The sequence below is a fragment of the Polyodon spathula genome, chromosome 14 (genome assembly GCF_017654505.1).
Source record: "Polyodon spathula isolate WHYD16114869_AA chromosome 14, ASM1765450v1, whole genome shotgun sequence".
Taxonomy (NCBI): domain Eukaryota; kingdom Metazoa; phylum Chordata; class Actinopteri; order Acipenseriformes; family Polyodontidae; genus Polyodon; species Polyodon spathula.
Genome location: NC_054547.1, coordinates 29,287,853 through 29,406,739, shown reverse-complemented (window position 1 = coordinate 29,406,739; position 118,887 = coordinate 29,287,853). Strand labels below are relative to the sequence as shown.

The window sequence follows — 118,887 nt, the reverse complement described above, 5'->3', positions numbered from 1 at the left end:
AGTTGACAAAGCGGAGTGTCCTTTTTCTGTGTGCTTGAACTCACTTGCAAATCTTGCTCAATTTAATGTATTGCTACTATTTAAAAGATAATTGCTCCCTCTTTAAAGAAAAACAAAAATATTAATAAAACTCTGCTCACTAAATAGGTAGGTATCCCTAGATAGGTTATCGTCTCCATTTTGCAAAAATACTAAAGATTTCAGCAAGCCATACCTCATGAGCAGCAGCACCAGGTGAACATTCGTAGAAAGTATAAAAGAGTTAGGCATGATTGCTGTCATTACCAATAAGTCAATATGGGAAAAGGTGAAGCGCTATCTGAAGACCTTAGGCAGAAAAGTATTTATTGCCATAAAGCTGGAGAAGTATACAAGAAGATTTCCAAGCATTTGAGTATCCCAATTTCAACTACTGTTTCTATTATCAAGAAGTACATGACTCATGGTACTGTCACAAAGCTCCCTCGGTCTGGAAGAAAGAAGGTTCTTTCACCAAGAACAAGTAAAAAAATTGTGAGGAAGGTTAATAACAATCAGAGATTGACTGCCAGAGATATTCAAAGTGAATTGTCTGCAAGTGAGACTGGGGTTTCCATGTCAACCATAGTATTGCATGTTGAAGGTCTCAATGGTCGCAGGCCAAAAAAAGCCACTCTTAGGAAAACATCACCAGGACAAATGCTTAGTTTGCAAAACAGCATTTGAATGATGGATATGAGTTCTGGTCAAAGGTTTTGTGGAGCTATTTGGTCACGTTGATAGTCGTTACGTTTGAAGAAAGTCTGGTGAGGCGTACAAAAACACTATACATACTGTCAAGCATGGAGGTAGTAATATCCTTCTATGGGGCTGTTTTTCCTATAATGGCACAGGAAATTTAGTTCCAATACTTGATTAAATGGATTCCATAGCATACCAAAAGATATTGGCCAATCATCTGAAACCCTCCGCTGCAAAACTTGGTTTAAAGTGCAACTGGACGTTCCAACACAACAACAATCAACAGAACACATCATAATCTACCAGAATGGTTAAAGAAGAATAAAATCAAGGTTCTGGAATGGCCCAGTCAAAGTCCCGATCTAAATCCAATTGGGAATCTTTGGTATGAGTTGAAGAAGGCTGTGCACAAGAGAAGCCCTTTGAACTGGAACAATTTGGCTTTGAAGAATGGTCAAAAATTACTAAAGAACCATGCCAAAAGCTCAATGACAAATATCCTAATCGTTTAAAAGAGGTTATTATTGCTAAAGATGCCTCAACTAGCTATTAATTTCATTTTCCTTGTCAGGGTATGAATATTTTTGAATTAACATTTTTGGAGTTTTGCAAAAAAATAAAAAAAAAAAATGCTGGAATAACTGTAGACATCTATTTCTAGTAACTTTTTTTACTCATCCACAAAAGCAAAACTTTTGCTACAAAAGATTTTTCCTATAATTATTTGTTTTTTTGAGAAATTTCTAGAAATTATAAATTTCTATTGGTGTATGTAAACTTTTGACTACAACTATATATATATATATATATATATATATATATATATATATATATATATATATATATATATATATATATATATATATATATATATATATGGGCGCGGGGTCACCCAAGCCCACAGGGTGGATGTATTCAGTTCAGCTACTGTACAGTGAAGCGCTTGCACTAGGCTAGGGGAGAAAATGGAGTAGCGTTTCCCCTTGCATTCTCCTTCTTTATTATTCGGGAATACATGACTGAACTTTATTTTCACTGCAGAACATACTTTCAATAACGCAATATAATTTACTTAAGTATAATACCGATAAACCTAAAAACAACAGAGATTATTTGCATAGATTATGCGGATATTTTATTTACATTATATAGTGCAATGCATAGATTTGGAAACTACAAATAACATAGTGACGTCAAATAAAAGCATTTCATACATTCCTAATCTCCACCTCCTTTCATCCGCCTTTATATAATGTTTCCACACGGAAACAGTGCATGGAACACTACTTATATTAATTATATTATATTATATTATATTATATCAAATTTAGTTTCTATTTTAAATCTATAGAGGTAATAATAATAATAATAATAATAATAATAATAATAATAATAATAATAATAATAATAATGCATGTATAACATTACTTATTAAACATTTGTGGCTTCTAACTTCAATTGACATTTTATTTCGTTTATTTATTTATTTATTTTAAGAGAATAGCACTACCAACAAATCATATATCTTACTTCATAATGCAACACAACATTCTTTCAAAATATTTAAAAACATTTAGTACATTTTAGTTATGAAATTGGATGCCTTCGATCTCGCACGATAAAAAAAAAAAAAAAAAAAAAAAAAATTGCAATGCAGTTAGTGTTTCCTCCCGGACTGACAGTCGGATTTCATGATCACATGACACTTAGCTGGCCTTTGATTTACGTACAGTATTTATTCCTACCCCCTTCTATACCTGTTAGTAGTTGAATCGAAGAGAAGTTGACAGGGAAATAACTTATTGCATTATTAAAAACACATTTATTTGCCACTACACGCACACTTTGAGACGGTAGCTTTGGCATGAAATCGTAAATAGTCGCCGAGGAACCGGGCCCAAAACGAGGTAAGGTGAATACACTTCAAATCCATTCCAGGAATAATTCTTGCAAAACTGCATGGTCAGACATAGTGACATGCTTCCATAAAATACTAAATATGTGGATGGAGAGAGTGGAATCGGGTGTATATTCAGATTGTTTAAGGAATATATAGTAGGGTACTACTATGGAGTGTTTCGCTACTGTATACGGGTTTATTTTAAATTTAATTTTACGAAACTGATGTGTGCTTCTCGTGGTTATATAATCTTGTCGCATGAGGGTTAAGACAAACACGAGTCAGACAGATTATCTTTATATTAATACATTCTACGTAAACACCAAATAGGGTGAAATGTATTCCTAAACATTTTTTTTTAAAGCTTCACGCCAAATCACATAATCATAAACTTCGTATGGTGAAGTGAAAGTAAACTCTCTTTTATCCAAGTGAAGCAGCTGTATAAGGTGTATTGAGTCACAAGCTACCAACCAGTACACTCCCATATTATTATTATTATTATTATTATTATTATTATTATTAATAAATGAGGGATGACATTGTTTAAGTAAAGCTGCCTTGAGCTGCCACGTACTGTATATCCAGTCTAGGTTTCACCTTCATGTGATGTGTTCTTAAATTAACTTGTTGTTTACAAACCACCTTACCCAACACAGCAGCACTGCAATCATAAACACGTTGACCTTAAAAAAAAAAAAAAATGGTGGCTATAAATACACACTGGTAAATGTTGCTGTGTTTATAATTATTTCACAATTCTCTCAGAACCATACAAATTGTGTGTGATTTTAAAATGTAAATGTATCATTTCTAAGAATTTCTCAAAAACAACGAATTTATTAGTGCTTGTAGAAAGTCTACACCCTTATGAACTTTTTTTTCACATTTGGGGTCAGTTTCTCAGAGTTTCGTGCATTTTAAAATTTTTCCACTTATCTACCACCACACTACACACTGTTAAGGGGAAAAACGTTTTTATTGAGAATTATATATTACAAATACAAAATTGAAAGAGCATAATTGGATAAGTCTCCACTCCCTCAGTTAATACTTGGTGGAAGCACCTTTGGCAGTAATTACAGCTGTGAGTCTGTTGGGATAGGTCTCTACTAACTTTGTACACCTAGATTTGGCAATATTTTACCATTCATCTTTACAAAACTGTTGAAGCTCTGTCAAATTCCTTGGGGAGCGTTGATGGATAGCAATCTTCAAATCATGCCACATATTTTCAATTGGATTTAGGTTGGGGCTCTGACTGGGCCACTCAAGGACATTTACCTTTTTGTTCCTTAGTCACTCCAGTGTAGCTTTGGCTGTGTGCTTTGGTCGTTGTCATGCTGAAAGGTGAACTTCCGTCCCAGTTTCAGCTTTCTTGCAGAGGGCAGCAGGTTTTCCTCAAGGACTTCTCAGTACTTTGCTCCATTCATTTTCCCTTCTATCCTGCCGATGAGAAACATCCCCATAACGTGATGCTGCCTCCACCATGCTTCACAGGAGGGATGGTGTTCTTTGGGTGATGCGCTGTGTTGGGTTTGAGCCAAACATAACTGCTAATTATGTCCTAATTTAGGATTGCTATTACAAGGGGGAGGTGGACACTTATCCAACCAAGCTATATCACTTTTTATTTTTAATTAATTTTCTACAAATTTCTAAAATCTTTTTTTCACTTGGAAGTTGTGGGGTAGGATGTGTAGATAAATGAAAAAACAACTATCTTAATGCATTTTAATTCTAAGCTTATAAGGCAACAAAAGGTGACAATTTTGAAAGGGGGTGTAGACTTTCTACACACACACGCACACGTAGACACACAGTTGTAGTCAAAAATTTACATACCACAATGGAAATTTATAATTTCTAAAATTGCAAAACTCCAAAAATGCTAATACAAAAGTATTCATACCCTTTCATGCTATGATGGTATTGTCTACAAGATGCTAGAAAAGTGCTGGATTGTAGGTGAACATTCTAAGGCCCTGTCGACATTAGCGTTTTATAACTGAGTTAAGGGTTCAAAACATGTTTTCAATCTCCTCTATAAAGTTCTTTTTTTTTTATTATTATTATTTTTTTTTTTATTTTTATTTAGTCGTCAATTTTTTACCCCGGTTTTTCTCCCCAATTTTGTAGTGCCCAATTATTATTTTTATCCTGGTTCACCACTTGCAACCACCTGCTGACTCGGGGAAACGGAGGCTGGAACACATGTCCTTGAAACGTGCTTCTGCCAATCTGTCTTTTTTCGCACTACGGTTCCACAGCGAGGCCACCAGGCCTATGGTGCCGGAGGAGAACACGGATCTGACTCCTACTGTAGAACCACAGACCCCCTATCGGCCACAAGTGGTCGCTGATGTGTGGTAAACCGTGGATTCCCCTGCCGACCTAAGCCCTCCCTACCCGGGCGGTGCTCGGCCAATTATGCGCTGCCCCTAGGAACCCCAGGTCATGGTCGGCTGTGATATTAGCCTGGATTTGAACCTGCGGTCTCGGAGTGCTTTTACTGGATGTGCCACTGGGGAGCCCACTAAACTTGGTTTAAAATGCAGCTGGACGTTCCAACACAACAATGATACAAAGCACACATCAAATCTACTCAGAATGGTTGAAGAACAATAAAATCAAGGTTCTGGAATGGCCTAGTCAAAGTCCTGATCTAAATCCGATTGAGAATCTTTGGTATGAGTTGAAGAAGGTTGTGCACAAGAGAAGTCCTCTGAATTTGAATGAACTAGAACAATTTTGCATTGAAGAATAGTCAACAATCACTAAAGAATCGTGCCAAAAGCTCATTGACAAATATCCTAATCATTTAAGTTTTAAGAGTTTATTATTGCTAAAGGTGCCTCAACTAGCTATTCATTTCATTTTCCTTGTCAGGGTATGAATACTTTTGAATTGGCATTTTTGGAGTTTAGCAAAAAATTGCTGAAATAAATCATTGTAGACATCTATTTCTTGAAACTTTTTTTCCTCATCCACAAAAGCAAAATTTTTGCCACAAAATATTTTTTCTATAATTTGTTTGAGAAATTTCTAGAAATTGTAAATTAAATGGTGGAATTACAGACTTTGAAACCAGTGCTGTGATTAGTACCATTTTGTGTGTGTCCAGGGACAGTTCCATTATTTCACACTGGGCTGAATTATTTTGCAACAGAAGGGGCAGACGTACAGCTGGAAGGATTAACTTGTCTGACACAAGTGAAAAGCTGTTTATTTGACACATGCAGATAATTTGAACTTTAATAATGCTGCAAATGTAGAGTTAGTTTATTTTGCTTGGTAAATATGTGTATGGCAGGAAAAGAAAAGTCTTAAACTAGAAATGAATATATTTGATGTATTTCAATAGTTTGGTATTAGGTTTTTAAGCAGTTTTATTTTCTCAGAATACCAGTGGTTCTTTAGGTTGAAACTAGTCTTCTGCTTACATAACGCTGTATTTGTAATGCTAAAACCTTTACTGGGTATGCCATGTGTGTGGCATTTTTGATATACCTATTTTACAGTCTCAGTACAGCTACCACAGAAGAATGGCAAAAGGCTATCTCATGCCCCTTTTGTGTTTAAGTAGTTTTGCCAGTTGGCTGTGTAGGAATAGAGCGCATTTATAAAGAGTCAGGTGGCATTTGCAACTTAAATCAAACAGGTGGTGACCTGGTATGTGTAATAGATCACATGCTGTTTGGAATGAAATAGGGTTGTATTGTTCATGTCATGCCCAGTTCTTTTGTGAACAAGTAGCCAAGTTCTTAACACAATTCTGATAACTTCCCAAATAACACTTTATATGGAGACTAAACAGCAGTTCAATTATGTTTGACCTGCTTGGTGTTTTTTGAGCTTATGGTATAGTTGTACCACAGTAATCACTTCTTCATTTTCAGTAAGACACCATGGCAGAATCAGACAGGTCACCGTTGAAGCACTTTGTGGTGGCTAAGAAAAAGATCTCCACTATCTTTGATCAGCTTTTGGAATACATCACCGAAGGATCAGATTTTGTAGAAGGTACACTAATATTATATCTGTACTTTTCTTCTTGACCTTCAGAAGCAGCTGTTCATTTACTGAGCCCTGGGTGTCAACAGATTCCACCGTGTTTTTAAATAAACAAGTTTAGTGCACCTCATCAGAAGAAAGTAAACCAAATGCTGACACTTTGCCTGTCTAATACTGTAACTACGTTTAGAATTTCCTATTTCTTGTGTATTTGAGTGTAAGTTGTTGACTGGGGGAAACAAGCTGCGGACCAGCATGGAGAAGAGGGTTGCTCTGTTGTGATTTCTTAAATTCTTGTCTTGTAACATCAGAAATGTAGAACAGATCTGACACCTGCTGTTTTGTTTTCAGAAACATATAGGAATAGAGAGCTTGATCAGATAGCAACGGATCAGCAAGCCTCAGTGATACGTGGTTATACAAAGAAACTGGCAGTGATCAGTGAAGTGCTGGCACGGAACCACATGAAAGTGGCATTTTTTGGCAGGTATGAAAGATGCAGATCATATCAAATGTATTTGATTGAAAAGATCACGTGGGTGTTCTTGTACAGTACATGCTAGAATTGTGTGTCTAAACAGCTGTTGGAATAAACACCATCCCCCTGTACTTGGGCAAATGGTATGAAGGTAAAACGTCTCAAGTCTTTATAGGGGCAGACACAGGCTTCTATAATGATTCCCCTAAGTTTTGTTTGAATAATTTCAGTTACTCATAAAAGTCTTGTTGGCTGTTGGATTTTTTGTTTTCATATATAATGTTTTCGTAAAAAGGTCTTTGGTCTAGATCACTAATTATTTTCTTTCATTTTTCCCGGCTCCAGGACTAGTAATGGTAAGAGTTCAGTTGTCAACGCCATGCTGTGGGATAGGGTGCTGCCCAGTGGAATCGGACACACCACAAACTGCTTCCTCAGCGTGGAGGGGACAGATGGTGACAAGGCCTACCTTATGACAGAAGGGTCAGACGAGAAGAAAAGTGTAAAGGTATAGATTAAAAAATAATGCATTCTTTAGCTACAGATATGTGAATGAGTACTGTGTCAATAGCCAAGTTAACTAAATACTATTCATTTGGAGTTGGAGCAATTATACCCCAATCTTGGACATCTCCCAATTCTGGTCATTTTCGGTAGCACATTTAGCTGTGCAGTTAATGACACAGACGGAATAGCAGTCAGTGATATGTTGCCGTTAATTTTTTTGCTTGGACTGAAAGTGATTTCATACAGTTTCAGGGGCCATTTACTAACTTTTGAAAGTTAGTGCAAAGCCAATGTCAAATGGATGCCTAATTGTTTAACATATATTTAGGACACAAGCACTGAGTTTAAAAAAACAAACGCACATAAATACCCAACAACAGAAGAGCAAGTTAGGCCCTAGGCATTTGCCAAACGGCGAGTGGTCAGGGTGTCTGTGTTTACAAGATGCTCTCGTAGCAGCCATGAGGGATATCTCACTTTTCTATATCATTCATGTTTTGAAATGGAACAGAAACTTACATGTAATGATAGATTGAAAAATGACTTCCTTTTGCAGACAGTAAACCAGCTTGGCCATGCACTCCACATGGACAAAGACCTAGATGCTGGCTGCCTAGTGAGGGTTTTCTGGCCCAAGACTAAGTGTGCTCTCCTGAGGGATGACCTGGTGCTAGTGGACAGGTACAGAAATGCGAAAATACCTTCCTACCGTCGTGCTCACGGCGCACTACATAGCAAAATACAAAGCTTTTATTATTAGCTCCATTTTTAAGAAAGGAGAAACACAGATACCAAACCAGAAAACAAACAACTCGGACAATTCACTTAGAAATTTTCTTTTTACTTTATGTTGGGCTAATAACGATTTGGGGAAAGTTTTAAGATTAAAATGCTGCCATAAGTCTTAAATCTTAAGATGAGGAAATATACAAATAATAGTTAAGATAAGTTTTTTTTTGTTTTGTTTTGTTTTTTTTGTGCTGGTTACAGTCCTGGAACTGATGTTACAACTGAGCTGGATAGCTGGATTGATAAATTCTGTCTGGATGCAGATGTCTTTGTGCTGGTAGCAAACTCTGAATCCACTCTGATGAATACTGTAAGTTTACATTTAGAAGTATAAAGAGTGTAATTTAGACTGTAGTACAATGAAACAAGTTTGATTGACATGTTTTAATATATTACTAATACCAGTCATTGTTAAATAGACCCTGTTATAATTGTGCATGTGCAAACTATGTGATGTGAAATGGGAAAACTGTTTTTGTACTGTGGTATTTAAGTGGCCTTCCCTGGAACGTTTTGTTTTTAGAAGCAAACCCTTTAAATTTTTTTAAAACACCCTTTTCTTTATTTAGGAGAAGCATTTTTTCCACAAAGTAAATGAACGTCTTTCAAAGCCAAATATCTTTATTTTGAACAATCGTTGGGATGCATCTGCCTCAGAACCCGAATGCATGGAGGATGTAAGTACACAAACCATACTACTCTCATCTCAGTGGCTAGATCCCTTTTTTTCTAGTTTGAGTGTCTTATGGAACAAAAGTCACACAGAAATTGTATAGAGTTGTACCCGAGACTGGAGCTGTTCCTGCAAAGAGTCGTGCTGTTCTGGGGAAGCTGCTCCAGTCTGAGGTGTTCTTTCTGTCTGGCAGGTGCGCAAACAGCATACAGACCGCTGTATCAGCTTTCTTGTGGATGAGCTCAAAGTGGTGGAACGTGAACAGGCCCTGAATCGGATCTTCTTTGTGTCCGCTAAGGAAGTGCTGAATGCCAGGATGCAAAGAGCTCAGGGAATGCCAGAAGCAGGTCAGGAATTTTATGGAATTAACATCAGTACAATGAATTGTACCAAAATAAGATTTGACAAATCTAGCATACGCTAATGTACTTTCCCAAATGTATTAAAAAGGAGATTATCCCATCTTCAAATATATGCAGAATAGTATAATGCGTAAATAAATATAATGGGCTACATGTGATCAATTGTTTTAGGTGGTGCATTAGCTGAAGGATTTGAGGCTAGACTACGAGAGTTCCAGTGTTTCGAGAGAACCTTTGAGGCAAGTAGCTGGCGGGGGGGTTCGATATAAATAGTGTCTGTGAAAATATTTTTTATCATAAATTACTATTTTTAATGAAATAATGTAAAGCCAGTAGTTTAAAGTTTTTCCTGTCTATTTAGGCTAATTCCAGACGGAATTTAAGGACCATTTATATGTGTTTAGGCTTTTCTGTTCCGTACCACATCATGGATCGTTATGGCAGCCATTTTGAAAAGAGGTTTGAAACAGACATAGCTAGCCATGAAAAACCAGAGGCACTTGCCTCACTTTATTCCACCTCCTTCATTCTGTACAGATGCTGTAGATATCAGCGACACTTGGGAGTTAATGTTTATACATAACGAGGGATAAAATCTGAGTAAGGATTATTTGCACAGTAACACGGGTAGAGAATGCTCTAATATACAGCATGCAATCTTAATGTTGTAGGATCTAACAACATGCCTTAACGCTTCTCAACTTGTCTTTACCTCAGTCTGTTGAGGTAATGTTCTAACCGCCTGGTGCTGTAGTGATTGCGTGTGAGATGCCAGCCTTTCTCTTCTGGTAAAACACTCTAACCCTGGTCCAAGTTTCTCTTTGAGGCGCTCTTTTTCCTCTCCGCAGCTTTAGCCTGACCTAACTGTGCAAGCTTCTCTCAAGCACCTGTATTCATTGCTGAAGTCTAGATTTGCTTCGACGAGGTGTATTGCTTCTTAACCTGTTTTTTATTTCTTTCTTTATTTTTTGTTTTGCTTTTACCTGCATTGCTTTACATTCTGTTTTTACCATTTAGTTTCTTATAGTAGTGCTAAGAAAAGTATTAATCCAATTAGACTAAGCTTTCTTACAACATATGTAATGCATAAAGATGTTATACATTTTTTGTATATTTGGTGTAGTTAATAATGAAAATAAAGTCCTGGTTGCAGTTTAATTCTATAGGTGTTTGAAGACAAACCTTCAACTAGTACTTTTTTTTTTTTTTTTTTTTTTTTAAATAGCACACGCCATAAAAAAAATTACTGAATGAGAAAACGGATCTCATGTAAAGTTGTGATATACAATCCATATACAATGTAATACTTCAACACATGGATTGATCTCCTACTGGCTGGTGAAGATAAAACTTGATGTAGATCTGTTTCTATATTGAATAATTCAATGGACCTCCTTGCTGGGCTTAAATTTGTTGCGACAGCCGTGCACATGTGCATGCAATTTGATAAGTACTGTACGATGTAGTCTGTATCCCCTAAAATTAGCGCAGTTATCCAGATTAATTAAAAGCAGGGTTTGATTTGCTGTTTTATTTGTTTCTTATGTTTGTTTTTTATCAAGAAGCACATTACTGTGAAAACTTGAGAGATGTGTTTGGTTTAAGGTATGGATCTGTTGCTCTTTGTATGCTTTTTTTCTTTGATTTTATGATGTTTAGTTCCTTATTTTTCTATTAAGTTTTCAGCAGCAGGTCAATATCTTATACTTGTTTTTTTTTATTGTACTGCCCACACCCAGTATATCTAAGTTGCAAACATCACAGTAATGTGTCTCGTAGGAGTGTATCTCGCAGTCAGCAGTGAAAACAAAGTTTGAGCAGCACACGATCAGAGCTAAACAGATCACTGAGTCAGTCAAAAGAATCATGGATGACATCAATATCCAAGCAGCGGATAAGAGGTAAGGATTTCATCTTCTAATGAGGATTTACTATTGTAATTATTATTATAGCTTCCAATCCTGAAAAACCTTAGTGCTGCTAAGAAAGCACTACTCTTAAACACACCGCTTCTCCAGACTGCTTGACCCTTTAGTTGTTTTACTTGACACACTTGGGTGACTAATACTGTTTTAAGCTTGCACACCAGCAGATACAGTAGTAATGGTACGTACTGACCAACCATAACATGTCTCTCATGGGGGAGACTGAACTTTTTGTAAGGGTGATGTGTTTTGGGGGTCCCAGTGCTGGTGGATATAGGTCACGCTATTGGTTTTGTCTTTAAAACCGCACATCCAGTTGTAATGTGGTTCTTGGGGGGGGGGTGTTTGTAAGTCTATGCATGAGTTGTGGTTTGGCTTATTTAATACTTATTTTCAGAACTACTTATCAGAGTTTGATTTAATATTTATTAAAGATGTTATGCATAATAAATACAGAAAGACATAATAAAAAAGGATTTACCGGCCGTGATATTTTGATACTTTCTGTTCTTTTAAACAGCTATTCTAAATGACATCCACACCTAAGGTTTTCCACAGTTGACCTCCACAGTCAGTCAAACCAGATTACTTCTGTTTTGCTTAATGCAGATTCATTATTAAACACAGTTGCATCCAAGTTGCTAATTTGCTAGCCTGTCTTTCTGTTCAGAATCAACTTGTTGAAAGAAAGAGATGACAAGATGGATCAATCAGACTATGTCCGCTCTCAGCTTAGTTTACTGACTGAGGACATTAAGGGGAAAATCAAGGCTGTTACTGAAGAAGTAGAAACAAAGGTAAGTGCATTTGTGGCCAGTGGATTATTTTGAGTCATGCTTAGAAGTAAAATTATTGAATCCCCGTTAGAACAGATAATCCACTGAGGCCTATTTCATCCATAACTGTGCTTCGATATATCAGTGCAGTGTTTTTTTTTTCTTCTGTATTTAGAAATGGAACCTTGAAACAAACAGGTATATATAAAACCCCAACAACTTTGAATGCAAACCTCAAATTGACATTGTATTGTTTAATTCAGGTTTCCAATGCGATGACAGATGAGATTTGTCGCCTTTCTGGGCTGGTTGACGAATTCTATTCAGATTTTCATCCCTCACCACAAGTGCTAGAACGGTACAAAAATGTAAGCATGGCATTATACTGCAAGTTCAGGTTGTATTAATTATTTTTCGTTCAGTTTCCTCTGTATACACATACTATATTTCTGCAAATTTAAAAAAGGACAATCTGCATTAAAGATCCATTCATTACTTGAATATGTGGTATGTTTAGTTCATGCATGTACTAGGAATAGCACACTTTGCTAGTAGCAAGGTTTTCCTTTACTGAGTCAGTGTTTAAGAAAACTTTCCTTGTCTTTTCTACAGGCACTGCACAAGCACATAGAGGAAGGCATGGGGAGAAACTTGGCTGACCGCTGCTCCAATGCAGTTAATGCATCTGTTCAAAATTCCCAACAAAACATGATAGGTATTAGATGTACAGATAAAAAAATATATATGTTTTGCTTAATTCATTTTTCCCCAAGGATTAAACAACTTGTCTTCTAAAATTATTATATCCCCATGGCATTGTACTGTATAGCACAGACTCCACAGAGATACTACGGTTTCTTTTGAAATCAGCTCTAGAACTTTTATAGATCAACAGTTGTTTGCTTAGACATTAATGTCTGACAAAACTGTCATTACCTGCTCTAGAATTGACCACAACGACAACTGGGTATCCCAAGCTGAAGACGAGGTCAGTTATCTACAAGTATTCACGGCTGCAAAGGATATTAATGCTTTTTTAAACCAAACAAATTGTTGGGGTTTTTTTTGTGTATGAAGATTATTTATTTATTTATTTTTAATGTTTTTTTTTTTTTTTTTTGGATTGGAACACTTAACACTTAAATTGTGTTGCTGTTTAAATCGATATTCAATCAAAGGAATCCTGAGTAAACTGGCCTATTTATCATGATGTGCAAGTTGAAAGTGTAAATAAATGTATTGACTAGACATTTCCTGGGTATAAAATTAGTACTCTGTATACCAAAAGGCTCTGGAATTGAACAGCAGACATTTGTGACACTGGACTTTCAATAACCTAGTGGTAATACTTTTGAATGTTATTTTTCCATCTTCCTTGTAGAAAACATGAAGCCTCTGCTGCCCTCTAGTGTCCAGTCTCAACTGCACATGCTGATCCCATGCAGGAAGTTTGACCTGAGCTATGATCTTAACTTCTCCACACTCTGCACTGATTTCCAGGAGAACATTGAATTCCGGTTCTCCCTGGGCTGGACTTCATTAGTAAATCGCTTCTTGGGTCCGAAGAATGCACACAGAGCCCTGCTGTTGATGGAATCAAGTGCACAGGTGATTGTATAAGAAGCTGCTTTTAGATTGGCATTATTGCCATTACAAATTCACTTGGGTTAATTCAGTTGACTTTTTTTTGTTTGAAAATATGTATAGATGCATCACTGTAACATTATTTAAAAACTATGTTAATGAGTCTGTCTATACTTTCTTTACCTAAAACTTGAACAATTCTTAATATTTGTTTTTATTTTAATTCCGTGTTATTGTGAATCTGTTCAGAAAAACTGACACTGATAGTTTTTTGGGGATTTATATATTACTGATATACTGATACTACTACTGCAACTAATAATAATAATACTTAATCTGAACCTTTTGCTTCATCCAGTCTCAAAAGTTACACAATACGTTGTGATGCTGGCCAGATGAGTTTTTGGTTTGGTATCAGTGTCTAGATACTTTTACATAAATCTATGATATTTATGTATTTGGGCATTATGTAATTATGTACACTTAGCAATTCTTTTATCCTTTTTTTTTTTTTTATTGTTTTTTAAGATTCCTCGACCTTTAGCAACAACCTTTTCTGCATCCAACATTCATGCCCTGACTACAGAAAACGTGTCCCAGGAAGACCTTATGTTTTCCATAGGGACGGGCTTGGCCTCTCTCACATCCAAGTCATCCGTCACTGTAGTCCTTGTCGCTGGTGTGGTAAGTGCCTTTTATTCAAATTCTGATTCATTCAATGTAATGTATTGCATGTTGGGTGCATCTTGTTTAATTTTCTCTTTTTTTTTTCTTTTGTAGGTCTGGAGAATGTTAGGCTGGAGACTGATTGCTGCTTCCTTCAGTCTGTATGGGCTTTTGTATCTGTATGAAAAGCTAACATGGACCACAAGAGCCAAGGAGAGGGCATTTAAACAGCAGTTTGTAGACTATGCAACAAAGAAACTCCAGATCGTAGTTCGCTTTACCAGTACAAACTGCAGTCACCAAGTTCAACAGTAAGTCAGTGTACGCAGTAGATTGTTCTCTCTTGCTTTCCATGCTCTTTAAGCCTGCTATCTGCTACTAGCTGCTGTGTTGCTGCTTCTAATGTATTATGCACTTTCCACTGTATTTAATGTACTATTTAATGTATTATGCATTTCTTTATTTAAAGTATTATGGATTTTCTTGTTGTTACTGCATCTAGTAAAGTGCTTTGTGATGGTAGTCCATCCATCCACTATGAAAGGCAATATATAAAATAAAGATTGATTGATTTGATATTCTTATACTTATGCTTTACTATCAACCTCAGCAAACTTTACATATGTTTCTTTATGTATGATTTATTTTATTTATTTATTTAAACAAAGTGTCTGCCATCTGCCTGAAAACAGGCACTGGACTGTAGCTTTAATGAAAAATAATGTCTTGTGCTGTAGAAATATTGAGGCATTTATCATTTTGATCTATATTGAAACAGGGAGATGGCGACTACCTTTGCACGGCTGTGTCAACAAGTGGACCTCACTCAGAAAAACCTGTCTGAAGAAATCAATAGGCTCACCATGAAGATCGATCAGCTGGATGCAGTTCAACATCATTCCAAGACTCTTAGGTGAGTTTCCAGAATGACTCTTTCTGAAATGCACATACCAGCAGTTACCACAGCTGGGTACAGTGTAGTGTAGTGGTTTTCAACCTCTTCATCTCAAGTACCAGTGTTTCCAGCAGGGACCACCAGGTGTACCAGTAGTTATGTGCAATCTTAAACAGCTGTTGTAAAAACCGAGATCTACCCCATTCTGCTGAATGGTTAATCTATTCATGAACTCTGCATGTTTATAAGTGTTGTGTATGGAATTGGTGACGGCACCTTTAATTGTGTACAGTTGTACAGTAATACAGAGCCAGCATGTTACATCTGCCATGCTCAGTGTTAGTGACATCCTGATCTGACAGCATGTAACACAGACAGCTCTTATGATAATACATACCGTTTATTGTTCAGTAAAAACAAGTTTAAATTGCAGTGAGTTTGTATTTTCATTAGCACAATCTGTTATTTTAAGTAAATGGCGGGGGGTATTTCTGTGTTCTGCTGTCACATGTTTGAGAAGTAAACTTTGTTTTCCCTGCAACAGCTGACCCTGCTTTAGTACAAAACTCACGCTACATACTGCTTTACATAATGGTAATGGTGCTCTTAAATAACTGTGCCTGCTGCTTTGGCTGAAGAGATTATCAGCTCATCTTGTGCAATTAAATCATACTTAAACTGCTGATGATAAACAATGTAACTAAATCTATTATCTTGGATACAAGACACAGCAGACGTGTTGGCAGAAAACTTTATTTAGACTGATTTGACTGGCGAAAGATAACGCTGGTTTATTGGAGTTCGTAAAGATAACTTTTTTTCTGCTTGGTATGGTAACCTTTTCACTTCCTTGTTTAATTCTTGCACTTTTTTGCTGCATTACCCCTTCATTAATTATTTTCTTTATTTTAAGTTTCCAAGGCATTTTGTTAATGGCACGTGCGCTACACAAACCTTACAAGTATTTGTTCATTTCAAGCTACTTTTTCACACAACAGTAGTCACACGTTTGGTCACCATCAAAACTGTTGCAAGAAACTGGGGTTCCATATTCTGCTGGTGTTAAGATACCTCTCTGAACTTTTATTCAATTTTTATTGAATCAAATCATTTTTATTCAATCAAATTTTTACCGTCCTTATCACACTTCAGTTTATTAACCTGTTAAACCCCCATCCTCCCACAGGCAATTTCTGCCTGGAGGGCTATGACCTTAAATAAATCGCATTATCTTCCAAAGTATAGACAGCATAGGCATGGTTCTGGGCTTGAATTCAAGGTAACCCCCTGGCCATTAGGACTACTCGGATTTGATATAAGTCTTACTCAGTACCACACTGGAAGGAGATATCTAGAAGAAAAAAAAACCATAAAAAACAAGAAACACATTTCATTTGTTTATATTCTATTGTCATTTTTTCACCTTGTAGCATATGGAAAGAGATAGATTTTTTTCCACTGCTTCCCCAACATGTTTACTACACTGGATAAAATTTTTAAACTGATTGAATAAAGGGATCAAATTCTGCATGAGTTTTTACAAAGCTAGGCCCAAGGGTCCCCAAACCTCTCCAAAAATGAATATTGTGTAAATCTTTACGGCCAGTCGTACACTACTTTCTTGAGCAAGATCTAAAAGGGAGGTTACTTTCTGGTACCTCACATGCTATACATTGCCACATGAATTAGATTTTGTAATCCTCTTTTTTACTTATTTGTCCAATATTTCATTCAAAAGGTGGCCTTTTTGGAGAGCTTTGGGGTGCCCGAAATGTATCCATGATGAGTATGCATGACAAATACTCTCAGTTCACATGCCACAACTGTCAGGCACACTGCTCTCACATAACTGTGTGTTTGTGCAGGAGAATGGTGCTGCTGAGATTTTTTTGTAGCTCTGAATTTTCAGTACCTGACTGTATTTTTGTTACTCACTTGCTTGAAAGTATGTAAATGTCAAGAAGCAAAATTAGATTTTTTTTTTTTCCCCCAAAATAAAGTGGTTACACTCATTCAAGCACTACTGACAGGTGAACATATGTTGATTATTGGATAAAGGTGTCTGCTAAATGTGAATAATAATAATAATAAGAAGAAGAAGATTGCAGACACCTTTGCTGCTCTAAATCAGGCTGCCAGACTGAAAACACCTTAGTTCTTTTCGTCTTTACTTTGATTGACATGTGGCAAACAAAGGAACTGAGTGAGTGATTGTTGGAGCAGGCAGACAGCTTATCTTGAAAGGCTAAGAAACCTACACTGTCTCTAGGTGAGTAGCATCACTCCTTGTAATCATGGAAATATAAAAAAAAGTTTGCTAAACACTCCCATGCAATAATCTAAATCAATGAACATCAATGAGAAAATAATAAAGACGGCCGGGAAGCAACAATTACTTCTTGCAACTTGTATTGCAATGTAAAGATCAGGGACCGTATACAGCAGCACAGCACAGATGAGACATGGTGTTGCTCTTTACTATGCAATAAAAATTGATTTAAAAAAAATGTTATTTCTATGTGCCCCTTGAATCAAATGGTTGCATTTTCTAATAATATTTATAGTAAAAATGCATATTGAAAATTACACATAATAACAATAATAATAATACTAATAATAATAGTGTGGATCCATTTATACTTACAAATCCTGAAGAGGCTCCAATCCATCTTCAAATGCTGCTTCACAGATGCTGAATCAGCGCTCTCCAACCCAGAAAGTTCATTTTCGCCGTCACTTTCACTATTATCCATCTCCTCCACAACATCAAAAAGACCGAATCTACTTCTTTTGGGATGCTTTGGAACACTGCTCGCCATTTCGTTCGATTTTATAAATTTTACAAATTGAAAACGGTAAGAAACCTTGATCCTATGTGCGTAACACTGTGCTGTTGCTTGCAATTATGTGTCTTGTTTACGTACGCAGATCGATTGCTCTGTTACATTGCGATTAGGGAGATTTCACCATCAACACATACATGTAAGGCCAGAGCAGCGAAACGCACAGCTAGCTAGTCGTTTGTTTTTGATTTTGAACTTTGAGGTGCTAGATACATTGCGAAGGGAATATCTCAGCGGTGAAATGGCGAATTCGAAACATTCCATCGCTGTTTGACTGTAGGAAAACAACGTTTTTGATATTGTCAGTTTGTTTTGCTTTTGTAGTAATATTACAGATGATTTATGAAATGTGTAATTGCAGTACAGATGTTCCGTCCGCGGAACAGGGGGCGTAAGGTTTATATATATATATATACACACACTGACGCCATGTCGCATTCGGAAATATTGACACTTGGTTTTAAAGATGCAGCATTTTTCTATCTAACCCCTAAAAATGTTTTTGTTGTTGCATTTGTAACCATTTTAGGCGCAGTCTGGAGTCCTGCATCATACGTTAATTTCTCATTTCTCTGTGATTCAGTGGTACATTATGGTGGTGCGATTGAGGAAGCATTGTGTTTTGAGGAATCATATCGTCATAAAAGAACCACTGGGATAGTGGGTGTTGCCAGTGTACCTATAGGCATGTCATGGACATCCCTTTAACGTATATACTCCACTTTTTTTAGGTTTAAAGTCTAAGTTTTTTTTTTGGACTGGATTCCAGCTAAAATATGTCTCAAGTCCTTCAACCACTTCTTGAATTGTGATAAAAGGTTGCATACACATTCTTACCTATTTATGTTTAAATTGGTTATGCTAATAAAGGATACATCTTGGTAACTTGGTATGCATTGAATTTTTGTAATTTAAAAAAATAAATAAAATTGTTTTATTTCTTTCAGACATAAAGCGACCGGGCTCGAGACAGAATTGGACAGTTTTATAAAACAGTATTTGCAGCCACAGCAGTGAGGATTTCCTGCCTTCACTGAACATCTTATTTATTCTGCAAAACCTTTATTCAGGGAACCAGAGGTGCAGGTTATATATCTAAGTCACTATTAAAAAATAATGATTCACTTTGTAGTTATTTAAGTAAGATCTATACATTTGATGAATACTCTTTTAATAGTTTATTAATTTGTATCTTTCATTATAAAATGGTTTGTGTTCCTCTGTTTTCAGAACAAATTACTTTTAAGGAAATGGTCACCACTTTACCTATGACTTTTTATAGTAGTTAGTTTTATCAAGATTTGCATGATTTTGTTTAACTTCTGGTCTTCTGTATTTTGTTCATTACAAAGTATACCATAAAGCCATGACAGGAAGGCGATCCTTTGGGGAATATACACCTTTTTTTAGTTATTTCAATACAAACAAAAAAAGTTGTCATCTTGTTTTTAATTACAACGGCAGATTATCTGCTTTATTTTCTATAGTATACTCCTAAAATATTGTTCATGTTAAATAAGAATTCTAAAGGGCAACCCTCCCCCACCCCAACCTTTTTGAAAACAAATAAATCGCTGCCTAATTTCTTTGTGAACAAGCAGCCTGCTGTGATTTTTTTTTTTTCTCTCACCCCAGTAATAGATTTCATCTGTCACATAAGAATACAGGGAGACCAGAGACACTATTTCTTAATTCTAGTAACATATCTACTTCCTGCCCCATTAACATGTTTTTACTTGTTTTTTGTCTTCCTTAAAACAGAAAAGCTTATGAATAAAACCGCCGTAAGTTACCTAAACCGAATGTTCTAGAGATTCAGTCTGTTAACACATGTGTTGTAGTGTGTAAACGTTTTGTTTTGTAAAAAAACAAAAAAAAACAAAGGTGAATTGTGAAGAATTCTTAGCACCTATGAACCTGGGTTTTGTGATCTAGCCTGCAGTGTGAAGAATGGATAAAATATTGGATAATAATACTGTTATGTAGTGTTTGGTGTAGATTTGACTTTGGGAGTCTCTTCTAATGCCATACAGTTAAGTATTTTTTCTTTCTACTTCAGTATTTTCTTGCCATTGACCTACTTATGTATTGTATGTTTGGAAGCATAATGATTATTCTGAATTGTCCACACTTTATGCCTGTAAAATAAACTTTGATAACTTGCGTAATAAAAGTGTATATCTGATCAAATTAATCTCCAAGAAGCAGTGATTTGGTTTTAATAATGTATTCACATGTGTACCTTTGTAAATCACAAGGTTAGATTCTACAAGTTTTATTTGGAAGAGTGTAGACTTGAAGTCTCACTCTAACAAATACACTGAACACAACAGCCTTGGTTAAAAGCTTTTTTTTTTTTTTTTTTTTTTTTTTATTGGTTACAATATCAATTCATGGCAACATATCAGTTTCACCGAGCCACTGTACAAATACAAAGAAAATATCTGGTGTGAAAAAAGACTTAACAAAAAAGTTCTCATAGCAAGTGATTATAATAATTTCACACAATAGCACTGCAAGAGAAAACACATGGCACAAAGTCCCTGGTTTTGACTGGTTCAAGAACTTAAAAAAAAAAAACTTAAGACATTTTGTTGGAATACATACAAGATAGCCAAAAGGCAGTGCCTTGTTAGTAAATCAGGATCACTGTTGTGGTAATAGAACAGGCATAATGGAAGGCTGAGCTGGGACAACTAGTAGCTCCCTCAAAGTTTTTCCACAATACTCCAGAATGTCCTCTTCCAATACCTAGGCACTGTATTAGGAATCAAAAATCAGGGATACAAACAGCGAGGCAAGTGACACCACCTTTTCTATTAGGAAGCTTTTGTCTTGGATGCAAAAAGGAGTATCGTAAATATTACCTATAGTGACATAGTATTCCTCCTGAACAGAAGATATGATCATGGATAACATGTACAATCTGGAGAAGGTGGGGCAATGAGATGGCAATTAAAATGGTGAAATAATGGTGCTTTTCAAAACTTTGAGAGCCTAAGTCCCAGCCCCAACAAAAAGCTCTGTGTACTGTACAGGCACATTTAATGTGATATCTTTATTGTTAAAACTGTTAATACTGTTGCATTTTTACACAGAACACTGCAGTAACTGCCTGCCTGTTATTTTTACAATACAAGACACATCCCTTTCTCGAATGACTGGCATTTCCATAGTGGCTCATTGTTCAGGGAGAAAATTTAACAGCATCTACAGAAAGTTTGCGTAATTTTTGTAACTGTAAAGATGTTTTTTTTGACAGAGGAATATCCTTTAAAAACAGGTATTGTGTTAAGAATAAAACATTGCAATGCCTCATTGTTTTGCAATTATTAGGGTTACTGTTTCATCTCTAATTAAAGAAAAACAAAGATCTTTAAAACTGCAACGATGCCAATTTATACAAGTTATGGGATCCAGGTATTTGTAAAACGGGGGTCAATGGAGTTAAAGGCTAAATTTGCATGTACTTTTTTTTTATTTTTTTATTTAAATAGAACTGATATTCACAATTATAACAAGCACCAAGCAGTATTTCAGCTAAAACAGGGCACTCATGCACTAGGCACCTTTATCATCATGTTGGGCAACTTTCAGCATTTTCTTAATCTGGGGGCACTGGCTATTTTACAACTGCCACCTCATATAGCAAATACAAAAAAGCAGCAAAAAAAAAAAAAAAACATTGAGCAATTTACAAGTTTTTTTTTTTTTAAACAGATTTGTGGGGGGGGCCGTCTTTTAAATATATTTTGTAAAAGCTTTAGATAACGCAAAATGAAGTGTGGAATTTGACACCATATTACAGTAAAAATTCTTTCAACACTTAGTACTTGTTGCAATACACTATACCTAACGGTTACTTTAATGATTTTTCTGGAAACCACATTTTCAATATATGTATACTTAGAAATGCTTAAAAATAGTAATAAAAATCAGGGTGATGCAGCCAAAACTCACAACTGCTACCATAAATCACTACATGATTAAGAATTTCTTAATAATCAATAAATATAAGACATTTTAGTAGTAACTGTAGCAAGTAACCCATCTATTCAACTTGACAGAATGATTTACAGAAAACTGCCTGAAATGAAAGAGCTGCATATTGCATTTCAGTTCTCTGAAAAGCAGAAACTCTTTAAATTTACTTATGTTTTAAGAAACCAAAATTACTGGATGCCTCTTTATGGTTTCTTTAGTGTTGTTTTCCAATTTAAATTTGGTCCCAGAGTTTTTTCTAAATACTGTTGTATTTAAAATACTATTATCTGTGCTTTCCCCAAAGTGCAGAATTCTCCCTGTTGGCACATTTATTGGCACGTTAACAAAAATATATTTACCTTACAGACGTAGTCTGAGCGGCACAGTATAGAATAACCTTCTGGTACAGGTCAGAGTCTCTGGATTACTCATGAAGCGAATGACAACTTTAAATATCATGTTTAACCTTTTTGATGTGGGGAGATGGCTGGCACTGTATCATACTACCTACATCTGGTAGAATGCTTCATAATGAAACCAACCTGTTCTTTCAACTCAAATAACTATTCTCTTCAGAATCTAAAGAAAGCTGTACGGCTAAACTAATGCGTGCTTTGCCACTACCCACCACTATTGTGCATTCCTATCTGTGAGCATTAGAAAATCAGGCAATAAAAATCAGCACTGCTTTTTGAAAACTAAACAGGTCCTAAAAGAACTAGCACACCACTGCCTCCCAATAACTCTTAAAGATTTAAGGATTTTTTTTTTGTTTTTTTAAATGACAAATAAAATGCTATATGTGCTTTCTGGTTACATTTGAACTATTGTTGCATGCATTTTTTTTGTTCACTGTACAAACCATTCTTGCTGCTTGAAACATTTTTGTGTTTAGAAAACAGTGCACATAGGGATTACAGACAAGATTAAAAGAAAGCATTTACAGACGGAATGTCTACTACCCAGTAGTGGCACTCGGTGGTTAGCAGGGATATGCAAATGTATTTAGTTTTTCAATGATTTGGGGGGAGGTAATGCTAAATGAAGGCTCAGGAGGGGCTTTGGCTATCTGCGGTCTTCTTATTGAATGCTGAGGAAAATCCCTGCATCAGCAGGAATAACTACATATCATGCTACATTATACAAATTAGCCAATACTGGCACTCATATACTAAAATAACTCAAAAAGTAAAGTTAGAACAAAGGAAATTATAACTAAACAGATTCAGATTCTGAATTTAAACGTGGTCCTGCTGCCTTAACCTAGTCAAGGTCAAATTATTCAGTAGATCTGTGTCTGAGCAGAGATTCAAACCTGCTCTGAAAAGACTGAACTAACTTCTGCAGAGCACACTTCGAAGTCCTGGCAACAGTACTGCAGCGCTTTTCATGAGAGTATTTTAAAACTTGCATCAATAGGAAGATACCAGACTGCCAGAAGCGAGCCAACTACTGTATGGGGGGGGGATTATTAATAGCTCAGTAAATTTCAGTATAATTAATAATAAATATGCCATTCATTTAAAATTTGAAAAAAAAAAAAATAATAATAAATGTAAAGACCAAGAGTTGTTTTTCCAGTCTTGATCATTTTCTGTATTAACCCAAACAAAGCAATGAAAAAGAGAGCCACATATTCAAATGGTGGGGCAGTAAGAAGAAACTATCATAAATACTGTATTCATCACCAAAGAGGCACGACCAGATTAAGTTTCAAGCAACCATTATCAAAATAGCTGGCAAATATTAACACAAAACAAGGCTAACCTTTATCCAAAGTTAAGTAATCCACTAACAAATTGTATAACAGCAATCAGTTCATCCACAACCAAAGTGTGACGTCTCAGGTTAAATACAAGCTAAAAAACGTAATTCTTACAAAAAAAAGTTTCGTTTTTTTTGCATACAGACAAATGGTTGGCTACTATTTGGTGTACATTCTGTATGTACAAACTAAAATGTTTGAGAATTAGAAAAAAAAAAAAAACACAACAACACCACACACACCAAATCTGTGGTCGGGGCAAAAAAACAACAAACAAAAAAAATTGTTATATATGCAACAATGACTGGCTCCTAGCTTCTTGGTCACCATGGTAACATGCTAGCCCCTGTCAAAAGTCAGAGGTTTGCCAGGGTTAATTTTTCATTTCTTCATTCGATTGGACTATTTACTGAAACCTTTGTGTAGTAAGTGAATAGAAAAAACTTCACCTGGAAATACAAGGTAGAAAGAACATTACTTTCTCACAGCTGTAGGCTGCAGCAGTGACTCCCCCTGGATCTCAGTGGAGGACATATAGTTAACCTTTGTATCCCTCAACCTGGTTAATTCCAGATTCGAAGGAAACTGTCCCAAGATCCTGTGGCTACAGCCATGCCATCATCAGTAACTCCTAAACAGCTCACACGGTTATCATGGCCAGCAAGAACACCTGGAAAAGACAACAGGAAAACAAGTAGTAAGCAAGAGCTGCTCAGCTTTTCCATAAGTAAAAGTTCCTATAAACCTTAAAACGTTGGGCAATGTACGAGTGTTTCGCACTCACCAGCACGCTCTCCCTTCAAGGTGTCCCACACGTTGCAGTTGAAATCATCGTAGCCTGCAAGCAAGAGGCGGCCACTTTTTGAGAAAGCTACAGAGGTGATTCCACAGATGATGTTGTCATGGGAGTACATCATTAACTCCTGGTCGGCCCGCAGGTCAAACAACCGGCAGGTGGCATCATCTGAGCCTGTGGTGAAGGCATTTCCATTGGGGAAGAACTGAAAACAGACACAGGCAGTTAGACACAGCACTCTTCTCGCCGAGAACTGTTGTAGCCTTGATGCAAACTTATGTAAATGGTTTCTTTTCCTTCTGTGGAATATAAAAGGTGTGGCTTATTTATCAACAGCTAAATTATATTTTCAACAATAGTTTGATTTCCCCAGGATGTTGCTACCACTTTACTATAAAATATGTTAAACTCTGTTACCATGGAGAACTGATGCTCCAAGGCTCATAACAAAAATAAATAAAATAAAAAAAAACTGGTCAACATAATTTACTTGTCATATGATGGCTAAAAACTACATTATAAATGTTGCAAGTTTTTCTTAGCTGCACATTCCAGAGGGCCTCAGGCCACGAAGCATACCAATTTAGACTCTGACGAGAGCTTTTGTACTTACACAAACAGCATTGATATCAGACACATGGCCAGTAAATGACTGCCTGCACATTCCGTCTCGAACGTCCCACAGTTTAGACGAAGCGTCGCAAGCACCAGATACGAATGTCTTCATGTCAGGGCTCAGGGACAAGCTCATGACGTCTCCAGTGTGGCCTGTGAACGTGGTAGTCTGTTGGCCAGTCTCAATGTCCCATAAAGCACTAAAAACAATGACAGGGCAGAAGGATGAGCAGGGATATCCCACATTCTGTATAACAAAATATATTCCACAGGCACCTAAAGTGTATATAAATATAGATACGCACTACCTCCTGTACACACACAAGTTCACTTTTTTGTTCCACCCCACCCCACCCAAAAAAACACCCAACATTCAAAATCACTAGGATTTTATAGGGTTTTTTTTTTTGGTGTTTTTTTTTTAAATCTTGGTTATCATTTTGATCAACCTGAAATGATTGTAATTATTTAAAATGACAAACCATACTAGATTCTAGAAGGCTGAACTGTGTTTGTGTTTAACCTTTACATAATACAAACACAAATGTACTCAGGCCAAGACAATTAATATTCTTTAGGACTTATATAAATAATTCAGGTTTCCCAGAAATATTGAAAGAAAAAGTAAAAATGGAACCACATTAGTGAACATGAATAAAGCAACATTGATGTAACAAGTACGCACAAATCATTCATTTATAAAAAGCAAATAGAAAACGGATCTTTGGAATTAACAACAGATTTCTGAAGCTGGACTAGATCCTTGAGTGTAGGGCGGCATAGCTTCCTCCGAATCCATTACATTTTGTGCCAAACACTATTCAGCCTGTTATCTATTTAGATCGGCATTAACTTTGACCGACAGTGTAACTGGCACACAAAAAGAGCTTGGTCAAACAAGTTCATGATATACCATGGAACCTGGAATCACTGGCTATTACACCGGGTAAGTACAAGTTACCATCCCACAGAATTAAAAAAGGAAAAAAAAGTTTACAAAATGCTTTAACAACTCACCAGGTTGTGTCTCCCGAGCTGGTCACAATCTGGTTGTCATCCAAAAAACGACAGCAAGATAAATAACCTGAAAAGAACATGTTAGGAACTTGTTAATTTTATCTTGGCTAAATTATTTTAGCAAATGCAGAGATTCAGCTTTATTGTTTCAAATTGTATTGCAAGTATGTAATCACTTTAAAAGCATGCCTCTTACCTGTATGCCCAGGTAACTCTCTGGTGACTCTAACATTGCCCTCTCTGGTTTTTAGGCTGTATATTGAGCAAATGTTGTCTAAGCCACCACAGGCAACATAGTTTCCAGAGGGAGCATAAGCACAGGTCATGACCCAGGATGACCTCAGAGGAATGGCATGCATCTGAAGAAAGACAGGGCGATACGATTATCATTAAATGTTCCAGTTAAGTACTTGAACAATACAATTTGTGTGCATTTACATTCAATAAAGAAGATTTAAAACACTGGATAAGGTTCTCAGGGACTCTGAACACGCGGTCCATAGCATATTGAACTGAACAAAAAAAGGGAGGGAGCCGTATCAAAACCATCACTTGGAAGTTTAAAAAAATGAATACAATAATTTACCTTGTTTGTTGTGTAACTGTCCCAAATAATTAGTTTGCCATCTTGAGAAGCACTGACAAGTAGCCTAGAATGGTTTAGAAAGACAATAAATAACTTGTTATTTATGACCAGGCCTTTTGTGCCAGAAGGAGATAACTTGCTAAAGACTGCTTTAAAAAGGATATTTTATTTACAGACCACAAAAAATAGTGGTATCCATACATGCAGTTATAAAACTAGACTAAAATACTTGTGGTCTCCCCAGTAATTCTAGGGAATGCACCCTTCCTGATCACAGCAGGCCACAAGTTCACTGTCTTACTCTTAAAAGTAATTCCATTTTGCCTCTGCAAGGAAATGCATGATGGTGATGAATAACTTGTAAATGGACAGTAGTGGATTAGTATCGAGCAATATTAACCCCTTTAATACCTACTATATAAATATCTGAAAAACAAATCATGTGGCAAATGGCTCAGTTATGTTCAAATATCCAATATCGGAAATGTTAAAATGGGTTATAAAGGGTTCCCATGCTGACCTGGAGTCTGATCCCCAGTGCATTGCGTAGATTTTGGCTAAATGACCCCTCAGCGTGCGTCGTGTTCTCATCTGGATCCGACCCACAGAATCCAGACCAGCTGTGATCTAACAAACACACAAAGTTGTATACAGATTGAGCATATATGAATATGATTTTGGATACAACAAGGGGGTCAAATTCACCATCAAGTGAGAGATGTGGTTGATCCATGGCTGAGAATATTTCCAAGGATGTCATCTTAGAGCTTTCGTCCTAACGTGTTCACAGAGAACGTATTTTAAACAGGTTGATCGGACCTTTACAAAGTTGCCAGGTTTTTTCTTAACCAAATACTAAACATAAGAACTCAATCTTTAAACACTGGTCTGTGTTTAAAGATATTAAGATCATTATTTCAAAATAGAAAAGTGCAACATTAGTAGTATCTCCATTAGTCCTGAAATAACTCTTACCTGGGACAGAGTGGAATCACTACATGCTTTCCGGGCATCCTAAAAAGTACAAAAAAATATTTTAACAATTGTTTCTACACAAGTAAATACAAAAAATTATTTTATCAGGAGCACATAATGAACCTTCATAATTCCACCAACATGGATTTTTAAACTCTAGACCATTGTTTCCCAACCTGTGGTCCGCAGGAAAACAAAACAATACTGACAAGTCCCCAATTCTACAACGCAAATCCTCGGCAGAATATAGCAGTGTACACAAGCTGCTCGTCAGCAGAGGCAAGCGAGGCATGGCCTCACCAAGAATACCCAAAGGCCAAAAACACATTTTGCATATATATATTTTTTTTTATTAATACAGAAAACTAAAATATATATATATATATATATATATATATATATATATATATATATATATATATATATATATATATATATATATATATATATATATATATATATATATATATATATATATACACACATATACACACACACACACACACACATATATATATATATATATATATATATATACATATATCATATATTTAAATATATGTTCAGGTGTCTTCTCGATCACTGTAATAATAATGTCACAACTCACTTTCACCAGTGCGAAAGCGCAACGGCAAAAAGCTGGAAAAATGTAGTGTTGCCGCACTGCTGTGTGAGGCACAAGCCTTGAGCTCCTCAAAGTTGCTTGTTACCATGGCAACTCACCACAATGGGGAGTCCCTTTAAGTCGCTGCAATGGTAACCACAGCTTGGTGAGGCACCTACTGGATTTGGAGCAGTGTGACAAACTTTTTGAACGGCTTTAGTTGAATGTGATATTATATGGAACCTGCGAAATACGTTTTACAGCAAGATCCCAAAAAGAGACGTTCAATTGTTAAGGACAACACAATAACACAAGCAGTGGAAATTTTGAAGAAAGGTAGTAAACGAACGCGGCAAGGAGTCCATAAAATGGCAGGCAGCGCTGTGAACAAACTATTGTTGGCCATGTTGCCTTCTTTCAGACTAAAGATGGCAAGGTTACATCTCTTAAATGAATGTAAAACAGTACATTTCATACCACGACAATAGAAGCTGGCTTATTTGTTTTGAATTAATGATTTTGTGATATTGTATTTGTGTCTCTGTATCGAACGTTCCACACTGGTGTCATGTAATGACTTGTAGAACTAAATAATATATGATTTTAAGGTTCCAAGTTGCTAAATAATTAAACAACTGGTATCCGTAATTCTGCAAATTGTGTGTTTACAGTGCTAATGTTGCTTTTTTAAACTAATGGGGGATATATTTTACATAGCAACTGCAGTCTATCTGAATGCATTAAAATGCTCTCAGCAGAGGCATATATGAAATCAGCTGAACAAAGTAAATTTACATTTAATACGCTAGCAATTGGGTGGGGGGTGGTAATAACAATTTTGCGATTTGTCAAAAAGGTCACAAGCCACCACTGGTGGAGTATCAAGTGAAACCCTGCAGACAGACTAAAACACAATTCAGAAGAACAGTGATACAGACTTTGAAATGGGATTTACTTGGGCCGGTATTGAAGAGGAGCCACGACCGCCACATCTTGTATGTTGTTGAACTAAAATTTGAAGCCAGCTAATCTTAGAAACAAAACACTGACCAACTCCAAAAACAAGTGGATTAAAAACCCATTCGTGAACACTGAAAAGTGAAATACTCAAACTTCAAAAACGGAGGAAAACAGCTTAACAGAGCTTCCATGTGATAGCTCTTAAAGTTATTCTTCACGCACTGAAATCTGACTCCTGGTTACACGTTCAATCGGAGTACCTGGAACTATCCCACAAGGCAGTGAAGTACCTACTGCCGTTTGCCACCACATACTTGTGAAAGTGGATTTTCTGCAGTTGTTGGGTTGAAATCAAAAGTACCAGAGTAGGCTGGATATGGAATCAGATCTAAGACTAAAAAACTGTCATCACTCCAACCAGACATTTAGGCTGTGACATCGCTGAAACAGCACAAGCCATCTTATTAGGCAAGTTAATCAATTTCCTGTATGGAATTGTTATCAATTGACACACTACAGTGGAAAGCAAATTTAACAGAATTCCCTTGTATAGCAGCTATGTGTCACTTTGACAGTAGTATATGGTGGTCCAGGAAACTTTTGAAGGTTCAGAAGGGGTCTGCACCCAAAAAAGGTTGGGAACCACTGCTCTAGACCATGGAACTATAAATACTTTTTTTTTTATTTTTGATCAGAAGTTGTGAACATGCATGAACATCAAATATGGACAGATTGGACATCAAAACCATACAGAAAGTTCAAGGGCCACAATTTTACATTTTATAGACTTTCTAGTACATGAACACCCACAAAGCATGAGCTGTCACCAAATCAAAGGCGTGCAGCCCATGGAAACTCAGCCATGGTTAGAGATATAAATCTTCCAGCGCTTTGCTAGCAAAACTAAACAAACAACAACAATAATAATAATAATCTTACTCTAATTTGGTTTCGCAGTTGCTCTGCTTCCTGCCGCAACTGTTCCAGTTCACTCATCGTCCCGTCTCGATGTATTCAGTCCACAATCTGCGTCACACAACCAGCTAGTGAAAACCTGCAATGCAACAGATTTACAAGTCAGGCAAATGTGAAACGATACCTGGGTGCTTCTTGTTGGTTATGGTCAGCGAAAGACTCTGTCAGTGTTAGGGCATCAGTGCATCTAGTGTGGCCAAGCCCAGGGTTCTCCCCAGGAACTCTGTACAGCCTGGCGGCAGAACATTAAAGCCGGGAGCACTTTTAACTGAAAAATAAAACTTGCCTTACCTTAAATATATAATGCAACAAAGAATTTGAATAACAGGTTTTTCATTGACTATCTGGTTGTGCTTTTTTATGTTCTACATTTATTTAATTTCTGTTTTTTATTATGGCTCACAAAAAAAAAAAACACACATAACATTTTCACTTCCTTTTTAGCTTAATTATTGAGCTTATTGCTTAATTTAAAATGTTTTCTTTGTTAAGTTTTGTTTATTTTTGTTAATGCTTGTTTTTCGCTGTTCTACAATTTTTGAATGCAACTGTTCATTTTAACCTTTTTTTTTTTTTTTTTTTTAATTCAACAGTACTCACACGCGTTTGGTCACCATCATAACTGTAGCATGAAACCATAGTGTAATGTTCCAGCACCTCTGCACTGAAGCATTTGTATGTCAGCTGACATTCTTCAGCTGATATCCCATCACGTCTTTCTTAAAGGCATAGAGCCTCTATGCACGAACCCCGACTATCTCTCAGCACTTGGGTATGCATTGTTTCAATATGACAACCAAAGGAATACGCTTCTTTTTGGTGCATACGTATAGCTATTATGTACTATACATGACTTCGTGTACAATATTACGACAAAAAAATGACTGAATGATAATACCAAAAAATAATCTTAATATTTTTTTTTAAAGAAGTAGCCGGCGCAAATATAGTATTAGGCAGTGGATTGCTCTGATCGACGGCTCATTTAGACCCCCTGCATTCATTGTCACTAGTTTCGCTTTGAAAATAGCTGGTTACTTTTTTAGCAGTCATTTTAAATGTTTTACCCTCTCGAAGTTCTTAATACAAAAAAAACGCCCCTTCAAGTGATTAGTTAAATGTTGTGTCAAGACGTAACACAGCTGTCATGTGGTTCCAAGATTTTTTTTTCACCAAGCAATGCACAAGTAATCTAGTCTGGTAGAAGCAAAATCAATCCGATTGCTAAAAGATACTGTAGCATCTGCAAGACGGGCAGATCGGGGTTTTTCACCCGAGCGGCGACAGTCACTTTGGTGGGCGGCTCGCCCGGCTGAAAAGGCCTGGGTAGAAACCTGAAGCCCTACACCGGCAAAGCATTCTCAACCTTGCTTTGCCCAGTAGTTACCTATAAAACATGTAGGGCAGTTTGGAAAATCGGTTAATATCACTAACTGTAGTGGGAAAGGCCAATAAACACTAATACAGTTAATCATGTACTTTATACTTTTTTCTGTGCTAAAAAGGTTAATTTTGACACACTGTGACAGAAATACAATGAGTCCTGGTGATAAATCTTCCTCCCGACCTGTGAGGGTGATAAAGAATGGGAGTCGAAGTATCTGGAAAGGTTGGCCTGACAGTTCGTTTCAGGGACCGGGAAGTGGGTCAGCCTGGAAAGAAGCGAGACTCTGTTGTAAGACCTTATTGACCTGAAAGGTAAAACGAGGGGCAGCTGCAAGTAATAAGGCAGCTGCAACCGTTTACCTAGATGTCATGCAGGATTACATATAGGGGCCAGAGTAACGCTGATCTTTTCCTTCGTTTGGGTTAACGTTAGGAGAGAAGGACTGAGAGAGGAGCTCTCAAAGAGTATTTGTGAAGAGTGCTATACGTGTTGTGTGTTATTTTCTGTCAGTCTGTAATTGTCTGTCTTTGTCACACTAATAGACAGTTAACGCACAACTCCGGAGCTGTTGGGGGGGAAAAAAAAAGCACTATCCGGAGCACCACTGCACTGAGCACCTGCACGTTTTCGATCACCCAGGACTGATGACCGTGCCGTTGTTTTTGTTCGTGACTGTGCCCTTGTTTTCATTATCCCCGTGCTGTACACATTGTTGTGGATTGCTGGGGATTTATTATTTGACGGTCACCAGACCTGGAAAAAGAGCAATAAAGCATTTATTCACTGAATCACCGTTGTCTGTTCATCACTCCTGCACCGCATCACCGCTACACCTGTTCCCCTTACCAACCACTTTGCCACACACACCTACAGCTTATCTGGACTCAGGCCAGCTGTAACCTAACTAACAAACAATGGAAGTTAAACCTGTAGATTATCCCTAGAACGTTTGTTACAGTCCTGTAAACGAGTGGTGTGCAAACTTTAAATGCCGACCCCCTTTTTTATCAAACATTTTGTTGCCCCCCTCCCCCCAGACACACAAAAAAACATTACACCTGAACTTTAGATTAACAGGTGTTTTTTTTTCCCTTTTCTGATGTGTGTAAATTGTGTTTTTTCCTTAACCAAGTCCAGATTTAGCTAAATACAAGTATCACAAAATTCAACATTTAAAAACAACAAAAAAAACGTATAGACATTTATATTTTATTTAAATTTGTTTTTTTACATTTAGTAAGTGAACATGTTAAACCTGTTTCTAACAAATAAATTTGTGAACTAAAAAAAAAAAAAAAAAAAAAAAAAAAAAAAAAATAATAATAATAATAATAAATAATAATAATAATAATAATAATAATAATGTACACTTGCAGGGATCTACATTTAGATTATTTAACTACTGGCACCTCGAGCCACTGAGCTAGTGTTTTTACTGAATCGGATACAATTTTATCTGGCCCAATATATTTATATATTTTTTCATGATGGTTTTTATTTTCATTATGTTTCTAACTGTGTATGGTAACCAAAGAGAGCCCACATCTCAAAAGTAAGTGGCTGAACAAAGCCTTTCAATATATGTTACTTCAGCCACTTAACATGTACATAGCAAGTGCTATAAGAAGCAAACTTGGGTAACATTGAAATTAGAAAGGTAATTTAACGTTATGATGAATATAAAGACGTACTAAATGTTAAGCACAACAACGCAGTAACAATAATAAAAGGCAAGCTACTTGGAGTTGGAAAATAGTTTTTTTTTTTTAAACTCTGAACTGCTGTTCAATGTAAAACATTTACTGTTTACTTTCTGTGAATGGATGGAGTAACGACAACATTTGCACTGACCATTAAAAAGTACAACCAAGTATCCTTGTTTTGAATTATTTACAGGTTATTGAATAAACAAAGTAACTTGACTTGGATTCATCTGATGTCAGTACTTGATGGAGAGTTGTAATTAGTAACTATTGTAATGTATTTTCTATTTTGGCCATATTTACACTAAGCATTTTATAAATATTATTTGTTAGAATTAAACAGATGTAGAATATTTAGGTTAGTATATGATAGGTGTTATTTTATTTTGAATACACTACAGCAAAATTTATTTGGTGGTTTGTGCAATATTATGCTACTGTTGCTTTAACTGGAAGAGATACGCGCTGTGACGTTGCTGCTGCTCATTGATTATGTATTTTAAATTTAGTAAACAAAAAGAAAAAACTTGTGCCTAAGGAAATAGGGTATAGAGGGAAGAAATCTCGTCTTGGACATTGTTTGAACACTTTGTGAACCCGGGTAAACGTTACCAGCTTACACTTATGCAGTCTGCTTGTGCACACGCGCCTCTTGGTAGCGTAAGGGACCAGAGTTCGGGTAACTGAATACACAAAAAGGTTGCACCCTGTGTATTCAAATAGGAAACTATTTGGAATTCCCATCCCTAATCCTAATTATAAAGACTTAAAACAATATTCATAATACAAAACAATAACAATCCTACAATAATAATCCTTGAGCGTTGTCGCTTATGTAACCTCTCCCAAGTCAGCGCCAATCTTGCTGAGTGATACCAACGAGTCCTGGAACGATTGTGAATGGCATTTTTGACCTGAACACATAGGATTGCAAATCAAAAAGTTAGACAGTTCGATTGCGTATCCATCGGGACATCTTACTATGAGACTGGATATGATGTAAACGTATGTTTAATTCACAACAAATAAAGCTGCTATTTTCTGCAAGTCTGGGAAACTGACGCCAAACAAACGCCTAAACGTTCAATCAATCTCATAATGAAGCCTCCACTCAATGTTCGTCTTCATTTTTTTTTTCATAATTACATTCTTTATTTATTGATATTAGCTCTTTCCTTTGGCTTATTGGTTGCTTAGTTGTAGAAGACGCAATTTGTAAAATATTTGCCGCGAGAACGAGTACCACAGCACTTCGTACGTAGTCTCAGATTCTGATTGTACAACAAATGACACGCGGCGGGAAAGTTAGGATTAGATCGTAGTTATGTTTTTAAAACATGGTTTGTAAATTAATTTTCAGCTTTTTGACACACTCGCCCATTTTCTTGGATTCATAAAACGGAAGCCATATGCAGCAATATATATATATAATAATAATACTAGTTAAATGTAACCGGCCCAGTCGGGCCTGTGGTGCTTCATAACTACCAGCATGGGTACACCACACACAAAAAAAAAAAACACGTTCGGAGAATTAAGAAGCGTCATTTTACAGAAAAATGAAACCAGTGTGTCTGTATGTGGTCAACCCCCCGTGATACGCGATTTACATTAAATCTGGGGAAAAACCTGTTTCCCCACACTTGTCATCCCCGTTCACTGCTGCTTCAGCGACAAACTCGCCACTTCGAAACATAATTTCTCCAGTTCTATAAGTCCTAGAGTGATTGTCAACAGCTCGTTTGAAAGGTAATTAGCTGTCATTTATATATTCATTTAAAATGCTCTATCCTTTAAAATTTTTTTACAGAACTGCCCCTTCAGTCATAGTCACACCCTCTTTTACTGACTTTCCGCGCCCCCCACTTTGAGCACCACTGCTGTAAACGAAAGCTTACAGGCAACCAATTAATATTCAGTAGTTTAAAAGATGTGGGTTGTGGGTAACAAAAACATTATAGAGAAAAAACAAAACAGAGTTGGAACAGTGCAGAAAGTCGCTGCAGCTCCAGTGAAAGGGTGTCAGAAAACCAGCCAAAATATCCTGCCAAACAGAAAAGTTACAGCCAGTCACTTATTTTATTTTTTTATTTATTTATTTTTATTTTCTCTACCTTGCTATAGTATACATTTTAACCAATTGTGCTAGGAGAATGTTATTGAAAAAGTAAATGCTGCTTATAACGAAATGCGCTACATAGTGAGCTACACTCGTTTAAAAGAAACTTTTAACATTTTAACAGCCACTGTTTGAACATGCTACAAGAGAGAAACATAGGCGTATACGATATATTCAAGTACAATCTGGCCAAAATGTGGCTATGCATCTTAAAAGAACGTGCATGCATTTTGTGACCTAGACTTGCCAGTTAGGCCTGTTGACTTGGTTCTCTCTTATGACTTACTGAATAAAAAAGTCAAGGTACTGGTTATGGCAATCAAATCTTGTCTCATCTATATATTCCTTCAGCAAGGAACACAATTATGGGGCCCAGATTTTTTTTATTTATATATATATATATATATATATATTTTTTTTTTTTTTTTTTTTTTTTTTTTTAGTCTTTGGGTGGTGGACAAAGCATTTCTCTTGTATTAAATAAATAGATACTTTGCACTCCCTGGTTGTACGATTTCTCTCAATAACCATCTATCACTTGTGTCTCGACAGGGCAGCTGCTGACCAGTAAAAAAAAAAAAAAAAAAAAACTTGAAATAAAACCCAGATGATATTTTCCTCTCTTTTTTGACAGAAGCCCCTAATTTTTTTTGGCTTAGCTGCCACTTGCTTCATTTCCCCTGCTGACGCAAGGCTCCCCACGGAGAAGCATTGACGTCAGAGGGCTGGAGATGTATTACTAGAGTCTGCACTTCTTAATCCAACTTCCAAATCAAGAAAATAGTTATACCCTGAATTGTGTCCTGATTTTGTAGCAGGAGTTAGTATATCAATTTTGTTATGAATAGGAGAAAATACAGCAGTACTCTACAGTATATAAGCAAGTTTAGAAAGACCTTTAGTTTTAGGAACTGTTTTACCCAGCCAAAACAGCTACTCCCATCAGTCTGGATCTCCCAACGCACAGCCTTCTAAAGCGTGTTTGGGCAAGGCAGTTACAAAGGGGATGCTTGTACTTTCTCTTTTGTTTAGTGTGTGTCATTCAGAGGAGCAGCACTGCTTGGCACAGCCTTGTAGAGCCAGTCTTACCATTTATGACTCCCAGTGTTTACCAAACACACTTTCCTAAATAAAAGGTATTCATAATTAAAATCGCTGGTTCTTATATTGGGGGGGAGGGGGGGTGGAGAACGAACAAACATATAAAAACAAGCCACAAATTCAATGTTATAAATAAATATGTAAATCTCATTGGAAGAGAACACTAGTGTGTGTGTGTGTGTGTGTGTGTGTCACAAAAGCAGTTTTAAATCTAGAAAAACACTGCAAAAAGGAAGCCTATTTCCATAAAGGTTCTGTAAATCTGTATGAATATACATATCATCGTGTTTTGTTTATGAAACAGTTAGAAATGCACCTTCCCACATTTACCTTCTGGATTGTGCATGAATATTCCCTGGCACCTACACACAAAAGGGGACATGTGCAGATCTGCTGGGGCATGCTCACAAGAGTGCACTTTATTTTTGTGTACATAAATAAAAAGTTACTCTGGCATGTCTAGAAGCTGCCATTAAGTTTACTATAAAATTCTGTACTAGCATGGGTTTTCTACTTAGCCATTAATCAGAATCCATCCTGTGGTTAAACTGCACTAGTTCCATAGTTATATAGGGGTTGAACTCAACTCCAATTTGAATGCTGCATGCAATGCTCAAACTTACTGCTTAAGCTCTACAACCTTACGGAAGTAATTATGTTACTGTTGGTGCTTAAAGAACGCCAGGAATGCAGTGCTGGTATTTTTGCACTACACTTTTCTTTAAACAATAGTTATCAATCCACATATTTGGCTGTTCAGCTTGAAGCATCATGGAATGTTAAACTACTAGCTCTCAGATCAGACTGGCAGCAACCCCTGCATCCTCAACACACAGATCTGCCTCATTATAGGAGCTAGAATTACCAGCAGCCTGTTGGCACACATTTCATTTGGGGCAGGAGTAACAACAGATATGTTGGTTGTTTTAAATTATCTGTGTTGTCTTCTGCTTAACTGTCTAACACTATTTCAGCAATTGCATGAACCTTTGATCAGACATTCCAAGCAGGTAAAGACTTATTTCTCATGACGTGTAGCAATTGGTTCAGTCCCCATCCAGTCCCTCATCGCCTATGACTGAGCGATACACAAAAACACACAGTACAGCAGTCGGAGGGAGGGAGGGAGTAATTTTGTGTGTTGGTGGGGGAGGAGTCTTACATGCTATAAGAGATCAGAAGACAGTTTCATTCCCATTATAGTACATCTGTTCTACACCTTCCTCAATGCTGTCCACCATTTAAATCCTGCCAGCCCCCCCCCCCCCCCCCCCCAGATGAAATCAGGAAATGGAACTGGGTGTGACCTTGTTTTCTGAGGTCATGCTGTTTTTGTTGTACTGCTCTCACTTTGGAAATATTTTTGATCAGTGCCTTCATTACAGTACTGATAGAAAAACAGGAAACAAGTAAGCCACACCTCTCTCTTTCTCTGTCAGCAGCAGTAGTTAAGAGCAGTTCTCCTATGTTGTAATCAACACACTGGATTCATAAAGGAACAAATAAACACGACACCAGCTTCAATTTAAGAATGGAGATACCCTGCTGTCTGTGGTTTAGAAGCTGAATCACCTACAAGACAGGAAACTAATAGTCAGAAAGCATAGCAAGTGCCAAGACATTTAATGGCACGTTGTATTAATGATCCTTTACAGTTTAAACTGTTACATAGTCTCACTGTTAATAAAACAGTAAACTTGATTTGGTATTTATAGACCTTTATACTTTTGTAATTCCTTCAAGGGCTACATATATTTGAATATAGTATTAGAGTTGTTTACGATGCTTCCAGTTACTACGAATTAATGAAAACAATGCAAGAAAGTCATTTCGGTTTAGCCTTCCAGATGTTCACACTTTTACTGCCTTAGCAGCTATTGGAATTTAGAATACGACTGGCCATAGTAGGCTTTTCTCCAAAAAGCAAAACTGTATTTTGGGGCCCGATTATTAAGTTGAAACAATACACATTTTAAAAAATACTTTGTGTGGAAATGTATATACACCGAAATATCCATTCAGCAGCCCCACTTTCCACTAAAAGTATTATCATTGCCCTGGATCAGCAAACTAGACAAAAGCTGTTTTGGGGAAGAGCAATATATTTAGAAATACAAAAATAAACTTCAATATTTATTAATTTAATAAAATTAAATTTTAAACTAGAAGTAATTTTCAGTATCTAAAATGAAAAATTTTAGATTTTTAGTTGAAACATTTGGTCACTGAATTGAAGTCTATTTTAGTATTTCTTAATTCAGCACTATTGACTATGGAATATCATGAATATCCAATTTTGCACTGGAGTGTGTGTGTGTGTGTGTGTGTGTGTGTGTGTGGGGGGGGGGGGAACCAATTAAAATACATGGAGGAATTACCTGTTAATCTGATGAAAAACAACACAGCATTAAATGTGGTCTTTGGCTATTGATAGAATTACTTAGATAGTAGGAGGGAAATATATACTGTAATTTACTAGAGCAAATGCATGTGTTTGTCTATTTTTGTAATTGTGTAGATCTACTGGCAATAAAAAGGTACAGTATTTTCCAGCCACATTACGTTTGTCAATATCATGAGCAAGGCGCCATTATCTACAGTACATCCACAGCATGTATGGCTTCATCAAATTTGGGTGTGCAGTTCTGAAGATAGTCCTATAGCATAAAAACTCGGGCAAAAGTAGATAACCATGACAAACATTCTAAATGAACAAACGCCAAGTTACACCTCAATTTCAATAAAGCAAGAGAGCATTGTGAATTCTGTTCATCTCAATTTCAATAAATGTTATAAACGTTCATAGTGCTGCTGTATAAAGTGCATACTCATACAAGCATTTGTAATTTCAGGTCAATCTATTGGGCTACATTTTATATTCACAATTGGCTCACAAGTTACAGACCACAGAAACTTAACGTATTTAATGCTACATACAGTACGGCCATTCTTGATGAGGCATTTATAGTATTAATAAATGTCTCCATTAACCCCCTCATCCTATTCTTAAGTCTTTTTTTTATTATTTACCTTGTGTCAGTACTGTTCCCAACTTCAGTTTCATTTATTTGCTGGGTTTAAGACAGAAGAATGTTAGTTCAGGTGACAGTTAAAACTTATGCAAATACTGAATGGGATAACGGGATCAAAAGAGTCAAAGCAAGTTGTGTTATTATTGAATTTATGGAGCTGGGACCCTGGGACAGATATTGCTTTTCATTGTCAGCAGCAACACTTGTCAGGACATCTCTCAATAAGGCCTGGACAGGTTCTGCCCAAAAATATTGATGAGTAAAGTCTGAAAATTCCAACAAAAAATACCAATGTCAAACAGAGTTGTGTGGTTTAATGCAAAAGTTGACCAAGAGCTTTACTTTAAATACAAAGTAAACTATTCTTAATGCAGAACTCTTCAATAGCCATATAAGCTGTTTAATTTGGCTCAAACATTGATATATACATATATCCTTTTCCAACAGTCTTATGGTCACATAAGTGGACATTTACACTGTAAAACAAGAAAATTTAGTAAGAAAATGTTTGCTAATTTCGCATTTATTACAAATCTGCACAATTAATATTCTGTGAAATACATTCATACATGTGCCGTACATTAAAAGAAAAAGAAGCGCAAACATTTATTGCAGCAGACATGGAGCTTGAAGGTCATTAGCGAAATTAGCGAAGTTGCCGCAAAAAAAAAAAAATCTGGTTTTACAGCATGTAAAATTCCACAAAAATCAGTTCTGGAAATATCTTACTTAACCGTGAATCATTTAATGTCTTAATTTCAGTGAAGGACAGCATAGCATCTGGTTTGGGAAGGAACAGTCTGACTACTTGCAACTGGGGTCCCCATTTATAAAGCTTTACTATTATGTTTTTTTATTATTATTATTATTATTATTATTATTATTACTTGTTTATTTAGCAAACTCTTTTATCCAAGGTGATTTACAGAGACTAGGGTGTGTGAACTATGCATCAGCGGCAGACTATCAATACTCAATTACTTACAACAATATCTCACCTGAAAGACAGCACAAGGAGGTTAAGTGACTTGCTCAGGGTCACCAAATGAGTCAGTGGCTGATTTGAACCGAGGATTTTCCTGGTTACAAGCCCTGTTTATTTAAAGAATGCAGGGAAATTGACCAAATGGAACTTTATCAACCAACATGTGTTTGACTTTATTCAGATCTATAGCACAAGTACAGCAGATTGATAGAGACCAATATATTGATTTGTGGAATTCAGATATTTTAACAGGTTCATGCAACACAATAAACATCAACTAAAGCAAAGGGCCCCTGCCATAAGCCACCAGGCAGCAAGGTGGTAGAAAGACATTACAAATGTGCTGTTCAAAATTCACTCTACAGTAGTCTATTTCTATAGCAATGAATGTATGGCAAATACATACTGCAAGAAATAACTGCATGAACCTTTTAATCACATTCTACAAGTGTTAATGTCTTAACATACAGGTGTACCGGCCATCTTAAACCATGTTAACACCCCATTGATAACTTCAACTGCAGATAGCAAATAATTCGATAAGGTTTATCCTGAGCATGTTCACAAACAATTTTTCTCTTTTTTTTTTTTTTTTAATAAATAGCAAATTGACTATGCAGTGCAATTTTACTCCTGTTACCCCAACCACAACGTTTTGTAAACATTTCAGAATTGACAGTGGTTGGTGTGAACTGTCTTACAAATTGTAGAATTTTAAATGTAAATGCGCTGTACATATTTGACTCAATCTTCTACACATTAATACATATTTAATTATACAGCGCATGAGACTGAGCCCATCCAAATCCCTTAACTAGTTTTGCGTAAACGACAATAACACAATAAAATAAACCTGTAAGTACCCAACAATAACTGCACCCAACACTAGGCTACTAGAAGAAAAAAAAAAAGGTTCCTTACATAAAGAAAAATAATTCGATATATAAAATAAATCGTGTATCAAATACCAAGGTCTTTTCTGAAAATCAATCAAGACAGACATTTTTTTCTTCTTCCTTCAAGTTAAACACCGATCGGATGCAATGAAAATGTAATGTAGGTAGTAGGCCAATGTATATGGCCCGCTCCGCATATGAAAAAAAATAAATCCGAGAGACACATTGCGGTAATGCTTGGCTTCCAAACTGTATGAAACCACTAGTTTTAATCACACCGTTAGAAACAAAACATAAATAAATCATGCATAAACTGAATTCGAATAATCTTCACGGTTTTTCAAACAAGGGTCGTATGTATGTTTTTTTTTTTTTTTTTTTTTGCACCCAAAGAGACAGAAGGCCTGATGTGATTAATACCAAAAAAAAAAATCTATACAAACACATTTTTGCGTGTAAAATGTTTATTAATTATTATTATTTAGTTGAATTCGACTTTAAAAGGGTCACCGTTTCTAATAAACCGGAATGCAACGAAAAGCCCAGCCCCTTCTACAACCAGGGCCAACCTTTGCAGAATGGCTGTATCCTTGCAACAAAGCAGGAAATAGACCTAGGCTAGGCAGTGCTCTACATATCTCTAACAAACAAATGTTATTACCTGAACCAGACTCGCAGCGCAGCCCTTTCTTATCGTCTGTCCGGTGATTTCTTTAAAAATCCGCCTTCAGATTCCACACATGTCCCCTGTTTGAAGTTAAATGTAAAATATTTCAGTTATTTTGTTCAGTAAATTCACAGATTTAAAGGGCCAGTATCATCAACTCAAACAGGATTTGACTCTTCGCCCAGCAATCTTATCACCACACCCATACAGAAACTGGGAACATGGCAACAGGACTCAGAGAGGGGGTGTTCAAGGAGCTGTCTCTTTTTATAAAGTAACCAAATAATTGTAGCTTGCAGTTTAGTGTCTTTGGTTTAAAAGAGTATTTTTATTAGATATTTTGTTAACAACATATCATGTGTATATTTATGGTAAATAAAACAGCAAAATTTGTTTAATTAATTATCTCCCCCTCCACTCCGCGAGTGGCACAGTCCACCAGCTGCCTTTACAAAATGAAAGCAGGACGGGGAAAACATTACTTCGAATGAAATAATTTCACCATACCGTTTTTCAGGCTATTTGCTTATTTGTTTTACATGTAGTCGTTTTTTTTCGTCCTAGTTGTGTTACATTGTGCTGTAAATTAAATTTGTACATTTTCCATCCCCATTGTAGCCTAGTAATGGAACAGCCCTAGCATAGGACTGTCAGACCTACAACAGGGATTTAACAATGGATACCTTTTAGAGGGGAAGAGTTTGACATTCTCCCTGTCAAAGTTAAAATGTAGTCTGGAAGACAAAACAACCAATAACAATCTAGTAAGGGATTTGTTATACTAACGAGAGGCATGTGTATGTGTAATTATTATTTGCTTAACTGTATTACTCAGAAACCAAAGACCTTGGAATTTTAACTAACAAAAATCTTTTTGGCTGTACCATCGTGATCTTCGTCAAGTAAAATCTGTGGTCTTCTTTGACAAGATCCTTTGTAATAGCTCTAAGATCGACTGGAGATTTAAATCAATACGCATATCAATCTACATCCACGATTTGCAATTAAAAATAAATTGGCATAACATTATTTACAATAGTGACCTTCACAGAAAAAAAAAAAAAAAAAAAAAAAAACACTGGAAAACATCCAACCTTCCATATTACCACACCTCAACTGAATGTAAGGTAACAAGTGCTGAAAATAAAACATCTAACAATACATGTGAATTTATATAAAGTTCTGTAGTATTACATAGGTTCCGATATCACTATCGTAAGCCCCTTTCACACTGGCACTCCTATCCACCTCCCAACCCGGGTTCTGGCTACCCGGGTCACAGTCCCGTGTACTGTTAAACCTGCATACCAGGGGTCGCACCCAGGTTGCCCCAGGACACAGCGACCCACCTCATGATGTTGGTCGACACGCTGTGACCCGGGTCGAGTTAGACAAAATGCATGACGGCCGTTCATAAGCCGAGGAAATAACAAACAGCCATGTCTGCATGAAGGTTTCACTTCCACAAGGAACATTTCTGATTATTCTGTTTAGCCATATTATTGTTGATTGAGACACACCAATACAGCCAGATTGCAGCAGGGATGAAGAAACATGCTCAGAGAAGCTTGGATGGATCCGCATGACACTCGGTCCTGACCTGGGTAGGTTCCGACCCAGGTAGAGCATGCCAGTGTGAAAGGGGCTGTAGTATATAATATACACTACCGACAAGTATTGGGACAGATTATGAATAATGCTGAGACTCATTGCTCACAATATATCGTGGTATTCCCGAATAAATAATCATTCCATCATTCAATCATTTGATCTTGAGTTTTCCTTTACAATGTGGTGACATTTTTCTTACCAAAAATAGTATTCGGGGCCAGTCACCCCAGAACAACCTGTTCTAGGTCTGTTATCTACTGGTCAGGTCTGTGTTAACTGTTCATTAACCCTACAACTGTGAGGTTGAACCAAAAAAAAAAAAAGAACCCTCTCAAGCATCCCAAATGCACAGTGTCTTCTGGTAGCAAGTATTCAATCAAACAATTGTCTACTGAATTACACATTCAGATCAGATAAGGCTACTCTTATGCAATTTCTGAAACACTTTTTTTATCAGGAGTGATTGACATTTAATATTGCATATTTTAGAGTATAAGCTTTTTGGAATTAAGGTAATTGAAAAGGTACGGAGATGATATGACCAAATTGTCCTCTTTTGGGCACGAAGAAACTTTGCAAAAAGACAACCCTACTGTAACTAATTAAATAGTTTAAATGTCTTATATGGAAATGAGTCATACAAAAACATATGGGGGCATACCTATGACTGGGACCAGTTATTTTGAAGGTTTACAGTGTTAAGCAACAGCTTAATAGCTAATTATTTTAGAACCAATTTATTCTTCAGATTGCATTGAAACATGAATAATGTGGAGTTGGCTGCAGTGAACCTGTTACTATAGCTACTTTAAGAAATCCACAAATTACAGTTCAATTGTAAAATGAGTAAACTACAGTAGATCACTGATAGACATCATGGAGATTTTATATACAGCAAATTCTCATTGATGCTGAAATGGGAAACATAGAAATGGTTTGTATATCTTACTGTTCGGAGACTTCTACTTGCACCACAGTACTATTTAAATATACACTTGGTCTACATTGAAACATATAACGTGTTTCACTTCTCATTGTGGTGGTAAACGTAAATAAATAAATAAATAATATAAAATAAACCCTTTCAAAAGTGTGCATAAGAACCTCTTACAAAACTGAGTTTAAAAGGAGATTTGTTCTTTCATGTGTGTGTCTTGGCTGCTAATAATTTGCACCATAGGGAGAGAGACGTCAGCGCAGTGTATCCTAATGTGACACACAGAACTAACCCCCCTGAAGGCTGCAGCTGTTGACAGGAAAAGAGGTATCATCAATTAACACAACGCTCTCCATTCAGCCCCCCGCTTCCCCTTGGGTGAATTATGAGTTAAAAATAATCTGCAGCCACCTGAACACCAGCAGCCACCATGATCCACGTTCTAAACTGTGGACTATAACATATATCATAAAAGCCCCTTTATGAGTTTGTCCTTTGGAACGTGCAGTGTTCCTAAGGCGTCACCTCTCAAGGTCTAATGATACATTGTGATAATGCTTTATAAAGAACAGCCTGTGTGGTAGTAGATGCAATTGTGTTTAAGAATAAAATAAGTACTTATACAGTCTTAGAGACTCAACTTAACACTAAAGTATAATTTCCTAGTGTCTCTATATTAATTATTTCATCAGAATCCAGACCTTACCTGGGTAGTCTACACTGCCCTAAAGATATAGGAAACTGTTAGGCTCTACTGTTGTATTTCAGTCAAATAGAAGTGCTTCAGCAACTACTTGCAGCTACTTGCAATTTAGCTTGTAAAGCTGTGATAGCTAAATAAATAAATAAATAAAAACCCAACAACTTCTATTTTTAACATGTATCTACAGGTATAAGGTGGTATTCTCCTTAAATACTGGAAAGTATTATTATTTAGCAGATGCCTTTATCCAAGGCAACTTACAGAGACTAAGGTGTGTGAATTATGCATCAGCTGCAGAGTCACTTACAACAACATCTCACCAGAAAGAGAGAGCACAAGGAGGTTAAGTGACTTGCTCAGGGTCACACAGTGAGTCAGTGGCTGAGCCAGGAGTTGAACCAGAAACCTTGAGATTACACCGCTGTTTCATTAACCACTGGACCAAACAAGCCTTTTTCTCACTTAATACAGCTCCAGGAGACTTGGCATTTTTATTGGACCCCATTCACAAAACTAAGAGCCGCTTTAAGGAATGTTTTGTTATGGGAATCCCATTTTGATTAATTAAATCAAGTTTGCAGTTTATTAAAACAACTACAAGTTTGAAAGACTATATTTCTTACTTTTCAAAGCACTAATTAATTGCAAAGAATGCAAAAACCCTTAGAGGCTACTGTAGTGATATACTGTTCAAATAATTCAGCTGGTTTCATAGACCCTGGTTAGCCTTAATGCATTCCACCCTTTTTAATATTTTATATATGGGCAATGTCTTTTTTCTTTTTGGTTTAAATTATTATTTTGTCTTTATTGAGTTCCAATTGAATTTGTGTTTTAGAACATAATCATCTTTTGGACAAATCAGTCAACCATACATGGTACTGCACAAAAAATGTGCCCATTATTTTCACAGTACAGAAATTACAGATGAGTGGATAAAAGGAAGAGCCACTTGTTTATTTTATTTTATTTTATTTTATTGATTTTTTTATTTTTTGCATATAACTTAGTAAAATGAAAGAAATGTCAATATTATATATATATATATATATATATATATATATATATATATATATATATATATATATATATCCATTTGTTCAATTGATGATGTTTTGTTTTTTGGGTATACAACTACTAGGAGATCCTTTAAATTAAAGTTCCAAACAATGTTGACAGTATTGCGGTAAATGCAATTACCGTTGAAAATGCAAGGAAATAGATTAAGTAAGTATTCCTAAACAGGGCTTCACTGTTAGTAACTCTTGAATTGTTAATGTCGCCAATGAAAGTGAACAGCAGGAAAGACTTCCCCTCATCTCTGTTAGAGATATAATCAATGGATTACAGATGAAAGTGCCAGAAGCCGCAAACCCTTTTCTATAAGGGAGGGGGGCAATTTAATTCAACCTTTCCAGATGGTGTTTTTGGGCTGTCTATTGGAAGTGATATACAAGTGGTAGCGACCCCATCCCATTTGACAGTGGATGCCTCCAGTGTCCTGCACAATGATGCAGATTTATTTTTAATGACATTGGGGTGGTTCTCATATTTTCATCCACGTGGAGATTGCCACCAGGGCCATAACACCTCCCCACCACCTGTTTTGTATGCCCCAACTTTTATACTTTGAATGAAGTCTCATCCATAACTAAACAATACTCAATAGTGGGGAATTTAGAAATACTAATAAAAGAAACTCAATGACAAATTCAATGACAAATGTGTCGACAATAAGTCTTTCTCAATGTCTTCAGTGTTGAAATGGGTTTTTGTTCACATTTTTATATCCCTGTGGTTTACACCCCCAAATGTGTGAAATTAGAATGAACCCTCTATCAACCTGCTGAAAAAACGTTTAATGAACTGCAGGCTGCAGAATGTCACAGAGCTGCAGAGTCTGAAACAAAACTAATTTTAACTTTGAAGACGTTGGGAAGTACTTATTGTTGTTGCATCTTGCTAATTTTCTTTTAATATTTCTAAATTAAAAAGGGTGTGTTCAGGGCATAAGAATTCTAAGACACTGTTCCTTTGCTCTAGAAGCATGTATTACACAATGGATATTGTTAGATCCTTCCGTATTCATTTTAAATGCATTATTTTAAGCTTTTGGAGTTCTTATAGCTTCTCAAAAGATGACAAGGGGATGTATATCTATTTCCTACAGTTGCTACCAAAGGAATTCTTCTTGTAGTGCTGCGGTTCTACTCACTACTCCCTAACACACAGAGGAACCCTGCAGGCTCAGTTTAACAGTATCATTCTTAAAATGGACTTGATAGAAAAAATGAATGAACTCAATCTAGTCATCCAAATTTAGAAACATCCTGGATTAGGCGGGAACTGAAACAAACAGTGACGTACACGACAAAAACAAAAAATGAAATTGTATATAAAGAGAGACAGAGATCATTTCAAAGTGCTAGACAGATCAGCCCGCAGAGCACTAAACAATTTGCTAAAAGCACTGGAGAATGGGAAGGTTTTAAAAATAAAAAAAGAGTTGAAGAAAACCTAATAGCTCTGCTTAGGGAGTTCCACAAAGATACACAATGACCAATGGAACAAGCTTCCAGACTAATGCATCTATCTGCACGGCTAGGGCTATATCAGATAGGGTTCAACAATTTAGAAGTGTAGTTGGGTCTCAAATTCCAGTGCGTCAGATGAACTTCATGCAGATACAGCTTAATTTGATTGATTGGCATAGTTACCACAGAGCTACACCATTTTAAAGGTTTTAGTCGTTTAGAGGGATGTCCTGTGTAAGAGAGATAGAATTGCACCTCAGGCACTTTTTTAGGCACTCGGCATTTGAAGACCTCTAAACATTTTAATGTACAGTATGCATGAGTAATTTAGGCCTAATTTCCAAATGCATTACCTCCTTGAACACTTGCTACCAATCAGTGAACACCAGGTCTAAAATAAAACATTATATATATATATATATATATATATATATATATATATATATATATATATATATATATATATATATATATATAGTTCATTGCACGCACGTACAACGTAAAAATTGTCATCATATTGTCCTTTCCTTCAAAGTTGACCCCTTCTAGAAATTGTCAGAGCTCATTTAGAAATGTCAAGAAGTGTTGCCAGCCTATAACAGTGTACATTTTATGTTCTAAGACCCATTCCCCAAATAGCTTATTTTTAAATTTTCCAATCTTCTTGATTCATTTTGTTTCCAAACATATCTCTCTCCGCTCTCTCCATTTAATTTCCTACTACAGTTGCCTGGCGTCCCCACAATCTTCTCCAGAGCTGTTCAATTTTAAATGAGCTCTGCTTGTTAATAGGTTAAACGAGAAAGCAGTTTCATATATTAATTGCATCATATGACTTTTGGCTTTAAAACACCTTTCCCATCCATAGTGGTTACATTTTTAAGTATTTCTATTAGTTCAAAAGCAACACAAATCACATTGTTTTACCTGTTGGTTCTGTTTTTATATCAGTTGAGGCCTACCATAATGATTGACTGTCGTGGAGTGGCATTGTAGAGATTATAAACAAAATGGTTGCCCTGGCGTTCAAATAACATGGTATTAAATAAATGAATGAATGCATTTATTTTATGTAGGAAGAACCTGACTGTGGCCTTAAAACTTCAATAATGACCTCTCGTTGAAAAGCTTGTCAAGAATCTAGTTTATTTTTACTATTTCTACATATCTTACAATTGTGCTATAGTTATGGATTATAAATTGTGGCTGTGTGTCCAAGTAATGTTCGCACAATAGCTATGAACCTAAGCTTACTTTAAATTTAGGCATAGTAAAGGTAGTCTGACATTTGGCTTAAGCTTAAAACAGGTTAAAGTGCTTGGTTACTTTGTAATTCTTTATAGGTCTTGCTTCACCCCCCCCCCCACCCCCCTCCTTTTTTATTATTTCTGGACCAGACTGGTGATTTTACAGTATGTCACTTTCACTCACCATCATAGAATTGCTTAAATCGGTTTATTCCCTTGACATACCACCCGACGTGTCCCACTTCTTAGATAAGAGATGCATTTTCTATCATTAGCGATGCGGTTCATGGGCGGCCCCTGCAGTGACTCTCTGGAGTAATCCACAAGGCTATATCGGGAATCCTCTTTAAACCAGTCACATGATGAAAAAACAAAGCCTCTTCCTAAAAGCCCAGTGATGTCAATCCGAGAATGTACGAAGCATTCATGCTACATTACTGGAGAGCTACATATATTAGACTCATATTTTCACTGTCTGGTTTAGTAAAAAGGGCAGCAGACAGTTTCCAACCCCGTGGCGAGGAGACGTTATGTCTTTTGATATTTTAAGACAAACCAATTGTCTAATTTGCGTTCTCTGCATCATCAGTTGAAATCAAAAGAATTACAGAAGCCAGAAGACCATGAGACCTTAAAGAACAACGTGGTGCAGGTCTGGAAGATAAGTTATCTTAAATGGTGTTAACTTTTAATATCCTTTTCTTTTAAATCATGATATCCTGGTGACTGAAATCAGAAGTTAAAAGCACCCCTGTGCCTTGTATAAAACTGGCAAAGATCTCAAACTTGTCTTCTCTCTAAATACAGTTGGCACACCAGAGTGTAACCATTAACCTGTCCCCTGCAACATTCTGCCCCTAGTGGATATAATAAATACTACAGTTTATTCTTTGCGTTTTTTCTTACTGTTACTGATGTAAACAACAAGGAGAGTATTTCGATAACTCAGATATTTCATATCTGTACCAATTGCTCTTCTAATAACAGTTTCTGTTATTTGTTGCTGACTCTTTTTCACAGCACTAAAAGTGCCCGTTGCTTAGTCTCTCTACTTAAATATTACTTTTTCTCAGAATTGTTTGGTGCTCCAGTGGTTAAAGAAAGGGATCTGTTACCAAAAGGTTCCCGGTTGTAATCCCGGTTTAGCCACTGATTCACTGTGTGTGACCCGGAGCAAGTCACCTAACCTCTTGTGCGCTGCTCTTCGGATGAGAAGTAAAACCAAGGTCCTATTGTATGTGATTCTGCAGCAGCAGTTGTGATGCACAGTTCACCGCCAAGTCTCTGTAAGTCGCTTTCGAAAAAAATAGTCTGCTAAATGACTAATTATTAATTAATTAATAATAATTTGAGAGACAAATATCTCTATATTGCCAATTCAACAGCAATGCCCTGCAAGACTTCAGGCAAACAAACCAACCATGTTTATAAGAAAAGGTTGGGAGTTTTACAGAAGTGTTCTTAGCCGTCTTACACCAGCTGATCTATGTACATTTGCACCTTGTGAATCAACGACAGCTTGTACCCTGGCGAAGACGTCACAAATCTCCTTGGGACTGATGCAGATTTCATGACTTGAGCTAGCCAGTGATGATGCTGTTTGGATAAAGTACTACAAAGAAATGAAAATCTTCAGATCTCCCTGCCCAGTGATATGAAATGCCTGCCGATATGAAATGTCTGAAATATCTACACACAATCAGTTGTATCTTGTAAAGATTTAAACATTGAAGTGGCTTCAAGCTATGTGGCAGCTGAACCCAGAAACTGGGTTACAATACAATTATATTTCTGATGCATCAAATAGGAAACATGCTGCATAACCTGGAAGAAATGCTGTATACAAGTAGAAGCTTTGTATTACTAACTGCAACCCAAGGCTAAAAATATGGATTCCTGGCTGCACAGATGGGACTAATAAAAGCGGGTGGAATTTGACCTGTTACCCTACCCTTATTCCTTATAGTGGGACAGGACCAAAAAAAACCCACAAAAAGAAACCGCAATTGTTTTTTTTATTGCCTTCCTAATGGTAACATTGCATTCCCTGAAGAAGGAAGCCAGGCTTTTTAAAGGCTGGGAGGATGTCTTATCTAAAAATACTTTTCTTTGTCCATGGCACATAGCCAGTGGCAGACACAGACCTAAAACACTTAGAAATGTTTTTTTTTTGTTTTCAAGCAATATACTGCTAATCATTCCAGAGTTCCCTCTGGGAAACCTAATAAAAACATCAAAGTGATTACTGCTCAAAATAATTGCACGCTACCTTACAAAAATTCCTGTTCTTTATCTTGAAGAAACAAAGGCTCTATCAATGTCCACCGCAGGTGTCTGCAAGGATAACATGGGCCTGAAAAGAAATACTGAAAACTATTTTGATTCAAATAATAAGTCAAAACTTTGTCTGTGGGATTCGTGAATTTTAAATAATTGTTTTTCAATGGACTTAAAGATGCAGCACTGGCTATATGAATATTTTATGGGTATTTAGCCATTTAGCTGATGCTGAGACAGCCAGAGATTCAAGTCACAGGACCATGCTTGTTTCTTAAAGCTACGTGTAATGGTTATTTTTAGTCATTAACTCCATCATATCTAATTCAAAACAATTCATTTGGGATTCAGGAACATGGGATTTTGGGATTCAAAACATGCACAATGCAAAATCAAAAAACATGTTCCAAAAATGTGTTAACAGCATCTTTTAATTAAAGTTTTTTTTTTTTAATTAAATTAGTATGAGAACTTTTTACTCTGTCCCTCATAATATTATACATTGTATATTTTGTGGTTGTGTGTGATGTTTCAAGGTGTATCGAGAGAAACCTGATGCAATTGGAAATGAGAATATTATGAGTTGTCCAATTGATTATCAGAATATGTAGTACCTAGTTTAAGGAAAATACATAATATACACATAAACTGGACTGTAATGCTGAATTACACTAAAACTGAATTACTAATTACAAATGCAGTGCCTACTGCTTAATAAATATCTTGGTATCCCTGAATAGATAATTGTCAACTGTTCAAATATATTCAAATTATTTTAACGAGCAAGCCTTTTCTAAGAGCAGTGGTACTTTCAACATGTTATCTGTGCAGTGCTACCATAAATGTTATGCCATTACAGTGATAACAGTTACCAGTGTGCACATTTCTCTGGGAGAATGACACACTCTTTCTACATTGGTAGAAAATGGATAACATTTAGGCTATAACTGCGCTTGTGGGACATCTCTCTTAATTAAATCATGTGACAGTTTTTGAAGGAGTTTAAATTCTCCACCACTAGTACCACAAAAAAATGGAATATTTGTGATATTTTTGGAAGGTCTGGGGTACAGTACTAGCATTCATTACTGACATTTTTACTGATTGAAGCCAGCATTAACGCTACAGTCCAGCCTGTATCATCAGGAATTCTAGATCTAGGTGCTAATCATACAAGGGAAAAAACAACACGTCCTCCTCCCGACCATCATCTCAGCTCTTGAAGTTTTTATTTTATTAAAAGCAGGTGTAAATGATCAAGGAGCCATTCCTGCAATCTTTGCATCCTGTCAGCTTGTGTCGTTTACAGTCATGTAAGCACTAAAATGATTTGCTGCCTATTATATGCATCTTCAGCCCAGGTAGTCAAGAAAGATTTTTAAGGAAGAAAGATTTTGTGTGACATTAACCATCACCCAATGCCACTTTAACTCTGAAATTATTATTATTTTTTTTTTTTAAACTCACAATCCACTTGCGTCTCAGAAACGGAGCCCAGGGTGTCTTCCTGTTCAATTATTAATACTCTGGGCAGGGTAACACAGCCTCAGCATATAGAAACTGGAAATATAATTCCACTCCTCATGCACTCTGTTTTGTTTTGTGGCTTTATGAAATATGCTTGAGAAATCACATCCTTTTATTCTATTCTCTAATTGCCAAGCATTTGGAATAAGATGACAAGATGACTCCCAAAACTGACTTTTGTTATACAGTGCTTCAGGCATAAAAAAAGAGAAATAAAATCAGCACTCTGGGAAAAAATAGAACATCAATAGCTTGATTTCTAAAAAAAGATGCAGCTGATGCTAAAAATAGCTTTGCAGCTTAGAGCAGGTACCCTTCCTGCATTTCAATTGCCTTCTTTTTGCTCCCTTGCAGATAACCTCTTGTACCCATGCTGCTAAACTCGCTTTGAGAGCGCAAAAGCATATTTTCCAGGGCCGAAATTACCACTCATTAAAAAGAGACCAAATGTAAGAATAAAGAAGAAAGTCAGCTGCATCCACAGTGATTTTGTGTATCGTTTCCTCACAAAAAAACGAGAATCCTTTGTTGACAGGCACTGCTCTCAAAACACATTTTAAGTCCCTTCTATCTTTAAAATGATTAGTTTAACCCCACATTGTATGTTGTGAAACCGAAAGCGATCAAATAACAAAAATTACAACTAAATAATTTATTCATTCAGTGGTCCAATAAATGTGATAAAAGCATAAGATGTACTGAAAAAGAATAATACACTACAGTGATAATAATAAAATATTTGAAGAACAACCTATTACAAACACATATAAATATATGTTCTTACACCATCTTTTGGATATATTAGCATGTTGGATACTAAGATGAAAATATATTGTACAATCTAGGTCTGCTGTTGCAGAAGATTGCTATATATTATTAGATTATATTTAACATCTGCTGTTGCCATTTTTAATTTTATGAATGTAGGAACTAATAGAATGTTAGTTTAACACATGGTTTTGAAACGAAAAAATGGTGCCATACAAATATTGTAAAATGCACAAGTCAATGAGTCAACAGTAGACAATGGCAAAGGGATAGCTTGTGTACACCAGTGTACTTGCCTTTTTCATTATATCTTTTAATATACTTGTTTTTAAATAACAATAATTAAACTATTACAATTGAAAACAAAGGAAAACAATGTAGGCCATAAAAAAAAAAATATTTCAAACTGCAGTGGAAAAAAAAATGCAACAATTTGTTGTATGCACACATAAGGACTATGGTAATCTGATTAAAAACTAATGAATTTTGTTAAATACATAAAAAGTCTAAAAAGGAAAAATCAGCGTTGTCTTATCCACCAGACATATCTCCAGGGGTGGTTGGCCGTTACCCGGGCAACCCTCGCAAATGGCAACTGACGTCAAGTAGGTAGGAAAAATACCACTGAGATCAGGAACTGCCATGCATAATGTATAATTCGAAAAAGCCTTACTTGAAGTGTGCTAATGTGACATAAAGTGCACGAGACTCTCTCTCTCTCTCTCTCTCTCTCTCTCTCTCTCTCTCTCTCTCTCTCTCTCTCTCTCTCTCTCTCTCTCTCTCATCTTGACAGAGATTAAGCTACAGTTCAAACAGGTTTATGTGGATAATATGTGAATTTCTTTTATGGTATGCAAGTCCTACACATGATGCACTTTGGGCTTCTATCCATGTATGTACTGTACAAGATCAATTAGGATTTTTTTTTTTTTAATACTGCACGTCATCTGTCAGAATTAATGTCAGAGAGTTTGACTATTGCATCATGTAACACAGGTACTGCAAATAGTTACAATGTAATATTTATTTAAAACTAAATCTGGAAACCATGATGTCATTGACACAGCTTGAAATTACTTTTCTGAGTCAATTCAAGGGCTGTTTTTTGTGCACAACCTATCATATAAGGCATTTCCCAGAAGCGTTGTGTTATTATAGCATAAAACGCCTATCGCTTTTAAGGGAAAGCACCTTACCTTCTAATAACTACATCAGCAAGACTGCAAAAATAAATTGGCAGCATTGAGTCCGTCGAATTTACAGTATGTTGTCTATCCTGCTTTATAGAATATATATGTGGAGAAATAATTTCAATACATAATCAGCTTCACTAGATTGGGCATTATAAAGAACTAATATCTGTCATATAACACATTGTAAAAGAGAATCTCTCCCCATATGAAAAAATGGTGCTATCCAAAATGGTATCCTATAATAGACATTATTACAGTATGTGTTGAAATAATATGCGTACTACAAGAAACTATAGGGTTTTGAGCTCTACTATAGTATTTTTTCTTATGGGTCACATCATTATAGACACATAACTGAGAACATGGAGTCTTTACAAGTAGTCCTGTTTAAAACAGCTGAAACCTATAGTAATAATCACAGCAAAAAATAAATACCAGACAAAAAGGTAATGGTATTGAAGATTATATTTATTCTTGTGTTTTGAAACTTCCCATCTTCTCTGACACATTTGTTCCTTCTTGTAATATCACAGTATACACTATACCTGTATATTTCAAATGGATAGATGGCTAGATTGCAGGGTTAAATGGATTCCATTAAAAAGTGAAGGCCAATTAAACGCATTCATTTCAGTGCACTTTCAAAAAGCCCCTTGTTCTCATACATGCGATCAGTTCTGTACTATTGCACATCTTTCAAATGTCTTTGTTCTTGATTCATGTATTATTCAAAGTGTCCACTTGTCTTAGCCCCATGCTACTGTTGGCTAATAAAAGCGACACTGTCACTGTGCAATCTTAATGAAATGTCATCATTTGGCAGCAAGTATCACAATAACAGCTGAAAAACCTAAAAAACAAACCTACCTACAAAGATACTTATTGTAGGGATATAATACCAGCATATACTATTTGGCAATACAATGGAAGATACAGGCGCAGAACTATTCGAGAATACAATGGTAAAAATAATGCATAGTGGTTGGCCACATCTGTAGCACATTGCCTGGTACTGTTATGATAGCATGCATTAGTTGTCTTTCCATTATGATACCACTGGCATAATATAAATGTAGCTGCTAATATTTACTTATAGTACAGAACTATTGCATTGCCATTATAATTCATACAGCAAAGGCCCACATGATTAAATAACTTGACCTAAAAGTTCAGTTTATATGGGAGCTAAAAAGGTTTGGACAACCAACATCAGTGTTTCACATTGCAAATCATCTTAAAAGCTACCTGATTTTGCATGATACTTTGTTTAAACAAACTGCTTATGTTTATAATTGACTGAGTTTCATATATAATATTGAACCCAGTTTTGACATTTATATAGTGACACAAATAAGTAATTAAATATAGCCAGGTGGTCTATCTGTGAGTGTGTGTGTTTTTAATATATCATTTACATAAAATTTCTTGTGCCGTAAATGTTCAATACAGCCTGCTTCACTAAAGCAATGTCTCTCAGATCTTCTTCAATCCTGGTGTTGCTCGTAGTCTGACCCAGATGATAACCTTATTGGCGCACTCTAGTAGAATATAAACCGAATTAAAAATGGAACACTACCATTGATGCATTTCAAATGCTGTTTTCATGTGCCAGTTGTCTGCCTTTTTTTACTCACTCAAAAGCTGCCAAAATATTTCTAGATTACCTGCTTGATAGCGGGGCCAGAGGTCAGAGCAATTTAAAGGCAGTGATTTATATCCATACCAGGTAGTTTTGTATTTGCTGTGGTCAAATATATTAAATACAACAATGCAGCTATAGATACAAACATTCTCAAAAATAACTTCTGATATTAAAAACATATATTTTCTGTATTTTTTTTTATCTCGATAGAGGACAACTCTGTTATTCCCCTTTGAATTTAAAGACTGAAGATCATTTACTATTAGCATTAGCTTTTTATTATATTTAAAAACCATTTACCCTTTTTTACTTTTGGTTCTGTGTATATATTGAATTATATGTAATGTTTCATACATATATCACACCCCCAAAGCCAGATGGACACAGTTATATGTATAGGGTGAAGCAGCAGTTTAGGGTGTGATATACTGTATATTGTATATGTTTGAAACATAAGTTAGACAATGAGAATGATTTATCTCATCAGATGCTACATGAAAATATTTGGGGGGAAAAATGCTGCAGTTCAAATTCCGTAATAACATTCTGGTTTAAATGAAATTAAATAAATACTTTTATACAACTAAAACAAAATGCATGCATTGTGGTAATTTAGAATACCCTTGAGCCAAAATCTTGCTTTTCATTGGTTTATGTGGTGCTCGTAAACACCAGCACATTTGACAGATCTGTTGTTATTCATTCCGTATAACAGTCTGTTGCAAAACAGTGGGGGAAATCATCACAAAACCTGATAGGCTTGATAAGCAAAGAATTACAATCATAAATCCTCAGTAACCGTCTCAAACACAACTGTACATGTACACTGCACAGCATACATGCAGCAAAATCTTCAGTTGTATCACTGGTTGTTGGATAGTGAACCCCAGTAACAAACTGCCTTATTGTCAAGCACTGCACCACACCTTACATCATGTCTAGCACAGTGGGGCTGAAAAGAACAGGGCTTGCACTGCCATGAATATACAGTACCACAATCTGAATCAGCTCTCCATGCAGAATGCTACATAAAACAGGGAACAATCACTTACACAATATTAGCCTGTGATGGTCCACATCAGGATGGTGTTTCAATATAAAAATACAAATGAACATGATACACAACCTGTGGTATACTGTGCAATATAATGCCAACATAAGAACATACCTACTTTTGTGATCTTGTATTCCAGAGTACAGAGGTGTTTTTCCGGTTAGTCTGTTAATTGATTTCAGCAGAGCTGTGCCTGGTTTCAGTTCTGCTTCAGTGTTCAGAGTGGGTGGGGATGATGCGAAGAGAGGCTGTAATAAACCAGCGGACAGCTGATCCACAGTGAGGCAGTAGAGGAGGAGGAGGGAGGGAATGAGGCCATGGCATTTCTTAAAGGAGCAGCACTTTAGCTAGTCCTTCAATACACATTGACTTATATTGTAATATTGTAGAGTTTTATATTACCACACATTGTTGGGGACATTTTGCAATATTTGTTGCGATCGCTGTGCATGCCCTGACATATTTTGTAATAACTTTGATGTATGACATAGCTCAGTTTTATTGATGTAAACAGAAGACGATCTAAAAGAATAGCTCTAACATGGACTTTTTTCTATGGCTGTTTTTATTGTATTTATTAAATAGTCACGGGTGGTGGTGAACCTGCAGGATCGATGTAGTGTAATATTATTAAAACAGGCCCCATTAAGAAACAGGGCCTTATTACAAATGTCTGCAAAAGCCTGTAATGAAGTAAGGTTTTGTAGTTATAAAACATTTCTAGTCTAATTCTATAGGGTTTGGAGTTTACTTTTTTGTTTCAAAACAGCTTCTAACAGTGAGTCTGTTAAAAAAAAAAAAAAATAAGCCATAACTGTGTGCCATCTGTTTTTCCATATGCATATCTGTTTATTTTGTATTTACTGTGGGCAAATTTCTTTATTTTATACATAACAATACAGATATAGATTTTCTTTTTTTTAAATACAAAAATGACATCTTATAGTTTTTGACAATTACAGGGAGTTGATAATAATATGTGGATAATATTGTTTTATATCACTAAGACTACATTAAATGTAAGCTCATAATTACACCAGCTGTAGAAATGTTTATGTTATTCCAAATGCTGTGCCATAATATGTGTTTGTGTGTGTGTGTGTGTGTGTGTGTGTGTGTGTTTAAAAAATTGTAGACAATTCTGACAGCAGAAATTCTATATTTGTTTATTATTATTATTATTATTATTATTATTATTATTATTATTATTATTATTATTATTATTATTATTATTGGTCTGATGACTTCTTTAAAAAATTGTACCGGATTAACATGGCCATAAACTTTTATTTAGATTGGGAGGACCAAACATTTAACCTTTTATTTATTGGTGAATCATTACAATTATTAAACAAGTAATTTTCTCTCGCTTTCCCTCAACCTACCTTGGCCGTGACGTACACAAAACCCACCTCCATAGAAGTAGCATTGGCTACAGGTCTAAGAGACGGCGTGGGGGCGGGAAGAGTGATAGTCTTGGCTTCTGATTAGCTCCGGTTGGTCATGGTGGTTCTTGGGTTAGGTTGCCTCCATTGAATTTTGTGAAGAGGGTTTATTTTCTTTTGTCGGAAAATAAAGAAAACTGCAGGGTTTGTGTTGTTTTATTGTCAGATTTATGTATAACATATACTAGTTTGCTGCCGACAACTATTGGACAAGATGAGCGGAGGAGTATATGGGGGAGGTGAGTATATTCAGGAACAAATGGATGGAATGGCGCCACATTGTTGTCGGTGATAAACTGAATCAGACTGGTGCAGCTGAATGGGCCTGGTTGCACGACCCTTACCCACAGTGCATTAAAAAAAAAATAATGCAAACAGTGTACGTTTTACAGCTCGGTTTAAATTAGGACCATTTGATCAACTTTAACAGTAATAATTGAACTTAATTTGTCATAGTTTTGTAAACAAAGTGCTTTTTTTTTTTTTTTTAAGCTGCACTTCTAGATTCAATTTTTCTACACAGCTGGCTGGTGTGACCTGTGAATCTGGTGCCTGGGTATTTGGAATTGAAACACGCTGTGTCTTTATTGTACTGCATTTTATTTGTAACACAATCAGAAATGCACGCTGATGGTGGTTTATCGTACTGTGTGCGTTAAAACATTTATTTAATGAAAATTTAAATGTCCACAGTATATGATCAACACTAATGTTTTTTTATTTATTTATTTTTTTTACTTGGCAGATGTATTAATAATAGTTAGCTGCTCTTTAGTTTATCTCCTGTACAAAGCTGCAGCCATGCTCACCGTACTACAATTTTGTTATTGTGGTGGGTGTGTAGAGTAGAGGTTTGATGACCAACAGTTAAAATACATGTACAATAGAGTGAGGGCCAGTAGTCGTTGTAAAATAAATACAAAAAAAGGCAATTTTTGAATAGTTTTTGCAGACCCCTTCTCAAAATGCTGAAATGAGTTACACAGATATTGTTACACAGACGCATTTCCTCAATCACAATTATGCTTTTGGTTGTGAGCTGTTTGCTGTCGTTCTTCACTGTTGTCATTAATTAGCCCCTGCTGGGAATGCATATGCAGTAATGTACATCAAGAAAACCGCTTAACACGGGTACACCGACTGTACAGCGGATGTAATGTTGTTATGGACACACATGATCTATGTTTAATTTCAAGCTTATGTAGAATCTTCAATCTCTGGCAATGGGTTCCATGCTTCCACCATTGTTCTGGTGCTGAATTAGTATGGAACCATCAGTACTGAAATTCTTGAGTCTTGATTCCAAAAGTAAACCAGATTGTTCTTTTTCAGATGAGGTTGGTGCTCTTGTCTTTGATATTGGGTCTTACACAGTAAGAGCTGGATATGCAGGCGAGGACTGCCCAAAGGTAAGAAGTTACTGACGCTGTTCCACTGCAGCCAGCTTTCCACTATGAGTTCTCATGCATTAATTAAAACATGGCCCGCAACCACCCAGCTGGTACGTTGCTGCCACTGGCAAGGTGTTTGCTTGATTGATGGGTGTTTAAATGATCTGTCTGTTCATCAGGTTTTTTATTTTAATACAGTGTTTTCTCATGAACCCCCTGTTCACAACCTGTCATGTTTTCAGGCAGATTTCCCAACACACATTGGGATGGTGCTGGACAGGGAAGATGGGAGCACGCCAATGGAGACAGATGGAGACAAAAGCAAACAAGGAGGCACCTCCTACTACATTGATACCAATGCACTGAGGGTAGCAAGAGAGAACATGGAGGTCATGTCGCCTTTGAAAAACGGCATGAGTAAGTTTGCATTTTAGCTAATCTCAAAACTAAAATATTTTTTGTTAGCCAGGCCAAGGCAAGTGTACTACATAGTACAGAATGACAATGACACTGCTGTTTTAGCTACGGCAGACTTTATTTATTTATTTATTTAAAATATGTTTTATTGCCCTTGGGCAATTTATAGTTATAATCAAGAGTGATCTGGTGCACTAGCGGTGCCATACTTGTACATAACTGTGCCAGGTTAAGGTTATGTTTACCTTTGCATGTGAAGCTATTGCAGTGGCTTCCATCTTTGGTGTCTGCAGTTGCAGCTGCATCTAGCTATCAGACAGATGAAACATGGCACGCTTTGTTTGCTGGCACAAATGTTTTTGGGTGTTCAATTTTTGTATAACAGGTATGAACTAAAATGTGTTTGTCTACAGCTGTGAATAGCATTCAAGGAAGGTTGCAACTGTTTGAAGGGTATTTAGATTTAGTCACTGAATAACTATCTGCTATTAATGTCTATCAATTATTAAACACAATTGTAAGTATAATATTCATAAGGACATTTGAACAGAGGTTTCAAGTATTTGGGGGCTGATGATGACATCAGCCATGCACAGTGGCATTATTTCTGTGTGCTAAATTTATCCATGGGTAAAATTAGATTTTGACATCAATTGCTGATATTTTTAGACAGTGAAGATAGTCAAGTTTGATATTTTAAGTGTTTTTTTTTTGTGTTTTTTTTTTTTTTGTTTAACTTTCAACAGCACTGCAATTTACGCAGTCATTTTTAAATTGTATATTTTGGGTTTCTGTTTGGCATTGTTGTTTATTCATATTCTGGTGTTTTAGTGTAGTGCTTTTAATTTATATCCTGTGTTTTATGTATTTATATCCTTAAATTCCGTTTACACAGAAAATAAAGGCATTATAAATAATACTGGTTCACATTATAAAATACTATTTATACTTATGAAATTGTGTTCTATAATGACGTCTATTCAGAATAATATTTGTCTGTGTATCCAGGTGCTGAGTGGATTGAAGCCCAAATAAATGGCATTATTTTTATTTGAACTGGGAATAAATACTCGCAGAGACTGAGCGAGTTCCTGGGCCAGAGGGAGCAAAATTTAAATTATCATAATTGTAGAATTTTACACCCTCTTGTCCTTCTAGTTGAAGACTGGGACAGTTTCCAAGCCATTTTAGATCACACATACAAGATGCATATTAAATCGGAAGCAAGTATGCACCCTGTACTGATGTCAGAAGCCCCGGTAAGTTTTATGCAGTTCATCTTTTGATTTTACAAAACATGCTAGTTCATTTTGCACCTGTTACATCAAAATACACTTGTTATGTATATTTTTTAAATAACCATTTTAAAAGATTGGAATGGTGTGTCATGTTGCTGGTGTTCTAAGTAACTCCAAAGTGTGTACAAAACACACACTGCACTGCTGTATTACTATGCTTAGAACATTGTAGGGCTTCCCATTAATTAAATTTAAAAAAAAGACGTTGCACTAAAAATTTAAATTGTGATTATCACAAAAAGATATTCCTCGGATTGTGGATTTAATTTTCCATTTTAAATGCTGTACAGAGTGCTTTTGTTTACTCTTGTGCTTGCTTGTTTTGACACAGTGGAATACGCGAGCTAAGAGGGAGAAGCTGACCGAGCTGATGTTTGAACATTACAACATCCCTGCATTCTTCCTGTGTAAAACAGCAGTCCTCTCATCGTATCCTTTGTGTGATGTCATGAAAGTTCGCAATCAAGGAACAATTGTGTGTGCCTAATTGTTTACAGAGGTTATGAAATGGCACATTGTAGTTCAAATAAGGGACATTTTCACTGTTGCACAGAAGACTTTTTATCCATTGTGGCTTATCGGTATACAGTAACACACCATTTGCGGAAAAAGAGATGAATTCTCTTTCAATTTCTGTTTTGCTACTTGAGCTATAATAGAGCTTGAAGGAGTCATTTCTATCGTTTTGGCTGCATGTACTCTGCACAGAATGCACTAAACAGTTACCACATCAATTTATGTATTTTGTTTAAAATGTAACATGATTATGGGACACTGCTGCTTTAAGCACTTAATAGTCACATCATCATCATCATCAGTTACGTTGTCACCGATGTGAAGCCACAGCAATAAAGTGGTAGAATGATTAGGGCTCCCGAGTGGCGCATCCAGTAAAAGCACTCCCATGCACTCACGTCGCCGGTTCGAGTCCAGGCTGTTCCTTTGCCAACCGAGGACGGGCGCTCCCAGGGGTGGCGCACAATTGGCCGAGTGCCGCCTGGGGGGAGGAAGGGTTAGGTCGGCCAGGGTTTCCTCGGCTCACCATGCATCAGCAACCCCTGTGGTCTGACCCGGGCGCCTGCGGGCTTGCCTGTAAGCTACTCAGGGCTGCGTTGTCCTCCGACACTGTAGCTCTGAGGTGGATGCATGGTGAGTCTGCAGTGTGTGAAAAAGTGTGTGCCATTAGCCGCCCGCTTTGGAGGACAGCGTGTGTTCATCTTTGCCCCTACCGAGTCAGCGCAGGGGTGGTAGTGGTGAGCTGAGCTAAAAATAAATAAATAAATACATTTTAAAAATAATTGGACGCTAATAAGTTGGGGAGAAAATTAAAAAAAAATAAAAAAAAATTGTCGACTACTAAATAAAATTTAAAGAAATTAAAAGAATGGTAGTTCAGTTAGAAAGTCCCTGTCTGGGAGTTACTGAAGACTGCGATATGATATGCTTCTAAATAAAGCAGATGCTGTACGTTCATATTATTGGAAGACTGGTGTAATGCGCTCATCATTGATAATGACCCTTAACAGAAGTCAACTATCTGATAGTGTAAATCAGTGGCGCACAACTCAGACCATAGAGGGATGGAGTCCCTCCTGGTTTTTGTTCTAACCATACCCTAAATTGGTTAATTGAACCAATTAAGCTTGTAATAAGGTTCAATAAAGTACTTTAGAGTGCAGCTGGAATAAAAACCTGCAGGGACACTGACCCTCCAGGACAGAGTTATGCACCACTGGTGTAAATCAAGCAAAAGTAACGCTTCATTTCCGTATTAGCACAGACATTGATACTTGTTTGCTTTTTTTTGTGACACTGAAGGGAATGTAATGAATGTTCAGATATTTTGTATCGGTTATTTAGTTATGTCTAAACTGGTAACCATTATCACATTTGGATCATATCTGGCTCCTGCAAGTCCTCACCCAAATGTTTTTTTGCCTTAACTGTATCTTAATCAGATTTGCCAATGGGCGATCAACAGGGTTAGTGTTAGATAGTGGAGCCACACACACCACAGCAATTCCTGTTCACGATGGATACGTGCTGCAACAAGGTAAACTGTTTGCCTAAAGTTGACGCCATCATCTCAAGTTACCAAAGTCACGTAAGGGGCTTAAACACTGGTTGTAGAACTAAAGTTTTCTGTTATGTCAAAGTGTCACCCTATCAGTCACAGTCTGTCAAATCGTGATTTTTATTTAAAGTACTGACTGTTTCCATTGCTAATGGTTATTTTAAATGGTATATTTAGAATAAATACATACATGAAATAAAAACTCATAAGAACACGAGTTGCAGCAAGGAAGTGGGTGATTATAATTTGTACATGACTATTTAAACTTCATATACTCGACACATTTTTATGTATTGAGCTCCTGAGTTATACTAATTATTGATGTGTAAATATGGTATACCTAATTTCATTCTTAAAATAACTTTAAACATAGTTTCAAAAATACACATTCAACATTTTTCAGGTAGGAAGGCACATGCTGAAATATTTGTTTTAAGTTTTTTAGGTTAAATATGAATACTTTGAACATAAACCACAGTCAAAAATAGCAGATCTGTGTTGAATATGTGTAAGCTCTCAAGACTGAACTGTGCTGTTCTTTCAGGTATTGTAAAGTCGCCTCTAGCTGGAGATTTCATCAGCATGCAATGTAGAGAGCTATTTCAAGAATTAGGTGTTGAAATAGTTCCTCCTTACATGATTGCCTCAAAGGTGAGACCTGCTAAAGTAAGTTCAGTCCATTATTACAGAGATGGTTCATCTCATTTCACTTTTGGGTGTTTTATTTTTTTTATATGATAATGGTGGTGGGTATGTATTCATTGTTCCAGAGCATATGGTTTAGAACAAATCTCTGCAGATGAAGTGTAATAAACAGGCATTTACCATTTAAATACATTGCAGTCCAATTCATTGAGTACAAATATATATTTGGAATAAAATGAAAAAAAGTCTGAAGTTAATACTGTAGAGCTGTTTTTGAATGATCTCGCTCACTCTAGTTATGTGATTTGTGTATGATGTGCTTCTCCAGATAAATACTGTACTGAACAGGGCCACCTATAGCAGGAAAAGTGATATTACAGGGACAGGCCTATATAAAGGGTGGTGGACGATAATGAGCTAAATCAAATCTGAGAATAAATTAGTTGCCAGTGGTCATTAATTTATAACAGTCTTCCTAGTGCATCACATAGTCTTATGGAAACAGCTTCCAGCAATACATACAAAAATGACCGAATGCTTAGAGTTGGTTGGATGACTTAAATTATCCCAATTTGCAGGGGCAGTGAAACCTTTAAATAAGGCTACTGTAATCTATAAAGTAAATGTTACTGCACGTTCACCATTTAGGCTATCATATACATTGTGTGTTCAATAAAATGACACTTGTTTTACATTTTGTTCATTTCAGATTTATCAGATTTTTCAGATTTTAGTGCTGTATATGATGGCACTTAAATAGGATATTCTTTTTTTCCATCACATTTAAGGTTTATGTGAAACGTAATTCACTGTGCATAAGTCATATCTAACTACTGCTGCATGACCTGTTTAAAAAGACTTGCATGAATGGACAACAAACTGCCAACTGCAGTGTTTTCTTTTTTAGGAACCTGTGCGAGAAGGAGCCACTGCTAACTGGAAGAAGAAAGAAAAACTACCTCAAGTGACAAGGTCTTGGCATAACTACATGTGTAACGTAAGTACGGATCCATTGGAACGTCCTTAAGTTAAGATTAAAAAAATCTACTTCCGTACACTAAAAGCCCAAGCTAGTCGGATGTTACGTTTTCCAAATCGTGATTGCTTTCCTCTTTAGACTGTGATCCAGGATTTCCAAGCCTCAGCCTTACAAGTCTCGGATTCTCCGTATGACGAGCAGTAAGAGCACATTTATCCTTGTTATTTTAAGAGCTGTAGACAAGTGCAGTCCATGTAGCAATACAGCATGTCATGTTGCATTTATTCTCCACATTGCTGACCTGTAAGGACCATCCGTCGCTAACACTACACGTTAACTTCTTTTTCAAGAGTGTATACCCATTAAGTTCACTGTCCAACATAAGTATCTTTTTAATGTTTTATTATTTCTTTTTCCCCCCAGAACTTTATTGAAAATAATACCTTTTTTGAGTTGTTATTAATATTTAAAAAAAAAAAAACAGTGAAAAGTAGAATGTACACATTCTGAATGCTTTGTTTTCTCGCTAGAGTGGCTGCACAGATGCCTACAGTTCATTATGAATTGCCCAATGGCTATAACTGCGACTTCGGAGCCGAGCGATTGAAAATTCCAGAAGGCTTGTTCGATCCCTCAAATGTGAAGGTAAATCCTGCTTAACCCACGATTGCTACGCTGATTTGTTTATATTTTAATGCTAGCAGCAGTTCAATTCCTTATCTTTTTATGTTTCAGGGTCTGTCTGGAAACACCATGCTGGGTGTCGGCCATGTGGTGACAACCAGCGTTGGAATGTGTGATATTGATATCAGACCAGTAAGTACAAAACTAAGGCAGCGCTGCATTTTGGTGGTTTCTTGAGATAGATAACATTTGTTACTAAAATCAAATTCTTAATTAAAAACAGCTTGCTGGAAGCTTGCAAAATTCCCTGTCTGTATAAAAGTGTCAACCAGTAAGTTCTATTTTCATTTGTGTTTTTAGGACCTGGAGCAGTAGTTTTAAGCATAAACAAAAGCAAGGGTCCAAGAAGTTTAGAAGTGTTTGGATTGATAAATTTTGTTATCTGTGAGATAGAGAACTATTGTACAAGTAATGTTTGTTTTTGGTTTTGTAAATTGTTATTTATGTTTACTCAAGGGTCTGTATGGCAGCGTGACAGTAGCTGGTGGAAACACACTCATACAGGGCTTCACAGATCGGCTAAACAGAGAGCTATCCCAGAAAACTCCTCCTGTAAGTACAGACACTTGGAACATTAACAGAAAGGAAGGACCAGACATCTGTTCTCCAAGCCGAAACTTGTCAGATGGACATGATAGAAAATATAAAATTGTTTTTTTTTTAAGAAGCTGGTATTTTTAATTAACTGCTTTTCAATAGAGGTAACTAAGATTAAGGCATTTTAACATTTTGTGTTTAAATGCAGAGCATGCGTCTGAAACTAATAGCAAACAACACCACAGTGGAACGCAGGTTCAGTTCTTGGATTGGAGGCTCCATACTGGCTTCCCTGGTAAGTTTGATGATAACAACTGAAGCTGTTCTGGGCAGATCTGATCAAAATAAGCTCAGACACGCATGCTGATGTAAAACCAAGACAACTCAAATGCGAATTGTGGTCAATGGTTTTTTTGTTTTATTTTTATATAATTGTTCCAGCAATTTAGGGTTTATTTATGTACATGTATTTATTATAGATAATTATTATTTATTTTTTTTTTTTAGGGTACTTTTCAACAGATGTGGATCTCCAAGCAGGAATATGAAGAAGGAGGAAAGCAGTGTGTTGACAGAAAATGCCCGTAAACACAGACCTAACACACTATTGCCTTTAGCGGTCAAAACAACACAGATTTAGTCGATAGCCTTCTACAGTGTACTCAGGAACACCAAGGACATTTTCCCACATTTTTGTAGATTTTTTTTTTTTTTTTAAATTTTATTATTGCAGCGGCTTCTTTTGTACTTTTATGTAGAAAATGCTTTGTGGTTAAATAAGTAATTTGTACTGTCACAGTACACTGGTGATTCTTTGCAATTTTCTTACTTCAAGGCCAAATGTTTTGTTGAAAGTTCTGTTGAATCTTCCACTTTTAACTTTTTATTTCTAAATAGAACTTTTTTTTAAAAACCTCTATTTTGATATCAAACAGTAATGCATTGACAGAACTCAAATATTTACAACTAGCTTGGTAATTTAAACAACATAAACATTTTTTTAAAAAGTAACTAGAGGGCACATTTGGGGTTATCCTTCGGTAAGAATGCTGTCTCTTCTCAGGACACTCGGGTTCAAAGTCTACCGATAACAGCATTGTTGCTGAACATGTAGTTTCTTTTTTCATTAAGCATTTCCACTATCGGCACTTACTGGCTTGGAGCGTAAAGCGATATTCCTTTATGTGGCTGGTTAGTGGATAGATTACATTTTCCTTGCAATGCTTCTATTAAGATGAGATAGTGTGAGTACAAAGCAAATTGGCCACCACAAATATTTGACTCCTGTCTGCAATGTTATTGTTAGTTTTAATAATGTTGAGGTTGCACAGCCAATTTGCTGCCACTGGAAATAAAGTGATGCTTTTTTTTATTACCTTTTTTACTGTGTGTTTATTTGACTTTAACAAGTAGATGCCGGTAAGCTTCTGTTAAGTATCAGAGTCACAGCACGTGTATGGAATAAGGAATACTTGCTTTACTTATGTGGACTTTTTTGTTTTATATACAATCTTCTTAAGATTTCTGACAATTTGAGTGCCTCATTGTATTGTGGCTGCTGTAATTGTAACAATTGCACTACTTTCTATAGCATTGACCATGAGTGTAATTTACTGTGGGGGTGAAAATAAATACATTAGCTATAAATGGAAATAGATTAAGAAATTAAATTAAAAAATTAAAAAGCATGTGCATTAAAACATTTAGTACAGTTAAAATTCAGTTATAAAACGTGTCATTTAGAATGCTCCCAGAAGCTTAACTGAGACCCACTGTTGCTTACCCACAAAAAAAAAAAAAAGGGAACTGAAAAAACAATGTTTTATTTATGGCTTACAACAACATTAACACAAATGTATGTCAAATCTCATCAACATGTCTAAACATCGTTAAAAGGGCATGATAATTTGTCATTATTGTAATAGATGAGAGTACAAACGCAGGAGAAAATGCTGACACAGATCAGAGCAATATAACTACATTCACAAAATGAAAACTAAGCCTTTTTTATGATGTATGAAAACTAGGTTCAATGCAGTCCTCTTGCATGTCTTATGTTCTGGCAGACAGTTTGGAAAACTTATCCTGCAATTTCCTCCTCTTTTCCAAATCTGCCTTTTTCTTCAAGATCTTTCTGTGCAGGTGGCTTTCAATACGGAGCCTAAAGATAATAATAAAAATAAAAAAATATAACCTTAAGTTCATGAAATTATCTAAATTCAAAAAGTGTATGGTTGCTATCATTTTCAGGTAAAAAGGTGCTACTGAGAGCATGAGAAACATTCATTTGAAACTTCATAAGAAATCTTTAATTTCTGCTTAATATTGCTACTAAATTTTGTCCTACAATATACAGTATCTTTATACATGTTGCAGGGCCATCTCAAGCACTCTGTTCAAGGCCTGTGACACAAAGGTTGCCTTGCATCTAGCACATGTAAAGGTATCATAAGTAATGTTGTTGCAAAAGAATGCTGTATGTATAGATGAAAGCTGATAAAATTTGAAATAGTACTATATTTGCAGAACCTTATCTGAAGCACACTATATCCTGCAAACTTATTTTGCCTGTTACAGATCAAACTGTAGCTTACCTAGAAAGCAATATAAATTAATTTCGTGAGAAGAAAATATCTGACATTTCCTTACCTTATGAAACTGTCGACAAATTTCGGTGTAAAGAATCGTTTCCTCTTGTATCTTCTGTTCAGGTACCATGGGATAGGGTACTCCTTAAATCTGTACCTGGTGAACACAAAATAAAATACAGAATGTGTTCAGGCACTTATAACCGATACTGTACTTTACTGTAAAAAAGTACATTTAAATTCCGTTTTTTTACATATCTGAAATTTACCACAACTAAAATAATGTACATAGCGCACCAGTCTTCATTATCCTATAACCAATAATGTATCTGTTACATTAATTTTGTCTTTGTAAACCTCATGACTTTACCAGAATGTTCGTCCCAAAAAGTCCTTCCTCCAGGTACCAGGTCTTGCCCTTTCTTGGCCAGTCTGCAGTAACCTCAGTGCATTCTCACGCTCTTGGACAACGGTATCCAGTCTTTTCATGGACCTTTCAATCTGAAATGCACTTACTTTCATATAATTAACTATCAAAAGGACCATCAATAAAACTAAAAGTTGACCACTGTCAACAAATTACTTAATGGGTAAACACATTTGATGATAAACAAGAATAGCTTGTGTTCCTGTGTTAATAGAAACTCTCCTTCAGACAAATTGTTGTCATTAAGATTTAATGAAAAAAGCACTTGCTGGTGTAGCTTCCTCTATAACATGTGGTGGAAGTCCTAGTATCATGTTTATCATGGTGTGTTGCCTCCAGCAACCTAGTTCCATTACTTTATGGCAAATGTTTGTTCCACAAAAGTCACATGAAATGACCCACTTTATAATGAATACGATATCTTTAGAGCCACTATAAAAGTCAAAATAACTGGAGTGTTTCTTTCACCTTCTTTAAACGCTCTGGGCTTGGCATCTGTACCCTCTGTCTCTTCGCTTCCTGCTCGATAGTCAACAACATATTCTTCTCTTTCAGAAGGACATACCTATCAAAAGGCAGTGTTTGAGCCACACAAAACAGCTATTTTAACAATCTATTATGATTGACAATAATTTGTTTGAGCCGACACAACTTATATAATCATTACAATTGTTAGATAATATATATCGCGACTCGGTGTGTCCCAGTATCTATCAGATATAAATATATTATCATATCTAAATTTCACAGTTAGTATTGGGAATAAAGTTCCATCGGATCACTGATATTCAGATCACTTTGGTTGTGCAATTCTGGCAAAACTATTACAAACAATCAGTAAAACAGTAGAATTTTTTTTAATGATGACTGCTATTAGCTTGGGTATTTCTGGTAAATAAAACATTGTTAAGCATTCAATGAAAAATACTATGATGTTGTGAATACCGGAGGGATTTATAACCATAAATTTTACTTAAGGGCTGCTTTACCACAGTTTGTGTAAGTCTTCACTGCTCTTAGTCCTAAGCTGCTTTGCAGTCCACGGAGCACCTAGAAAAAAAAAAAAAAAGTAGATTTGTAACATTCATCTCCCACTACTGCTGTAAAAAACGAGGAAGTACTATATATGAAATGATTGACGCCATTGCCATAGCTTTATTGAAAACGATATACCCAGGCTGGGTCATACCAGTGGCAGCATACAATATTGTAAAAAAAAAAAAAAAAAAATTCTTACCTGACTTGACAGTTGGTTCTCCCCAGTTTGAGGTTTCATCAAAAAACTCCTCCAGTCCTCTTCGCCACTGAGAAGTATGCAGCGTTCTGCACTGTTGGGCAAGGCTGGTCCCCACGTTGTTTACGTGCAGAAGGGAGAACTTCGGTCTAAAGAGGAAAAAAAAAAAAACAATAACTGCCGTTATGAAAAGACGATTTGAAAAATAAAACCCTTAAATACTAACGAAATCCAAAAATCCCTAAATATATGATAAAGTATACAGGTGTGTCGCCCTACAGTGTTTTAAAAAATCTGTAACAAGTTTACATGGGCACATGTGTCAAAAATAAAGAGTAGGGCACTGATATTGAGATTGAAATCTCAAACACACCATTTTAACAAAATCAACAATTTCCGTACTGAAACACATAAAGAGCATGCCAGATCACTGAGTAAAAGACTAAAGGTAATCGTAGACAAAAGAGATAATACAAAAGGATATCATAAAACGTTTGAACAAACAGGGAGATACTTCTCATTTACAGACATTGTCAAAAACCTGTATAACAATATGACAGAACTGGCAGAAATCCAAGTATAACATGTATTCACGATTTTGGTGTTACCTAATCTGTCCTTGCATTTGCGTGTCCCTGAACTAGTAACCACAGTATCTCCATCCTTAACAATATCCGTTTTCACTACGATACTGTGACACACACTTACACTTACCTGAATGCAAACAGTTGTGCTTTGCATGACGTTAAGACGCTAGTTTGTTGTAACGGCAAAGCTGTGGATATCGAGAAACTCTTTTGAAATTGCCTGCAAAGTAACAGAACGCGTCCTGCTGAGGTCGCAGCCATCTTGGAACAGCACATCGTTCCCAGCATGCAACATCGCATTTTTATATATATAAAGTTAGTTAAAATAAAAACTATATATATAATACTTTTAATACTAATATGAATACATTGTTTTATCATCAATATCATACAAAAATTAAATACTTTTTAAAAAAAGACAACGCTTGCCCATAGTAAATATGGCGTTTTTGACTTCACAACGCCGTAAAACCAATAGCTAAACCGCGCCTAGTAGTTTTTGCTTTGCCCTGAGCAGCCATGGTGGGCATGAGCGTCCTGCGGGCAGGGGTTGGTTTTGCAGCGAGATTAAACCCATTGAAACAGATGTTTTCAAATGGGAGGCTACTCACCAGGACCACCCCAAAGACGGAGAGTGGTAAGGGAATCCATATGTATTTTTTACTTTCCTGTTTGTCTTTCTAAAACACACCGTTGTGGTCTTGACCTTGTACGCATACAGAGGGAGTATGGTGAATTCAAGAGCAGGTCACTGCTCGGAAAGGCGGCCTGTAATTAATATGTATTGCAGTATTTTAGACTATGTTAAAATGTGTACTATTTCAATACCATGCTATATATATATAGGGTAGTCATTTAAATAGTAAAACTGTTTACCTGTACGAGAACCGTATTACTTTTTATAATGTTACTGACACAGCTTAATGGTAGCTATGTAATATTATTAATGTAATGGGATATCTATCTATCTATCTATCTATCTATCTATCTATCTATCTATCTATCTATCTATATATCTATATATATATATATATATATATATATATATATATATATATATATATATATATATAATCATTCCAGGAGACACCGGCACAAATTCAAAACTCTGAATTTCAACAAAAAATAACATACAAGTTGGATGAAACCGAGAAACCCAGTAGAGAACATGATCATACTCTGTAGCAAAGTTTTAGGTTGTTGTTGAAACCACATAACTCCAATGTGGAAGGTTAGTATGACTGATCTATGTGTTGTTATCAGTTAGGTCCCTGACCCACTGTCTGTTTTTATAGTATTGTATTATATCAGAATGTGCTGAATTGAACACCTACTGGGGAGGACCGTTTTATGTATTTCTTGAAGTCACACCTAGTTCCTCTTGGTAGATCTCATGGATTTTAAAGTACAGTTTGGGGGGTTGCCATTGTTTCTAACTAAATTCAGTGCTGCTTGCGAAACCCAATCAACCAATGACATCAAACAACCGAACTGGTGTTATCTGACCAGCAGTGGTGCACTAAACCCAGCCAATTGTTTTTTTTTGTTTGTTTTTTTTTATCTCCAGCTGCAGTCCGGTATGGCAGCCACGGAAAGCAAATGTTTGTGTTTAAACCTTCAGACTACTATGACAGAAGGTTCCTCCATCTTTTGGTGGGCATTTACTCCTTATTCATTCACTCAGTATATTAAGTTTAAGTACTGCTGATGTTTCTTTATTGCATTAGGAAAATAGAATACAAAATAAAACTACCAGTCCTGTTACTGAGAAAACATTTCTGTACACTAGTACTACAAAAATATTTGTATATAATGTGGCTTATGAGTAACAGTATTTCTAGCTGTAGCCTCAGTGTGGCAGTGACAATCAAAATATTGAAAATTAAATAATATTTGTCTTTCCAAATCTTAGGTAAGTCCCAACTATCCATGAAGGTTTAATATTATAAAGGTATAGAATATCCATATATTATATTATATATATATATATATATATCTATTAATTAATTAAAAAAAAAAAATATCATTTAATATCTGTACTACATCTAAACCTAGAAACCAACAACAGCCTAGAGCATTTATCAATATCAAATTATATCTAATCCATCAAAATAGACTTTTAAAATAACTCCTGATCAGTTTGACTGAAAAGCAGAATTGTTATCTACTGAATTTGTTTCCCATTTTGGGTTATTTTTTGTGTGTTTGAGAACAAGTAACATATTGTTGTAATGATATGTTTATTCGTTCATCTGACTATTTGTGATTGTTACTGTGCATAGTGTTTGCATATCATGACCTAATTCAAGGAAAAATGTATATAAATACTAAAACCTTTTTTTTTTTTTTTTTTTTTTTTTTTTTATATATTTTTTTCTCATCTTTAAGATGTAAAAACAATTGTCCTTAGGGTCTGCACGACGTTAGTAGTGTATATAGTTACAAGTCCGGTAAGTAAATTAAATGTGTTGACAGGTACTTGTAGGTAATGGATATTTTTTCAATTGAAAATAAAGTGATCACATTTTAAGGGTCAAGAAGTCATTAGGAAACAGCAGTGGGACGTGTCCATCTGCAGTGTGGTCTTTGAGATATTGACGCAATCAAAATTGACATTAATTCAAGCAGAATAAAGAGATCAACTGAAGAAAATCAGTTCTGACGATAATAAAGCTAGGTCAAATGAAAATTTAAAACCTTGGTTTCCACTTATTTTTACCTAGGTTATGCTAACCGGGGACCCGTTACACAAAAGTCCTGCGATTGCGATGAGGTTGCTAGGACGCAGAGGTTGGTGCTGCGTGCGTTTCATAAATCAAAAAAACATTAACTCTATAATCAGTTGTAAGGCACAGTGACCGATTAGGTAAATGCACAATGGCAGGTTTGCAAAGGAAAGCTTTTTTTTTTTTTTTAAAGAAAAAAATGATGCAATTATTGAAATGGCGGGTCATAACAAATCCATTCTATTCTGCAAGTTTTCTGGAAGATTAAATCAGAGAGACATTTTTTTGCATCTAATCGCTAATACAAACACAGTTGGAGGAGCAAAGAACAGTAGCCGAAATAAGAAAGAAATTGATAGATCTAGCAAGCAGAACAAAATTGAAAGAAGGGAGATGAAAAAGTTTTAAAGTTGATTGAGGAAAGCCAAAAAACCTCACTGTCGACAAGAGCTGTCTAGAAGAGACAGGCTGTACTTTTTCATATACATACGTAAGGAAAGCCCTTCAGCTTTGCAGAAAAAACAAAAAGTAAATACTGTGCAGTAAACATAGAAAAAGTTGACTGATCTATGTTTACTTTTCTTTCTACACAGCTGAAAAGGGGCTTTTGTCCTAAACGTATGTAGCCAGCTAAGCACACTCGCTACCTTGACACTTTTATTAGTCTTTGTTAGGGGGCATCCCTGATAATCAAGCTGTGTTTAGCCTTATTATTTAAACTTGTGGGGCAGGTAATAACATGGAGGTGGCTGCTACAGCTAAGTTTTGTTATTGTTGTGGTGAACTAGCTGAGACGAACTGAGGAAAGTGCTTTTTTGTTTCTGCGATTAGGGGATCTGGCGGATTTCTTTCAGATAGTTTTTAGCTAGAAGTGAGGAGGTGCTTGTCACTATTTCTGTCATTTAAGTTTGTTCCATTTGATTTATCTGTATCACATCTGTTTGTTATTTAACTTATTTATTGTACAAGTATAATTTATTATTATTAGTATTATTTATTATCTCTCTCTCTCTCTCTCTCTCTCTCTCTCTCTCTCTCTCTCTCTCTCTCTCTCTCTCTCTCTCTCTCTCTCTCTATATAATATATATATATATATATATATATATATATATATATATATATATATATATATATATATATATATATAGTAAGTAGTAAGTAATCACCGCCAGTCGTTTTTATGAAACCGGCCCCTGAACAAGCCCTAAAACAAAAGTGTGCTAACCAAGGTTTTAAAACAAATTCTTACCTCCTCTTTGCACTATTCAGTGCTGCTTCTACTTTTGTTTTGCTTGTATTTAAGCTTCAATTTGTAAAAATGACAGTGGAAATGATTATACCTTCTACCTGTTTCCTTCAGGTGAAGCAGAACTGGCTGAAATCCCAGAAAACTATGTCCCCGAGCACTGGGAGTACTACAAGGTGCTTTTTTTCTGTTGAAATAAAACATCATCAAACTCTTCCCTGCACGTCATAATATTCATTTAGCAGGTCTGTGGTTAGCATGGATCATGTAAAATTGTTGTGATACAACTTTTAACACCCATTCATATATTAAAGAGAAACAGAGTGTTTTTTTTTTTTTTAATTGGCCAGTGCCTTTATCACGGTGCATTGATTAAATCTGCTGAAATACTGTAACTATTAATCTTTTATACATACTGTTTTTGTTCAGTGTCAAACTTTTTTTTATCGTGTTTCAGCACCCCATCACTAGGTGGATTGCCCGGAATCTCTATGATCCACCAGAAAAGAACTATGAGAAAATGATGGCTCTCATTGAGATTGAATCTGAAAAGGCAGAAATGAGGTGAATGTACATTTATAAAAAAAAGAAAACAACTTTAAAAACTATGTTCTGTATGAGTAGTGTGCAGGTATACTGTCATTTTGTGCAGTCAAAATTAGGCACATGAACTGCAAGAATGGTAAAGGTTTTAGACTTGACATGCCGATCATTTAGTAAGATACTGTATTCTTACAGGTAATCGTGTACAGTATGTTATGCTGTGTCTTTAGTAATTGAGTACTTCTGTGAAAAAGTCCTATAGTTTTAAATATTTCTATGTTTTCCATTGTTTCCCTATAGACGGACCCAGATGGATGTTCGAAAACTGATGAGAGAAAAAGGAGACGGACCCTGGTATCATTATGAAACAATGGACAAGAGCTTAATTGATTACTCGCCCAAATCTACACCAGATAACTAAATAACCTTGCTTACAGGTTCCCAATGTACCAACCTAAGTGTGAGATGTGTTGTCTGAATATTGTTCGCTAACCTGTCCATAAACTATCTAATAAATATGTTTGTACAATTGCTTACTGGCACAAATAAAACCTGTGTTTGAATTTCCTGTCATTTCTTCATTTGCATTGCATAAAATAAATAAAATCTCAATCTCTGAAACTATACAAGGTTAAAAGTTCTTGGTTTGCTTGCCTTGGCTTCAGGTAGTCTGTTGTTGATTAATTTGTGTAGCCCCTGCCGTACGATTGACAACTGTGAGCCTTCCTTTTAAGTCATATGTAGGGCTTCTGTTTTTTCAGTTAATTGTATTTTTTGTTGCTTATTTTTATATATTTTTTAGTTTTATGTAAATCGTTTTTTTTTCAGTTTTTTTTTTTTTATATACTGCATGAAATTAGTGTTTTTGGTTACTTTCCAAAATGCTAGAGCGCTTTTTTTCTGTCAAAATATATATAGTAGTAACTCGACAGTACTTTCACACTTAAGTTGTACCGTCTTTCCTTTGCTGTCTTCCACAATGAAATCCCTATGGTCACAGACACATTTTTCTGTTTTTCTTGTGTGTAAGCATTTTGTTTACATTTCCTCACAATTCTGTTTTAAATCCTCTGTATCTTCACTCTAATACAGCTTTAAATCTCACTATCACCCTCCATTCCTCATTGTAATCTTGTTTTAAATCTTGCAAGCTGAATCTCCAATAGAAATGTAGGAATGTGCTGTCACTTAGTAGTTGGGGCAGGTTTAAAGTACTCAGAACGAATCAATGATAGATACAAGTCAGGAAGGCGGGCCATTGCCCAGCACTGGGAAATGTATTTATTATTATTTTTGTAGTAGGTTTAATTTTTTAATTGGAAAAGGGGTAAAGTAAACGTGAATTGATTAACCATTTCCACAGTTGTTCTGGTGTTTATTGGCTATCCACTGATTTCATTTTTATGTATGGGGGTGTTTTATCTGTTAAAACTGAAAATCATTAGCCCTACATATATGCTCTTTCTTGGCATGACCCAAACTGATATTTGCAACAGAGATATGGGTATTCATTTAACAAATTGTCATGTATATTCAATTGCAAATTTAAATGGCTTTTAATTGACTAATGTACTGTATAGTTTAACTTGTCCTCATCCCAACATTTATGGCTTACAAAAGTGAGAAAGAAAAGTGCAATGGAAATGTGTTTTGCAGAATAGGAAGGGAATTCCATTTTTCTGCGTAGCACAGGTGTTTCCAGTGAGAATAATAAAAAATAATAGTATTTATTGTGTTTCTGTGCTGTACACATCCAAATAAACTTCTTAATACTGTATATCATTCTTACACCACATTACCTGTTCTCAGACTCCCAAGAAAACTCCTGCCCCCACACTTTATAAATTTGTGTGTGTGTGTGTGTATGTATATATATATATATATATATATATATATATATATATATATATATATATATATATATATATAGAGCTCGGTAGTGATAATTTTTCAAAAAGTTGTTTCCTCTAAAAATATGCAGAATGTATTAATGAGCAGTCTGTCTGAGTTGTACTGTATTCTTAGTAAAAGGAGAGCATTTCAGTATATTATATATATTACTTTGTAGATTTAGTTTTTTGGCCAAGCAGCTCAGACATGTTTTATTAGAAGTTAATCAGGCACCTGCATTGGCTGCATTCTCAGCTGAAATGGTACAGTGCTCATCATACTTGACAAGTATTTGGTTTTGTTAACTCTTTAAAAAAGTTGCAAACTGTAGGCATACTAAAAAGTTTTAATCCCACAACCAAGTTCTGGTACACCAGAATGTAGTTTATTGCAGCCATATTCAGCACTTGAGTGTCAATGCTTAGTTAAGTGTGTCAAGTTTCTTGTGCTGAGAAAATACTTAGTAATCATGAACACTCAAGTCTTGAATCTGAATAGTTGAATTGCAACCATGATAGATGTATATGATGATGCTGTGTATGATGATGATGTCATGACTTTTAGGAAAACAAAAACTTATTCCATTCCATCACGTAACAATTCCTTGATGTTGCATAACTTTCTGATAGAAATAGTCACCAAATACTATAGAAAAGAAAAAAATCATGACTTTGATGACAAGAAAATAAATCGAACAGCTGCCAAGAGTTGCCTGTCCCTCTGGTTTAAATTTGCTGAGTAAGTCAGGGAACACCGGAAGAAGCAAATAGACCTACTTCTATGGAACAGCTGCAGAAACATGGGTAGAGGGGTGGGAAAAAATCCTAATGAATATATGCCTAATGAAATAGACAGATTAATGAAAACTGGTATAGATTAGATTTTATGCCAGAAATGAATACACAAAAGTTCAAATTACTATCTGAAAAATACTGTATAAAAGCATGTTTTAAAATTCCTTTTAAACTGACAGAAATTTTATTTTCCAATAGCGTACAACACAATCTGTCAAGTTTTTGCAATTGTAAAAAAAAAAAAAAACCTGTACAATGGACAAACGTCGTGCTACAGAATATTCAAGAACGACTTTCATTACATCATCATCATCATCATCATCATCATCATCATCATCATCATCATAATAATAAATAATAATAATAATAATAATAATAATAATAATAATAATAATAACGTACTTTCGTTTCTGTTTTATCATACATCTACTGTATGTGCCTGTCTTATGTTCTATAGTATATGAAGACCCAGACGTGCTGTTTTGCTTATTACAAACCGCTCTATTAATAAAACTAAAGCGTCAATAATGCTTTTACTGGTACCTCCATTACAATGTCATTTCGTGTTTTGTTGTTACATACTAAAAAAAGAAGATACATTTAAAAAAAAAAAAAAAAAAAAAAAATGTGATTTTAATTTCCCTCCCCACCTTCTGTTTGGAAACGTCACGGTCCCGGATCCCTTTAGGAATGTCGGGTCTGTATGATTTATAAATAGCATCCTCTCTGCTCGCCTGTCTGATTGCCTGCCCTGCGACTCTCTCAGCAGCATTGTGGGCTGGAAACAGGAGTACGAAGATGGCTGCAGACCTGGGAGAGCTGCTAGTCCCTTTTATGCCCACGATCAGAGTGCCTAGAATAGGGGACAGAGTATTCAAGAGTGAATGTGCCTTTTCATACGATTCTCCAGTAAGTCCTTCCTTTTATTTTAGCAGGTATTTGTATAGCTTGAAAACATGTGTACTTTAGAGTGACCCGTGAATAGCTGCGCAGTTTTTTGGGGATGGGAGCGGAGGGGGGTTCCATTCTCTTTGAACTTGAGCAACAGTCCTTAGAAAAGATGTTTCCATCGGCGTTTCGATGCGCGGTGGAAATGAATCCTACATTTTGCTTAGGATGCAGTGTTTTCTTTTCTTTCACTGCTCGTGTCTCATATCGTAAACTTATCCGACTCCGTGAATTGTGTAAGCTAAGCAGTCGTATTTCAAAATGATAGCCGCATGATGTTCTTGCAGCAGTAAAACATCTTTCTACTTACACATGCACCTAATGAACTACTTTGATTTCTGAGTCATCATCACTTTTATGCGTTGTCAACTACAACGGGAACTTATTTTGAAAGTGTTCGTGATCATAATTGTTGAAATAACGGTAGATGGTTCCATGCTTTTTCTACTAGCAGCAGGGAGAGCAAAAGTCAGCATGGTGTTACTATTATTATTATTATTATTATTATTATTATTATTATTATTATTATTATTATTATTTCATATGACACTTTTGAGACCCTGGACCTTGATCATGAATCCAGCAGCAATGAATACATTAAGCTACAGTGTACAGTGTCGTTGTCCCCCGTCTCGACCAACCCTCCCAGAATTTAGTTCCAGTTAATTTTAACTGTTATATTAAACCGTATAAAACATTAAAATAGGATATGTTTGTCCCATTTCTCTATTTGTTGCTGTTGTGTCAAGTCTCACGCCGAATGATTACAGCTGTTGCAGAATGTCAAAAATGTAACAGTAAGCCAGTAACCCTGGAAAGTTAACACAGAAAGTGGAAGAGGCGTACATGCATACTGTTTTACGTGTCATGAACTTTAGTATTTTATTTTTTTATTTTTTAAATGACAATAATAAAGTCCTGTTTGTTTTTAGTACATGTATTTCTATTATTATTATTATTATTATTATTATTATTATTTATTATTATTATTATTATTATTTGTAATCCGTAAAGAAACGTGCTTATAGGTGACTCAGCTGTCTGCTTCCCATCATGTCCGCTTGAAGACGGGTTATTTTTATCCTATAACCTTCTACCACTCACATGTCACAGAAGGCTACTTTGCACAGGGCTGTCACAAGTTTTTATGCCTATTTCAAAGTACAAAAAAAGTTTAAAATTCAAATTTCATTGATCATTTAATAGCAATAACTCAAGTTTTATGGATCTGTGAAAAAACAAACAAATAATCTGGTGTTTCACAGGCATTGTCGACTAAAAGAAAGCCTGGTTAAAACATACACCAGCATTATTAATTGAGCCATGTGGCTGTATTTTGTTTACTGTACCACTAGGTCCAATTTTTGGGATGGGATATAATTTTCATAGGAAGTCACACCACTCCCAATTCTGCACCCTTTCGCCTTATAAAAGATAACCATGGTACTTTTATAGGTCCTTGTGCAATTTACTGCGTCATCTAGCAATATGGCAAAGCATATACCATGCTTTCACTCAACTTTTACTACACTTTCCTATATCTTTATCATGGTATACTGCATACAGCTTTTGTAAGTATTATATTGAGTTTCTTCACTGGAGTACTTGATAAGTGGAGTGCTGATACACACACACACACACACACACACACACACACACACACACACACACACATATATATATATAATGTTTCAGGAAAATATTAATTTGATCTACAAATATAGATTAGAGATTCATATTAAGTAAAGAGATTAATTAGTAATAATTCAAAAGTAATTCATTCAAAAGTTAAGTTTGTGTTTAATATGCATAAATTAATAGAGTATAGAGTACATATTTATATACACTGGAAATCTGTAGATTAGAAGTGTTTCTTAGTTCTGTTTTTACCAGAAATGTCCCCAACAGAAAGCAGCCAGGAAACACAAATTCTTTGAGGATATTTTTTCTTTATAAATGAGGTGACTGAGAGGATAATCCCCCTTTGGTGTGAGAAAGGGAAAGTAGTTAGTCACTCGCAGACAATAAATAATCTCAGTGTTAGCATTACAGCACAGGATTTACATAGATATCAAGGCATTGTGGGATACCCCATAAACCTATTAGAAAAATAAAGTTTAACTAAAACATATAGATTTAATAATGCATTACACAGACCTATACCAGTATGACTGAGTGTTAATGTTACAAATGGCCACCATTGAAACTGAGAATATTACTTTTCCTTTCACACTGCAGACTGTAAACAGGTATAAAAAAAACCCTGCAGAACACCCTAGCAGTATAGCAAAGATACTCGAAACAGCTGGTCACTAAACTAATCTAATAAAGCAATGTCTTATTCTTTTCCCATTTTTATTTATTTCTCAGTGTAAGACTAAAAAGATAAAATTAGTTGTAAAAAATGTATTCTTTCTAAAAAAAAACTTTGTAAAACAGTACTGACCCTCTTTAGTACACTCAAGCCTGCAGGGATAACAATTGTTTCAATATTTTAATAATAAAATAAGACACGTAAAATAGCACAAAGTCTTCCCTTGGGTGTACATTTTAGTTTGTGTTTTGCCACTGTTAAAAACATGATCTCATGTTCTATGAAAACTGTACAGTGCATCACTTCATTTTTCAGAAAATGGCACAAAAAAACACTTTTTTTAAACCAAAAAACATATTTCCATGTGTAGTATTTGCATTATGTCACCTTAATGCTTTGTGTTTGTTGCAGATAAGTGTTCTCCAGTGCTAAAACACTTTGTGATAAACTCTTTTTACATTTTGTGCTGTTTGGCACTGGGACTAAAATGTTATTTGGTGGATAAAATATAAAGATACTTTTAATGGTGTAGTAATTTTGCTAATACAGTACATGGGAGAACATTATAATAGGGTAAGTTGGCCTGGACCCTGTAGATACCCCCACTTTATTATAGAGATACAATCCTTAATATATATTTTTTTGGAAACCTCTTGATGATAAAGAGATACTGTGCTTTATAAGTTATTGTTGTTCACTTTTTCTGTATCTATTTGCTTTGTGTTCAGTTGACCCTGTGTCTAAAGGTTTAAGACTGCCATATGGTTACCAGACTTTATCCAATATAACAGTTATGTGGATTTATGTTTGTTAGTGACTTGGGCTTCATATACAACCTACTGGTGTAAGGTCTGACTGCATCCAAAGGCTTATATAAGTATTTATAAGCTTTGTTGAGTGTCCGACACAATAACATAACCAGGAGCACTTGGAAATATTGCTTGCTTAATTCCACCTTCAGTGAACACAAAACATGTCGTAAACAAACACTATCTGAAAACGAATGAACTTATTCTGCCGTGACTTGTTTGACAGATAAACAGTACAGTTTATAGAGCAAATACAGATAGATTTTTTTTTTAACTAGAGTGCTGTACAGTGCCAGGAAATTATATGGTAAAGGTCATCATATTCCATTGTGAATTTGCAATCTGTAAATAATAATACAGACTGGAGTGAAGTAGCTCATGTTCGCCTAACCAGGCCTTAGATAGAAAAATCATTTACAAATTACTCTACATACTCTTAACTTTGGCGTGTGTGTGTGTGTGTGTGTTTGTGTCATTTTTGTTGTTGTTTTTGTATTTGTTTGTTTGAAATCTGAATAAAAAAATATTCACTAAGATTAACATAACCTTTTCCTGTCTCCTAGGAATCGGAAGGTGGCCTATATGTGTGCATGAACACTTTTCTAGGATTTGGACGGGAACATGTTGAAAGACACTATCGAAAAACAGGCCAGTGTGTGTACATGCATCTGAAACGCACCATGAAAGAGGTGAGCAAAACAGCAACCATCCTTTTACTTTAATTTGAACTGTTTGGTCCCTGCTCACAAAACTTTAGGAATATTTGAAGAGAATTATTTAAGGGTTCAAAATGAGAATAAAACTATAAAACAGTTATTCATTTTAAAATTTTAGACCAAACATTTCAAGATAAAAAAATGTTTTAGCCATAAAGTGTTATAGTTATAGTCTACTTTCAGGCAATTATATTGTACAGCACAGTTTGATCCAATCCTGGTTTTACCATGAATTTAATAAGACATAAAGTACCTGAGCTTACTATCTATACACTGTGGCTAATCATGAATGTATTAAAACCTGGAATGGGTGAAACTGCTAAGCAATAAGAATCTTCTTTCCATCCCTTTTGCATGTAAAAGCCTAAATTGGCCCTCCCTAAAAGATATAGTCCCTTATGTGTTTAATATTGTGACAAATCCTTCTGCATTGCAATGCCTGAATCTGGTTTCCATAGTTTCTTTCATAAGGAAACTAGTATTAAAATGCGCCAGCATTACACCCACAGTTTCTCAATGTGTTGATACTAAACCAGGAATCTACTAGCAGTGTGTTATTGACAGAGATGCTGATCATGCAGCTGTCTAGATTACTTCCTACATTACAACATTTTAAAATTAACCAACCCCTAATCAGAAAGGTAGACGGACATTCTAGACAGAACTAAAGTGGCCTACAGTATGTGCTCATTTTCTTTTAACAACCTGCCCATGAAAGGTTTGGTTGATATTTAGATTTCAAACAAAGGGCTTAAAGACATTGAAAAATTAATTGAAAGTGCTATATTCATGAAATTTATAGAAGCTGCATTTTTTTGAGGAGATTTTCCCCATTCCGTTGTGATGAAAAACCCTTTAACTCATTTCTTGCTGGTGTTTCTTTACTGTAGTTTGATATGCCGTGGTGTTCAGGCTTCTCGATCTTGACTGGGAAAACCATGGAGCATTGCATGGTCCTTTGCACTCCGACATGGTTAGGGAGGACAGTCAGCTTGGGCGAGCTTGTATTGCATTTTATGTTAAAACAAGATTGCTGTTGAAGACACGGTACAGTTTATTTTTTATATGCTTGCTTATTCCACAAACAGTAAGTGAACAGTGACTCTTTCTGATCTTTTCTGTCTCACATCCTAGCTTTTGAGAAAGTGTCCTTTTCTGATTGACAGAAACTGTCTGCACCTTACGGTTAACAGTAAGACTGAGGCTTTTTGAAGTACTTGGTTTGCTAGGCCTTGGGTGTCCAATGCGCCTTTCTGATTGGGTAAATGTTTCTGGACTTCATCAGACCATTTCTACTTTTACCATCTCAAAAATAACTTTTAACTTTAATTGACCTCTGTGTTTAATACAGGGGTGTCCAATCGCGGTCCTGGAGGGCCAGGATTCCTAAACAATTGCATCGGATATGCTTGGTTTCGGTAATATGTTTGCTGAATTTACAAATATCATTGGAATTTGTTTTTGATAAGGCTATGGCGTTAAGCAATTTAAAATCTTGTCCTCGTTTTCCAGACTGCTAAGTAAACTCTTCCATGGTGTTAAGAAGGGTGTTCTATGAATGTAGCTGATATTCCCGTCACCTGGAATTATTTCCAGAGCTTTTGGAGTTCAAGACCCTGGATTGACTTCTTTCCAGTACCCAGGATGGATGATCACACTCTAGGGATGTTCCCGTCTTAGTTCTGGACACAGGCATAGCTGCCAGACCAGACACATCCATCATTCATTAACATGTCGCATTGACAACTTGACAACTTAATGTACCTTTCGCTTGCTTGAGCTGCAGCTTTGTGACACATCTGTAGTGTTTTCCCTTTGCTCCTCGGCATTGAAACTGGTGAAATGGATGGGAATAAGACGGTGTCAGATACCATTGGTATGTGTCTGTATGATGTGTTTGCAGTTCTCTCTGAATACCGTTGAACTATCTTTACTATTGGATGTGTACTTCTAGGTGAATGTCCAGTTTTTCATTTCCTCATTTCAAAATGCCATTCTTTGACCTTTCAGCTCCTCTGTTGGCACCATCTGCGCTGTACTCTTTGTTTTGTTTTGTTTTTTTCTTTCTGATGATTGCACAAAATGCTACAGAATAATAATGTATTTGTTTTGAACACAGTTCTTCATTGAAACACCATGAAACCTGTTAACTGTGCATCATGTTTTTATACTTTATGCGATAGCGAGTAGATTTATCTATGTAAATAATAGAGAAGTGAATGAGGTGGATTGAAAACATAGCTAAGGCCCTTTGTCTATCTTCAGCTTTGAATTTAAGCCTTGAGTCTGTGTATGTAATTATTTAATAACTTTCACATAGAATCAATCTTAATATCCCTAACTGAGGTATACTAATATTGTTCTTTTCTTCCATGTGACAACGACCTGCTTTATTTGGCACAATTTTGCAATAATAACAATAGGGGCTGTGAGCTCAGCGCATCTGAAAGATTCCTAAGGACAATATTTTTCTGATTGGTTTAAAGAAGTCAAGCAGTGCGACTGTTAGGTGTGGCTGACATCCATTCATTTGATAATCTGTTAGACAGACATGTTTCAAGATCTTCGCTATCTCAAAAAAAAAAAAAAAGTAAGTTGCTTAATTTTGTTCATTTCTAAATGTTAATCATGTCTGTTTTGAATTTATAGAAAGCCACAGGTGCCTCTGGGGGGGCTGTACCACAAAGAAGAAATGGAAAAGTATTTTTAGGTGAGTTTTTCTATGACCATTAACCCTGTTGAACAGACAAAACATGGTATGGGCCTTCCTTAATCTCTTGAGGATCTCAGAATCTTGGTAACATAACTCACAACTAGAGCTGACATTCTATCGAGGTCAAACTTAGGTTTCAAGCTATAGCTGGCAGTATTTATATGACTGCTTGGTATTTACTATTCAACCTGCAAATCTATGTTACACGGCAAACCAACAGACAATATTAAGGCATCTTTTGTACATTACAAGAATATTTACATGAGCATCAGCATTTATGATGCAAAAAAACAACTGAGGACATGACTTCTGTGTCCTCCTAGCTAGGTATGAACATGCTTACAGCCATAGGGATACAGAGAGCTGAGAGGCAGCCTGTAGGGCTGTTTAAATACTCTAGGGATACAGGGTTGTTGCAAAATCAGCGTAATGCAGTGAAAGTAAAGACATGGTATTCTGAGCTCTTGTGTAGCTAAAACTGTCAAAGAAACAAAGTACCCTCTGTTAAAATTAATTTAGTTACAATGCATAATAGTTAAAACGAAAATACTGAGCCACATTACTTAGATGTACTTAAACTGTAGTTCTTTAAGTTTTTATATTGTTGTCACATGAGCGTTGTCATGGTTACAGTGCTTCTAGGCTCTGCCAGCTTTTCTGTTTCTTTTGTCAATCACATGGAAATCAGAAAAAAATCTAAACTGAAATCTATGATGAATATTTAATTAGGTGTCTCTATTTTTCAGTTACATGCCTACTGTGTTTACACTTTCAATTCTGACCTAAGCCGGCGTAGAGTCGGCTGGCTTTAAAGATTCTTGTTAGTTTACACTTTCCTAGCTTTTGCGCGCATAACCACTCAAAGGGTTAACAGACATATATTCACTCATGGAATAGAGAGCTCTGATTTACTAAGATTGATATACTGATACCATGATGCGTTGTGTGTAGAATATGTACCGTGAAACCCATTTTAAAAACCTGCATCCTCTGGTTACACCATAGAATTCTACTATAGACTTGTTTAGGCTTGAGATCAGAATGGCTGAATACTGGGCAGATTAGTGGCCTTTGGAACTATTTAGCTACCTAAACTATTCAGCAGAATGACTCACACACCATATTTCTAGCATACATTTGCCACACATATACAAGTTTTCTGTTCAGTTGAGTGGTACGATTTACAACTTTTTCTAAATGGACTCGTGTTTGTACACAACAGGTGGCTCTATCATGTCTGTGGCTGGACCAGATGATAAGTCACCTCTTGTCTGCTGCTGTCCAGAGAGTGCTGGATTCCCATGTGGTGAAGTGGTCCCTCCCTCCCTGGCAGGATCTAATTATAACTCATTTATCTGTATATTCACTTAGTAACTGTTCTAAATCTAAAGTGGAGCATGCCCAGTCTGGCCTGCTCTCTCCTCCCCGCCTGTGGGAGTTGGTTTACAGTGGTGGGCCATGCAGCCTGGAGTTTGTGCCCACATCTGCTGGTTTCCATCAGGCCTGACTGACACACTTTTATTGTTGGTTGGGTGACGTCTGTGCTGGGACAGATGGCGTTCACCCTGCTGACTAGCTCAAATTAACAACGTGGCTTCTTCCTCCTTTAGGAAGGGTGGGTATTTTGTATCAGGGCTGCCTTCCCCCTAAAACATCCCCCCCTGCACCTATCCGATGACTAGGCCTGCTTAATTGTGATCATGACACAGCTTTAACTGTTTTTGAGAGCTGAATTCCTTTGATGTGTTTTAATGTTAATCCAAAGCTCATAAGGTAGACGTCATACTGGGTTGTGTTTCTTAGAAACGGTGACTAAGGCATCAGTGTAAATATTGTTTCAAACTTAGCAGGACGATGAGCGTACAGGGTTGTGACTTTGCTCTGGAGAAGGCCACAACTACAAGAAGGCAGATCCAGAAGCATTTGGGTTCATGAAGTGTGGGTTTGGACCCAAAATAAAATGTTCATTCTATATGATTCTTATCACTAATCTTAAGAAAGGACATGCTTATTGCCCCAACAAGTCCCTCTATTGTTATTAGCTTATTGCATGGAAGTAATCTGATCCAATTTAGTCTGATCCATGCATGTTCAGGGAGTTCTGTTGTAATGTTGTAATGTCTGCAGGCTTCCTGTAGCAAGACCTATGCAACTGGGCACCTTGATATATCTGAAAGACGCACTAAATGTTACTTTTTTCAGATTTAGAACTGAACTGCGACTTTAATGGGGACGATTATGAATATGAAGACGAAGCTAAACTTGTCATATTTCCAGAGCACTACGAGATCCCCTTACCAAATATTGAAGAGTTGCCTGCACTGGTCAGTGAGTGTGTGCTAATGCTCCATTATCATGCATGCCAAGGTTTGCTGAAGGTTATATTAAAGATGCATGTAGGTACGCAGTGGAACAGCTGAAAAGGGATTTTAACTGAACAAAGGAATACAAAAGTTACATTATAAATATCACAGCCAATTTTGAAATGAAATGTAATACCACTGTTTGTCTTTCTTTCTCTAACCATGTGTTCCTCTGTTCACCTGGCTTGAACCAATCAAATAATTACTTGAACCACATGTGGTGTATCGCTCAGCTTGCTGGATAAAGTTCCTGCCAAGCTGTCTCAGTCTGCTGTTTTAGTCTTGGATACCTTGAACTCTCTAACGTGTTGTGGTTCAGGCCTTCTGCTTTTAAAGTAAACTGAAAAGAAAACCAAAAAAACATTGAAATGGCATATTCGAGTATCCAAGGTAACAGGTTATTATTATGTATTATTGCATAAAACACTTTAATGAAGTTAACAGGCAGATGACATTCAGAGTAGGCCACATTCCCAGGTGAGTAAAGAGTTTGTGTGGCATGGGAGTCTGAAAGGTGGGGCAGAGTTTTCTTTAAATATACAAATATACTTGAAAACCACTTCCTTTCACTTGGTAGCGGAATTTGAAGTGAGATTCACCAGTCAATCCCACTCCTAGAATGCAGAACAGCTCTCTCTAGGGGGAACAAAGTGTGCAGTTCATAACCAGTTTTCTTGAAAACTGAATCTAGCACCATAGCATCAGATTTGCACTCCTGTATTGGCTAGCAGTGGTCAAAGCTACACATATTATCAAATGGGCTAACTCATAAGTTGGCTAAAAGTTAGTCTGTCTATGCAAAAGCAAACATCTGTGAATGAAGTGAGACAACCAAGATGCTTATTGAGGTGCTGGGTTTGAAATCAGTTCTGAATCGTACACCTTTGTATCCAAGCCAGTCCTTACTCGCCAGCTTGGTTTCACTGAAAAAAGTTTGACTCTGCTCTCCCCAGGTGACTATAGCGTGCGACGCAGTACTCAATGCCAAATCACCCTACAGAAGACAGGAGTCTGATTCGTGGGATGATGATGTTCAGGTCTCGAAACACGCCAGCAGCTTAAGACAGCTGGACAACGGGGTCAGAATACCACCCAGGTACTGTAACACACGGCGTGAGGCAGAGGCAAGGGTCACTAAATATCCAGAGTTCCCCTTAGTTTCAGAATCCCGGGTTTTATAGTGGAGTTCAGTTAAGCGATAACAACGTTCCCTCACTCCGGCTGAAGCATTTGCATTAATCGTTGCTATCTCTCGGGTTCTTGCCTTGGTAAGCTCATTTTTTCTTGGCTAATACTAACACACTGAAAACTCTTCTTATAAATAGCTGGGTAGATATTTAACCAATTAGTGTCATTAACACATACAGTAGGGATGCCATCAAAATAATGATTATTTTTTTTTAGGTTCAATTTTGTAAATAATATTTCATTATTAATTATATATATTTGACATTTGACACATTTTTTTTTTTTTTTAGGCATTACATTTAGTGCTATTCACATCATATATACAACTACTAATATCGAAACGTATTGAAAAATAACTGTCTGGCAGTACCAAGAATGCACCCTATCATAACTCGGTGTCAACATCTTTTTAGAAATGAAGGGGTAGATGTACTAAAGTGTTGCGCTTGTTGTAACAGTCGTAAACCAGTTGCAAACGAGTTGGAAGTGTAGGGTGAAATGTACTAGATAGGTGCAATGCTGTTAGCGACTTTTTAGGGAATGCTTTGCTCAGCAGTTTTTCTTTGCAATTCCACCTTAGATGAATATGTAATTATGGGCGTTCCTGCATAAATTCACAAAAAAGAGGCAGAGATAATGCAAATGAGGGTTCACAAATATTATAACGAGATGTACTAAAGCTGCGGGCAATTGCGACACTTAAAATTGCATCAATTTGTTAAAAACTTTTGAAAACACGTTTTAAGCAGTCGTAATTGTTGCTGGCATTTCCCAGTCCACTTTTTCTCGTGTGTTGCCAGTTGTGCTCAGTACATTTTTGAGATGAACACCCAAGTACCTAATTTTCACTAAAGTCAGGATGTACTTACAAGTCTTGAAAACAAACTTCAGAGACATTTCTGGTTTCCCCAACGTGTTGAGAGCAATAGACTGCACACATGAGCCACTAACCCCTCCAGCTCATCCTGAGCATCTGTATAGGACCATGATCTATTGTGTGTTAATTGTCTAGGCCAGTGGTCCTCAAAGTAGTTTAGTCATGGGCATAAATTGATCTCGTTTGGCTGTTTGCGGGCACACTAACTATTGCATAGGTTTTTATCTTGCAGTGCCTTCTCGCGATATATATATATATATATATATATATATATATATATATATATATATATATATATATATATATATATATATATATATATATATATATATATATATATATATATATATATATATATATATATATATATATATATATATATATATATATATATATATATATTTAAGAGTTTTAGTGGGGTTATTCTTGGTTATTCTTAATTTACACAAAATACGCAATGCAAATATTTTTTTTAAATAGCATGTTTACACAGATAACCGTGAATAAACAAGTGTAGATAGCGTCTCGCTTTGTTTCAATTTGACAAATTTGTCAACACTTCTCTGTTTTAAAGATCGCTCACCTCCAGTACAATTATTCAGAGAAAGTGGATTTGTAACTAAATATACTACGGTGTTTCCCTTGTCTGGTGAAATAAAAAAAATACAGAGTTAGAAAATTCAATTCTAAATACTAAAATGTATTATTTTTCTCAAAAACAGCCGTCGAAATTTAGTGCTTACCTGGCATATTAACACCCGCCTCTGCTCACGAATGATTGGACCGCTGTCAGATCTTTCTCTTTCCCTTTGGCTACTCACTCGCCTTTAATTTTCATGCAGAATACCGTGAACGGCCTCTGCTTGCTAATGATTGGACAGCTGCGTAAAACTTGGCAGATATTAGGTTAAACATACAGTCGGTACCTGTATCTGAGACAGACACAGTTTATGTCCCACCCAGCTAACTTATGATTGGACTACCACAGAGAGAATGCCGGTGTTCAGTTGGAAAAATAAATAAATAAACTGCTGTGGCGCTTTTGTTGGAAAACGTGTTTAAAGCTTTCTTCATTTTCCCACGTTACGACCCGCCAGAAATGTGTTCACGACCCATAATTTAAGCACAACTGCCGCGGGCACGATGGCCTTGCTTCGCAGGCACGACTTTGAGGACCACTAAGTCTAGGCTACTAAGTAGGCCACGTTAAAAATAATAATAATTAAAATTAAATTTAAAAAAAACAACCTGAAATCATTTAGTTTCAATTTAAAATAATCTTTTATTCGCATTGTACGCCAATGTGTACGGTGCAGCAGCGTGATTTAGTTTGTGTTACCAGTAGGATAAAGTGCAAAAAAGTGTGCCAGGTGTTCATTTGATTTTACTACTGTATTGTATACTGTACAGGCCTACTGTACAGATTTGTATGTTTACATAATGTAATGTGTAGCCTACCCAAAACACGTTACTGTTATTTCAGTGGAATCATTTATATTTAAAATACACCGAGAACTGTAAATGTATGTGTGTGCGATTTTATTGTATTGTTTTTAAACCCAACACCTCCTTATGTCGGACAGACCTGTCCGGTTTAGCGAGGGGCTGCTGTATGTTTATGAAAAGCTTTTTGGGGGTGAAGGTTGGGGCCCCACTATAGAATCTGATAGGATTAAACTGCCTTTCATTTTATATATATATATATATATATATATATATATATATATATATATATATATATATATATATATAGTACTGTGCAAAAGTTTTAGGCAGGTGTGAAAAAATGCTGTAAAGTAAGAATGCTTTCAAAAATAGACATGTTAATAGTTTATATTTATCAATTAACAAAATGCAAAGTGAGTGAACAGAAGAAAAGTCTACATCAAATCAATATTTGGTGTGACCACCCTTTGCCTTCAAAACGGCATCAATTCTTCTAGGTACACGTGCACACAGTTTTTGAAGGAACTCTGCAGGTAGGTTGGCCCAAACATCTTGGAGAACTAACCACAGTTCTTCTGTGGATTTAGGCAGCCTCAGTTGCTTCTCTCTCTTCATGTAATCTCAGACAGACTCGATGATGTTGAGATCAGGTCTCTGTGGGGGCCATACCATCATTTCCAGGACTCCTTGTTCTTCTTTACGCTGAAGATAGTTCTTAATGACTTTCGCTGTATGTTTGGGGTCGTTGTCATGCTGCAGAATAAATTTGGGGCCAATCAGATGCCTCCCTGATAGTATTGCATGATGGATAAGTATCTGCCTGTACTTCTCAGCATTGAGGAGACCATTAATTCTGACCGAATCCCCCACTCAACACTTGCAGAAATGCAGCCCCAAACTTGCAAGGAATCTCCACCATGCTTCACTGTTGCCTGCAGACACTCTTTCGTGTACCGCTGTCCAGCCCTTCGGCAAACAGACTGCCTTCTGCTACAGCCAAATATTTCAAATTTTGACTCATCAGTCCAGAGCAACTACTGCCATTTTTCTGCAGCCCAGTTCCTGTGTTTTGGTGCATAGTTGAGTCTCTTGGCCTTGTTTCCACTTCGGAGGTATGGCTTTTTGGCCGTAAGTCTTTTGTGAAGGCCACTTCTGACCAGACTTCTCCGGACATTAGATGGGTGTACCATGGGCCCACTGTTTTCTGCCAATTCTGAGCTGATGGCATTGCTGGACATCTTCCGATTGCGAAGGGAAGTAAGCATGCTGTGTCTTTCATCTGTTGCAGTAAGTTTCCTTGGCCGACCACTGCGTCTACGGTCCTCAACGTTGCCCGTTTCTTTGTGCTTCTTCAAAAGAGCTTGGACAGCACATCTGGAAACCCCTGTCTGCCTTGAAATTTCTGCCTGGGAGAGACCTTAATGATGCAGTATAACTACCTTGTATATATACAGAACAGAGTGCATTGTAGAGATAACGTTTACATTTAAAAAAAAACAGTGTTATTTTGATTGTTGCACCCTCGCATGTATAAACGTTATCCTTCGGGCATCCTCTGCTGCAGCAAACCACAACTCAACTCCCACTATTTATTTGAACAATGTCGCACGACAATCGCACTTGTTGCTAGAGATCTCGCTAAGAAGACGCAACAAATATTGAAATTAGTACATTGCGGATCTTTTCATTAACATTTTTTCTCTTAGTACATACGACAAAGCAAATTGTGGTGTGTTTGCCTGCGACTGGCTCATCTTAGTTCATGTACCCCTAAGTTGTTACTAAAGTGACTATTGATTGACTTTTTTCATTGTTAACAGAATAACCGAATGTTAAATTATATGTGTTCTCGGCTCACTGATGGGACTGAACAGTGGTGGTTTATTAAGACTGACGTGCTTATTCAAGGTGCCACAGCCATTCCCTTTATTGTTACTTTTCTGGAATTTACTAGCTAATAAGAACTGCTGGACACTTAATAACATAGGAGCAATAAAAAGAAGCTGGTTCTAAAAAATACAGTCTTTGTCCCTGTGTTTAATTTCACATCACCAGTATGAGGTCAAAAAGGTGCCCAGTTTCACCTGATCTGCAACAGAGTGAAATCTGATGAAAAGCGTGTCTGTTTCTCGCCCCCTCAATGGTGCCACCTTGCAGTGGCTGGAAATGCTCCAAGTGCGAGCTTCGGGAGAACCTGTGGGTGAACCTGACGGACGGCTCCGTCCTGTGTGGGAAGTGGTTCTTTGACGGCAAAGGAGGAAACGGGCACGCTGTGGAGCACTACCGGGAAACAAACTACCCCCTGGCTGTCAAACTGGGAACCATCACCCCCGATGGAGCAGGTCGGTACTGCATGTATCCGATACATGACTTGAAATCAGGGCTTCAGACAACACTTGAGGATTAAGTCAATGAAAAAATCATAAAACCAGCCAATTAGGAACTTAAAGAACTTACCTTTTGTGTCCTTTTATACAATTATTCTTCCAAAGATTCTGTTTGAATGAGCACCCTTTCTCTGCTTGTAATTTCTTTACCTATTAGGTAGTCTAAAACTAATCCACATTACAATTTATAGACTGCAACAAGTATTACATTTTTTATTACAATGCATTTAGACTTTTTTTTTTTAAGTTGAATTCAAAGCTCTGTCTAACCAGTTTACTTCTAACAGTTAGTAGTTTATATGTGTTCATCTCTTGATTCATAGCTTATAAAATGACTTTTAGGAAAATGTGGACCTGGTTAAGAAGCTAGCATGGGCACAGTAAAGCAGAGGGTTTCAACCCTGGTCCTTGAGTAACCCCAATGGTCCAGGTTTTTGTTTTGTTTTGTTGTTTTGTTTTCAACTTACAGACAGCCTCTGGGACTTTAAACAGTGTTTACAGTAACTGCAGTGATTGCTGGAGAGTCTTCTGTTCATTAACTGACTACAGATTACCAGACTAGAAGTTAAAAAAAAATAAAAGAACTGGTGTAAAACATAAATCTGGAACCCTTAGGGGCACTGGAGGATTAGAGTTGAAAACCACTGCACCAGTATTGTATCACCCATAAATCGCATAAACTCTTGAGGTCAGGCTTATTAGAGACTACAGACTGTAGACAAACATTTCAGCTAATGCCTTCATCAGCCAAATTGTTAGTGTACACTGATGAAGGGATTGCAGAGAAGTGTCAGCATAATAGGACTTGCTTTAAAAGTACATGGTTGATTAAACCATGTGCTGGTATTTTCTTTATAGACGTGTATTCGTTTGATGAAGAGGAGGCAGTACTTGACCCACATTTAGCAGAACACTTGGCACACTTTGGGATTGATATGCTTCAAATTCAAAAGGTAAATAACCTTTTTTTTGTTTTTTTTAGGAACTTTGTGCTTACTTTTAATATTTTTTTTAACCAGAAATCCTTGTAGAGATGGCCGTTGAAGTCGACCAAAAATGAGCATGGAAGTACTGCAGACGAATATATTCCGATAACACATGTTTAAAATTAATAACAGCCCACAATCTGCATCAATATCTAATTCAATATCTGGATTCATTGTGGATAAACTCTGTTGCTCTTTTCTGTGCAGACAGAGAACGGCTTCACAGACACTGATGTCAGCCCGCGGATCAGTGAGTGGGAGGTGATCCAGGAATCAGGGTTGAAGCTCAAACCTGTGTATGGCTCCGGTTACACTGGTATCAAGAACCTGGGGAACAGCTGCTACCTCGGAACCACCATGCAAGTCCTCTTCAGCATCCCTGAATTCCAGCGAGCGTGAGTGTGGCAGAAAAAAAAGGTTATCCTGGGATTACTCTCTCAGGTGGCTTTGCCCAGAGCTGCAAAGCGCTTTAAATCCAGCTTTGACTTGTCTCCATTGGGTATAGGTTGATCAGATGAAGCCCAGGGACATATCACCAAAAGCGTTTCCTCCATTTTTGAATTGACTCCTATTTTTTGAAAGGAGAAAAAAAGTCCTAAAAGTTTCTTATTGAAGAATTACTGTTAACTCACAAGTAACAATTGGAAATACTATTACAGGCTTTTTTGTGATAATGATAGGAATAAATTGATAAATGATAAATGATAAATGTGATAAATTAAATAAAGTCCATTCTCCTCATGATTTTGCAGGTATGTTGGCAATCTCCAGCGGATTTTTGACTATTCACCTCTCGATCCCACACAGGATTTCAACACACAGATGTAAGTGTTGGTTTACAGCTTTGTTTATGAGTAGGGCCCTGCAAAACTCACGAGAGAATTAAAATGACAGGGCTAACCTGCAATTCAGTCCTAAACCTCCAGATGCCCGTCTAGCCACTCCAGCTAAACTGAAAGAATAATTAAGGAATCAACATATTTTATTCTGGATAAGTAGAAAATACCTCCTAATTATGAGAGACAGTTATGGTCATTCTAGAAACTGATGCTTTTAAAGAAAAAGCTTACTCTGAGACTTGCAGTTTTAGAAAAAAAGGATGCACTACAAAATCAAAAAGCATTTCTTTGAGAGATTGCACACAGGAATATCCACCTGGTGTCTCAACTCTCCCTAATTGTACACATGGTAAGGGACTAGTGGATCTGATACAGTGGTTTGAAAGTAGTAACTTTACAGTTCATCAAACGTGTAATAAAGTTGCAGAATTAATAAATACATACCAAGCACTGGCAAAGGAGTTGCACAGCAGAGATGCCAGTGTAAACAAACAGTGTGTTAAAACTTTCTACAAAGTTGAAGTAATATTTAAAAAACTGGGGTGTTAAATAAATGTCACTAGCCATCTACAGTGTTGTGTTTATTCAGCTGCTATTACGTACTAATGGGATGAGCAATTCAAATGGTTAAAGTAATGTAATGAGATGATTTCTTTAATGATTGCTCATTTCGTGGCTTGCTGTGGAGGCTATATCGACATCGTGTGGTTGGAAGACTAAATTACAGGTTAAAAAACAAGGCCCTGTTTATGAGGAATGCTGGGATTAATACAGATTCATTATAGCCATCAGGGCACACATCATCATACCATGGTACATTTCATCCTCTGGACAGCGTTTACAGTACTTTGTAATTCAATAAAATAAAAAAGTGTGCCTTGTTGAATTCCAGCACAATTGAAAGGTTTCAGTTTGTGGGGTTGAACCATGCTGAAACAGCACTGAAATGGGAATGGTACAGTCGGTGTGGAGTCTCACATCCTCACGGCTGTCTTTCTCTGCAGGGCCAAGCTGGGCCATGGTCTTCTTTCAGGCCAGTACTCCAAACCACCAATTAAGTCAGAGCTCATTGAACAGGTGATGAAAGAAGAACACAAGGTATTTGACTGAGCATGACAGTGTGATATCTAGGCTTAACCGAGATGACAATTCATTAAGTTTATAGTAAGTCTGTGATTCTCACATAACACAAGAAACAACATTAAATCCAAGAATGTGAGAGCTCTGTTTATATCAATCATAACAGCGATTTATGGCTTTGTTTTTAGCCACAAACACTTAATCCTGCAGCTCCCAAGAGAACTGGCAAACTCCAGTGCATTTAAACAGCAGAAAGTAATATATAAGGTTACTCTTGCTAGGATTAAATCAAATGCCTGTAGAAATATAGAAGGAGACCATAAAGTCGCTTAAGCTCTTTGAAATGCTGCAGTTGTAAATCCACATCCGACCTGAAGGATCGCCGCAGTTGAAAGGTGGCCATATTAAGAAGTTAAATGAATGGTGCACAATAAATACATTTTGATATGAAATGATCTTTGAATCATGTCAAGATCCTGTCTTTCTGTTGGACTTAAACAGTGTTATTAATGAAAATAACACTGTTTAAGTGTTTTAAGTGTTTTTTGGAACGTACAGTAAATTATGGTAAACTCCTATCCCTCAGGTATTGTTTTTGCTGTTAAGTGTCATTTCATATTTTGTAGGCCTAGATATCACGCTGCACCCTGTTTGTGTTTGTGCCAGTGGCGTCACAAGAAACATTTTTATTTAATAGGCATTTCTGAGGCCCAGACCCGTTGCAGACTTTTCAATAGGCACATGTGTGATTCATTAATTAAAAAAAAAAAAGAAGGTTTAGTGACACCACTGATGCTTGCTGGATTGGCTTGACAATTGCAAAGTACTGTGCTCTTAGCGAATGTCTGCAGGTTACTTTTAAAAGTTAACTGATGCTTGGCTTGTCAAGTCATGTGATTTTTAACTTTGTTACAATGATGGACAGATTGTGGTTACACTGTGGTAAAACTTAATTGCATTCTGATTGGCTGTCAACACACCACTAGCAGAGTGTCAAAAAACATGTCAAAATTCTGTAATGTGCCAACATTCTGGAAGTGTAACTGAATTTTGACAGTGAACAGGGCAAAAAGTATTTCGAACGGTAAGAAACTTTGCTGTGCCACTGCAAAATACCCATAACAATCAAAAAGTGTTACTGCACTAGACTGCATTACAGGGTTCACAAAAATGTATTATACTGCAATGTATTTAGCCCTGTATAGTTTTCCTAGTAGACTGGCACATTTGCAGTAGGTTAATCAATATACACTTCACCACCATATATCGTTAATATACAGTTATTACAGTGTATAGTACAGCACTGGTAGTGTGTATTCATTTAAACAGTCTCATTTGCTCTCTGTGCTGTGGCAGAATGCTTCAAGGGGAGGATTGTCACCTAGTAACAACCTTCTAGAACCCTGGCAGCTGTCTGTTGCTTTACATGGAAAAACCCTCACAGCTGACTCCAAGAGGGACTAGTGGGGCAAAGCTATAGGCAGGCAAGCGTTTTCTCAGCTTGTCTAAATCGGTGCAGAAGTTCCTTTGAATACAGCCGGGAGGCTTCAGACCCACTGAAACTTGGCCTTATTGCTTGGATCTTAACATTTTACAGCTTGAGCTATTAATGTGAGTGAGGAGGACAGAGCAGTGAATTTTATTTGATTAATTGTCAGAAAAAGGTCAGGAGAGGGTAACCACTGGCTGATAGCAGCTATAATGAGAACATGCTGCCACTGGGGTTGTTGTTATCAGAAGCTATTTAGCGTGTCACCTGCTATAAATAAACAGCAGTGGAAAAAGGTTGTGAAGTTGTTTGGTTGCTAATAAGGCATGTGCGTCATCAAATGTAATTTTAATCTGTTTGAGCTGGGCTATTAGAAAAATAATTATCTATTTTTTTAATTTATGGCACTTAGCAACAGCCCCCCCGCCTTGGCATGTTTATGTGTGTAAATGTCAGATGCGGGTTCATTTCAAAGTATTTTACTGTTGTCATGGGGATTACGTTTCCCTCTGATTCATATTATTAACTAGCATATTTACAGAGAAGTTTACTTCAGTTTTGGAAGTCCATGCAAGTTAGTGTGGGGTGATTCTATGTAAAATAATATCAATAATCAATACTATCAATAGTTTGTTTCACTTGCATTTAGAGCCTGTTGACAGTCATTGTACATGTTATATACTATGGAAAGATCCTTCTACATCCTATATTTATACTATGTCACATACCTGTTTTGTTTTTTTTCCGTGACTTTGTGCATGTGTGAATGAAACATATTTGAGCCATTCAGTTGGTTATTAATCTGCTCTCCCATGCCTGCTACTGCATGCTATTCACATCACTCTGAAAAAGCTGGAAACTAATATCCACCCAACAAGTACTGAGTGTGTTTCTGCATTCCACTCTCAGTTAATATAACACGTCAGTGATTGGGTGTTTCAATTGCCCCCCATGTTACAGCACCAGCAGAAAGGGATTTCCCTAAAGATGTTCAAAGCCTTGACAAGTAAAGGCCACCCGGAGTTCTCTTCCAGCAGACAGCAAGACGCACAGGAGTTCTTCCTTCATTTGATAAACCAGGTGGAGGTGCGTGCTGCACTGTGTCTCACAAACTACATGTACTGAAGGTGTATCCAGGAGGGTATACCTTTATTATTTCTTACCTGGGTAATATCCATTATCATTAGCATTCAATCTCCAGTCAAAGGATTCCTGTGTGATAGAACTGGAGTGTTGGTAGACTGAGTCCGACATCTCACAGCATTCATTTTTTTGTTTTCTAATGTATTTTGGACACAGTCCTGGCAAATGATCTGTATGGTTTACAGGCTTGCTATGTTTGTATTTTATTATGTAAATGTGTCTACTTCAAATATGAAATAGTAGAATAATGTTGAATGAATATATAAACAACTGAGCCCATCCATCAAAACAAATTGAAACGTGTAACACACCAAGATGAATTTGGACAGGTTTTACCGTGGGTTTAACCACACTTTACCGTGCTTATCTGTACTTTATCACTATTTTTATGGGTACTACAAGCAAAGGCAGGAATTCCCAGTTTTCTTGACTCACACCTCATTAAATTAGCCATTCTAACTAAGAACCCCCTGTCGCAATGTTGGGTATATGTACATGCTGTTAGAGGAAGATGAATGATAATACATGAGCTGCCATTAAGATGGGAAACACATAGGCCTGTGTTCTGTGACCCCTTCTGAAACCATCTCGCAGACCTCAATTTGGGAATCTCTGTGAGACCAACATTTATTAACACTTTATACAGTGTCCAAATACCCTTTTATATTATCAGTAATTACAAGTACTGATATTTTAACACTGTACAGATTCAATTAAAGCCTGGATGCTGTCCAGTTCTGTGTCTGTGTTTGTCACTTGGTCTCAACACCTGTGTACTCAACAGTCTACTTTCGCAACTTAGTTCCAGAATGTTTTTTGCAGTTGCCATTTATAGATGGTTCAGCAGCCTCTTTATAATGGAAGGCAGCCTAATTTTAGAAAGTTGTTTGCTGGCTAGATCTTTAATTAGAGTTTGGTGGAAAGCACACTGGATTCTTGAAATGAAATGTTGTTTTTAGGCCTGCAGTAATCACGGGACTCTCCCAGAAAAGGTACGTTCTGTTGTTTTCTTGACATAAGAAATGATTAAGTTGGGACCTGTCATTTACTGAAGTACCCATGCTGATGGCAGTCTTCTGATGTCTTTTCAGTACTGCGTGCAGTAATCTATTTGGGGTCAAGTGGGGTCATAATCTTTAATAATAATAAAATATAAGCGTTTGACCCCTTTTATTGTCTTTTTGATAGAAGATGGTGCTAACAATGCACTACTTACACTGCACTGTTTGTGAGACTCTCTTATATATTTACAGTGTCTGCACATAGGCATCTTGCAGATGTATCCTAAAAGTAATGTAATGAATATATTTTTTGTGCCATTCTAGAGAAACAGCGAAGGCTCAGAGAATCCCAGTGATGTGTTCCGATTCCTGGTGGAAGAACGAACCCAGTGCTGTCAGTCCAGAATGGTCCGGTACACACAGCGTGCTGACCACATCATGCAACTTCCTGCGCCCATGGAAGCCGCAGTAAACAAGGGTAAATATGGAAGCTTAGTAGGCAATAACACACGCAAGAGACAACCCACTCCTGCTGGGAGGCACAACGCAGTCCCCATCAACCAATTGTGCTTACACTTCACAGATTGGTAGAGAGTGATTAGGCTAATGGCATCCAGAATGGTTGTACCGAGTCAATGCCATGGATTGAAATACTTACCAGATCGTTCAGTTCTTCTGAGCCATTTTATAAGCAAGGCACGTAGAAAACATTTTGGCTAGTGCCTTAGAAGTGTAAGTGTTGGTATTACTGCAGCAGTATGGAAGAGGTGGCTCCTCCCTATCAGAGCTAGGTGTACCCTGACATGATCTGCTACTACAGTCCAACCAACTTTTTCTTGATGTACAGGCAGACTATATGATGTTAATGAAAGGGACAGTGTGAGTTGCAGCCTAGCTGCTCAGTGGATAAAAGGAGCGTATTACAAACTGGTATTAAAATAATGATTTTGCTACACAGATGAATTGATAGCTTATGAAGTGAAACGTCAGGAGGCTGAAGCGAGCAGGAGAGCGCCCCCGCCAGCGGTCCGGGCCAGGATTCCGTTCAGCGCCTGTTTGCAGGCCTACACAGAGCCGGAGAACGTGGACGACTTCTGGAGCAGTGCTCTGCAGGCCAAGTCCGCCGGGGTCAAGTAAGAGAATGTCCTTCTGTGTTTAGTAGTCAAACCCGCCTTCAACCGGCTATGTATGAGGCATTCAAATGATTATTTTTTTGTTTCACAGAACATCTCGCTTTAAATCATTTCCTGAATACCTGGTTATACAGATAAAGAAGTTTACCTTTGGGTTGGACTGGGTGCCTAAGAAATTAGGTAAGTGTTGGCTATTAGTAGAGTAGGGTGACCTCACTAGGCCTCAAATGTAGTCTGAAACCAAAACAAAAGGACTGTTCACCTCTGTGTTCTCTCCACAAAAAACAGGCAAGCCAAACACACTGAAAAAAACATAGAATAGTGTGAGTGATTCAAACTGAATAAGGAACAGAGGGCTTTCCTGCTCCTTTCTTTTTCATGTAAAGTTAAACAGGAGAGTTCCTACAGGTTAAAATGTAAACCGGGCCTTTAAAAGAATCGGTACAGAAATATCAAATAATACAGAAGAACCTGACTGCAAAGAGAGGAGAGTGTACAGAATGATCACATTTTCTACAGGTGCAGATGCTGAATTTGGTTACAGCAGTGCAGTAGACTCCTGTTCATTTGTAGGTAATGCCACATGTGCCCACTAAGGGGCATTATCAATCCATAGAATGATAGCTCCAAACTGCTCAGCTGCTATTCACATTCCACTGTTTAACTTCCCAATGCATAAAGAGCTCTGAACGCTTTACAGCATGAAGTAACTATACTGAAAGATAGCCCTAGGATATCTAAGTAATTTGATTATGTTATACTGAAAATAATATATATATAGGCATACATACATTAGACTACTGGACCGCAGTTTTGAGTGGTTATCTTTCCTGTACTAAAATAGCAGTCTGCGTTTGTTAGTGTGTGTTCCTTTCCTAGACATGTATACAGGTCTGCAGTAATGAAAGAGTTCATTAACATTTAGACATTTTATTTCTGGAATATCACCTTGGACAAGGTCACCTCTAACTTGTTTCCCAGAATGAATTTCCCTCAAAGACCCATCTGCTATTGGGAACCTGAGGTCTAAGAGACTTTACATCTAACTATTTTATGCTCTGTTTATTAATGTTTGCTTTAAGCAGTTGTTTTGGATGTATTTGTTCTTTTTCAGTCTAACTGACAATTTTATCTAACTGTTATTTGTGAATATTAAATCTGTTTTTTCTCTAATTATTTAAACTTATTTTCTTCTCTTGCTGTTAGTTTTCTTGACATTTTGACAGAAATCAATCATGTTTTCTTATGTATCTGCTTGAAAAAAAGTTGTAGTCATTTATTTACAAAATGTGTTCTCCTGTCTGTCCTGTACACAGACGTTTCTATAGACATGCCAGACTTATTGGACATCACTCACCTCCGTGCCACTGGGTTACAGCCAAAAGAGGAGGAGCTTCCAGACATTGCTCCGCCCATTGTTGTTCCAGAGGAATCTAAAGGTACCGCCCTCTTCCAAGAGGAGTCCTCATGCAGCTGTCCTCTCTTTATTACATTACACATTTAGTTAGGTTTTAATACACTGAAGTGTGACTTGCAAGTAATGATCATGTGACGTGACCTTTTTGGTTTCCCAATGACTTATCCAATATAAAAAACATTCAGTTTTCAAGGAATGATGCAGAAATTAAGTGAGGTTTAGGTATTGTCCTGATACCTGCTGTATCAGTGAGTCTATAGTGTAGATATGGTACTATAGGATAAATTTACTTCATCAGAGTCAAAGTGAAAACTATAAAACGAGGTCTGCAAAGGGGGTTAACCCTTTATCCTGTTTGGAGTTTGGACCTCGCTTTGGGGTAAGTCTCAAACTTTATTTACTTGACAACAGAGTTAAATAGCCTAGTGTATCACAAGTCTGGATGTACTGTGGGTTACCTGAACCCCCAAGCCAGGAGTTTCCCAAAATGCAAAGCAACACACTTACTTCCGTCTTCAGATACATTCAAACCAGCAGTTCCATCAGTTGGCTGCTAACTTTGCCTGGAAATAATGATGCTGCCGGAAACACATCAGCATTGTACCATTGGTTGTCTGTAAAGGAGCTGTTTTCACACAATCCTTAGGTTTTTAACAGGCTAGAAAAAAATAATGGGATGTTTTAATTTTTTTCTTTTATTGAGCTTATATAGTAGTTTGCCTACAATCAATCCAGTACAGTGTCTTGTGTACATTGCTTATAAAATAAAATAGGCTGGTTTGGTAAAGAAATAACAAAACAAACAAAAAAAACGCACGCACTGTACAATGCAGGTTTTGAATTCAGGTAAGCGCTGTATTTGAGGAAAGACATATGTTTTAAGTACAAAACAAATTACCGGATCTAGCTTTCCAAGTGTAAGGTTCTTTTTTTCCATCTCTAAAAGGAATATACATTGTTATACAATAGGCTGGTACTCTTTATCTCCGTGGTTCTTGTGAACCTCTTCCCCTTGTATGGTGGTTGTAGCACCCACTCTGTGCCTGTTAATCAGTGGTAAGCAATGGTAAGCAACCAATCAATCAACACAACATTTGTTTGTCTTCACGCAGAGGCCAGTGGCCTGCAAGGAAGTTGTTTATTTTATAAAAAATGCCATGGGTTTTTCCTAGCTGTCGGCTTTTATCTACATTTCTTCTACCAGTATTCTCACACACTGGGTAGAAAACTGGCCGCTCTCTGGACAGAAGTTGTGTCCTCCTGGTCAGCTCCAAGTGCCCTTCTCTTCCATAGTACACTGACCAGCCTCCACAAAAAGTCCACAGTCTCCTTCCTGGCATCTTTGCAAACAGATGTATACAGGATTTTCCAGTGACTGCTCAGGCTGAGTGATCCCAATGGAACTTTCAAATAGATAAACATTCTGTACTCACACTCATAAATAATGTCACAGACATTATGAGATGATAAGGACCAAAGACCATGACAAATATGATCGTCATGATGGACAGCAAGCTGTTGATCCTTTTTTTCTCCTTGTCTGTCACCGAAACAGAATTGACGAGGCTTCTCCGGGTGCTGCTGTGGGGGAAAAAAAAAAAAAAAAAAAACAGAAGGAAAAACGGCAAAAGGCAGCATACAAATGCTTTCGTTGTTTTCAGTTTTTTTGAAGTGGGAGATATATAGAACAGACCCTTTTTTGTTTCACACCAACTAATCACGTAAACATATACTGAGACACTAGAGTAAGGGTCATCTAAATCAGGACTTCTGAGCCCCCCCCTCCCTGTACATAAACACACAACAGGGATGGAAATAAGACTCCTATTGCTGTTGTATACGAGTTTATCCCATTTCAGGTTTTACAAGAAGCTTGATTAGCCCCAGTGTGAACAAGTTCAGGTTTGTCTTATTAAACTTATACTAGTAAAACCAAGAACGGCTGAAACTGCTATCCACGGGGAGTCTTATTTCCATCCCTATATATATATATATATATATATATATATATATATATATATATATATACTCGGTACTTTGTTTTCATCGAATACGTAGGTTGTACTGAATGGGACCAGCACTTTCAGCTGTTAAGAAGAAGCAATGCTATATTCATCGGAGCACTCGCACCAAAATGTCTCCAGCAGCATGTTACTGAACGTGGATCCGAGGGAGCTGTCCGATGAAATGACTAACAGTTTGAAAATATCATCTGACTTTGTTGTGGTCTTGAGCTCCTTGCAAAACAAAGTCTTTATTCCACACATTCCGAATATAGGCGAGTAAATGGGGCGTTTTAGAAAGGTCTGTGGATTCGTTAAGTTGTATAGCAAGCCGATCAATGCGCTGAAAGTGATCCGTCGTTTGATGGTGTCATTTGACATTGGTATTTTTGCCAGTTCCTTGGCCATCTGCTCTCCAAACATTTTCTTTACAATTTCAATGCAATGGATGTGATTTCTGCGCCACTATGTGTGATGACACTGCTATAGCTTTTTATCTGCGGCAGTTGTGGATTTCATTATGGCTTTAATACATGCCGAAGCTAACAGGTTTCAGCATGTCATAAGCATGCAGGGAAAATAACACATTCTGTGGTTTATTTTTGGAGGACCCCCCCCCCCCCCCCCCCCCCCCCCCCCCCCCCCCCCCCCCCCCCCCCCCCCAGCTGAGCTAAGTCAGCCAGTTTGCATAAAAGCATTGCTTTTTTTCATTTCCACACCATGACTTTACTATTTGTACCATATATATGCACTGATTGTGTTTTGTATTTTGTTTCCATTCCAGATCATTTGATGAATAATTTCATGGACTGTACGTATTTGTTTTGATTCCTCTTTTTGAGCTATTGAATGCAGTTTATTGCTGCTTTTTCAAACCCCATTTTGCTTGTGTATTAATTTTGCAACCTGAAATCAAAGGTGTGTCTCTACAATATTTCCTAAATCACAAAAAGTCATAATCTAGTTGGAAGAAAACACATGCAGTTAAGCCACCTATATATGCAAGACAAAGGGTTATATTTAAACAGTGTAATCAGTAGCAAATTTGAATGCATCCACCAATTTAACTTTATATTATTCTGGCTTTGTTCCCTCAGGGGTGATTTATTATTAATCAATTACTGCAATAAAACAATGTGGACTAGGTTTTAAAGTAATGTTTAGCTCATTAAAATAGAGCCCAAAGTCTTGTGAATGAGTTCCTTGAGGTCCAATTTTGACGCTTAACTTGTTTTTGTCCCCACGCAGCTCCAGAAATAGATGAGTCTGCAGTGATGCAGCTTGCTGAAATGGGCTTCCCCCTCGAAGCCTGTCGCAAGGCGGTTTACTACACAGGAAACATGGGGGCTGAAGTGGCCTTCAACTGGGTTATAGCCCACATGGAGGAGCCCGGTAAGTAGGCCACATCATTTGTGGCTTAAGTGACAGTTTTCATCACAAAGTGCCCTGAGTCTGTTTTCATGCAACACTCATGCAACATGCTCAGTGTCTCACTGTATATCAAATCACTATCACATTCACCTTTCCATTGTATTATTTTTATTTTAGTAAATGTAGCACATTTTCACAGAACAACCATTCTTTCGGGCCACTGTCAGTCACCAGTTCGGGTATTTGTGGTGTGTGCCTCCCTTTTTTTTAACAATCTTCAATTTTTCTGAGAAGGTTTTTGGCAATGGGATAAAAACGTATAATAAAACACTATAAAACAGTGTAGTAAAATACTAAACTGAATTGAGATGTTGGGTCAGCCATTCATGTTGGACATATCAAGCCACACATACCAATAAATACTAATGTCTAATCAACTGAAGGCATCTGTAATCACGTGATGAATTACATGTGGTGTATTACGCACACAGCTTCCGCTGCTGAATCGGATATAAGATTTAGCTGCCAAAAAAAGGACCAGCAGACTGAGACAAATAAAAGTTACAGAATTATTGAGATCACCAAATCCTTAGATGGACCATTGTGTGCTTTAAACTGTTGCAGTTAAGCAAATTAAAATTGTCACCTCGTTCTTGATTCTTCTTTTATTTCGTCAGTAAAGGCTGGAGATCCTGTTTGTTATTAAGGAGCTAAGAACTTTTTTTTTGTTCATTTCAACTGCACCTTATTACAATGCCTTAACAGCAAGTGTAGAAACATTTTACTGAATTTTTGAAGTTTTAATGATTCCTAAAGTTCGGTAATGTATCAAGGTTGTACTGAATTGTATTCTTTATTAATTTTCAAAGTTTGGTGTATGTGGTACTTTTAATTACAGTATTTCATTACCTTAACTGTAAGTGTTAAAAGCATTAATGTAATGATTTCTAAAGTTTTGTAATTTGGTATCCTTAATGTGATAGAATAGATTACTAACTATATCATCAGTAGATACTTGTGCACTAAGTACTTGTGTATGTTAACTTTATTATATACATTATTAAAGGTACAGTAATTGTTATTAATACCTGTTCAATTATCCTTACAAATCAATTATACAAACTAGTGTCAGCCCCAATTAGTTTGGATAATTGACTTGCTACTGTAATAAAGATAGATTTGTTTGTATTTATATATACACAGTTTTTTGTTCGCAGTCCGACCTGGCATTACCACCATATTGATTGTAAATATTTTACATTTTCATAACAAACAATGCCAAAGCAGCAAAAAAATGTGAATCTTTTTCTGTTGGAGCAGAAATAAAAGCCTTGCCTGTAATTTTACCCTCCCATGTTTGCATTATTAGTCATCTGTGTATTTAACATTTGCAGGTGTTAATCCTCAGCCATTATAAGCTACACTGGAACCTTAGTCACATCTGAGCTGAAATAAGCAGGACTTGGGGACTAACATGGCTTATAAACATGATTACAGGGGAGGAAATCATTATTATTTTTGTTGAGGTAGCTGTAAGGCTGTAGATATCAAAAACACTTCATTTCCATTATAGACATTCACAAGATCTTTATTAAGTATGCATTTCCTTTCTTTAGACTTTGCTGAGCCGTTGGTGGTTTCTGGTTTTAGTGAGATTGACTCTTCATCATCGGCATCGGTTCCTATGGCTGACAACCAGCCTCCAGAGGAGAGTGTAGCCATCCTTACATCCATGGGCTTTCCCAGGTACCAGGCCTTGCAGGGCCTGAAGGCAACGGTGGGTCTCTAAAGCAGCTCCTTTTCACTGGGCAGATGCAAGAATGGACAACACACAGTAACCAATCAGTTTCAACTGCTGAATATTTATACACACCCATCTGTTGTAAGGATGTTCACTTTCAAAGTTAAAAAAAAAAAAAACGATTTAACTCTTAACATTGCGATATAGTGCTTAAAGCTGAAAGCTGAGGTTGGCAGATATTTTACTTACTGGATATTATCGGTATCCCTAAAGTTAAAAAAAACGTAGGCGGCAACAGTAGCTTGGTGCTCACCATGAAGGCACTACCTTCGTGACCAATTTTCATCCACATACAGTATTGGACATAACATTTGTACATAACATAGCATACAGTAGTGTACAAGGCAGTTCCTTTGTTGTTTATCAATGACTCGGTGAAGTATATTATATATGGTTTATGGTTAGAAAACGTTTTACGTTTCCCTTTAAGCACAGGTAGACTGCCCAGCCAGTTAATGTTGTTTTCTTTTAAGCTTCCTGGAGTTTTTGCCTCAGTGATTTTGTGAAGAGCAGGTTGGGAGAGAGAATGAGAAATAAAAGATTTAGCAGCAGCTATTGTCAAATGATGTACCCCACAACCCTGAATATCTTGTGCCCTTTTGAGTAACATGCATATAATATCTATGTTTATTGATTATTTTAGAACAACAATCTGGAGCATGCATTGGACTGGATCTTTACTCACCCAGACAGTGAAGATGAGAGTGAGGCAGCTTCAGACATTGCTGATCCAGAGGGCAATGCCAACATCAGTGCCAGCGCCGACGCCAATGTCAACGCCAAAGCCAATGCCAATGCCAGTGTCAACACCAACGCCACAGCCGACAATGAGCCAAATGGACCGCGGGTTAGGGACGGGCCTGGCAGTGAGTACAGAAACATACTTTTGTTTTATATAAACTTATTAATAGCAATAGTAGGTTTTGGTTGAAACAAAAGCTGAACTATTGGGGATTCCAACTGAGAACGACTGGTTTGTGTCTTTATACAAACTGTACGGGTGATGATCCGTCAGCTAAAACGAATTTTGTGAAGTAAACTTCCCTGTGAGTGGAAAAACAGTATTCTGTACTGATATGGTAAGTGTGTCTGGTAACGAGCGTACAACAGTGGTGTACAATTCCGGTCCTGGAGGTAACAAGCCTTCCTGTTATTGGAGGACATTGGACATTGAGGACCAGAGGATGACTTTTTAAACAGGACAGACCAGAGCATGTAGGTGCACTACTGGATCCTTCAGAACTCACATGTAAATACAAACAATATTGAACAGCATACTTTTAAATATGGATAATGGATATGGTGACCAGTAACCCACAGTACATCATTATGATTAAGAATTGTTTGGGTGAATGTCCTTTGCTTATGACTTCTAAAATGACTAAGTCAGCATCACACATGATATTGTGTTGTTTTATTGTATATGTTTGTTGACAGGACCCCCTTGTAAATGAGATCTAGGTCTCAATGGGTTAAATTCCTGTATAAATAAATACACAAAAAAAATATCAAACCTCTTCTTGTATTACAGGATACGAGCTGTTTGCCTTCATTAGCCATATGGGAACATCCACAATGTGTGGCCGCTATGTATGTCACATCAAAAAGGAGGGAAGGTATGAGATATCATGGGCTTTTGTAGCAAAGTCACCCTTTCTTGGGCATGCTGTCGGTTTATAACATCAGCTAGGTTACAGCTAATAAAGCAATTTCAGCCATACACTATTAGTAGACACAAGAAAGTAATTGTTTTTTTATTGACTACTTTGACAAATTTAGTACCTAGGTAACATTTACGTCCCCAATTTTTAAAAGCAATGAATATTTACACGGTGTAAAACAGAGCACGACAAGTTTGAAATGCAAAGATTGATGTGGTTGATGCAAACACGACAAATTCTAACATAATCCCTGTATTTCCTTAGATGGGTAATCTACAATGACCACAAAGTGTGTCTGTCAGAAAGACCTCCCAAAGACTTGGGTTACATTTACTTTTACCACCAAATACTCAGCTAGGCCGCAGTCCTCTCAGAAGGCTACAGACAGCCACAGTCTTCTTGCCAACTGGAAGCAGCAAAAAAGAAAAAGAATCTAAAGACTGAACAAGGGAAGAAACTGAATTCTGCAAGTAACCTATCGAAAGAAAGAAGCTAAAAAAACACAGCAAATGGATGCCTGGTAAAAGAGAGAAAGGCCTTTTATCCATTAATTTTATTTGTCAGAAGCAGAGGTTTATAGGAACTGTGTGCAATCTGGTTACTGGAAAACAGCAATAGCATGTTAACATACATATCAGAAGCTTTCATTATTGTTTTTCAGTGTTTTTCTACACCTTTTCTTTAAACTAAAAAGGGAGCCTTAATGTTCTTGGTTATATTTGTATTGATCAACACCCTGTGCCGAACCACGTATATACACAGAGTCCTGTTTGTGTGGGTGTGTTTTTTTTTTTTTTAACCTGTGTGTGAAGACGACCTGTACCGATGTCAAGGGTCACTCAATTTCAGCGTTCATGTTGCATCATGTTTGTCGTACTAGAAGCGACACGAGTGCCAAAGCTCTGTAGATACATCCACTTGATCCATCAAATGTGCAATTAAAACTATATTGTTTTAATATTATATTAATACTATATTATATAAAATATCAGCTAGTCATAAAAGCACATGAAATATCCATGCACATTTACCTTGACCTTTTTTTATTATTTTATTTTTAATGTATTTTTGAAATGTACACGTTACCGGTGAATGTCTGGTTTCAGATTCAGATTTTTCAATAGGTCTGTATGGGTTGTATTACTATATTGAAACCTAAACTTTAAACAGTTTTTCTTTCTGGTGTTAGGTGATTCCTTCTTTTATGGTACTAGTTATTAATAATATAAAAAGTGTTAGTTATTGCAATATATCTGCTATATTATATCTGCTCTGGACTTGATTTCAGTCATTTGGTGATGGTCGCTATGATACACTGTGGCAGCTGTTGTGACGTTTCTGATAGCCAAAGTGAATGGTGTGCTTGTGTACCGCAGGATATACAGATTAGGAACCCTAATGAGAGGCAATGCACATGATAAACTATACTGTACTGTAGCTGAAGATGCATGCCTGAAGAGGGAAATCCAGTGCAGAAGGTTTGAAAACCACTGATTTAAATCGTATTATCAAATAAAAATACATTGTATCAGTAATGTCAATTAGGAGTATTTAATGCAGTAAGCTTCCTCTCAAACCCACCCAGCCACATTCTGATGCTAAGCTTGCTATCAGGGTGGATGGATATTTTTAAAAGCACTAAACGGCTAGTTAGCTTTTGCATACAGAATAATCTGAAAATAAAATAATCTAAATGTAATAATGTGTTTTTAAATATATTTTTTTATTAATTTTTATGATTGAGAAATCCATTATAAATAATAATTAATTTGCGATGAACCCTCACCCAAGTGGTACATGATTACATATTTTATATATTAAAGGCCACACTACACACAATTTGTATACTACTTTGAAAATAAAACTGTTCCAATGATGTACTGTACCTTTGAGCATCCTCAATGGCATAGTCCCTTTAAGAAACATATTCTGACCAGAGATGTATGATGTCTGACTCTTTTCTTGTTTCCCTGTCTGTACTGATGATTATTTGTGCTTGATTTATTTGGCATCCTTGTTACAATTGTAGTAATGTTGATATTCATGGGGGTATTGTATTGTGGATGTCACAATCAGAGAGAGAGATTGATTATCAATTTGCTGTATTTTCCCTTGATGACCTACAAATACTGGGTAACTTATGGTTTACTTTTTTATTTCTTTGCTTTATAATCTGCACATGCACTAAAGTTTGACAATGGTCATTTAAAATGTAAACTTTTTTTCATAGAAATTTTGTTCACCTGTTTTTATTTATTTAAGGTTATTAATTCTTGTGATTTTTTTTGTTTTTGTTTTTGCTAACACAAAATTGTGCCAGTCTCACAGTTTTTATCTAGTTAAGTTCTGGGTCCTCAAATGGTCAGAATTAATGTTACAATGCTTTCTTTTACTTTTTTTTAAATATTTAAAAAACAAACTAAGAACTGCTTCATACAAACCCTGTATTTGAACGTGTACGTATCTTGAGTATGGTGGTGACATCCATTGTGGTTGCTGTATGATCCATATGCTACATATCATGAGTATTATTAAAAAAACAAAACAAAAAAACCTAATACATAAAACTGGAAAATACCAAATAAAATCACTGGTGCTGCTTATTTGTGGCATTGGGATAGTTCAAATAATAATTTTTAAAAGTTGTTGACTTCTTTTTTGATTCTGTCCTGTTTTTATATTTTACCCTAATTTCCACTGAGCCCTTATCATTTAGCATTACTTTCAAACTATTTGGCAAAAAGAAACAAATCGTTTACCCGGGAGTTCCTATTGGGCCTTTCACTAACGGGGATGGAAAGTAGTTAACTAGACTGATTAAATAGTAGCAACTACACTAGGGCACCAGTTCTTTAGTTTTCCCGTCATTAAACTTTTTGCATCTTAAAAACAGAACATCATTATGACTTACTACTTCCTAAGGCTATAGATTGTCCTTTCTGTTTTTTCAAACCCATTAGCAACCTTAAATAGGATTCTTAAAAAAAAAAAAAAAAAAAAGCCTGTGGAAGGGTGTGGATATTCACTGACATGGGAGACAGAGAAGTTCATTTGCAAACACCGCACAGGTCCCCAATTTTATTTATTTATTTTTGTATTTTTCCAGTGATTTATTTCAGCCCGCCGAGGGCACTGTTGTCCTGGTCTGAATACCAGCGATGGTAGACAGGTACACAGAAATACCCACAGGTAAACAGGCATTCACAGGTGATCTGAAATAATAATGAATGACAAAAGGTGAAAGAAAAAGGGAAAATAAAACTATGAAATAAAGGTGCTGCCCTTGGCAGCGTAAACCCGACTGTCGCGATCCTCACAGCCCAGGTCTCCTTCCTGTGCTCACCCATTCCTTCAACCTGCTCATACTGCTCGGGGTTCTGACTAAGTTTTTCCCCGCTACTAAAAATTCCTTTTCTTTCTTTTCTTTTCAATTAGTTTGTTTTTGTGCTCGTTTTTCTCCGGCCGTGCTCGGTCCGGCTGCAAAGCTTCCTCCAGCTGGCTCATTTCGTCTTAGAGGGGCAGGCTGAGGGAACAACAGAGCGTTATCTTATAGGGTCAGCAATCCCCCAAGGCCTGCCTCTCAGTCACTCAGAGAGTAGGAAAGCCAACACACCCTCTTCCCCACCTCTCTGTGTCACTGCCATGACTGACAGGTGGATATACGAGGCTGCTGTCCCTTTGCTGCAGTACCACGCATGCGCCAAACAATCAGCATAGATGGCCGATTTGAAGCAAATGGTAGTTTATGAAATGATGTTGTAAACGTATCATTGTAAACACATGAGATCCTGCAAATGGGGATATTAAAACATGCCAACATAATTAACCCAGGGGACACACGTTTAGACAAGTATTTTTATTTTGAAATATTTCATATAGAGTAGGTAGAATACCTCATTACTCCTGTCATCTTAAAATGACCAGCTTTTTACCACATGATATTATACTTTTTTTTTTCCTTTCTGGAGAATGCTAGGCTAGCAGAAAGTGCAGTGCAAATATACCTTCGTATTAGCAGTTATTCCAGTTGAAGTAAAAGGGTACTGCATCTTCAGCAGTATATATTTGGTGTGAATTTTGAAAAGGTACTCCTTGGGCATTATTAGCACATCATTTAAACATGATTATATCGTATGGTTTGTATGTATGCAATTAAAGCACCAGGACACCAAACAGATTGGCACCAGTGTTATTGGACATGTCTTTAACTTTAGACACGCAGTCCTTGGATGCACAATAGTACTAAAAAGATTGCTAAAGTCTGGACACAAAAAACTTTGACTTACAATGAAACGTTTGTGTAAATTCTGTTACTGGAATTCAAGTTTAATATGTCCCATAGTCATATTCATTACACTGAAATATATTTAATTCTATGCACTCTACCTTACTCATACTCATTTTCAGAAACATGTTTCTATATAGTGTTGAAGGTTATTTGCACTGATTTTTATTTTTATTTTTTTTAAACCTCCCAAGGGGTCTGCATATTGCTCTCTTGAAATAGGTCAATAGCCTGTATGTTTTACACAGATTTTTGGGTCTTTCATAACCATGAGAAATGTTACCCTTTTTTTTTGCACACCCACAAATGCAATGGTCTTTTATATAAAATGTGAATGTCCCTCAGAACTAGATTAGTTTGAGCAAATTTCCCTAAAATGGAAACACATTTCAAAGAATACAAATTTTAAAAGAAGGAAAATAGAAAGGCCTAACAAAAATATTGCAGGTTGGTGGTCCTAAATAATAATAAATAAATAAATAAATAAATAATAATTAAGCAAAAACAAATACATTCGTCTGTGTTTTTGGGATACATACAGTGTTACTCATTTAACAACCCCAGACTTAAGTTTTAGTACAATGTTTTATCTGGGCATCAAAACTGTTTTATTTATTTTATATATTAAAAAAAGAAAACAGAGTAGAAGATCAAAAAGTGCATTGCAATGACAAAACATTTTGATTTCACTAGAATATATTTTATACAAAGAAGTAAAAGTAAACATGGCTTGTGAATATCTCATGCATCAAAAAACGAGAGCATTCAAAAAGATAGATCCTGCATGCTGCACTTTAAATAGTTAAATAGGTCTTGCACATGCATTTTAATCTAATTTATCAACCTGAGATGATAAAGTTCTCGTCTAAAAAAAAGATGCTTATTTTTCCCTCAACATCCTAAATCAACACATCATATAATCTACTATTGAATAGAAGACTTGTGCAATACATTTAAAATTGAATTTTAAAAAAATAAAACATATCAATTTACAGCTATTTCTGTTTACATGCTGCTCTAGTATTTGTATGCAGAGCAAACTACTGTATAGGCCTGATTCAGTAACAAGCTAGCCCCCCTTGATGACTCATAAACCTCATGAGCTACAGTAGAGCAGCTGTACAGTGCAAACTCAGGTTAACACCAATCAGCTGCATGCAACTTTTTTTTATCAGTTTTTTTTTTTTTTAATTTGTGAGGCTTATTTTAATAACTGTGTCTGTAAAACATGACACGTGGTGCAGGTCCACATACCACAGAGATTATGATTTTTTGATTCCTTTGAATAGGATCGGTTGAATATGTGGAAGCATGCTTAGAAAAACCCCGCTACAGAACTAAGTTTTAAATGTGGTGTGCAGTCTCTTATTTCACCAACATATTGCACATATTTTGCTGTCTGTGAGCTTTAGTGAATCAGGCCATACTGCTTCATAAGCCCAGTGGAACCCAGTATTTTAGAACTGGAAAATGGTTGGGTCCCACGAAGACTAGGGTTAAATCAGATCCAATAAAAACTATAACTACAATCTTTTTTTCTCTCTATACAGTAACCTTCTGTAGATATTTGTTCTGTTTTGAATTTCAAGTCCTCTTTCATTTTGTAGCCAGAGAGAAACCTCCATCCCTCTCGCCTCAGTGTATCATTGCTGACACAGTAAAAGTGCTTATCTTTAAAAAAAAAAAAGGTCTGATGCAAAACTCTTATATCTACATTCGCTGTGTATTTCTCTTCCAGTCGCCTGATAAGACCATGCTTTTACAGCTGTCGTATTATTTGTAAGGTTCATTATCACATCAATGTCGCTGCTGTGAAGCCGAGATATCATTCTTTTGGTCCTTTATGTCAAAGACGTCTGACCTATTGCATAGCATTCTTCAATCAAACAAATTAACACACACCCCTGAAAATGGACTTTGCAACATAGATATTTTAAACGGAAGACCCCTTGCTTGTCGTTATTGCTGTCTGCCTGTTAATTAGATTTTGCGGCAGGCGAGTTTGCTGCATAAGACAAAGTGACCTCAAAATGACACCTGTGAGGCTGCCAAGCGTTGAAACCATCTGTGCAATGGTGAAAAGATTCTGGAAAGGTCAGTATTTCACAGAACAAAATGCATCAGACATACTACACTGTGTGACTGATAAAAATGTGGTGGCATGTTTAAAATAAACCTATATATATATATATATATATATATATATATATATATATATATATATATATATATATCTCAGGATCTTTCAGCAATGTATCTTTCAGAGTGCACGCTTCGCACATCACAGAGCAACCGTATGATGATGTTATTGTATATTAATAATAATGATAGGACTGTCAGCATCTGTGTAAGGGTTATATTGGCACTCATATTGCACAAGGCTTTTTTGTAAATGTATGAGTCAACTGCAGTTAACATTTAAGCAATGGGCTGGAAATTCTCAAGCAAAACAATATATCTAATAAACTAGAAGTGTAATTGTGAGGGTCTGGAACCAACTCCCCAGTAATGTTGTTGAGGCCGACACCCGGGGATCCTCCAAGAAGCTGCTTGATGAGATTCTAGGATCAATAAGCTACTAAACATCAAACGAGCAAGGTGGGCTGAATGGCCTCCTCTCGTTTGTAAACTTCCTTATGTTCTTATTATCAGTATTTCACATTTCATTTTTACTGTCATCACTATTAATCACTACGCTGCAGAGCAATGCTTATCATTTGACTTTCTAGGAACTTACAGAAGCAACAATAAAAAGAAATACAGCCTTTCTGGCAAACAAGCAAGTCAACTGCCATATTTTGATCCTAAGTGAGTCTCAGAGTATTCACTTGTAAGCAGAAAAGTATTATTAATAATACTAAAAAAAGCAAATAATAGAAATAGCAGTGGCAGTTCAGTTTCTTTTTTCTATTTCTAACAATAGACCTGACCCTTGCACATCTCTTCTCACCATCACACATGTAATACCAAGTCTGACAGCGCCCCTTTCACTCCAATACTTTCATGGCATTTGAAGTCAATCTGACCACTGCTGCAGACTTCAGCATTAAAGTGAATTGTACGCAGACTGGAACTGCAAGGGAGTTTTTACACAGCAGGATACATTCTTAAGATTTATATAATTGTGTGCAGAATGTTAAAAGTAATAAATGTTGACATGATTTAAAAAGCAGCAATAAAAAGCATTTGAATTGAGCAAAGAATTAAAACCAAGACTGTCTGCTTATGCATTAATACAATCCCGTTACTGCCAACCTTTTGCAGCAGAAAGTTTGTTTCTTATAAGATGGAATGGATCTCACTTGCTGTCGAGTTTGCCGCAATAGGACAACCAATAAAATCAATAATGGAATGCCAAAGGACCACAGGGATAATTAATATAAACAAAACAGTTTAAACAAAGAATTATGCATGCCGTTTCAGTTCAAAATATCCCCGCAAGCCTTCAAGTTAAAACAGAGAAGTAAAATTTTTAAAAAGCCTACGGCAATATAAACAAGTAACATAGTCCAGAGAATATTGAAATAACCTAAGCATTTGTTTTTGCCTAGTATATACTGTATGCAGTCCAGAACTTACACTGATGAGTGTAGTTCCATACAGTGAGCTTGAGACGACTC

General features: G+C 36.5%; 6 protein-coding genes across 9 annotated transcripts; 4 read left to right on the top strand and 2 right to left on the bottom strand.

The window, feature by feature from the left end:
- The first annotated feature begins 2,396 nt into the window (after window positions 1-2,396).
- LOC121326730 (mitofusin-1-like) lies at window positions 2,397-21,827 on the top strand. The gene is made up of 18 exons (XM_041270162.1): window positions 2,397-2,627; window positions 6,520-6,643; window positions 6,986-7,121; window positions 7,458-7,620; window positions 8,176-8,300; window positions 8,610-8,718; window positions 8,978-9,085; window positions 9,275-9,428; window positions 9,615-9,682; window positions 11,223-11,344; window positions 12,039-12,165; window positions 12,408-12,512; window positions 12,757-12,859; window positions 13,526-13,752; window positions 14,257-14,412; window positions 14,509-14,705; window positions 15,173-15,307; window positions 19,080-21,827. Exons 2-18 carry the CDS (start codon window positions 6,529-6,531, stop codon window positions 19,147-19,149), a joined length of 2,220 nt encoding a protein of 739 aa, XP_041126096.1. The 5' UTR covers window positions 2,397-2,627; window positions 6,520-6,528; the 3' UTR covers window positions 19,150-21,827.
- Window positions 21,828-23,144: 1,317 nt separating this feature from the next.
- LOC121326732 (guanine nucleotide-binding protein subunit beta-4) lies at window positions 23,145-58,026 on the bottom strand. 2 transcript variants are annotated; one of them, XM_041270165.1, is made up of 11 exons: window positions 57,907-58,026; window positions 42,294-42,379; window positions 30,374-30,488; window positions 27,871-27,909; window positions 27,416-27,522; window positions 26,896-26,959; window positions 26,506-26,668; window positions 26,310-26,376; window positions 25,291-25,492; window positions 24,666-24,882; window positions 23,145-24,551 (listed from the first exon to the last, which is right to left on the bottom strand). In XM_041270165.1, the coding sequence occupies exons 3-11, from the start codon at window positions 30,428-30,430 to the stop codon at window positions 24,445-24,447; spliced, it is 1,023 nt and encodes a 340-aa protein (XP_041126099.1). In that variant the 5' UTR covers window positions 30,431-30,488; window positions 42,294-42,379; window positions 57,907-58,026; the 3' UTR covers window positions 23,145-24,444. The 2 variants fall into 2 exon arrangements, with proteins under 2 accessions (XP_041126099.1, XP_041126098.1); XM_041270164.1 differs by having other exon boundaries at window positions 57,911-58,026.
- A 1,251-nt stretch (window positions 58,027-59,277) lies between these two features.
- On the top strand, window positions 59,278-68,637 carry LOC121326858 (actin-like protein 6A). Of its 2 annotated transcripts, none has more exons than XM_041270440.1 (14): window positions 59,278-59,476; window positions 60,570-60,646; window positions 60,871-61,045; window positions 62,204-62,304; window positions 62,675-62,772; window positions 64,302-64,396; window positions 64,962-65,068; window positions 65,970-66,059; window positions 66,180-66,241; window positions 66,572-66,686; window positions 66,777-66,857; window positions 67,182-67,277; window positions 67,471-67,557; window positions 67,770-68,637. In XM_041270440.1, exons 1-14 carry the CDS (start codon window positions 59,452-59,454, stop codon window positions 67,848-67,850), a joined length of 1,290 nt encoding a protein of 429 aa, XP_041126374.1. In that variant the 5' UTR covers window positions 59,278-59,451; the 3' UTR covers window positions 67,851-68,637. The 2 variants fall into 2 exon arrangements, with proteins under 2 accessions (XP_041126374.1, XP_041126373.1); XM_041270439.1 differs by having other exon boundaries at window positions 64,962-65,083.
- Window positions 68,638-69,069: 432 nt separating this feature from the next.
- LOC121326859 (39S ribosomal protein L47, mitochondrial-like) lies at window positions 69,070-72,376 on the bottom strand. Its single transcript, XM_041270441.1, has 7 exons — window positions 72,226-72,376; window positions 71,515-71,660; window positions 71,267-71,327; window positions 70,746-70,842; window positions 70,221-70,351; window positions 69,912-70,007; window positions 69,070-69,423 (listed from the first exon to the last, which is right to left on the bottom strand). The coding sequence occupies exons 1-7, from the start codon at window positions 72,372-72,374 to the stop codon at window positions 69,315-69,317; spliced, it is 789 nt and encodes a 262-aa protein (XP_041126375.1). The 5' UTR covers window positions 72,375-72,376; the 3' UTR covers window positions 69,070-69,314.
- A 222-nt stretch (window positions 72,377-72,598) lies between these two features.
- Window positions 72,599-77,176, top strand: LOC121326583 (NADH dehydrogenase [ubiquinone] 1 beta subcomplex subunit 5, mitochondrial-like). Its single transcript, XM_041269917.1, has 6 exons — window positions 72,599-72,735; window positions 73,666-73,781; window positions 74,822-74,888; window positions 76,185-76,246; window positions 76,528-76,634; window positions 76,914-77,176. Exons 1-6 carry the CDS (start codon window positions 72,618-72,620, stop codon window positions 77,032-77,034), a joined length of 591 nt encoding a protein of 196 aa, XP_041125851.1. The 5' UTR covers window positions 72,599-72,617; the 3' UTR covers window positions 77,035-77,176.
- A 2,851-nt stretch (window positions 77,177-80,027) lies between these two features.
- Window positions 80,028-113,615, top strand: LOC121326866 (ubiquitin carboxyl-terminal hydrolase 13-like). Of its 2 annotated transcripts, none has more exons than XM_041270454.1 (21): window positions 80,028-80,206; window positions 83,932-84,057; window positions 86,734-86,794; window positions 89,000-89,121; window positions 90,114-90,256; window positions 94,829-95,013; window positions 95,917-96,011; window positions 96,252-96,439; window positions 96,797-96,868; window positions 97,888-97,960; window positions 100,413-100,538; window positions 101,921-102,074; window positions 102,555-102,729; window positions 102,821-102,909; window positions 104,046-104,168; window positions 106,934-106,960; window positions 107,398-107,541; window positions 109,137-109,297; window positions 109,965-110,187; window positions 110,853-110,937; window positions 111,247-113,615. In XM_041270454.1, exons 1-21 carry the CDS (start codon window positions 80,096-80,098, stop codon window positions 111,338-111,340), a joined length of 2,577 nt encoding a protein of 858 aa, XP_041126388.1. In that variant the 5' UTR covers window positions 80,028-80,095; the 3' UTR covers window positions 111,341-113,615. The 2 variants fall into 2 exon arrangements, with proteins under 2 accessions (XP_041126388.1, XP_041126387.1); XM_041270453.1 differs by having other exon boundaries at window positions 80,029-80,206; window positions 97,888-97,981.
- The last annotated feature ends 5,272 nt before the right edge of the window (window positions 113,616-118,887 follow it).

Bases quoted from the DNA above. Each gene is read 5' to 3' on its own strand.
- LOC121326730 (XM_041270162.1), top strand. From the start codon at position 6,529: ATGGCAGAATCAGACAGGTCACCGTTGAAGCACTTTGTGGTGGCTAAG. The intron at 7,621-8,175 runs GTATAGATTAAA...TTCCTTTTGCAG, and splicing joins ACGAGAAGAAAAGTGTAAAG to ACAGTAAACCAGCTTGGCCA. The intron at 15,308-19,079 runs GTGAGTTTCCAG...TATTTCTTTCAG, and splicing joins CATCATTCCAAGACTCTTAG to ACATAAAGCGACCGGGCTCG.
- LOC121326732 (XM_041270165.1), bottom strand. From the start codon at position 30,430: ATGAGTGAACTGGAACAGTTGCGGCAGGAAGCAGAGCAACTGCGAAAC. The intron at 27,523-27,870 runs GTAAGAGTTATT...TGTGTTTGTTAG, and splicing joins GTGATTCCACTCTGTCCCAG to ATCACAGCTGGTCTGGATTC. The intron at 25,493-26,309 runs GTGAGTTGTTAA...CATTGTTTTTAG, and splicing joins AGCTCGGGAGACACAACCTG to TGCTTTATGGGACATTGAGA.
- LOC121326858 (XM_041270439.1), top strand. From the start codon at position 59,452: ATGAGCGGAGGAGTATATGGGGGAG. The intron at 64,397-64,961 runs GTAAACTGTTTG...CTGTTCTTTCAG, and splicing joins TGGATACGTGCTGCAACAAG to GTATTGTAAAGTCGCCTCTA. The intron at 65,084-65,969 runs GTAAGTTCAGTC...TTTCTTTTTTAG, and splicing joins CAAAGGTGAGACCTGCTAAA to GAACCTGTGCGAGAAGGAGC.
- LOC121326859 (XM_041270441.1), bottom strand. From the start codon at position 72,374: ATGTGCTGTTCCAAGATGGCTGCGACCTCAGCAGGACGCGTTCTGTTA. The intron at 71,661-72,225 runs GTAAGTGTAAGT...TTTCCTCTTTAG, and splicing joins GCACAACTGTTTGCATTCAG to ACCGAAGTTCTCCCTTCTGC. The intron at 69,424-69,911 runs GTAAGGAAATGT...TATTATCTTTAG, and splicing joins TTTGTCGACAGTTTCATAAG to GCTCCGTATTGAAAGCCACC.
- LOC121326583 (XM_041269917.1), top strand. From the start codon at position 72,618: ATGGTGGGCATGAGCGTCCTGCGGGCAGGGGTTGGTTTTGCAGCGAGA. The intron at 74,889-76,184 runs GTTGGTGCTGCG...TGTTTCCTTCAG, and splicing joins GAGGTTGCTAGGACGCAGAG to GTGAAGCAGAACTGGCTGAA. The intron at 76,247-76,527 runs GTGCTTTTTTTC...ATCGTGTTTCAG, and splicing joins AGCACTGGGAGTACTACAAG to CACCCCATCACTAGGTGGAT.
- LOC121326866 (XM_041270453.1), top strand. From the start codon at position 80,096: ATGGCTGCAGACCTGGGAGAGCTGCTAGTCCCTTTTATGCCCACGATC. The intron at 80,207-83,931 runs GTAAGTCCTTCC...CCTGTCTCCTAG, and splicing joins CCTTTTCATACGATTCTCCA to GAATCGGAAGGTGGCCTATA. The intron at 97,982-100,412 runs GTATTTGACTGA...CCCATGTTACAG, and splicing joins TGATGAAAGAAGAACACAAG to CACCAGCAGAAAGGGATTTC.